General features: G+C 47.0%; 2 protein-coding genes across 5 annotated transcripts; one reads left to right on the forward strand and one right to left on the reverse strand.

Annotated features, from left to right (window-relative positions):
• Window positions 1-20,295: 20,295 nt before the first annotated feature.
• On the forward strand, window positions 20,296-66,706 carry NDRG1 (N-myc downstream regulated 1). Of its 3 annotated transcripts, none has more exons than XM_077351455.1 (16): window positions 20,296-20,406; window positions 37,949-38,027; window positions 38,863-38,898; window positions 48,809-48,914; window positions 49,976-50,096; window positions 51,863-51,925; window positions 53,851-53,911; window positions 54,550-54,636; window positions 56,153-56,209; window positions 57,154-57,257; window positions 58,155-58,211; window positions 59,943-59,994; window positions 61,323-61,370; window positions 62,920-62,955; window positions 63,573-63,624; window positions 64,935-66,706. In XM_077351455.1, exons 2-16 carry the CDS (start codon window positions 37,965-37,967, stop codon window positions 65,228-65,230), a joined length of 1,239 nt encoding a protein of 412 aa, XP_077207570.1. In that variant the 5' UTR covers window positions 20,296-20,406; window positions 37,949-37,964; the 3' UTR covers window positions 65,231-66,706. The 3 variants fall into 3 exon arrangements, with proteins under 3 accessions (XP_077207570.1, XP_077207571.1, XP_077207569.1); XM_077351456.1 differs by lacking the exon at window positions 20,296-20,406 and adding an exon at window positions 20,445-20,530; XM_077351454.1 differs by lacking the exon at window positions 20,296-20,406 and adding an exon at window positions 37,093-37,117.
• Window positions 66,707-72,776: 6,070 nt separating this feature from the next.
• Window positions 72,777-99,315, reverse strand: CCN4 (cellular communication network factor 4). Of its 2 annotated transcripts, XM_077351458.1 has the most exons (5): window positions 98,896-99,315; window positions 80,539-80,818; window positions 76,648-76,905; window positions 75,513-75,706; window positions 72,779-74,844 (listed from the first exon to the last, which is right to left on the reverse strand). In XM_077351458.1, the coding sequence occupies exons 1-5, from the start codon at window positions 98,941-98,943 to the stop codon at window positions 74,545-74,547; spliced, it is 1,080 nt and encodes a 359-aa protein (XP_077207573.1). In that variant the 5' UTR covers window positions 98,944-99,315; the 3' UTR covers window positions 72,779-74,544. The 2 variants fall into 2 exon arrangements, with proteins under 2 accessions (XP_077207574.1, XP_077207573.1); XM_077351459.1 differs by lacking the exon at window positions 98,896-99,315 and having other exon boundaries at window positions 72,777-74,844; window positions 80,562-80,811.
• Between the last annotated feature and the right edge of the window lie 20,290 nt (window positions 99,316-119,605).

The following is a 119,605-nucleotide window of genomic DNA, read 5'->3' on the forward strand; positions in this document are numbered from 1 at the left end:
CCTCCAAATGCAGCCAGCTAAGTGACCTTGGACTGGTCACAGTCCTGATAGTGCTGTTCTCACAGAGCAGTCCTGTCAGCCACTTGGAAAGTGAAAAGCGGGGTAGAAAAACCAACGCTTCTTCTTCTACAGCCACTTGGTGCAGTGGTTAAGAGTGGCGGCTTCTAATCTGCCGAGCCAGGTTTGATTCCTCACTCTCCCATGCAGCCAGCTGGGTGACCTTGAGCCAGTCACAGCCCTGATAGTGCTGTTCTCACAGAGCAGTCTTGTCAGGGTTCACTCAGCCCCACCTCCCTCACAGGGTGCCTGTTGTGGGGAGAGGGAGGGGAGGCGATTGTAAAAGCCACTTGGGCAGTGAAAAGCAGGGTAGAAAAACCAACTCTTCTTCTTTGTAGTCTGGAGATGTAATTTCACAACAGCTCCAGCTCTCACCTGGAGCTTGGCACCTGGAACTGAATCTTGCTACAAAGGTCCTTCGCGTGAAGCATCAAAGCAGTTCTGATGTCCTTAGGGAGGCATTTTGTAACATGAATGAACGAGGCAGACAGAAACTAAAGTAAACCTGCTGGAGAGGGTAGAAGAGTTTGAGAAACAGCAGGAGTGGAATGAGCCATAAAAAACATTTTGTAGTGTTTTATAACCTCCATTCTTTCTCTCTCCAAACAGTAGAAATTTCCACCCAAATGTTTCACTTCCCTTGAGAAGGGCGGCAGCACAGTAATGCCCACCTGAGGGGTTGTCCTGCAGGTTTTCTTCCTCCAGTGAGCAACTTTTGTGATGTCCACATCTGGGGTGTGTTGTTTGTGTATTGCTTGCTTGTTAGGTCAAATTAACTGCACCTTGGGAGGTAGGTGGGGCTGAGAGAGCTCTATAAGAACTGTGACTGGCCCGGGGTCATCCAGCTGGCCTTATGGTGTCTCAAAGCAGCTGATTTAACAACGTCCAGCCAGCTTGGTGTAGTGGTTAAGAGCGGTGGCTTCTGATCTGGCCAGCCAGGTTTGATTCCTCCACATGCTGGGGTGATATTTGGCTCATCACAGCCCTGATAGTGCAGTTCTCACCGAGCAGTAACATCAGGGCTGTCTCAGCCCATCAACTTCACTGGGTGACTGCTGTGAGGGGAGGAAAGGAAGGTAGATTGTAAGCCGTTTTGAGACTCCTTCTGGTAAAAAAAAAAAAGTGGGGTATAAAACCTAATTCTTTCTCTTCTCTACCGGGGGGGGGGGGGGGATCTTGGACATTCTTCTCCAAATTGATTTGCAGGGACACGTTTGACCATATCTGTTTCCTTTTTTCCCTCCCATCTGAGAACTCATAATTCAGAGGTCGTTTTGGAGAATGGGCAGCCAGAACCTGACTTCTTTGCAATTTGAGGGGCTTGACGTGTGCATGCCCGCAAAAGCTTTTACCCGCAAAAGCTTTTACCCAGACTGAAACTTTGTTGGACCCGAACCTTGTTCTGTGGTTAGCTGTGAGAGTCATGTTTGGTTTGATGCAGCAGAACCTGAATCCAGTGGCACCTTTAACACCGAAAAAGTTTAACCTTGGGTATACAATATCTGATGCAGTGTGCATGCACATGAAAGCTTATACCCAGAATTAAACTTTTTGGGACTTAACAGTGCTGCTGGACTCAAATACAACTAATGAGTGTCTTCAAAATTTGTCCCGTGTTACTGTTTGTATGTGTGTGTGTGTGTGTGTGTGTTTCTTATACATTTAACAGTGCCATTCCCCCAAGGACTCAGGGAGGCAAATGTAAATTACAGCTCTTCCGCTTTTATATTCACAGCAACCCTGCGAGGTACATCAGGCTGAGAGAAATGGAAGAGTCAAAGTCACCCATGCTTGTCTGAAGCAGCAATACAGATATTACTACTACTACTACTACTACTACTACTACTACTACTACTACTACTTCTTCAATTTATTTCCCACCACTCCCAAGACTGGCTCATGGCGGGTTACAAAATATCCACTAAAACCCCCCAATAAAACCCCATTGAAAACCAACAGGACGGCAAAAAAAAACATACAACAGAAAAACCGAAACAAACAAGGTGGTAATTACTCGATCTCCCCCCCCCCCAGCCTCTAATAAGGGGGTGGAAAGAGGTGCCATAGATAACAAAAGGCCTCACCACTGCCTAACGGGGGGGGGGGGAGGCGGATCTTCCTCACTACCCCGGTCTCAACTATAGACCTGGCGGAAGAGCTCCATTTTGCAGGCCCTGTGGAACTCTGAAAGCTCCTGCAGGGCCCACAGCTCTCCCGGGAGCTCATTCCACCAGGTATGGGCCAGGGCCAAGAAGGCCCTAGCCCTGGTCGAGGCCAGGCAAGCTTCCCTGGAGTTGGGGAAGTCCAACAAGTTTGAACCCACAGGAGAGAGTAAATTAGTAGTAAATTAGTTAACAGCTTCACGAAGACATCCACAGCTATGCAGCAATATTCTAGCAAGGAATTCTCCGATCTTTATTCTCAAAGTCACGCGGTGAGTTTCACAGAAAATGGAAATGTGAGTGCAGACACACACCCCACATCTGATAAGCAGTAATCCCCGAACTGCCTGTAAACATTTGCTTCCCAATACAGCTTCCCCCGAATTCCAGCGACTCGCTCCTGAAAACAGCCACTCAGATCCGGTCCCGTCTGTTTACTTTCTCCATCTTTGCAAAATGAGTCATTGGCATGTGGTCTACGGGTGTGTCAACCTTAAGGTGTATCTCTCTCTCTCTCTCACTCACTCCAAACACCTTGTGTGATTCTCTGCACGTATCCTGGCAATTGTTGTGCGCTTATTATGTGTGGGGAAAACCATTCCAAGCTAGGCTCACATGTCCTGTTACAGGCATGCCAAAATGTGGGCGATTGCATCAGCGGTTCCAGTCACTGCTTTCTTCCAAGCGAAGAAATCTGCAAGCTAACGCCAGGCTGCTGTATCCCTGCCAGCCTCTTTTTGCTGGACTTTCAACCGCACTCCTGAAATGCAGAAATGAAGAGCTTCCCCCCCCCCTGCCTTATAGATGTGCTGAAAGCCAGCTTGTTGTGAAATGCACAGAATCAGGGACAGTCAGGTCAGGAGCAAGTGATGGGATTTTTGGGAGGGGGCTGGCCAAAGTATGTTCTTGACCTACAAGCCACAAAGGGCGTCAACTGCCGAGTTGTACATACAGTGCATTTTCCTCCAGGCCTGTTGGCAACCCTTCATCGACACATTTAAGTTTCCCAATTCCAAGGGGTCTTCCTGGGGAAGTGATAACACTGAGAGGAATTCCCTTATCTTTAACACCCCTCCTGGCCACTGGCAAGGGATGGAGGGGGCCGGGCTGCCAGCTCCATACAAATCTGCTGGACGGACATTTGAGTTGTTCTAGACCAGGGGTAGTCAAACTGCGGCCCTCCAGATGTCCATGGACTACAATTCCCAGAAGCCCCTGCCAGCGAATGCTTCTGGGAATTGTAGTCCATGGACATCTGGAGGGCCGCAGTTTGACTACCCCTGTTCTAGGCTAAATCAAAACGAAGTGGTGCTTGGCTCACATCTTCTTGGGAGGGGCCGTGGCTCAATGGTAGCACAGACACTCATCGTGCAAAAGATTTCAGGTTCAATCCCTAGCATATCCACTTAAAAGGATTAGATGTAGGGATGGGTACGAATGGGCTCACAAATGAAGGTTCATTACGAATTTGGTTCAGTTCATGGTTCATGCAGCAATGTTCGTGAACCGAAGAACTTCCATGAACATCCACGAATATTGATGCAGTTTGTGGCAATTCGCAGCACAGCTCGGCTCTTTCATTTAAATGGCTCTGACCCACTGAAACCCTGGCTTTGCGCTCCCCACTGCTTTTCCCGGGGAGCAGAAAGCAGGGGTTTAAACTTTAAATGGCTCACAAATGGAGACAAACGGATTAGGCTTGCAAACCAGCATACCAGTTCATTATTTGTTTTGCGGTTCAGCCACAAACCACGAACCAAACCACAAAAGTTCAGTTCATGTGCAGCCCTTACCAGGTAGTACTAGATGTTAAAGAACTCTGCCTGGGACCCTAGACAGCCACTGCCTGTCTGAGTAGGCAATACCAGCTCTGATTCACTGATGTCTGATCCAGTAGAAGGCAGCTTCAGATATTCATACAGCCAAATATGGTCAGTTTGACTATCAAGCTGCCAATGAAATCTGCAACATGTCTTGTTTGTTCTAGGCTTACAGAGTGCTGGACAAGATATTGCAATCACTGCTCATAGAAACATATTTTTAAGCCTGTTAGGAGAAATTCTTTGCTTTGAGATCTTGGAGATCATCAAAGTAGATCACCTTCAGCCAGAAGGTCCAACAGATAGGGCTAACAATCTCCAGGTGGGGCTTTGTGATCTACCAAAGTTACAAGGGATCTCCAAACTGCAAAGATCCGTTGCCCTGGAGGAAATTGCCTCTTTGACTTCCTGTTAAGGTTCCTTCCCACCTTCCTCAGGTGCTGCTCCCACATCTCCATGAGTTTATCAATATGCAGTTGGCAATTCTACCCAATGGTCTGTTAGCATATAAGGTAGCTTTCATAGAATCATAGAATTGGAAAAGACTACCAGGGTCATCTAAGGAGCCTCCTGTGGCGCAGAGTGGTAAGGCAGCAGAAATGTTGTCTGAAAGCTCTGCCCGTGCGGCTGGGAGTTCAATCCCAGCAGCCGGCTCAAGGTTGACTCAGCCTTCCATCCTTCCGAGGTCGGTAAAATGAGTACCCAGCTTGCTGCTGGGGCGTAAATGGCAATGACTGGGGAAGCCACTGGCAAACCTGCCATGACCCCTGTGAAATGGTCGTTCTACCCCCAAAAGGGTCCCGACCCCCAGGTTGAGAACCACTGTGCTAGGGGAAGCTGAAAACAGAAGTAAAAGAGGAGGACCCAACCCAAGGTGGGTTGCCTCAACCGAAGAAACCACAGCCCTCACTTTCCAATTCCTGAGAACAGCAGCTAATACTAAGACATTTTGGAGATGATTGACTCATAGGATCACTAAGAATTGGATGAGGACTGATGGCACAACATACACTTACAGGTCCGGACACTGACAATATAAGCAACAGTATGGACTTGACAGCTCTGTGTGGGCCGTAAGCCATGACATCGATAGCTTGCAACCAAAGGGATTGTCGTTAAGGTGAGCTTTCTGGGGTTCTTTCCACGGCTTCACATCTGGCTAGCAATTCAATTCTGTGCCCATCTCCTGCCATTTCCGACCCGGGTGCCTGTTCTCAAACAGCTGTCGCCTTGTAAGCTTTTTCTAAGCAGCTCCATTTTCCAATCAGAATTTCTGGCCGGGCATTACTACCAGAAAATAATTACAGTGTTTCTAAAACGGGAGCCTTCCCGGCCTCAGAAAGGATGGGACCACGGCCTTGGCGGCTGGCAAAATCCAGGTCATCTGCTGAGCTTGCTGCACATGCCTTGGCTTCCCCCCTCCCTCCTCCACGAAAGCCAGCTTTATTTGATGCCGTCTGACAAGACCAGAAGTCACTTTTCTTTGCAAGCTGGGAAAGAAAGCTCCGGATCACTCATTGGTTGGCCCGGCGATTACTCAAGCAGACCGTTGATGCAGGCAGTATCAGCAACCAGGTAAAAAAAATAAAGGCTGGTTTTGTGTGTGCGTGTGTGTGTGTCTGTGACAAACTGGTATTTGTTGCTAATTTTCCTCTTCCAACCTCCCTGTCTTGGTTTGAACTTCTTGCTTTATTGTTATTGTTATTGCTGCTGTGAATTGTCATGGTCTGATATTTGATATTTGACTGGTGTTCTTCAATTCGAGATCTAGGCAAGTTCTTGGGAATGGCAGAATTTTATCTTTTCTTTCTTTCTTTCTTTCTTTCTTTCTTTCTTTCTTTCTTTCTTTCTTTCTTTCTTTCTTTCTTTCTTTCTTTCTTTCTTTCTTTCTTTCTTTCTTTCTTTCTTTCTTTCTTTCTTTCTTTCTTCCTTCCTTCCTTCCTTCCTTCCTTCCTTCCTTCCTTCCTTCCTTCCTTCCTTTCTTTCTTTCTTTCTTTCTTTGGATTTCTAGTGTGCCTTTCCCCAGAGGATCCTGGCAGATTACAACATTGTAAAATTGTATAGATTTAAAAGAAAGCTAAAAACTTGTTTCCTAATACTGCATTCTTTAACAAGGGGGGAAAAGAGGGGGAGGGTGAAAGACAATAGATGAAATATAGTCTCCAAGATGTGAATTGATAAGGTAAACTTGGACAGAAAGGCCAGCAAGTTTAGAAATATTATTCCCAGGCCTCAGCCACATCCCTGGTGGAGCCAAGTGCAGCAGGAGTCTCTTTCTTTTCTTCAATGGGGGCGACAGGATTGGAGACAGCAGAGGAGAGGGAAATAAGGCAAATCTCTGCTGAAAAAAGATAGGGCATCTGGAGGGCAGTCGCTTTAAGACAAGCCTTACAACCGGGAACCAGGAACCAGGAAGTCTTTGAACTGACACCTTGGCCAATCAGGGAAGATTGCTTTGTTACGAGGCAGGGAGAATTTATTTCAGGGAGAGTTTATTTGCACAAAGCAGAAATCTGTACACTTCCTGATGCCAATTTTTCAAATATCGAGGGTTATATCTACTTCTGGATATCGCAGGAGAAAGGTAGGGACACTCCATACCAGTCATGCATGTTGTTGCTGTTGTTAGTTGCGAAGTCGTGTCCGACCCATCGTGACCCCATGGACTATAATCCTCCAGGCCTTCCTGTCCTCTACCATTCCCCAGAGTCCATTTAAGCTCGCACCGACTGCTTCAGTGACTCCATCCAGCCACCTCATTCTCTGTCATCCCCTTCTTCTTTTGCCCTCGATCGCTCCCAGCATTAGGCTCTTCTTCAGGGAGTCCTTCCTTCTCATATTCAGTGATATCAGGGCTCTCTCAGCCCCACCTCCCTCACAGGGTGTCTGTTGTGGGGAGAGGACGGGGAAGGCGACTGTAAGCCACTCTGAGCCTCCTTCGGATAGAGAAAAGCAGCATATAACAACCAATTCTTGTTCTTCTTCAATGATAGGCCCTAGTTCTGATCGGGGCCATTCACACTTCCCTGGGCCCAGGGATGACCAAAAAGTTGGTAATCATAGAGCGCAGAGTTCTTTGGGGACATACCGGGACGAATTACATGAAACTGCCGCTTTAATTTTTGATTAAGCTTGAAGGAGAATTCTGGACAATCCAATATCTTGCCCACTGCTTCATGCCGTTTTGTTTAATGGAAGAGATTACACTCTTCTGATGCTTTCCAGCTGCTCCGAAGCCAGAGGAGTATTGCCCCTTTGGGGTTGCAGATCTAACGCAAAGCTAAATGATCTGTCTTGGCTTGTAAACTTTCTGCATATGTTAAAGCCGAGCAAGTTAGTTCAACAGTGCAGTGATGACGGAGCAAACGCCTCTGTGTTTAAAACGCGAGAGCTGGTGGGTGTGAAACCACCATGCAGAGCTGGGAAAGATCATCCTGGTGCTTTGGACCCTTTGCAAATAACAAGTATCAGAGGGGAAACCGGCATCAAAGGCTGGGGGAATTGAAATGGAGCATCTCAACGGAGCCCTAAGGCCCAGCGAGAAGTACATGAAGGGGATGTTGACTTCTCATTTGCTCTAGAACAGGGGTAGTCAAACTGTGGCCCTCCAGATGTCCATGGACTACAATTCCCAGAAGCCCCTGCCAGCATTCGCTGGCAGGGGCTTCTGGGAATTGTGGTCCATGGACATCTGGAGGGCCGCAGTTTGACTACCCCTGCTCTAGAAAGATCTCAAGGTCCCGACCGAGAAGTCAAGCGAGGCAGGCTTTTATTTCTTTCAAACGTTTCTATTCTGCCAGCCGTCCCAATGACACAGGACGGTTCGCAGCATGGAATTGAAGCATAAATTGTTTTTTAAAGCCCCATCCCCCATCTAAAAGTTATTAAAACTTTTTCTTGGCAGAACAAATCCAAAAGTCCTCCAGAACAAAATACAGAGCTGTTTTGACCGAGCAGTAATATCAGGGCTCTCTCAACCTCACCCACCTCACAGGAAAATCAGAGTCCAGTAGCACCTTTAAGACCAACAAAGACCACCTCACAGGGTATCTGTTGTGGAGAGAGGGAAGGGAAGGTGAATGTATGCCGCTTTGAGACTCCTTCAGGTAGAGAAAAGTGGTATATGATAAGTAACTCTTCCTCTTCTTCTTCAGTAATATCATGGCTCTCTCAGCCTCATCTCCCTCACAGGGTTGTTGTGGGGAGAGGAAAGGAAAGGGGATTGTAAGCCACTTTGAGACTCCTTCGGATAAAAAAAAGCAGCATATAAGAACCAACCTTCTTCTCTTCTTTTCACAGAAGGTCTCAAAGGAAGGGGACTGATAGATCTTTTGGAACAGGAAACATAGATCTCCTGGGATGGGAAATTCTGCAGGGCTTGGTCCCCAGACCCTGGTTCATCCTTGTCGCTCTGCTCTGTACCCTCTCTGTTTTGCCCACATCATTTTTGACGTGCGCTGCTGATTCTAGTAACAGAGAATGAAAACAAAGAGGGTGATTGCTGTACAGCTCTGATACAGAAACCTCAGCCTGGTGTTTTCTAACAAGCCTGACATTTGAATCAAAGAATTAACTCTTGGGAAGTTTTCGGGGCTGAAACACTAGCACTTGGCTTGGCGCGCTGATAATGCTTTGCAACGGGAGCGGCGGAATGAGCTGACCTTTTTATATAAACATCCCTGCGGAGGGCCGCAGATAATTCCTTCCTTTTCAAAATAAAGGGCGGGTAGAGAGCTCATTCTGGCCTTGAGTACTCCTACTTTTCAGTTGTCGCCATGCCCAGTTTAGGTCAAAGTAGAGGATGGTTTTCAGCAGTGATCTGGAGCACTTTCTCAGGGGAACTGATCTGTCATCTGGGGAGGAACTGCAATTCTGAGGGATCCCCAGGTCTGCCCTTGGGGGACAGGAATGGCAGGTCGCCCCTGAACGCCCGTGGTGCCAACTTCAGTTGCCAACTTCAGGAAACTCCTGGAGATTTGGGGTGGTGCCTGAAGAGGACAGGGGTGCAGTGCTATTAAGGCCATCCTCTAAATCAGGGGCAGTCAACCTGTGGTCCTCCAGATGTCCATGGACTACAATTCCCAGGAGCCCCTGCCAGCGTTTGCTGGCAGGGGCTCCTGGGAATTGTAGTCCATGGACATCTGGAGGACCACAGGTCGACTGCCCCTGCTCTAAAGAATCCATTTTCTCCAGGGGAACTGATCTCTGTCCTCTTGAACTGAAATTCCAGCGGATCCCCCAGTCCCACCTGGAGCCAGGCATCCCAACTGGAGGCTGGCATTCGTGCTCCACCCCCAGTTCGCCACCTGACTTGACCTGCCAGCCTTGGAAGAGCTGTGTCGAGGCAGGCAGAGGTTTGCGATGGATGCTTTCCCCCCAAAACCGATTAAGTGGATTATTCAATTAAAACGCCCAGGCCGACACTGACGGTTGAGCCTTTAATGAGGGCAAGGTTTGCCCTGAAATGTGGGAGGGGGGAGAGGAGAAGGAGCGCTTGACCTACTGAAATCAGTAACAAACCCCCCCCCCCATGGAAAGCTTACCAGATAAGCCCAGGGCAAAGTAAACCGGCATTGCCAATGATTAGCCAGGCTGACCTCCCTTCCCAGAGCCAAGCGATGCCGTTCCTTGGGAGGCGTTTCAAACCGGGGCCAGTTGGACGTGTGACTGCAATTAAGGTTTTATTGCGGGGCACTTTGATCCCTGCCGGGACGGTGTCAGCAGATGTCACCGTGGGGCAACTGCCAGGGCCCAGGGATTGTGGCAGGGCCCACAGAACCTGACCCACGCCGGCTAGGTTTGCCTGGTTTTCCTTGACCATGGGCAGGGGATAAAGGCAAGAGAGAGCTGGGGGGCGGAGGGGGGTTGTATCCTGCTTTTCACTATCTGGAGTCCTAAAGCAGCTTACAATCAATTTTTTTGTATTATTCCGGGTGGGTGGGTGGGTGGATGGGAAGGAGGGGGCCCTGGAGTGCTTGGGCAATTTCACTTCTGGGACAGGTGACTTCCAGGGGCCTGGCAGGGAGGTGTGGCCAGCTGGCATCATTTCAGGATCACCTTGAAACCTGCACAATTTTTCAGGGTATTCTCCACAGTCAAAAGGTTGAGAAAGGCTGGAGCAGACAGTCCTGGCTTTGACGGAACCCGCAGAGTCGGGATTCGAACCCGGGGCTCCCAGCCCCTAGTCTGACCTCCTACCAGGGGTAGTCAAACTGCGGCCCTCCAGATGTCCATGGACTACAATTCCCATGAGCCCCACCACCACTACAGTACTAGCTTGCCATTCTCACCGGGACAGAATGATCTGTTCAGGGCGGCAGCATTTGGCAGTACTTTGCAACGGACTCGGCTCGTAGTGCGTTTTACGCCTCACGGTGCGTTCCTGGAGCCATCCCTTCCCTGCCAAAGGCTAAGGGTTGGATGAGGATCCATACCGGGAGAGGAAGGCTATTTGCAGGCAGACGGGGTCATTGCCATTCCTGCTTTCGGGACCGACAAACAAAGGCTTTCTTCAGGCTTCCACAAAGCGTTCGAATACAAAACAGCAATTATTTGACAAAAAGAATGTTGTTGTTTTTTTTAAGTCTACTCCAGCAAAACAGAAGCTGGGATGTTTCTGTATCCATTCAAAGTCATTGACAAATGAATGCTAAATTAAGACAGGTTTGTAAGCCGAAGAAGAAGAGCTGGTTTCTCTGTGCCCCGATTTTCTCTACCCGGAGAAGTCTCAAAGCGGCTTACATTTGCCTTCCCTTTCCTCTCCCCACAACAGACACCCTGTGAAGTGGGTGAGGCCAAGAGAGCCCTGAGAGAACTGCTTCGTGAAAATGGCTCTAAGAGAACTATGACTAGCCCAAGGGAACTGTTATATATGCAATCCTAGTTATGCCAAAGAGGTCAGGTCCCTTAGAGAGGGGCGGACTGTGGTGTTGTACCCTGCTGAGGGCCCTTTCCTCCACAGGTGTTTCTCCAAAAATTTCAAGGTATTTCCTGACCCAGAGTTGGCAACCCTCCAGTCTTTTATGCAAGAAGCGAGAAAACATAAGGGAGATGAAGAAAAATAAGATTTGGTTTTTATACCCCGCTTTTCACTGCCTGAAGGAGTCTCTAAGCACCTTACAATTGCCTTCCCTTTCTCTCCCCACAACAGACACCTGGTGAGGTCGACGGGGCTGAGAGAACTCTGACAGGACTGCTCTGTGAGAACAGCACAATCAGGACTGTGACTAGCCCAAGGTCACCCATCTGGCTGCATGGGGCAGAGCAGTGAATCAAACTTGGCTTGCTAGATTAGAAGCCGCCGCTCTTAGCCACTACACCACGCTGGCTCTCTGACTAGGAGAAAAATGTTTCCTTCTCTTTGCCCCACCCCTCTTCTTCTGCATTTGCAAAGCAGAACAAATTTGCCTGCCTCCTGGAGGACCCATCTCGGAAAGGGACTTCTCCCTTGCCCTGTGATCCTCAACAAATAGCACATTTGCAACCGCTCCCAGCTGCATCAGCTTCCGATGGGTCTCTTGGCTGGGCCGGCCGTGACCCCCGCCCCGCTCTGCATTCCTCTGAGCATGTGGGAAATGCCTGGAGCTTTTGTTTCTTTCGATTCTCCTTGCCCTTCACAAAGCTTTCCTCTGACTTCCCTTCTGGTGGGTGGTCCTGCTGTTTGGGAGGTGGACTTCTATGAAGCTCTTTGTCTTGAAGGGCCCAGGGTTGAAAAGGGTGAGCTGTTTTATTTCCTCCCAGTCATCCTGCCTGGCCTGTTTTCGGACCTGGCTTGCTACTGTTGGGTTCTGCTGCAAAGAAGGATGAGTCACATTCCAGGGGGGTTAGCTGTCTTTGGCTGCTGCTGCAGCTGGAAGAGCGCTGGGGGGAAAAGGAAAGAGTCCGGCAGCCCCTGGGCGATTGGCCTGGGGTTGCCAGCCTCCCTCCTGGAGATCTCCCAGAACCCCCCGGCTGCAGAAAGCAATTTCCCTGGACAAAATGCTTAGTCTGGAGGAGGCTCTAGAGCAGGGTAGTCAACCTGTGGTCCTCCAGATGTTCATGGACTACAATTCCCATGAGCCCCTGCCTCCTCAGAATCTAGGGTTGCCTGTCCCCTGCAATGGGGGGAATGCTCTCTTTGAGGGCCCTTCCCCCTGGCACCGATCCCCCGGCTTAATGCACCGAATTGGGTAGTAGATGAAACTTTTCATGATATGGAGAGAAACAGCGTCCTTGGTGAAACCTCTGCTTTAAACACTCTTCGCCCCCCTGCTCCCAAAACAGATGCCTCCGGTGCTGCACCTGGTTGTGTACCTGCCCGCGGGAGCACAATCGAAAGGTTGGAAGTCAGAGCAATGAGAATGGGGCAAATACCTGTTGAGCGTTTTGGATCACAGCCTGTATTTGGTCCCCTTTGTTAGCGATCTTCAGGGGCATTCAGTGAGAGGTTTAGGATAACCGCGTTTAGTCGAAGAAACTTTTTACAAAGATCAATGCACGTTGTGTTCTCGCGTTTCCTTCCTGGTCAGCTTTGTTTTCCTGAAATGAAACTGGAGCCCGGGGAGGGAGGGGGGGATAGGCTGTCCCAGAGAACAAATCGGAAACTGAAATAATGAACACTTTTTTTGATGCAGGATTTTACAGGCCACGCAAGTGGGTGTTTGCCATCAGTTTATGGTGTCCGGTTTCCGGCACTGAAATACGCAGGCCAAAGAACACAAGGCAGAAACCTTTTGCCCTGATCTAGTATCCCTCTGGCAGGGCTTTGTACCAGAAGGACCCCCTCCCCATAACCTAGGAGCTTTCCCATTCATTCCAATGGAAGAGGGCATCCTTCTGTAGATGGAGCTCCCTGCCTGCCACTGGAATGAATGGAGAAGTCAGCATGTGCCTTATCAGCTATGACAATGAGGGCTGCCAGCTCTCTCTTTCTCTGTCTCTCTGTCTCTCTGTTTCTGTCTCTGTCTATCTGTCTCTGTCTGTCTCTCTCTCTCTCCCCTCTCTGTCTGTCTCTCTCTTTCCCTCTGTCTCTCCCTCTCTCCCTCTCTCTCTCTCTCTCTCTCTCTCTCTCTCTGTATCTGTCTGTCTGTCTGTCTGTCTGTCTGTCTGTCTGTCTATCTATCTATCTATCTATCTATCTATCTATCTATCTATCTATCTATCTATCTATCTATACACACACACACATAAAATCAGAGTCCAGGAGCACCTTTAAGACCAACAAAGATTTATTGAGGGCATGAGCTTTCGAGTGCTATCTCTCCCTCTCTCTTGGTCTCCCTCTCTCTCTGTGTCTCTCTAAGGTGCCCTCAAGTCTTAGCTGACTTAAGTGACCCGGTAAAGTTTCCAAGGCAGGAAACGTTCAGAGGTGGTCCACCATTGCCTGCCTCTGCCTAACAAAGTCGGAGTCCAGTGGCCCCTTTAAGGCCAACGAAAGTTTCATTCACGGCCACAAAAGGACCCTTGAGGGCTTTTGCACCCCCAGGTACCCCTCTCTCTTCTCTCCTTACAAAGCTGTTTATTCTTGAAGCAGCCCTTACTCTGCCCCTCCGTTGCATATCTAAACTCTGCCAGGAGATTGAGCGTGGGACCTCCTCTGTGCAAAGCTGCCCTGACCTCTTGCCAAAGACAACCCTCCTTGGCCAGAGGCTCTGCTAAACTGATGCAAGTTTGAGCGTAGAGTCCTGAGCTAGCTAGCCAGCCCGGCCCGGTTTAAGCGTCCTGTGATCTTGCAGGGCCAAACTAGTCTTTGTTCTCTTGCCTGACTCACGGGGGGGGGGTGTTAAGTTAGTGCTGGAATCAAGGGGTGGAGCTCGCATGACAAATTTGGGCTGGATTCAGAGAAGCGATGCTTGGATCGTGCAGGGCGGTCACAGCATTTCCTAGCGTTTTATTCCTACTTCCTGGTTGGGCAAGAATGACGTGCTGCAGATGTCTGCTCTGTAGAAACCTTTCCCTTGGATTCACTTCATCCTCATCCGCAGCCAATGAGACCTATAAGGCTTGTGGTGATGAATCAGCCAGAATTACCCCATACTTTTACCATAGGGAGACAAGCCTCTCAGTGGGACCTGGGGATTCCCTGGGGTTACAGCTCATTTCCAGACTATAGAGGAAAATGGGTACTTTAGAGGGTGAACTCTGGGGCATTGTGTCCCACTGAGATCCTTGCCCTCCCTGGTGGAATATGGAAGATCACAGAAGCAGAGTTGGAAGGGGCCTCCAGGGTCATCTAGTCCAACCCCTGGCAGAATGCAGAAAACTCACAACTACCTGTGCACCCACAGTGACCCCAGTTCCATGCTCAGATGCTGTCCCCCCCCCCAAAAAAAACCCAGAATCTGTAGGCAGTCTGGCCTGGAAGAAATTCGTCTCCCACCTCAACGTGGCAATCAGCATTTCTCAGGGCATGCAAGAAAGGGCACCAGAACCAAGCATGGACACAATCCCTTCTGCTTGGCCACTCACAAACTCCCTGAGTTCACAGGATCAGCATGTATGTCAGATTGCTAAGCTTAAAAACTTCCAAGAAGGAGAATCCACTGCCTTCCAAGAAGGTTTCTCTTGTGTTTTTTCTCTTGTGGCCCTTCCTTGCATACCCAGGAAATTGCTGATCGCTACTGGGGGATGGTAGGTGAATTTCCTCCAGGCCAGGCTGGATTCTGGAAATTTTTAGTGTGTGTGTTGGATCAGGTGGGATTCCACTCCAGTTGAAAAAACGCAGTAAAGGAAACAAAAATGTCCAGATTAGTGATTAATGGCAGTTGCATTCCCAGCTGTAGAGCAGAGTAATTAAGAGACCTGTTAGTAGAACCATCTGTCTCCACCCAAATTTTTATTTGGTGGCTTTTGGAGACTGCAGGAATTGTCTTTTCAGGGCCAATAAGTTCCTTACTTTCCTGGCCCTAAAAAAAGGAACGCAAAACCCTCCTTCTTCTCAAAGACACAATCAGCTTCCTGAAAGCAGATCCTTTAAGCACAGTGACCCAACTCGGAATTTGACATAGCACGGTTTTATGGGACGATTAACTTCTGTGACTCTTTGCTCCAGAAACAGGGGTGTGTATTCTGTGGGATTCAAGGCGTGTGAGTCTATCCTTTGTTTATGACGATTCTAGGAGGAAGCACATATCGCTGTTTGCACTCGAGGACGCAATCAATGAAACCATGCACTCAGCATTTGTACAATACAGTTGTTGGAGTAAAGACCAGCACGTGATTTTGGAAACAGATGTGCTAAGGTTGCAATATAGGAAGGGGGCATAATCACAAGCGTTAGAACAACCAGTTTAGATGGGATGGGTTCTTTTCTGACTCAAAACCAGAGTCATCCTACAGAATGCACACAATCACAGAGAACGTGACAATTACAATGTGCAGGGGGTGGGAATGAATTGTTCACCTGCTCCCTAAGTTTAGACACAAATCACTGATCTTAGCATTCCTCCTGTTCAGAAAATGCCATGCCTGGGCCAGGGACTCATACAGGGGCACAAAAGGAGCCTCCTCTGAGGACGCCTAATCTTCTCCAGGTCTTCTTCAGGAACCAAAGACAAAGTTCAAGAAGGAAATTGGAAGGTGTTCAGAGAAGGGCGACTAGGATGGTCAAGGGGTTGGGATCCATGCCTCACGTGGAGAGGTTGAGAGAGTTGGGTCTGTGTCGCTTGGAGAAGTGGGGGATATAACTATGCTTAAGTTCAACAAAGATTTATTCAAGGCGTGAGCTTTTGAGTGCAAGCACTTAGTCCGAGGAAGAGTGCTTGCACTCAAAAGCTCACACCTTGAATAAATCTTTGTCGGTCTTAAAGGTGCTACTGGACTCTGATTTTATTGTGCTCCTTCAGACCAGTACGGCTACCCATTTGAATCTATGCTTAAGTATGTACAAGGTAGGTATGTTGAAGAGGGTCAACTTGTTTACTGCTCCATCCCCAAATCTCCAGGAGTTTCCCAGCATGGATCTGGCAACCACACCCCCTCATCCCCTGCGGGTGGCCAGGATTTCTTGCATTTCTTCCCTTGGCCTCTCATGTAGCAGGTCACCTTTGCTACCATTCTGGCTTTGCTGATCCATTTCCTTTCAACACCAGGGAGCTCATGGTCTGACGAAGGGTGCTTGCACTCGAAAGCTCCCACCCTGAATAAATCTTTGTTGGTCTTAAATGTGCCACTGGACTCTGATTCTATTGTGCTATTTCAGACCAACACGGCTACCCATTTGAATCTTGCCTAGCCCAGAAATCTCCAGGTGCAGGTATTCTTGTTTCCCTGCATCCTGAGGTTACAAAGCAAGCGTGCCTTTGGCGATGTTTTGGGATGATGCCATTTTTTTTCTCAAGAATAGTGACTCCTCCCTCCTATAAAGCCTTCTGTGTCAGGTGCTTTCATTTCTTTGAAATTTCAGATGGTGTCATCTTCAGGGACGTGCAGAACCTCAAGTGATGCAAGAGTTAGAATCATAGAGTTGGAAGGGGCCATACAGGCCATCTAGTCCAACCCCCTGCTCAATGCAGGATCAGCCCTAACCATCCTAAAGCATCCAAGAAAAGTGTGTATCCAACCTTTGCTTGAAGACTGCCAGTGAGGGGGAGCTCACCACCTCCTTAGGCAGCCTATTCCACTGCTGAACTACTCTGACTGTGAAAAACTACTCTGACTGTGGGGATCATTGATGGATTTGTCCTGCCCTTCTTCTAAGGAGTTCATAGCAGGATCCATCAGCCCACCTCATAGGATGCCAAGTCTAGGCTGGCAATCTTTAGGATGCTTTGCTCTAGGATGCTTGGGGCTGATCCTGCGTTGAGCAGGGGGTTGGACTAGATGACCTGTATGGCCCCTTCCAACTCTATGATTCTATGATTCTATGATCTCCTGGAGAATTGGGGTTACAGCCTGGGAAGGGCAGGGGTTGGACAGAGAGGGATCCCAGGACTCATGTCCTAGAGTAGACTCTCCAGGTTCGTCATTTTCTCCTGTGGAACTGATCTCTGGAGTCTGGAGAGCAGTGATAATTCTGGAAGATCTCCAGGCCCCACCGAGGCTTTCATACCCACAGAAACATAGCTTTTTTAACTTGCCATAGTGCATGTGTTCGATTATCTTTCTTAAATGTTGCATGCTTCGATTTTGTAAACCGCTTTGGGCATTTTGCAAAAATTGGGTTATAAACACTGGATTTTCTCCACTGAGCAGGAGGGATGGAATTGATGGCCTCTTGAGAGTCCTTCAGTCTCCCAGACTGGTCTCCAAACAGCTATCACCAGCTGTCTGTCTTCACTTGACACGTATGAATTTGCCTGGAACCGATTCAGACCCTTGGTCCCGCCAGCGTGGTATCGTGGTTAAGCGCAGTGACTTCTAATTTTGCAAGCCGGGTTTGATTCCCCACTCCTCCACATGCTGCCATCCCAATAACCTTGGGCTAGTCACAGTCCTGTTAGAGCTGTTCTCACAAAACAGTTCTGTCAGGGCTCTCTCCTCCCCACCTACCGCATGGGGTGTCTGTTGTGGGGAGACGGAAAGGAAGGCGATTGGAAGCTGTTGGGACCACCTCTCAGGATATGGCTGCTACAAACATATCAATGCTTAAATGGCATTAGTGCTACCAGCAGACAGATAGAACCAGGGGATCCCCCGGAATTACAGCTCATTTCTTACTATGGAGATCATTTCCCCTTGCCAAAAAGGGATGCTATGGATGACAACCTCTGTGGCATTGCTATTGGGATATTTGGTTAATAGGTGTTTTGCCCGGTCATAGAAGAGTGATCCTGAATGAAGTAAATACATCTCCAAAGACGCGTATTGCAAAACAAGGCAAACTTGCATTTATTCAAGTAGATCCAGTTCACATTCAGGATGCAGTCAAAGGGAGAGAAAGAAACCTAATAGAATCATAGAGCTGGAAGGGACCTCGAGGGTCATCTAGTCCAACCCCTGCAGAATGCACGATATTCACCACTATCTGCCCACCCACAGTGATGACAATTCCATGCCCAGATGATGCCCCCCCCAAAAAAAACCAGAATCCATGGCCATGCAATTAAAGGGCCACAAGGCTAAGCACTGATACAGCCCCTTCTGCCCACCCACTCCCAATCTGCCTAAGCCAGGGGTAGTCAACCTGCGGTCCTCCAGATGTCCATGGACTACAATTCCCATGAGCCCCTGCCAGCGGGGCTCCTGGGAATTGTAGTCCATGGACATCTGGAAGGCCGCAGTTTGACTACCCCTGGCCTAAGCTTACGGGATCAGCATCTCTGTCAGGTGGCTATCTAACCTCTGCTTCAAAACTCCCAAAGAAGGAGACCTCACCACCTCACGAGGAAGCCTATTCCATGGATGAACTGCTCTACCAGTCCGGAACTTCTCAAGGGGACTTTCTTTACTATCAAAGCTCACCTTGTCTGGCATCCCATGTGTGGGAATATGAGAGCACTGGATCTACAGGATAGATCCGCAGAGATCTGTGTCTCAAGTCAAAGGCCACGTCCTGTGAGAGGCAGAGGACAAGACCGTGTAGTGTGAGAGGGAGAGGACAAAGAGAAGAAGGGTCAGGGATCAGTGCCCAGGTTAAAATTAAAATAACAGCTATGTCCTCTTACAGTAGTGTCCCCCCCCATGTTCCCAGGCTCCACCCCAAAATCTCAGCAACCCTATCCCTGAACTGGTAGTCAGGGGAGACCAGGCAGCCCTAAATGGCATCCGGGCAGTAGACACTCCATGCAGCGCCTCTGTCCCCTGTTTTCGCTGCCCACCACGAGAAGCATCGCTGACTCACCACCAGCAGCCTGCTGTCTACATCCTCCACAAAAGTGCTGCTTCTCTCCCATAGGGCTGAGCCAACATTTCGTTCATTTCTTAGACATGCTCCATTGTAGAAAACCGCAGCCACAGCAGCATTTGGGATAAAGCCGTGGAAAGGCCCAGAGTGACTTGCGCCAAGGCAAATGGCCAGGGGTGGGATGGAAACAATAGACAGTGGGATACTTAAAACAAAAATCAGTGTATTTTTCACTGGGATATCTTTGGCCTCATTCTGGCTCATGGAGGCAGCCCAGTTAATCATGTATTTGTGGGGCACAATCAATGGGCAGGGAGATTTGCAAAATACAGTCGCTTGAGAGGGTTCTAGAGGTACTCTAAAAGGAAAATGGGGTGGTGATGCTCTGTATTTTTGGTGCTTGGGGACTAACAGCAGGAGGGCTTCTGGAGTTCTAGCCCCACTGGTGGACTTCCTGATGGCACCTGGTCTTTGGGTTGCTGAGTGACACAGAGCATAGGACTTGATAAGTCATTGGCCTGATCCAACATGAATTCTCTTATGTTCTGGTCCCCCTAGCAGACCTCCTGGTGGCACCTGGGTTTTGGGCCACTGTGTGACACATGAATATTGGACTGGATGGGCCATTGGCTCCTCTTGTGTTCTTATGACTAGTAGCCCTATACAAGGCTTTCTCAACCAAGGCTTCATGAAACCCTGGGATTTCTTTATGGCCCCGGAAGGATTTTCCAAATGGGTGGGAGTGAATTAATTCTGAGTATGTTTCGCAATATAACCATATACGATCATGTTGACCCTTTCCTAAGTTGGCCAATGGTGCCTCCGGAGGCGTATAGGAAAAGGAGGGACTCTAGGTGGGCATCTATACAGACATCTGTGCTTCCCAACCATATTCTGCACAATCGCACCATTTCAGGGGGTTCTCAAAGCCTGCAGAATGTCTCCGGTGTTTCTCAACAGTAAAAAAAAGTTGAGAAAGACTGCCCTATACCCACAATGGATCTGTGCACGGCGCATGCCGATGGTGAGGAGGCCCCTTCTCCCCACCCCCTCTTTTGCATCTTTGCAGTGCAGCCTGTATGCATGTGGGCACTGCGTCCATATTCCAGCAAATATGTAGAAGAGGGCCTGGGCAGCGTGCTTCTTCCAGTTCATCCCATGCGCAGATGTTTCATGCCTCCACGCCTGGTGGCTCTTTTCTCCCTGAACAGGGGTAGTCAACTGGTGGTCCTCCAGAGGTCCATGGACTACAATTCCTATGAGCCCTTGCCAGCAAACGCTGGCAGGGGCTCATGGGAACTGTAGTCCATGGACATCTGGAGGACCACCGGTTGACTACCCCTGTCCCAGAAGAAGGAAGGAAGCTCCTCCCCTGCCACACATTTTGCTCCTCTCTGGCTCTTCTCTGGAGGGAATTCTGCACGGCTGCAAAGGGAACCCAGCCACAGCTGGCTCGCGGACGGGGGCGTGGCCGCCGGGGCGGGGAGTCCCGTGGGCGGGGCGGAGGCGGCGGCGAGTTAGGAGGCGTGGCCGGGCGCGCCTATAAAAGCCTCCTCCTCGGGCGGCGCGCGCTCGGATGTCAACAAAGCTCCGCGTGGTCACTTCGGTACGTTGCTCGGGGGAGGGAGAAGGGGGGCGCGCGAGCGAGCGTTGGGAGACCGTTGCGAGGGGGCGCGAGAGGGGCCGTTAGGGGCGGGGCCTCTGCGTTGGCCCCCCCTCCCCGGGTACAGGTGAGGGCTTACCTTTTCTTTTTTTGGCGGGATAACAGGAGGCGTCGCCAAAGTCCTTAAAAACTCTAGTTCCCCCCCTCCTTTGGTTATTTTGGGGAGGGGGAACGCCCCCCCCAATTTTCCTTATCTGTTTTCTGGAGAGTAGGTGGGGGTGGCTGACAGGGGTGACAATTGTCGTCCTTTTAGTTTGCCCTTTTGGGGGGGTGTCTGCCCTCTTTGGAGTTCTTTCTTAAAAGTGGAAATGCCCTCTTTTTTGGGGGGAGGGAGAGGGGAGGGCTGGTCCTAAATTAGTTTCCGCAATAAGGGCATTTAAAATGAGATTCAGCATCGTCCCATTGTTGGTTGAGAAGTAATCTTCTGTCGAGAAATAGCTCTTTGGGGGTGTGTTTGGTTTTTCCCTGGGTTCTCCCATGCTCTCCCTGCCCAGTTTATGCTCTTTCTCTACCCTATTCCTCTTTACAATTGCATTTTCCCTGGTTCAGATTTATGGGCAGCAATTTCTTGGACCCCCCCTTTAAAAAAAATAAGAAAATGGGTTTCCAAATGTGTGGGGTGGAAGAAGCCTTGCCTACATTTATGCTTTTAAAAAAATGCTTATGAATAGTTGTATCAGGGAGTCTTGCTAGATTGAGATTGACCTCCCCCCTTCTAGTAAAGCAGTGGGGGTTTTAACTGTTCTTTCTGTTAAGAATTTCAAGCTGTCACATTACATTTGCTAGATTTCCAAAAACGAAACAGAGGATCTATTTCCTGACCCACTATTTTTTTGAACCACTGATCGCTATGACAGATCTCATTTTAAACACCTCGACTCTTTAAGCTGTGATCGTTGCTACTAACTAGGAAGTTCCAACCCCAAAAGAGGACCTTCCCATCAATTTTTAAAGAAATGCTTGAAAGAAGATGGTCATAAAAAAAAAGAGGACATGTTCTCTAAAAAGAGGATGTCTGGTAATCTTATGTGACATAGAGATTCAAGTCTGAAGAGAGAGGTTGGGTAATAAATACAATAATAGTTTATTTACAAATTTTATTTGTATACCACCTTTTTCTCCAAAGGGGACCTGTTACATAATTCACCTCTCTTCCCTTTTATCCTCATAACAACCCTGTGGGGTAGGATAGGCTAAGAGACTGTGACTGACCCAAGGTCACCTAGCAGGCATCCGTGACATGAGTGGACATTCAAACTTGAACAAGGTGCTACTCTGGCACTTTTTAGCCACTGTGCCATTTGGCTCATTAAAAGGATAGGGTAGGGATTTGTAACCTTTCTCTTTCTCTATAAATAACTGCAGACCGTTGCATTGTTATCGGTAGCCCTACAGAAGGATTGATTGTCAGCAGTCTTAAAAACAAAGGTGGTAAGCTTCTTGTTTGGCAGTCAACTTCATTGTTGCCAAACATAAGCGGCAGGGAAAGGTTGCAGAGGTATCAGCCCTGCTGCTTGCATTTGGGAGGTGGCAGGATTGATTCCTCCTCTCTTGTTATTACCCATTACAAGTAGGTAATGAGGGATTTTATCAGTCCATACATGCACTAATTGTAGTTATCTGATGTTGATTATTGTACTTGCATCCTAGGAAGAATTTCAGGGGGGAGGGAAGGTGGCTTAATTTCTGACTCCAAATGCCAAGGGCAAACACGGGATCTTTGTGCGTTGTTCGTTAGCTGCACATGGTGAACGTATGCCAAAACACTGGGTCGAAAGCCTCTCAGGTTTACTAGCTCATTGAAAGTTATTGGCCTTTACACAAAAAACATTTTTGTTGGGAGGACGTGTAATCATTTGCAAGTTGTGCTGTGCAGCTTGACAGAAAGTGGCATCTGCTTTGTTCTTGTTGTGTCAGATGCTTTTTTTAAAAATGCAATTTTGGGATGGGATCTTATCAGTTTGTGCAGCGAGAGGGAGAAGGCAAAGGAAGTAATAGTCACTGAGGTCCCTAAAGGAAATACTTCCAGTCTTGGAGTCCACCTGCTTGTAAAATGATAGACGAAGCTTGATTTCTGTCCTCCCCATGTAGAACAGAGAGCAAAAACATGTTGGAATGCTAACACTTGGGAGGAGACTTGCTTGGAGGAAAAAAATTATTAACAGCCCCTATTTGGGTTGCAAATTTTCCAGGTCTCCGCCCCGTTGTGGAAAGCAGTAGAAACAGCTGGAAGCTGAGTGGGGCTGGACTTGGAACAGGGAGGTATATGTGTCTCTGTATAGAGAAGGCAGCAGAGCAGATGTTAAAAGTTATTGCTAGCAAGTTGCGAGGACTGGAAACCAAACTGTTTCCTGTGGTTGCAAATTTCAGTAGCTAGTTCCTGCTTGGTAAATGTGGACTCTTCTGTTGTTGTTTTGTGCACAAATGCCTAGTGTTCAAGGAGAAGGGTGGACAATATAGGAGCGTTCATTTATTCCAGACTACTTCTTTAATTTTTCCTCCCATTCCAGGTGTTTCTGCTGTGAAATGGTTTTGAGATAAAAAAAAAGATTTACTGTTTGCTCTGGGAGCCATGAGTGGAATTGTAAATGTTTGCTTTTGAAACTTAATGCGAGTTTTTGCATTGCCTGTAAAGACCTTTGTTGGACATTGCTTGGATTTTGATTCGTATCAGCTACTGGTGGGATCACTAGTACAAAAGGGCATTGTGGTATCGTGTGTTCATGTGCGTTTCTGGCAAAAAAAAACCCCACACAACTATCTCTTTGTAATTTGTAAAGCCTGTACTTCACTAGCGTTTTGCTCTACATGCCAGAACAACACAATTACATATTAGCTAGTTATGGTAGTTAAATAGAACCTCCATGTTCAGGGGCAGTGCAGCTTTGTGTAGCAGTTGCTGCAGATAAGCGGGCAAGGGGTTGTGTCTTGCAGGTCTTGGTGTTTTGGTTAAAACCTGAACCTACAAAAACAAAACACCCTGAACTTAAGTAGGAGGCATGTTTATTTGAGGATTACAGGAAATAGTAAAAAATTTTAGTAGCTGCACCTGAACACACTGAAATTCAACTTGTTGCACTTTGATCACCTTGCAAGGTGCTTGTATGACTGTATGACTCTTCAGATCTTTTCAATGACCCTCTAAAAGAAGACCATGTTTTTGGGTCATGCATAGAATTAAGAAACGAGCATGAGCACAGTGAGCTGACATGTGGCAAAGTTGTAAACAACCAGGGCAAATGGTGGAAGTCTGCCAGCATCGTAAGCAGTCCTAGCTATTCCTAAACAGCATACTTGGCTGGCATAATTCATTGTGCTAGCTGGCTTTGGGAAGAATAAGTAAAAGCACGCACAGTAGAACAATCTACTTTTATTCCTTTAATGTTCCTGTAGTCTTTTGCATAATTGTCCGTAGGTATTGGATAGGGATTATTCAAAAAACCTAAATGTTAAAGAAATGTGTTGGGTTGTTCTGTTTTGTAGTATTTGACTTGGTGGATTTGGAGTCCAAAACTGCTATGAAGGAATGAGTGGTCAAACTGGGAGATAATAAAGAAGTATTTTCACATATATAATAGATCTTGGTATCTATCGAAGAGCAGATATGCCATAGTATTAGAGAGCATATTCACATGTGGAAGGCTTGAATTCAAATCTCGCAACAGCCACAAATGCACAAAGTAATCTTGATACCACCACCAGCGTGGTGTAGTGGTTAAGAGCTGTGGTTTCTAATCTGGAGAGCCGGCTTTGATTCCCCGCCGCTCCACCTGCAGCCCACTGGGAGGCCTTGGGCTAGTTGCAGTCTTATCAGAGCTGTTCTTGTAGAGCAGATCTGTCAGAACTCTCTGAACCCTACCTCACAAGGTGTCTGTTGTGGGGAGAGGGAGAAAAGGCCATTGTTTTGAGACTCCATTGGGCAGTGAAGACTACGGTATAAACACCAACTTTTTCTGTCGCTCCACTTCAGTTCGCATCTATGTGACAGCAATAACATTGGTTACTGAGGAGTTGTTTGGGGCTCTGTTGGTAGAACTTCTGTAAAGGATAGTTGTACAGAAGAATGCTAGTGAAACAGGCTACTGTTTTGACAGAAAAAAATATATTTTGGATTAGTGCCACTAGGCTGTATACAAACAGTTATGAAATAATAACTTTAGTTTTATATACAGCCCTTCTCAGTTGACTCAGGGCTGGTAACCTCAATAGATCCTTTGAGCCATTTCCACTGTTGGGCAGATTCTGTCACCAACAAAGGGAGCCCCACATAAAATGTCAGTCATTTATTGTGTGGACAAGACCCTTTCACACAAGGGTCAAAGGCCTTGATACCAAAATGCCATATTGGTAACAAGCATGGCTAGTATATTTGTCCAGAAAGGATACTTATGACTGGTGTCCCTTGACTAGATGGGTATTTGTAACTTCTGTCTGCTTTTTGGATAGAATGGGGTTACAGCCAGTGATTTGCCAGAAGAACACTTATTTTGCCAGCATTCGCTTGCCTGCAGTCTCTTTTGACCCCAGCTTTATGCATTATCCCAGATGTTCCACGCTTCCTGGTTAAGGGGGAAATGCTGTACAAACAAATGACAAAGAGGCTCTGACTCCAGAGGTAACAAGAGAAAGAAATTTTACTTCCAAAAATACAGGTGCACCTTACATGACATGTTCATGTAGGGACACTTAACTTATTGTGAACAGATTAACTTCAGAAGGATCAACATGCTCCAGCTGCAAGTCCAGGTGTGAGCAATGGAGAGGTTCTGTATAAGAAAAGCAAGGGCCACCCTTGAGAGGGTGAGCCAACTGCCAAGTGTACCTGATTATTTTAACCCTTTCCCTTCCCCTTTCGTCTTGCATGCAGAGTTCCAATATCCAATATCCCAATATCCAATTCTAATAGCATCATGGGTTGGGGGACTGTAATGAGGAAGGGCATGAAGAGTGGGGTTGGACCTAAAGGCACTTTGGCAGAGAGGCACACAAGGGAAACCTGCACACCTTCCATTTGTGGTGCCTTGGCTATAGGTCAGTATCCCAGTTGCTCACCTTTGCTGTTGTGTCTTGACGATAGACTGATGTAGCAGATTCCTTTTATAGTGTATGCAATGCTGCTTCACCAGCATGCGTCTCTGTACAAGCTAATCATTGCCCTTTTGAACTTCAGGTTTTGGCACTTGTGGCTCATGTTGACTATTTATTTTAAAACCTTGTAACCCTCCACTTGTAACTAAGCTTCTTGAGGGAGTTTCATACACTCAATATCACACTGTGGTAAAGGCACCTGTCGTTGTTTTGGCATGGGGGGTATCGTGTGTAAAGTTCACTGCAGCCCAGTCCCGACCATTATAATTCTTAACATCCGCTTTTGACTTGCACAGCGTTCTCATATTGGTACAGTTCTGACCGTAACTTTTTAAATTCTTTTTTTATCTGGCTTTTCTCCCATACAAGGAAATCAGAATGGCTTACAGAACGACACGCATAAAGACACAAATATGAAACCAAAGTATACAGCCCAGCAATCCCCTCACCCAGTACAATTTCATCATCAGCAATGAGTCACAACTGTGTCTGAGACAGTTTGGTGGTTCCTCTTGCACAGCTGAGGCAGGGCCTGGATGAACAACGTTTTGGCTTCTGCCGTTCACCTTGCAACTCTGACCCATTCCAAGTATTAGTTACTTTCATGTGAGCCAGCTTGGTGTAGTGGTTAGGAGTGCGGACTTCTAATCTGGCGAGCTGGGTTTGATTCCGCGCTCCCACACATGCAGCCAGCTGGGTGACCTTGGGCTCGCCACGGCACTGATAAAACTGTTCTGACCGAGCAGTAAAATCAGTGCTCTGTCAGCCTTACCCACCTCACAGGGTGCCTGTTGTGGGGAGAGGAAAGGGAAGGCGACTGTAAGCCACTTTGAGCATCCTTCGGGTAGAGAAAAGCGGCATATAAGAACCAACTCTTCTTCTTTGGATGGAGGGAAGAGATGGCCCAGATGTTCATTGATATTTACAAGATCTGAATCCACCAAGGCAGCTCACATTTTTTAACATACCAGCTAAAAATACATGATACAATATTAAAATCAGCCCCATCCAAAACAAATATTATTAAAACCATTTTTAAAAGAGCTAAAAACAAGAGTTACTCTATATACATAGCAGTTACAATGCATGGAAGAAAAAAAACATTGGTTAGGAAGAAAGAATCCTTGAGGGAAGACCAGAGGAAGCAGAAGTCTTCCCCCACTGGAGGAAAATGGCAGCAAAAGGGAATGGGTGGATCTGCCTAGGGTGAGAATTCCAGAGCTTTGCGGCCATGGCCCAGAAGACCCTCTCCCTGGTAGCTAACCACCCAATCTCAGAAGGTGGGGGCATCTGAAGCAGGGCCTCAAAAGATGACCATAATGGTTGGGCAGGTTTGTAAGGGATTTGATAGTCCTTCAGGTGGGTTGATCCCTAATCATATAGGGCTTTAAAGCTCAAAACCAGCACCATGAGTTGTGCCCAGAAACAAATTGGAAGCCAATATAGGTGGGCCAAGACTGGAGTTCTGTAGTCCCTACAACCCACTCCAATCAGCACCCCTGGCAGGAGTGCTCTGTCCCTATCAAAGTTATGAACACCTTTCAAGAGCAGCTGTACAGAGTGTGCATTGCAGTAATCTGATCTAGCTGTAACCACAATGGTTAGGTCTTTTCTATCCTAGAAAGGTTACAACTGGCTAACCAGTTAATGCTGGTAAGTGACACTCTTGGCCACAGCTGCAGGTGGCTTATCTAGTGGTAGGCCTGAGGTTAAGAGTACCACCAAATTAATGACCTGTTCCTTCAAGGGGACTGCAGCCCACATCCAGGATGGGTGACACTTCAAGTGTTATTCCTAATTCCACCCCCTTTCCTTTGCTTCTTGCTAACTCCTGCTGGTTTACGATTAACTGCAAAGGGGGGAGGGGCAGATATGTGGTTAGAGCAGTTTGGAGCACTGAAACTTTTGCATATTTGGTGTGTGCACCAGTGGAGATGTGCCAGTTAATGCACGTTTATTTGTGCACCATTCACCAACAGTACCAAATACTTTATTGACTGTGTAGGGTTACAACTTGCAAGCATGCACTTTAGTATCTCAGGTAAATACCAAGCCATACTTCATGGAATCAGTTCTGATAAATGCATTTGCGCAGCTTCTGGTGATTAGTAAAAATAATGATGATGTTTTGCTTATTTTATTTACTTGCTTCATTTCTATTCTGCCTTTCTTCCAAATGGGAACCCTGAGCAGCTTACATCATTCTTCTGTCCTCCATTTCATCCACCTAACCAACCCTGTGAGGTAGGTTAGGCAGTGTGTGTGACTGGCCCCATGCTCAGGAAGACCTCTAATTTGCAAATACAGAGCTTTCCTTTTAACATCCAGTTTCTTCCTCTGTGTGGTATGCCTTTGCTGCCGCTTCTTTAAAGCGGCTCTTATGCTCAAAGTCTGAAGACCTTGGTTAATGGCTGAGGTTTTATTATCCACATCTGGTTAAACTTCCCGTTACTGCTTGCACTTAGCCTTACATTTAGAGAAACAGCATTGTTGTTGTTATCAAGTTGCAACTGACTTACGGCCACCCTGGAGGGCAGGGGTGACCAAACTATGGCTCTTCAGATGTCCATGGACTACAATTCCCATGAGCCCCTGACAGCATGGTGCTGGCAGGGGCTGCTGAGAATGTGTGGTATATGGGCATTTGAAAAGCCACAGTTTGGCCACCCCTGCTGTAGGGTTTTTAAGACAAGAGACATTCAGAGGTAGCTTGCCATTGCCTGCCTCTGTGTAGCAGCCCTGGATTTCCTTGGTGGTCTCCTTTCCAAATACTGACCAGGGCCGACCTGGGCTAACTATCAAGATTTGATGGGAATGGGCTAGAGCAGGGGTAATCAACCTGTGGTCCTCCAGATGTTCATGGGTTACAATTCCCATGAGCCCCTGCCAGCAATTGCTGGCAGGAGCTCATGGGAATTGTAGTCCATTGCCATCTGGAGGACTACAGGTTGATTACCCCTGGCCTAGAGCATGGTTCTCAACCTTGGGGTCGGGACCCCTTTGGGAGTTGAACGAACCTTTCATAGGGGTCACGGCAGGGCAAGCAGTTTGGCGGGGAGGGGGCATCCACACAACAGCCTTGTGGGGTAGATCAAGATAGAGCATTCGTCTGTCTGGAGCAGCTGAAAAGAGTGAGATCAGCATGGTGGGACAAGAGGCAGAACTCAGCTGAGAAACCCTGGAAAAAAACAATTCATATATAATCATGAATAATGCCCTTTTGTCAGTTTCAGTTTAATTCCTGCGAAAGAACTCTTGTGTAATTTTATGGTTGGGGGTCACCACAACATGAAGAACTGTATTAAAGGGTCACAGCATTAGGAAGGTTGAGAACCGCTGGGCTAGAGGGAGGAAAATGGCATACCAAAGACAAAATCGGAGGCATTTAACTTTGGCTTTCCTTCTAGTTCCTGTGGTTTCAGTACATACGAATTGTAAGCGCTAATTAATCCAATTACTGCATGAAAATATTAACTTTCAGAATTGCTGCAGCTGTGAAGGGCAGTAACCCCATTCCATGCCTCAAGGCCCTGGCCCACCAGCGGGCAACCCCGGAATACAAATGATGGGCCATGCTGTGCCATGTAGAGCGGAATGAAGCTGGACCTCCCTTTACTAGGTTGTCAGGCCGCCAGGGTAAAAAGGCTGCCTCGTGGGGAAACTGTGCTGAGTAAATCTGAGATCCATATAATGCTTGGAGCAAAAGGGAATGCGCTTCCCAAATATCGCTTTGTATGTCAGTGTGGCTAAACTGAAATCTGGGTTAATCAGCTTTGACAGTCATTGGCTGCCAGTATCAATCTCTGCTGAATTTGTACAGTAGGGGAGATGGGCTATATGACAATGATGTACGTAGAAAATCTGCGTTTTTGCATGACGTACTGCAGTATTTTTGCCAATGAGCAAACAAGCAACAAACAACTCAATCGGGAACATAGTTATTCCCACAAATGTTGTTTATACATAATTATTCTTGTTCAGGGTAGTTGACTTTCAAAGTAAGCAACCCCTGGGGAAGAAGGAAAAACAAGTGGCTGACAGATTGCGTTGCTGCGTGACCCTAGCACAGTAAAAAATACTCTTCAAGACTATTTCGTAGCAGTTTGGATCCCGAAGTTCCTTTATCAATAGGTGTACTAAAGCTGGTACTTCGGTTGTTCATAAAAACAGTTGGTACACAGAACTCCAGGCGATGCTACTCACATGAAATGCTAGAGTCAATCAGCCAGGTGTGCAATTTTCACTGAGTTCCGTGGGTCCCAACTAAGTGGGTTGCATGTATGGAGGGGGCAGCTTTTATTACAGTGGTTTCAGTGCTAGGCAACAAAAGGACTGAGATGTTTAAGGGAGGAGGGCATGAAGGGTTTGTGTCCACAAGCCTCGGAGAATTATGAGCTATGTAGACCGGCTGCATAGGTGAGAAACCTGAATCCAGAGGTTCATCATCATTAAAGGTATCCCCTGTGCAAGTACCGAGTCATGTCTGACCCTTGGGGGTAACACACTCCAGCGTTTTCATGGCAGACTCAATACGGGGTGGTTTGCCAGTGCCTTCCCCAGTCATTACCGTTTACCCCCCAGCAGCAAGCTGAGTACTCATTTTACCGACCTTGGAAGGATGGAAGGCTGAGTCAACCTTGAGCCGGCTGCTGGGATCGAACTCCCAGCCTCATGGGCGGAGCTTTCAGACTCCATGTCTGCTGCCTTACCACTCTGCCGTACCACATTAGGCATTTACTAAAACATGATGCCTGTGAATTTACAGTGGCTGTCCTTCACTCCAGTGGTCCCCAACCTTTTTCCATCTGGGGACCGGCGGGGCAACTGCCCTGCCCGCGCAGTGCGCAAGCACGGCCAAAATTGCGCACAAAAGTTCCGCGCATGCGCGATTTCAGCAGTAATATCAGGGCTCTCTCAGCCTCACCTCCCTCACAGGTTGCCGTTTGTGGGGAGAGGAAAAGGAAGGCCGCTTTGAGACTCCTCCTGGTAGAGAAAAGCGGCATATAAGAACCAACTCCTCTTCTTCCTTTAGCCTACAGTTCCAGGAAATCTAATCCTGTTTATGTGCTAGTGAGTTTCTTCCTCTACATCCCAGAAGCAAAGAATTGGGCTAACAGGTGACTGTTAAATGTGATCCAGGAAACTGCGGTGGGTCTACAAGCTTAATGAAAAAATGGAAAAAAATATGAAGCACTGGAGACCATTGCCTGGCTCAAAGCAAAATAACTGGGATGATAAATTAAGCAATTTAATTTAACTTCAATGGCTGATCTCCTTCCTCCAGGATCGTGGACAGAGGGTTGCAATAGGAGAGAAAACATCAGGCCGCCGGCAACTTACTTGTGGAGTCCCACAAGGAGCGGTCCTCTCTCCTATCCTATTCAACATCTTCATGCGCCCTCTCGCACAGCTGGTACGGATGTTTGGGCTGGGTTGCCATCAATATGCAGATGACACCCAGCTCTTCCTCCTGATGGATGGCCGCCCTGACTCTCCCCCAGAAGCATTAGCCAGCTGCCTGGAAGCAGTGACGAGATGGCTCAAGCAGAGTCGTCTGAAGCTCAATCCTTCAAAGACGGAGGTCCTGTGGCTAGGTAGGAAGGGCCCATGCGAGGAAGCGCGCCTGCCTACCCTGGATGGCGTGCAGCTCTCTACGGCTCACTCTGCCAGGAACCTAGGTGTGATTCTGGACGCCTCCCTGACAATGGAGGCCCAGATCACAAAGGTAGCGCGGCTGGCATTCTACCATCTCCGCCAAGCCAAACTACTAGCGCCCTACCTGGCCCCGGAACACCTAGCCACAGTGATCCATGCGACGGTCACCTCTAGACTGGACTTTTGTAACTCGCTCTACGCAGGCCTGCCCTTAGCCCTGACCCGGAAACTACAACTAGTTCAAAATGCAGCAGCCAGGATCCTCACGGCAACACCGTGGAGGTCCCATATCCGGCCTATTCTCCATCAGCTGCAATGGTTACCAGTTGAATTCTGGATCAGACTAAAGGTTCTGGTAATTACCTTCAAGGCCATACGCGGTCAGGGCCCAGTGTACCTGAGGGACCGCCTCCCCGCCTATGCCCCCAAAAGAGCTCTGCGCTCTACTGCCTCCAATCAGCTAAGGATCCCTGGCCCTAAAGAAGTCCGTCTGGTCTCGACCAGGGCCAGAGCATTCTCTGTTCTGGCCCCTACCTGGTGGAACGAGCTCCCAGAGGAGATCAGGGCCCTGACGGAGCTTAAACAGTTCCGCAGGGCCTGCAAAAAGGAGCTCCTCCACCAGGCATTTGGCCGAGACCAGATGTAATCTACAGCGACCAAGGGCCCCTGCTCCCCCCCACCCCCCCCTCAGAATTCAATCAATAAGCCACCCCCCTCAGAATCCCATCAACAAGCCCTGGACCTGTTTGTGTTATGATTGTTTATTGTTATACTGTGTTGTGTTTGGTTGCAATTGTTGGTTATTGGTGTACATGTTCTACAGACTGTTTTATGTATGGTTCTCTGTTATAATGTAAACCGCCCTGAGCCTCCGGGGAGGGCGGTATAAAAGTATGATAAATAAATAAATAAATAAATAAATTATGTGAAACATCTCGGCATGAGAACCTTTGTGTTAAGTGCTGGAGCATATATCTAGCTCATGTTTACAAAGACGAGGGGAATGCTGAGAAACACTGGCACAGAGACGGGCTAGTAGATGAATGCAAATGCTAAGAGGATTTTGATGCTGTGGCACAGAACTGCCAGTCTTCTAAAATGGCTGCGATGGGAATTGCGATACAGATGGCCACTTCTGATCCTTTAGTTGATTCCTGTGTGTGTCATCTGGGATGACCATTAAATATCACTAGGCTGGTCAGTCTGAGATCCGGCAGGATCATAGAATAACAGAGTTGGAAGGGACCTCCTGGGTCATCTAGTCAAGGATCAGTCCTCAACTGAGAAATAATGCCTGTTACGCTGTCATCCTGTGACAGTGTTCACAACTGATGCTAAGAACTGCCAAGAGGGAGCCATTAAAAGTGCAAAAATTGTACATTCCATGTGAATTTATGATATTGCGACAAATTTGAGAAGGATAGTCATTGTTTATCAGCTGAAGATGAAAGTGTGGACACTGTAAACACTTTTGTGGCATTCTGCTTTTCTTGACTAGCGCATGAGACCCATGGAAGCTCATGCCAGAGGTAGCCATACTGTGATCAGAGGTGGTTTGCCATTTCTTGCTACTCTGTAGCTACCCTGGACTCCTTTGGCGTATCCCGTTGGTGGTCTCCCATCCATGGACTAGACTCTGCTCTCAGACTAGCTTGGGCTACCCAGGTCGGGGCTTAAAAAATATAGCTGAACGTTATACTAGGAAACAAATGAAGGGCAGTGATATACTGCTAAGCTGCTAGCAACAATAACCTATAAAGATAGAACTGGTTTCCACCTCAGGACTTTGGAGAGCTCCAAGAAAAAGCGGAAACTAAATAAGCAAGAAACCTGACAATAATTTTACTTTGAGCAGTCAAAGTTGGCATTGGCAAGGGTGATCTCCCCCCCTCCCCTAGTTCATGCAGGATGCTAACTTGTGCAGGATTTCAGAAAGCATCTCACTTGGTAACATGGGCCATACCTATCCTGAAATGATCTTTGGCCTGGGGGAAAGTGCCTGCTAATGCTTTACGATTAGTTGCTCCATTACGAAGTCACCTGGGTTGCAAAGGCATCTCTATCAGCTATTGATAATAACAGCATGCTAATGCGAAAATTGGATGATTCCAGTTTGGCCAGCTCACGAATACATCGAGCACTGTAGCTCTCAACCTATATCTTAGCGCCTCAAGGATTAGTCTCAGCCTGACTTGTTTGAGCTTTACCACTGGATCTAAATCTCTCCTAACACACTCACAAAAGTAATGGTTGTCCCCACCTGTATTGTGTTCGTTTACTTATTTGTCATATAACGATATGACAGAGTTACACACAGGAAGCATATATAATATGTAGCCAAGTAGGTACAAGGGTTATGCAGACTGATTGGGCGGTCCCCTTTTAAACATATCCCATTTTTCAGACCACTCTGTTGCCCCTGGGAGAGAGCTCCACCACATCTCCCTGTATTAAATAATGGCATGGAAGGGGAGAAGCAAATTATCCTCCAGCCTCCCTGGAAGATTAGCATATGTTTGGCCAGTCAGTTGGCCAAAACAGTTAAGGCATTAACCAGAACAAGCCGGATTACTTACATAGCAAGTTATATTAATACAAAGCAAGTTATCTTAATTAAAAGCTGAAGAGTCGTGTGCTTCAGGAAGGCTTCTTGGCTAGGCAAGTAGGGTGGGAAACTCTGGCTTAACGCAGGCTAGATCCCACCTGTTAGAATCAGAGGCACTGACAAGCCCTTTCATATATTGTTACAGCACTTGATGCAACTCTTGCAGTGGAATGCAACATTTCTACCGTCATGATACCGTGAGAGGGAGCTCATATGATTAGATACTTCTCCATATATTTCAGTGGTTCTCAACCTTCCTAATGCCGCAACCCTTTAATATAGTTCCTCGTGTTGTGGTGACTCCCCCAACCATAAAACTATGCAAATGTTCTTTCACAGAAATTAAACCGAAACTGGCCAATGGCGTGAAGATCCATTATTCATGATTGCATATAAATTGGCAGGGACCTTCAGGAGGAGCGGCAACAGTGGCGGTGCCATCCCCTCTCACCAAACTGCTCACCCTGCCATGACCTCTGTGAAAGGGTCGTTCAACCCCCAAAGGGGCCTCAACCCCTAGGTTGAGAACCACTGACATATTTGTTTTAAATGCCCTCCATATGGGAAGCTATGTTGTAGAGGAGATCTCTAGCATAATTTCACTGGCGCACTGTTGTACATTCAGGGAATCTAAATGGAAGAAGCATTTGGAGCTAAAGTTCATGCAAACTTAGTGAAAAGTAAACTTTATCTGGGCTCTAAAGCGTGACCGGTTCTCCAAATGGAAAATGTTAACTAAGTCCAGAATTCTTCCCTTCAGAATTCCTCTTGGGGTTGACCTGAAGGAAATTATTTCTCTCTTAACGGTTAAAGATATTTCTTCAACAGGAGCTTAGACACAATTCATTTATCTGAGTGTATGAGGCGGTGTCTGTCTTGGGGCCATTACCTGCGTAAGAGGTAACATCTTGGACTAAACACAAATTAGTTGAACCTGACTAGAGAAGCAAATTTCCTAGGTTTGCCAGAAACCTTGCCCATGTGACATTGTAACAGGTATGCAGCTTGTACTACGTGTGCAATATATGTCCTTGGCTAAATTAAGTTACTTGGTATCAATGGTATACATTTAATTCTCTCTTCCGCCCCTTGTGATGGCATGCACTTAACAGACTGTGACATTTGAGGCAGTGTATTTTCATTGATTCCCTTTGACTTTACGCTACTAAGGCGGAGGCAGGGATGGCGGCTTTCGATTAGCAGTGTTAAAGTTGATTGTCCTTTGACAAGAGCAGTGATTGCCCTGTAAAACTTGTAGGCTGTTGATGTATAGCCAATGCACAGGTTTTCTACCCGTTCAAAAGTAGAGTCAAGGTGGTATCTTTTTCATAATATAAAGCATATGGGAAACAATGTGCTAAAATGTGTTATGTGAATAACTTGCATAATGAAAGCAATTTAAAGCCATCTGGCCTGGGCTTTGAGAACAGACTGCTTTTGGATCCTAATAGATTATTTAAGGTTTTCATACCGCAATATGAACACCATCAACATGTATGTCTCGATTAAGAATAACGGCACAAAAACTTGTATAAATAACCTGAAGCACCACCCAGATCAGGTTGAATAGCAGGCAGAAGTTGGAAGAAAACCTGAATTTGTCATGGATAATCAGAACTTCTGAGTTTTAATGCTTGAAGATAATTGGCACCAGTGTAGCATAGTTGCTGGAAGATCCAGGTTTCAAATCCCAGCTGTGCCATGGAAGCTTACTGGATGTTCATTGAAGATGTCGTCTCATGACTTGTTCATTGCTATATTGAAAGGATGGCATCTGTCCATTGGTTCACTGACGTCTTTACAACCATTGCTCTTTTTGTTGACCTTGAAATGTCTGTAGCCCCTGGAGGCATAAGAGGTCAGTCAAGTTCGGGAAGCTAAATCTTTGGTATAGGATTCAGCAACACTTGCAGGACCTGCGTACTTAACACTGTTGATTGTGATACTTGGAGCTGCAGAGAACTGGAGAGATGGATTTACAGATATGGCCATCCTCTTTTCTAAATGGGCTACATGTGACAAGGGGAGGAAGGAAGAGATTCTTGCAAATTCTGAGTCAGAGATAGGGGATCCAAGCTGGTTTATGGCCCTATCGCTGTGTCCTTGTAAGTATAAGGATGTTCATGACGTAAACACTTTAAACCTTATCAGTAGTAGTGAGACAGGATTTCTGCGGAAATGTCGGCAGAAACATTGTAGATTCAAGGGTCTGTAAAGTGGGCAAAAGAAGGCCATCACACCATGTATAAGCCTGAACTAGGTACAATCATTGGGGTTTGTCCATATTTCATACCCCACGCTTTGCTTATCTCATGTGGTTAAATTTCAGCCCAAACAGCCCTGATAACTATAGATAAACAGGTTCTGTTTAAAGAACTGGGGCAGAAAATTTTCCATGGAAAAATACAAAATCTGAAAACCTTCTGTAAAATTGTCTACTCTCACATCACTGTTAAGTGGTACTGAGCCATGCTGTAATGCTAGGGGTGTGTTCTCTCTCAAATGCACTGTCATTCATACACACACATGCACACAGAGAGAGTGAGAGAGTTAGTGTGCTTTGTCTTTTTTTCCATTCCAGCTTGGGAAACTTGTGATTGATTTTTTTTTAATGTTGCACTTCATTTAAAGTGTCTTAATTCTTCTAATAAGCACAAGCTTGTTGAGCCTTGTTCCCGAACAAAATTGGCTGGAGTTTTATTTAATGAGACTGAAGCTAGTAGGAGCCTGATGTTTGTACGTAAGCAGCCTATTGTATTAAAAGACCTTGTGACCTCTAACATGGTAAATTGGAGGGGGAGGGGGGGAGAGAAGGAGAGGAAAACCTTGTTTGGCTCTAAAACGTTAATTTGCTAATGGCAACAGTTGCAACGAACTTTGTATCTTGCCTTTTTGATGATGGAAGTAGTTCTCAAATTATGTAAGAACCAGCGCACGTGGTTTTGCAATTGAACTAACCAAATGTGGAAACAGCTTTCTTTTATAAGCAAGCAACGAGGACATGTTAACAGATTCACCAAGCTTGCAAGAAATTGTTTAGGTACAAATTTGTTTCTTGAAATGATTAGAGGGACATCTTCTGAGTTTGGACACTTCTGTTCTAATGCATGTGCCCCAATCCATTTATTTCCCTGAGATAAGTTATAAATACATTTTGTTTCTTCTGTATAGATGTTCCTGTAGGTACTAAAATGCATTGGCCAGCTTTATGAGGCTCCCTTTGCACAGAGAACAATATCGACTTTCTCTTGCATTCAGTATATTTGGAAGTGAGGTACTTGAGATGAGCAACAACTTAATATTACAGTGAGTTAAGGGGCAGTTCAAGTATGTTGGAGTGTAGATGTGGTGAATGAATTTTTGATTGTATAAATAGGGTTACCAACTGTGGGTTGAGCAAAACCTGGAGATATGGGAGGGGGAGCCTGGAGAGAACATCATTCGGGGAGGAGAAAGCAGAATATAGTAGAAGAAGATGAAGGAAGAGTTCTTATATGCTGCTTTTCTCTACCTGAAGGAGTCTCAAAGCGGCTTACATTTGCCTTCCCTTTCCCCACAACAGACATCCTGTGAGGGAGGGGAGGCTGAGAGAGCACTGATATCACTGCTCAGTCAGAGCAGCTTTATCAGTGCTGTGACTAGCCCAAGGTCACCCAGCTGGCTGCATGTGGGGTTGGGGAATCAAACCCAGCTCACCAGATTAGAAGTCCACAGTCCTCACAACTACACCAAGCTGGCTGCCATAGAATACAGTCTCCAGATCAGCCATTTTCTCCAGGGAACTGATTTCTGTAATATGGAGATCAATTTTAATTCTGTGATATCTCCAGACTACACCTGGAGGGTGGAAATCCCATGTGTCATATAATACACTCCCTTCCCAATTAAATTCTATCTAAGCTTCAAAAATGTCCTCAGTCTTTCAGTAACAGTAAATCTGTTGTGTGTTGTTGTGTGTAATTAGATTTCTTAGTTTCCCTTGTAATTTTGTATCAAAATGCATGATCAGAAATGTGCTAGCCTTTCAACTACCCCAAGCTTTGTGCCTAGCGCACACGATTGTAACAAATGTAGAAATCTAGTATGTTGTGTTGCACAAATTAGTTGTAGTGAACGCTGTTGACTTTATTATTTCAGGTACCAGCTACTGTCCATGATGGTGGAAGTCCAAGACCCACATATTGCAGAAGTGAAACCTCTGGTAGAGAAAGATGAGGTAAGCAGAACTGAGTGACTGTGCAAGAGCAGGAACTCATGACTCTGCAAGGTCTTTCTGCCCTCTGTTGAGAGATACTTGAAGCCTAATGCCCCATGCTGTCTTAGCTGGGGAGAGTAGTAATGAGCTGAGCAAGGGGGAGTAATGTTCAGTTGTCATAATATACCCAAAACAATGTTGTTTGTTATTTTAGACAGGAAGTAGGGGAGACCTCACCTCATCAGGTTTGATTTTGTTGACCTAGAGACAGCTCAGTCTTATCCTGTTGGTTTCCATAAGCTTTGCTCCAATGTGACCTAAGCAGACAAGATTGGCACTTGGCAGTGTTGCATAGCTCTTGATGACTGGAGTTGTTGCTTGCATACAAAATTGTTTCTGTGCCATCAAAGCTCTCATTCGACCTTAAAATTACAGTCTGAGAAGTTCAAATGAGTAGCCGTTTTGGGTTGAAGGAGCACAATAAAATCAGAGTCCAGGGCCTAGTCTGCACACAATAGATAATGCACTTTAGAAGTAGATTTTCCTGTTCTGCACAGTAAAATCCAGCTGCCAAAGCACATTGAAAGTGCATTATCCTATGTGTGCAGACTAGGCCCAGTAGCAACTTTAAGACCAACAAAGATTTATTCAAGGCAGGAGCTTTCGACTGCAAGCGCTCTTGCAAGTAGGGGATGGGGGAATACAGCAACAGAACTTTGATCTGAAAACAAAAATTTCCAAGCCATTAGGAGCCAGCATTAGATACCTGCCACATTTGCATTTAAAAGTTAAATTGCCGCTTCCAGGTTCTTTTGAACTTCTGTTGTAATGATGTTACTCTTCAACATTTTTCCAGGCCATCACACACCATCTGCCAGAGTTCGATATTCAGGTAAGTGTGTTTTCCATATGGTAAAAGATGACATTCATATTTGGCTCCAATTAAGTCATGCCTCTGAACTATGATGTTTGCGCTATGAGAAACACGGCTAAAAATTATGCTGAGAACTTCAGTGGAACTTTCTAAGCAGCAACATGCACCTCTGGGAAAATGCACCGGAATCAGTGGGGATTGCTAAAGATACACTATTTATTGGTTAAAACCTTCTGCAGTGGTTTTGAAAGCATGCCCATTGGTTTGTACTGTGTGGCTGCCATCCTGTCACAACCTCCCACAATAGGAAGACTCACTGTGATGAGGGCAAATGCCTGTATTTAGGTGCCCCTCTCCCTTGGTACACACCTGCATTCTTCCTCTTGACCTCCTGTGGGTTTTGTTGGGTTTGAACTGCTGAACTTCAGACTTGAGCGAGAACGACAGCACTGCTGGCCAAATCCCTGTTCTCTTACGATCAAAGCACTGACCAGATTAAACAGCATCGTGAGCCAGGTCCCAGGCAACATTATGTTGTTGCTGGGCGATTTGGCTCAGATCTTTGTTTGATCTGGGCCTTGTTCCCTGGCTTTGGCACTGTTCAAAATAACACCACAGGGAGGGGTGTTTGGTCAGCGGTGACTTGCTTCTTGTCCACGTCTAAGCTTCAGAACTCTTCAAGTGTGTTTATCGTGGAATGAAGGTGCGAAATCACCTTTATATAAATTGCTTTAGCCTTTCTCCAATTTGAGACTTACCCCCCCCCCCCCCAGTAGGTATTCTGATTTTACAAAAGCGTGGTTTAGACTGTTTTGTTGCAGTCTTCTCCTAAGCACTTTTTTCCACAGAAAATCTTCATTGCTCACGGCTTCCAAGCTGTAATAATAATTCGCTGATGACTTTAAGGTGATCCACCCATTAATTTTCTCCTCCACTGCCCTGAGAAATAGGTTAAGGGCCAGATTCAGATGAGTTTCAAGCTATGAGCCAGTTTCAATAGAGGAGCAGGATGAAAGTCCAGTAGCAATTTAAAGACAAAGAAGATTTACAGGGTACAAGCTTTCAATAGTCGAAGCTCCCTTTGTCAGCTACAAGCTAGAATAAAGATTGTTGAGCCCTTTATAGCCAAACCAGAAGGTGGAAGAAGGGTTGCGGAGAAAGGAGTCAGGATGCAGAGGTACAATGTGCGTTGCAATCAGCTTGACTGGAGCATGAGAGAACTGCCTTAATCTGAGATAAGGAACCTAGGTTCTTATTCAGCCTATGGCGAAAGGGTTCTGAATTTGTGAATGAGCTCAAGTTCAGCAAGCTTTGGTTGCAATCTCCCCTCGAAGCTTTTCTGTTCGAGGACAGGTTGTGGGCCAGTTGTTCTCTTTCAGCCTGGATGTGACTTGGAATTGGCCTTGAACTTGACACACACTCACTACAGAGTAACCATTTTAACCAGGGTCTCCACAAATCTAGTCAGATATTCTTAGCCACTTTGTTGTACAGTGGGAAGGGTGGGCTATATAAATAAGTTGTTATTGTATAGGAGTGGAACAGTATAGCCAATGAAAAGAACTGTTCGTTAACTCAGGATATCACAACTAAATAATTGTATAACGATGCCTTAAATAGCAAAACAATAATTATTCTTAGTTTTGGGGTTGTCCGGACGGCTACGTGGCCGTACGAGATCTAGGCAGCTTTCCAGGTTCTTTGTTTCCTTGCCATAAGCTCATGGGTTCCATCTGCCTATATTTTGAAGAGGTCATTATGCACTTACTGCCATATGGCTGTAGGTGGCAGAAATGAATTGAGCAGCCTCCGAAAGCACCCCGGGCTGCTGGCCGTCTGACCATTAGCTGAGCTCTTTCGAGAGCCATGTGTTTGGTTAATTAGTGCCTTTGCCATACATTGGCATGACATGGCTGTGTTGAAATAGCTTGTGTTGAGTAATCTCCACAACCATGGGAGAGGGGAAGTGTCTGTATTTTAAAAAGCTGGGGGAAAGGCACAGTTTTCCTGGAGCTTTGTAACAGCTAGCAGGCAGAATTGAAAAACTGAACGAGTGCTTAGTGGATCTCCTGCCCGTATAATAGCATTAAAGATGCCATATATAGCAGCCTGAAGGACAGTACGTGCATGCAGTATAGTAATCAAGCTTATGGTGTACCTTTTACCTGTCAAGCCAAGCTTCTTAGATCTAGTTCTCATCTCTGTCTGACCTGTACTGCTTCACAGCACAGGTGTGATCTTGCAGGAATTAATGCTTCACCTTATATGAAAACCCTCTTCCTTTTTCTTAAAGGGGAGACCTGCATGCAATCATGTGAGTCCCCCCCTCTGCAGATTGAAGTGGTACAGCTCTGTCACAGGCCCGATACTTTGACAGGAAGCAGCCCTAAATTCTGGACTTATAGCATGGGATTCATTCACTCACTCACTCATTTTCTGTACCGCCCTCCTAGCAGACTGCTTCAGAGCCATGAACAACATAAAATTCACATAAAATGATTAAAACTGTTCATTAATTCAATTAATAACAGGTAAAAGGTGGTTTATAGCAGCCATTGATTTGGGTACTGAATCTTAGTATCAACTGGCAGCGTCAACAATACCAGGTTTGACAGTTCTTCCTGAACTAGAGTGTGTTCACCATCATGAACAGAGAAAATGGCTGTTACCAACAGAATCTCTGAAGTGAAAGACTTGGGGCCTTTACGCACGGGGATCTTTGTTGCAAATTGTTTGCGGAATGAAAAATCGCCATTTAAAATAGTGGAATTCGTCGTTATGCATACCTGCCTTTGTAGTGGAATCAGTTGCGTTTTTTAGCGTTTCCCACAGGCTTCCGGTCTCGGCAGAAATCGCTAGAAAGGAAGCGCTATTGCCAAGCTCGTCCCGCCCCTGGCCGTCAAGCAGCCAATGGGCAGCCGTTAGCATGCTCCCAAACAGCCCCTTTCCCTTTAAGAAAGGTTTTTTTTTTAAAAAAACAGACCCATAGCAACGAATCTAGGTAGATTCGTTGCAACGGAGAGACCCATCCAGCTGCCTAATGTGAGCTGTCGTTTGATCGTATGATCGTTGCCACGCTGCCTCGAGTGATAAAAAAAAAATCCCCCCCCCCCTCTCACGGGCCCAATTTTCGGCTGAATTAATGTGTAAAAAATAAAGGGACTTTATTTCAGCAAACGGGCTTTTATGTGGTTTGTGCTTAGTGACTAAAGGTAAAGGACTGAAGCCAGGGAAGCCTCTAAACAGAAAGAGGCTCGCTGGTGCGTTTATCCCCGCTCGCTCGGAGAAAAAAAAATGGCGATCGCTTCGCCGGAAGTTTGGAGGACAGGCTCAGGAGGAGGGACTTTGAAGAAACCGCAACAATGGTAACGCACAGGTCTTTATCGCTAGTGTTACAGATTGTTTGCAAGAGTGTAGCGCTTTCCGGACGGTGAATCCACTTTTTAGGATTCCCCTGAAAGCGCTACAACGAAGCGCTTTTTGCTGATCGGTTTCAGGAGTGTAGCAGATTGTCTACGACGTCGTGCGTTAAGGCAAATCAATAGCGTTTCCAATTAGCAACCATTGTGCGATTTTGAAGCCATGCAAAAAGCCCCTTGATTTGGTCGTGGTGTTGGCAACAGCTTTTCCAAACAACAGGAAGAAACAACTGGGTTTTTATACCTCACTTTTTACTCCTTGAAGGAGCCCCAAAGCCGTTTATAATCATCTGTCCTTCTTCTCACCACAACTGCATAAAAACAGGCTGAGAGAGCTCTGTGAGACCTGTGACTGGCCCAGGTTCACCCAGCTGGCTGCATGTGGAGGAGGAGTGGGGAATCGAACCCAGCTCTCCATACTAGAGGTTGCCGGTCTTAACCACTCCACCATGCTGCCTTTCGTGGCATTAGGTTTGCTTCGTGCCTGATGATCCAAAGTCAACGGGACACTGGACTGCTAATCATTTTTTCAGTCTCTTCTGAATATTGCTTGTTTCCCACAAAGTCTTTGCCCATTTCTACTAAAACACAAATGATCGCTATCTAGATGGAGGAAGTAAACGCCAAGCTAAAAATTAAATCTAATTGTATCTTCCTTTGCACTAAGTACGTCTTGCACCACAGACCTGATATTTTTGACTGATATTGTGCAATTTAGAAAGGACCGTAACTGAAGTTATAATATATTCAGGTGGATAGCTATGTTGGCCTGAAGCAGCAGAACAAATTTAGAGTCCAGTGGCACCTTTAAGACCAGCAAAGTTTTATTTGAGATATACACTTTTGTGTGCACGTACATGTCTATGCGTACACCGAAAATTTATACCTTGGATAAAACTTTGTTGGTTTTAAAGGTGCCCCTGGACTCTAAATTTGTTCTGAAGTTATAATGTTCCATTTTGACTCTACTCTTGGTTCTGAGCCATATGCTATATTTTTAACGCCCTCCATAATGTGTTGCCCATATTACTCTACAGAATATATATGTCTGCTTTATTACTTAAATATATACATTTCAATGATGCATTTAATTTTGCTGGTTCAGGCATTTAATTTTGCTGGTTCAAAAAAAAAGTTAAGTGTGAACTCTGTCAGAGTGTTTGAAAGTGAAATATACGGTTCATAGTGAACAAAAGATGGTAGCAATATATTTCCCAAAATATCAATATCCAGTTAATTCAGTGGAGTAGCCAGTGATGTGTGCTGTTTATACACCCATGCTTCAAGGATGGCCAAGGAGGGTTGAGTGTCCTGCATAGTGCAGGGGGTTGGACTAGATGACCCAGGAGATGCTTTCCAACTCTATGATTCTGTGATTCTAGAACAGGGCTTATTGACAGCTATTAGTGCCTTCTTGCACACATACTGTACCACTTACCAGTAGCACTGTTTTGTTACAGTATGTGTGCAAGAAGGCACTAATAGCCGTCATGCAGTGGTCAATAAGCCCTATTCTAGAATCACAGAATCATAGAGTTGGAAAGGATGCCTTGAACAACTGTTTTGGGCTGCTCTCAGCGGCAACATGGCCTTCCACTAGCTGCTGTTTGCATGATCAGGGAATGGTCTTCATTCACGTGAATGCATTGCTTGCTGTCTCATCCCATGATGCCTGTTGCCGAAAATATAAATGGTCTCAGTTTTAAAAGGTATTGGCCTTAAACTGATGCTAGCTGATACAAAAGAGACTGCCTGTGGTGGCCGATCAGTAGCTGCTTTTTCACGCTTGGGAGCTGACCAGTTAATGCCGTAGACCAGGGGTAGTCAACCTGTGGTCCTCCAGATGTTCATGGGCTACAATTCCCATGAGCCCCTGCCAGCATTTGCTGGCAGGGGCTCATGGGAATTGTAGTCCATGGACATCTGGAGGACCACAGGTTGACTACCCCTGCCCTAGACAAGTGGTGGACATGCATGGTGTGAACTGACCTACAGAGATACTTTTGATGGGGAAGTATGTTAATATAGCATAAGTTGTTTCTATTATTCTAGACCAGGGGTAGTCAAACTGCGGCCCTTCAGATGTCCATGGACTACAATTCCTATGAGCCCCTGCCAGCATTTGCAGGGGCTCATGGGAATTGTAGTCCATGGACATCTGGAGGGCCGCAGTTCGATGACCCCTGTCTAGACAACCTGGTTTAGAGGCATGTGATTACATGCCAAAGAGAGAGGCTGATCACAAGAGTGTGTAACCCTTGAGGCTTTCCAGAAAATCTCATCAGTACGGTCACTTGAGCTGCATAACATCTGCAGTTCAAAATGTGATGGCTTCCCTCAGTTTTCTGTAACATTCACAGGCGGTTGTTTAGACTTCTGAACAAGAAAGTTTCTTTTTAAAATCTAGAACTGCATGAACAGATGGCCCGTTTGTCTTTATCCTTCTATCGGATTAGTGTACCTTGGATTTTTTTGTTGTTGTTGTTCAATATAATGTTTTAATACAGATCGGTCAGTAAAGAGCCTCGTATTGTAACGTTGATTAGGAGCTGCTGCCATCTGTTTTCAGCAGGGAACATGTTTGGGGGAAATTCTTGCTAAAATCATACTGGAACTTCAGTCACATTGTGTAGCTGACAGCTTTGTCATTGTGAAAAGATGTTGGTTTGGCTGTTACTTAGTGTTCTTTCAAATTCCTTAGCGAGTAACCTCTTGCTCTTAGATGGGAGAATATTCAGCTACGGATCTGGCAATTACAGCCTTTGATAGCTCAAGTCAGACTGGTCTCGACAGATCTCAGAAGCTAAGCAGGGTCAGCCCTGGTTGATAGCTGGATGAGAAACTGCCAAGGAATATCACGGTTGCAATGCAGGGGCAGGCAGTGGCTGGCCACCTCTGAACGTGTTCTGCACTGAAAACCCTACAAGGTCGCCATAAGTCAGCTGTGACTGGACGAGAAAAAGAGAGAGAATAATAGGTGGGCTTCTCCCAATTACAGGGTATGAGGGATTTTCATGACAGGCTGTAGCTGATGGAAGGGGGGGGGGAGAGGCAGGGGGAGATATGAGCAACTCCCTCTCACTTTACACACATGTTTTCAGGGCTGCTGCTTAACATGGGGAAGCTACAATCATCCTCTTCTGTCCCGCCCCCCAGGCATTTTTATTTTTAGCTGTGCAGAAATGTTGAAGCAGGCATCAGAGGGCTATACAATCTGGATCTTTACTCAGGATTGCCAGCTCCATGAGCACAGCCTGTTTGAATGGATCTCTCTCTTCTTAAGTTATAATATTCAGTCACGCGGAAGTGATAATATTAAGTTCTAATAATCAGCCATACTTGCTCAGCATGGTATGCACACATGCGTTCTTCCCCCTCCTTACTGCCCAGTTTATTTCAAGAGGCTTGGCTGGAGCAATTCCTGTAAAGGGCTTACGAATAGTTGAAAATCATAGTCCCAGCAAGGTATATCCTGACCTCCTGGTAAATCCTTCCCTGTGGTAGCTGAATTCATTCTGATGAGCCGTTCTTGCCCACTGATCCGTTGATTTCTGTCTGTAGGAATGGGTCTCTCCTACACCAGTGGGGCACCTTCAGGAACAGTGATTCAATTGTGAGCCATCCCCCTCTCCACTGACGGTTTATGAGGTTGGATGATTGCATTGCACCCCACACTTCCTTAATTTCATGCCTCCTTGGTCTTGTCTTTAATTTTTTCCCCAATTCCTTGTGTGCTGAAAGTCTGCCAGGTGAAGGGCCCTGGTGTTGCATCTGACTGTTGTTAGACAGAAGCTTATGCTAGAAGGAGTTTATTTCAGTCCTTTAAGTGATGCTCAGAAACTTACTTTTGTGCAATGCTAACAAAGGGCAGGCGTTCCGGCAGGGATCGTTCCAGCTGTGTCCCGAATTGCTTGGGGGCCCTGCAAGGCTGTCCTTGGCCCACTGAGGCGGAGTATGCACCGCTGTGCTAAAAGCTGCCCATCAGAGACTGTTTTCATTATCTGGAAGGGCCTTCTTGTTGTTATCCCTCCCTGCCACCACTCGGCCCAGTCCCCCTCCCCATCGTCTGCGCTATATAGAGTGGCTTCTTGCGGTCAAACCTGTCTTAAATCCTGCTTAAGAATGACGTCCTTCTGAACTAGCTGGTGTTAGTTTTTCGGAGATGCATTGTGGGAGTGTTTGGCTTAGGCAGGGCAGCGGCTTGGCTATATAACCCGGCTTAGCAGCATCCCAGCGAAACCTGCCCATCGCTTCCTCGGCGGGCTCCTTGTGATTAATACGAAACTGCACTGTCCGAAAATGGTTCTGGATGTGGAAGATACCGCTTATTTATTACGCAATGCTGTAAGTATTTCAGTGGGAGAAGGGAGGCGGCGGCTGAAAAGGATCTTTGACTGGTCGTTTAGGATTGGAAAACAGGAAGGCTGATTCAGTTGCTAAGCACCTGTATACAGCAGGACATTTGTATAATATGACTTGGAACTGGACGGACTGTTATTGCAGGTTTTATGGCTTGTTTGTTTTTGACATCTCAGTTCTGGTGAAGTGGTCATGGAAGAGCTTTGTGTTTTAAGGCTTCTTTACATGCAGCAAGGAAAATGGTTGTTCTCCCTCTGGAGTGGAGGAAATCTGAAGATCGGGAAGTGGATGAGAAAACCCGACCTTCAGATTTCCTCCTATCTCCAGAGAAGGACCCTTTACAGTAAGAGACTAATGGTTGATAACTATAATGCCACTGTATAGATGAGTGCTGCATGCAGTTCTGGTCCCTGTCTCTCCAAAAAGATACTGCAGGGCTGGGGAAAGGAAAGAGGAAGGCAACCACAGCAGATAAGGAGTTTGGAGCACCATGAAGGCTGAGGAATCTGGGACTTTCCCATTTAGAAAAGAAACAATGGGGGGGGGGGGACCTGAGAGAGGTTTATAAAATTATGCATGGAGTGAAGAAATTTGACACAGAGAAGTTATTTTCCCTCTCCCAAAGGACTAGAACTTGAAGGCCTCCAATGAAGCTGATGGGCAGTAGATTGAGGAGAGACAAAAGGAATACTATTTAACATAGAGAGTGATTGAAACATGGAATTTGCTCCCAGATGATATTATAAGCAGCTTTAAAGGGGGATTGGATAGATTCATAGAGGATACATCTATCAATGCCTGCTAGCCATGATGACTGAGGAGAGCCTCCGCATTCAGAGGCAGTCAGCCTCTGAATCTGAGAGCTAGGAGGCAACATTCAAAGAAAGGCTTGGCCTCTATGCCCTGTTGCTGGCCCTCCAGTGGAATTGGTTGGCCACTTTGTGAGACAGGATGCTGGACTAGATGGACCACTGGTCTGATCCACAGGGCTCTTTTTACATTGTTTTGTGAAAATATTTATTTGGATCCAAATTCCCTTTTCCATTGGCAGAATAGAACTTTCCTGCCTCCCTCCTTCCGCTGACCTTTACAAACTATTGTTCTTGGGACCCTGAGGAATGATATGAGAAGGGTCTGCAGTAGGAAGGCGGATTGGTGGAACTTGCCCAATTAATCTGGATCCAATCCGTTATTAAATGCTGTAAGGATACCTTTAAGTTATCCTATTGTTGATAGGTTTGAAGTTTTAGAGCAGGATGTAGGTATGCAGGTACGGGAAGGTGAGCGTTCATGACAATGCTGTAAGTTTGAAGAAGGTCTGTCATTAGTATCAACAGAAATGTATATTTGATTGAAAGCCATACATTTGTCAGGGATTGTGAGACTCACATGTATACCTCAGCCCTGTATGCCTTCTCTATCCATTGGCTTTCTAATAATGTTTCATATATTAATCCCCTAAGAAGATAACCATACAAATAATATTTCTCTACATTTAGACCTCCTAATTTTAGACAGGCATAATAAGACTGATTTTGGGTCGCTGGCTGGGGACTCCCAAATTCTAAAGTCAGTCTTCAACCCACTCAGCTTTCCCAGACGTGGTAACTACTCCCGGACTCATAAAGTCGACCGACTTAATGGGCAAGGATTTCTTCATTACATTTGCCCTACCTTTCTGGTGGCCTCCCCCATCTTGGCATTGACCTCCCACTGGCCAGCTTTGGCACGGTTGCAAGAGCTTAAGCTGTGAGCCTAAAATAGAACAAGATACATAGAGATTTTGCAGTGCTTTTTAACAGGCTGTTAACTTTGTGAAATGTGGTGGGCAAACACCTGCTTGAGTCTTTGTTCAAGCATGACCATTCTGGACTCTTCGTGTACCTGTGTGTACCTGTTGCTCAGAAGCTTTTTACTAAAGGATTCTGCAGCATGGGAAGCCCCCCATATATAGTGGTAAAGGGCAGGATTTTACTGCTGGCCATATCCAACCTAACAAATAGGTTCTGGAACAATTGTCAAGAGGTTTTGACATATCCAATAACTAAAAAGGTCGTTGAAGTCTTTGTTTTTGTGTGTGTGTTTCTTTCTCTGCCAAGTGAGGGAGACTTTAAGCAAACAAGAAAGCTAACGGCCCTTCTCTCTTGCAGGAACAAGATGTTGAAACGGTGCATGGTTCTGTCCACGTCACCATGTGTGGGACTCCCAGAGGGAGCAGGCCCGCAATCCTGACTTACCATGATATTGGTCTGAATCGTAAGTGTAACAGCTGGCTCTACCTTGGCCCTTCTCTAATGATTTAATAGGCAGGCAGCACTACTTATTACCACTGCAGCTGCTTTGCTTTCTGTTGCCTGATCTAGTCCAAACACCACATGCGCTTAAGCTTACATTCGCCTTCCCTTTCCTCTCCCCACAACAGACACCCTGTGAGGGAGGGGAGGCTGAGAGAGCCCTGAGATAACTGAAGAAGAAGAAAAGTTGGTTCTTATATGCCATTTTTCTCTACCCAAAGGAGTCTCAGAGTGGCTTACTGTTGCCTTCCCTTTCCTCTCCGCACAACAGACACCCTGTAAGAGAGGTGAGGCTGAGAGAGCCCTGATATTCCTGCTCGGTCAGAACAGCGTTATCAGTGCTGTGGTGAGCCCAAGGTCACCCAGCTGGCTGCATGTGGAGGAGGAGCAGGAAATCAAACCCGGCTTGCCAGATTAGAAGTCCAGGCTCCTAACCACCACACCAAGCTGGCTCTCTACACCAACTGAGTGTTCTCTCTCAGACCAATTGAGTGTCCTCTTAATGCCTCTGTGAGCTGTATCTAAGGTTCACAGAAAAGTATTTTGAAAGCTGCTCCACAGTCTATTGAATTCCTTTCCCTTAGTTTTATCCAAATAGAAGCTTCATCTGGAAACTGCACCCAGGTCAACATGCGCCTCAGTAGTACTGAGTATACCCAAACTACATGTTTGAAAAGCTACGCAAATGAAATGCTGTTTTAAAATTGAATTTGAAAGAGGCAAGGGCTGCAAGAGAAGAATTGCTCTTGACTTTTGATGTGGAAACGGTAGATCGTGGGAGGGAATCTACTTTACTTGGTGTGTATCAAGCAAATGGGTGAGATTGTCTGAACTGGAACCTCTTTGATAAGGACACTCAGCTTGTGAGTTTCCAAGGTAGTGGCTGTGTCACCCTCCTTTCCTGCAGAGTAAAATCTTATGCGTTGCTTCAGATAACTTGCGCTCATGCTTCCCGGCTGTGCACGGTGAGTATTCATTCTTCATACTCTCATAGATATTAATTGTTGTCCTCCTTTCCTAAAGATAAAACGTGCTTCAACCCCCTCTTCAATTTCGAAGATATGCAGGAGATCACTCAGCACTTTGCCGTCTGCCATGTGGATGCCCCTGGACAGCATGACGGGGCAGCCTCTTTTCCACCTGGGTAAGTCGGTTCTGCAGGTATTACTTAAACAAACTGAGGAGGTGGCTTAAGCATGTTATCGGTGAGTATCATCGTCAAAAACAAAAGGGGGAAATAATGTCACTCAAAAATCAGATCAAATAGCCAAAACGGTTAAGTGGACAAGCCTCAAAAATGTGCTCCATTTGTGGATATGTTTTTTTGAGGCTAGTGTGACCTTAAGAACATTGTAATGGAAGACAGAATGCTTTGAAAGTGTTTGTCTGCTTTGGCAACTAAACCTGGATGTCATGGCTCTTTCATTACAGATAAAAACTGGTAGTCTTCGTAAACTGCATTTATTGGGTAATTTTACCTTTGTGTGGCATTAGAAGGGCTCATGTTGGGAATGGGAAGAGTTTGAAAGGTTCCTAGCCTGAACAATAAGGTAATGGTAGCAGGCAGATGCAGGGGAGACCCTTTGTTTAAAAAATGTTTTCTTCTGTACTGGAGAAGTAATGATTTCCATGTCATGTAGGCAAAATGTCCTGCAATTGTGTACATGGAGAATATTGCTTTTGGTAATGCCCTAAGTCAGGGGTGGCCAAACTGTGGCTCTCTGGCTGTCCGTGGCCTACATGAGCTGGCAGGGGCTCATGGGAATTGTAGGCCATGGACAGCTCGAGAGCTACAGTTTGGCCACCCCTACCCTAAGTGGTCAGGCATAGTCTGCACCAAACTGGTCCAAACTGTTTTGTGCATCAGATTGATTATCAACCAGATGTCACAAATGCCAGTTTGCACATGAGGGGTGGTTTGTTTCTTCTGTTCCACCTCCTATCACTGGAGACATTCCTTCCTATTCGGCAGTCTCTGCGCCTGGCCACAAACAGGAAGTAACGTTAGTCTTGCACTTGATTTGTGACTTGAGATGTTGCAGCGAGATGCAATTAGTCCAAACTGCCACCTTGGCAAGACTCTGGAAATTATCGGGGAGGAGGGGGGAGTTTCTGTGAGACTAAGAAATGATCTCTGGTAGAAAATCCCAGTTTGGTCCCAGCTGCACTGCTTACATTCAAATAATACAACTGGAGTTTGATCAAATCATGATGCTGCACTGTAGCAGTAGGCTCAATTTGGGCTCAATGACATGCAAACTTGAACAAGAGTGTTACAGGAATTTAGTTCAATATTACAATACTGAATAAGCTTCCTCTATCCTCTCGTAGTTTTGAGTGAGTATGAGCTAAATTGATTATGTTCTTATTCAGTTCTCTATGTTTCTGTCTTCTCTCACCCTTGCCCCAAATTTGCTAAAATACCCCTGAACTTTAGGAAAACTTTTTTCATGGTCATAAAGTGACGTCTCTCTTATCTCTTGTGCTGTAGAAGAATTGTTTTCCTTTTTTTTTCTTTTTCTTCCCAGGAATTTTGAAATGTTCTGTTCTCAGGGGTAGAGTAAGTTATGTTTAGGGAATGAGATTTAGTCATTGATGCCTACCTTTTTTGGATTTTCCTATAAAGGATGGATTCCATGTCTGTTCAGGATGGCAATTTGTTGGTTGAATGGGCTGGTATAAGAATTCATTCAGTTGTTCTTGAATAAAATTTCAAGATCAGCTGTGGAGTGAGGTTGTTCTCCTTTCTCCCAGGTAGATCTCAGCTAAAGAAGGGGGATTTTCATTAGAATTAAAGGAGAAATCCTTATCAGAGAGGTTTGGGCTCTTATTGTTGCTCACTCAGGATTGTAGACCTTTAAGACATTAGAACATGGCTAGATCATGATGCTATAATTATTGTTCTTGTAGATATATGTACCCTTCTATGGACCAACTTGCTGAAATGTTACCCGGGATCCTGAAGCAGTTTGGGTGAGTTAAGTTGTTTGCTAATGGTTGAATGACCTACATTTCCCCCAATTTATGTAATTTCCTATTGAACAAAATCTCCCTCCAAGCTAACAACTTTAGAGTTGCTGTCAGGTTCTGGCATGTTTGATTCTTTGGGGATTCTGATAGCGGTGGCAGCTTTACCATTCATTGTGCTTTGTAGTGTAAACCTATTGAGATCTCATCAGTTAAGTGCAAATATTACGTAGTTGAGGGAGAAAATCCACTTGTCTAAATACAGGTGGCAGCTGACATAACTTCACTGGTAGTCTTCAGGCAGTGGCTGGACAGATATTTTTCATGGATGCTTTAAGATGATCCTGCATTGAGCAGGGGGTTGGACTGGATGACCTGCATGGCCCCTTCTAGGATTCTAGGATTCTCTACTTACTGAATGTATTTTCATGCCCTTTCAGAGTTTTGCACTTCTGTTAAATTTTATTGCTTCTCCTATACTTTTACATTATATTTGCTCGGGTGGAGCCCCAGTGCTGGGTGTCAGATTTAACTGCTGAACAGGGAATTACTGCAACAGAATTAGAGCAGTAGCACTTTTAAGACCAACAAAGATTTATTCAAGGTGTGACGTTTCAAGTGCATGCACTCTTCCTCAGACTAATGAACAACCATCATAACATCATAACACTAGAAATATAAGGCAAAAGCGAATTATGGTAAATTAGTAAACTGTGTCACAACATCCAAATTCAGCACTGTCACTTGTAGCTCTTTGAACTGCTAAGATTATAAGCTCTTGAACTGATAACCTGGAATGTGCTTAGGCCTAACCCTTAGCTAATTTAACTATGACTTCACCAACATCTGCTGTAAAATAATTGTGTAAGAATTAGGATCCCATTCTAGGTTAGTCTTGTTTTTAGGGTAATTGATTGTGCATTACAAGTACAGCAAGCTGAGTTTTTGATACCCCGCTATTGAGAGCCAACATCGTGTAGTGGCTAAGGGTTGGCAGACTCTTATCTGGAGAACTGAGTTCACAGGCAGCCAGCTGGGTGACCTTGGACTAGTCACACTTCTCTTAGAGCTGTTTCACAGAGCAGTCTCTCTCAGAGCTCTCAGCCTCACCTTCCTTGCAGGGTGTCTGTTGTGGGGAGAGGAAGTGAAGGTGATTATAAGCCATTTTGAAGACCCCTTTGGGTAGTGAAAAACAGGTTATAAAAAACCAACTGTTCTTCTGTTTAGGAAATGTCAGTTTAATGCCCCACTTCTCTGAGGTCATTCACTGGGGCAAAGACTGAGCCAATGAAACATCCTGCTAACCAGTTTTACTTGAGTTTAGATGGGTAGGTTGTAAGCAACATGTCAGATATATCCAAGGCAGTTCAAGGGGACTTGGGCTTAGTTGAGTATCACACCAATCAATAAGCCTGCCAGTCTAAAGTAGTGTATCTCCTGCTAAGCCAACCCTGGGCCTTGTGACAGTTTTCTTCAGTAGCTTGCAGCCTGCTTCCTTTGGAGGGGAGGATGGGAAGAGAATGGTCACCGGTTCTATATGCAAACCCCACCAGTGTTATCGGACATGCTAAGAGCCGTACCAGGATGTGATGATATTATTACCTCACATTACTTAAAATTGTTTTTGTCCCTGGTGGTTAAAGTTCATGTTGCTCAGAAGCTTGTTATGCATGGGCAGAGACCATTAGGCAGGGGAGGCCAAACTGTGGCTCACCAGATATCCGTGGACTACAATTCCCATGAGCCCTTGCTGGCAGCAGGGGGCTGTGGGGATTGTAGTCCATGGACATCTGGTGAACCACAGTTTGGCCACCCCTGCCCTAGGCTATATTAGTGCAATTTGCTCTGAAACAGACAGGACAGGAAACATCTGTTTGAAACTGGAACCTGGTCTAGACCTCCTTAACTGTGTTTCACTTTATTGTTTATAGACTGAAAAGTGTGATTGGAATGGGAACCGGAGCTGGTGCCTACATATTAACCAGATTTGCTGTAAGTATCACGGGGCTTTTCTGAAGTTTTAGCCACTGTATTATGTGGTCCCCCTCCCTTCCTCCATTGCAGCCTGTAAAATGCTGAAAGTTCATTGAGTAGCCTGGAGCTCCTTCCGAGATGCCAGTGACTTCTGCCTCTGAATATTTATGTACGAAAGCTGTGTGGCTCAAATTCACAGCTGAAAACGTTAGAGAGGACACTTCCCTACACTCTTCTTTATTCCCTCTCTGATTAAAGAGGCAGCTGTTCATTTATTTCACATGGCATACCTTAGTGTGGCTGTGGATTTCCATTTAGTCAAAATCTGGAATATGGAGACCAAGAAACTAATTCAGTTAGGCAGTTCTCAGAGACCAATATCACTGCTCATTTGCCTTTAAAATAAAGGCATTGCTGTACTCCTGGGCTTTGAAAAATAAGAGTCCAAGAGCACCTTTAAGACCAACAAAGATTGAGTGCAAGCACTCAAAACCTCATGCCTTGAATAAATCTTTGTTGGTCTTAAAGGTGCTCTTGGACTATTTTTGTTGTGCTGCTTCTGACTAACACTTGAATCTATCCTGGCCTTTTGCTTTTTGTATTTTACTTCTCCAAATGCCCCTGGCTGTCTGTTCACCTGATTCTTCCATCTGCAGCTTAACCATCCTGATCTGACAGAAGGACTCGTTCTTATTAACGTCAACCCCTGTGCTGAAGGATGGATGGACTGGGCAGCAACCAAGGTAACACACTGCGGCTGCTTGAAGCCTTTCTTCTCCTCCAGGGTTTCTGGACAGCCCTGGAAGGCTTTTCCTGAATGGGTGGCAGTTAATTTGTTTTGATGTATTTTTTTAAAAAATTGTTAAACATTTATCAAGTGTTATGACCATATATGGTCACATTGACCCGCCCTTCCCCTCCCAAAATGGCCAATGATGGGCCTGGAGGGATGGGAAGGGGAGGGCCCCCGGGTGAGTGTGGCCACAGCTCTGCTTTCCAACTTTATTCTGTACCATCGCACCACTTCTGGGGTTTCTCAAAGCCTGAAGAATGTTTCAGGGGGTTCTCAACGGTAAAAAAGCACGGTTACTTTTCATCTTAGCTATTCAAACTCTGCCTTGTATGTAACATGAGGAAATGTGTTCGGTGGGCACTGGTCAACCCCTTTGAGATTCTTTCTCTAGGCCAGGGGTAGTCAAACTGCGGCCCTCCAGATGTCCATGAACTACAATGCTGGCAGGGGGCTCATGGGAATTGTAGTCCATGGACATCTGGAGGGCCGCAGTTTGACTACCCCTGCTCTAGGCCATCAGCAGTGCTGTGAATCAGTTCAATCATGCTTCTTCAGCATCATGAACTTTTAAACCAGCCAGCCTATGAGAAGAATTATCCCTGCTTAAAGCCTTCCCTCGAGGTTTGCCCAAGGATCTAGAAAACGCCAGGTTCAGAATCCCCACTTTGCCATGGAAGCTTGCTCGGTGGCTGTAGGGCAGCCACACATACTCAGCCTAACCCTCCTACACTTGAATTGAAATGGAGGAGAGGGAGGATGTTGTAAGATTCTTTGCATCCCCGTCAGGGAGAAAAGCATCATAGAAATGATTTCTACAATGTATGGCTGGCAGAACGACTGTGACCCGCACAAAGGAAAGAGGGAGTGTTGCTGCGTGTCCCTACACTTCTGTTGAAGCCAGTCGTAGCGGTGTTGTTTGCTTTGTCTAAAAGCAGGCTTGTGCTCATGACTCCCGATTCTCTTACAACACGAAAGAATCTGGCGGTAGCTTGGAAATGGGCCTTAAGTAGCCATGGGTAGAAATGGTCTCCGTGTGGCATTTTGTACTTTCCCTGCAGAATCCGCTCATTGACACAGCTAAACCTCTTTGCCTGCTAATCGGCTTGCCCAAGGTGCTGGCTGCTGGGTTTAGCTTTGTTGCAGTCACTCCTCTGGGCCTGTAAAAGATTCTGACATTTGGCTGGCTAAGCCTCAGATCAGGAGCAGGTGAACCTTGTTTAGCTTATTCTTGTTCTCAGCAATATCTTTTTTTACAAAGTCATTAACATTTCTTTGATTTCATGGCAATATAGAAATGGTGATGATTTCAGCTTTTGTTGGGGCATAAAGTCAATTATAACCAAAGAACTTTTTAGCATCACTTGGCTGATGTGGCGGAATTGTGGTTTGGCATAGCATGTGCAACCTGCGAGAAGACTGTGAAGCAAGTTAAGACAATTTAGTTTGTGTTGTTTTTGCCTCTGTAGATTTCTGGATGGACTCATGCCCTGCCAGATTTGGTTATTTCACATCTTTTTGGCAAGGTAAACATTGCCCCACACACACACACACAAAACATGCTTTTGGATTCTGGTTCTGAGATTTGAATATTATGTTGCCTGGGAGTACATTGTTTGGTATATGAGTATCCACATACCTGTGAGCAAAATAAGAGATCCTTCCTGTAGCTGTGTGATTGATATATATATATATACATATAGGGTCATCTAGTCAAACCCCCTGCACAATGCAGAAAATTCACAACTACATGCCCACCCACAGTGACCTGAATTCCATGCCCAGATGACGTTCTTCCCCACCCCCCAAACCAGGATCCCGGGCCTGGAGGAAATTCACTTCCTGACCCACCAGTTTTCCTAGTGATCAAGGGTATTTACGGAATATTGGAATATTATGGAAGTGGTATTTTGTGGTATTCATACAGTTTCCATGGCTGCTGCCACCTAAGATCATTTCACAGCATGGAAAGCAGGGAGCCCCCTGATTCAAGGGGATAATCTGCATGGCATTATGCTAGTTGTAGCATTCCTGAGCTTTCCCTTGTAAGACAGTGATAAAATAATCCTGCTTTGCTTTAAAAGGAACCTTTGGGGTGGGCTGCAAGATGTAGATACTTCTGTCAACTGCTGTAGAAATAAGGTCGTTTCAAAACCAGAGGGTCACTGCTTACACACACACACACACACACACAACACCTGATTAACTGCATTGCTACAGAATTGACTCCCTAAGGGAAGGGGAGGAGTGTCCCGGGTTCCTGGGGACCAGTGTGATGGGAGGAAAAAAGGGGAGGAGCTGGAGCATGATGGGTGGCACAGCAAGTGGCACAGAATTAGTGGTTGGGGGAGGTAGCATTTTTGACCCACTTGTCACAGCGGCCACGTTTTTTGCTCTCTTGTCCAGAAGTACTCCATACTAACCAAATTTTGTGCTGGTGGTATTTGATGTAAACTTCTCTTAACTCTAGGAGGAGATTCATAACAACCACGATCTGATCAGCAGTTACCGCCAGCACATCATCAACGACATGAATCAAGGCAATCTGCACCTCTTTGTCAACTCCTACAGCAGGTAATCTCCCACTCGGCCACCTTGTTTGCTTGGGTTCTGCAGGCAATATAAGGAGAGGCAGCTGCCCAGCCTCCTGACCACCTCAGAGGCCTGCTACCCCTGGCTTATTCTCCAGTTCCTTATGTTGCTTTCAGTACGTGTCCTTTTAGAAGTAGGAAAGTTAAATGCTTAAACCTGCACATGGACTTCAGATTTCCTGCCTACTAGCTGATAGACTCTTGCTTGAATCCCTATAAAGAGAGTTTGAGTCCTTAGAGGGTGAAGCACCGAATGAAGGAACTTGGGAGTCTGAAATTATATGGAGGATTTCTGTGTGCTGTGGCATAGAGCTCTTGCAACAATTTTGAGGGCTCAGGCCAACCTTTTGACCATGGAGGGGCTCCTGAAATAATTTTTCAGGCTTCAAGGAGCCCTGGAACTGGTGTCAGCTGGCCATTCCTCCCTGCCACGCCCTCCGGAGGTGACGTGTCGCTGGATGTGACATCATCACCCACATGAACAAACAGGCTCGAGGAGGACCGAGGGAGAGACAGTAGGCAGTTTGAGATGGGAGTAGGCATGCATGCAGGCTCTGCCCCTCTTGCAGAAACCACGAGAGAACTCCCTCATGCTCAGGAAGGGGAAGCAATGAAAGTGGCCAGTTTCCTAGCTTGTGGCTGAGTCAATTAAGGCAAGAGGGGAAAGGTCACAGACCGTTGGGTCTGTTGACCCCTGGCTGGGAATCCCTGCCTTAAGCTTATAAGCCAAAGAGTATGGTTCATCCATGTTCCTTAGATATTGCATGTAGCCCTCATGTCACATGTTGTACCTGCTGCTCAAAGACTCACCTGTTCCTACCTTGCAGGGGGAAATACACAGCTCCCTAAAACCCCCAACAACTGTCTCTTTGTTTTTCAGCCGAAGAGATCTGGAAATCGAGCGCCCTGTGCCTGGTGCCAATGTTGTTACTCTACAGTAAGTATTTGTTGTATGCAATGTTCCCCTCCGTGTGCTGTCCGGGTTCTTGAATGCTTTGCGTGTCATGTTGCTGCAAACCTGTTTGGGCTCCACTAACATGTTGCCTTGTGCCAACATAATCTTTCCAGTTGGCGGTGCTTTCATGTCCGTTTTGAAAGTGAAATAGTAAAGGCTGCCTGTTTCCATCCCATAGAAGTAAATGGTCATGATAGCACATTAATTTCAACTCTGAGGTTTGCAGTGTCCAGGTCCCTGTCTTGGATGGCCCAATGTAGAAGAAGAAAAGCTGGTTTTTATACCCTTTGTGTCCCTACCAGAAGGAGCCTCAAAGTGGCTAACAATCCCTTTCCCTTCCATTCCCCACAACAGACCCCCTGTGAGGTAGGTGAGGTGGAGAGAGCTCTGATCTTGGGAGAACAGCTCTAACAGGACTGTGATTAGCCCAAAGTCTCCCAGCTTGGCTGCATGTGGAGGAATGGGCAATGAAACCCCCATCTCTCCAGGTTAGAAGCTGCCGTTCTTAGCCACTATGCCAAGCTAGTATGATCTTCTCAGCTGTTGGAAGCCAAGCAGGGTTGTCCCTGGTTAGATGGGAGACCACCAAGGAAGTCCAGGGCTGCGACACAGAGGCAGGCAATGGCAAACAGCCTCTGAACAGCTCTTGTCTTGAAGAACTCTTTCTGTGGTTCTGAAGCCTGCTCCTCGGTGGCTTGCCAAGTTTCAGTAAACACAAAGAAGAGGGACATCGCCAGTGACACCGTTTTCCCATCTAATCCCATTTAGAAAGAAGGCCAGGGTAGGCGGCTGTGAGCCTCTTACCTTTGGATGGCCCAGCCCCCTGCAGCTTAAAGGGTCTTAGCCTCTTTTAAAGTGGAGTTAACTGGCTTTTGCTCTTGAGCTGTCCCCATTTCTGGGAAGCGGCTCGGTTTTATGGGACAGCAGAGTTGTGCACTGTAACACAATTCTCATTACTGTTAGTGGGGAAAGGATAATGCTTCTAAAAACTGGAGAAAGCAATACAGAATCCAAACAGCTGTGGCATAGCACCCCTTACCCCTAAACTGTTTTAGGGAGAGTGGCAGGAGATGGACCCAGCCTCGATTCTCAGTCATTCGACCCATCCAAGCAGCCAGCTTGGTGTGGTGGTTAAGAGCGCCGACTTCTAATCTGATGAGATGGGTTCGATTCCCCGCTCCTGCTCCACATGCAGCCAGCTGGGTGACCTTGGGTTTGCCACAGCCTTGATAAAGCTGTTTTGACCAGGCAGTAATATCAGGGCTCTCTCAGCCTCACCACCCTCATAGGGTGTCTTCTTCAGTAATACCAGGGCAGGTTCCATGGGTCAAATGTATGTTGTGTGAAATAACATTTCTCTTGCATGTTGGGAGCTGCTTTGAGACTCCTTCAGGTAGAGAGAAGCAGCATAGAAGAACCAACTCTTCTTCTTCAGTAGTATCAGGGCTCTCTCAGCCTCCCCCCCCCCCCCTCACAGGGTGTCTTTTGTGAGGAGAGGAAAGGGAAGGTGACTGTAAGCTGCTTTGAGACTCCTTCTGGTACAGAAAAGCAGCATATACGCACCAACTCTTCTTCTTCTTCCTCTAATGTTCTGGGACAGTGAAGCTCCACTGAGGAGATGCATGGCTGTCTTCCTGGCCTGCTGTTTCATCATGTTCTTCCTCACCCTGAGGACGGTGGCCTAAGTAACTCTCACCCTTTCTTTCCCTTCAGGTGCCCTTCCCTGTTGGTGGTCGGGGACAGCTCACCTGCCGTCGATGCTGTGGTAAGTATAGGCAGAATCTTGCGACTGCCTTGCTTCTTGTTTGTCACTCATAAACATTAATCCAGAAATAAGAAGCATCTTACTCTGGGTTATTTAATCCTATGAAGCGTTTAATTGTTCAGGTATTTTGCAGCTCAGGTTACCCTTCTTCTCCCCCCCCCCTTTATCCTCTTAGCATTGATGACAAAGAGCCACTTCCAAGTTCACCCAGTTTGCTTCCCGACTGAGAGGGATTTGAATGCTAGTCTCTCATCCTCTTACATCCAATACGCCACACTGGATTGGTCCTGGAGACTTGCCCTGGGAAGCGTTCTCCATGTTGGGGGGGAAATATACATGCAAACTGACCCTAGCAGGAGGTGGGACACTCCAGTGAATCTAGCCTCTGGAGTGAAGGCTGTTCAAGATTATGGCATGGGCCTGCTGGAAGGAAACCAAACACCTTTAACTCTTTTTACAGTGACTAATTTTATTCTCTACACCCCCCATGTGTTTTAAAATCTTAATGTTTTACTATGTCTAATTTTATATCCTGGTCTGTGTCTATACGAATGAGGATTATGGCATAGATCCTGACCTCCTTCAGGGACCCCCCAGAAGTGGCACAATCATGCAGAATATGGTTGGGAAGCATGGCTGTGCACATGCCCACCTGAGGCCCCTCCCCTTCCCACCCACCCCCAGGCCCATCATTGGCCAATAGGAGGGCACAGGTCAACATGACCATATGTGGTATTATCCTCTGTTAAATGTTTAACAAATTTTAAAAATATCTTTAAAAATTAACTCCCACCCATTCAGGAAACCCTTCCAGGACCATCAAGAAATCCCAGGGCTTCATGGAACCTTGCTTGAGAGAGCCTGTTTTTAGGCACTCAAAAGTCACTGATGCCTGCAGAAATGGGTGCGGACATTCAGCAGTTGTCCTCATGCCACTTCAGGCTCCTACCCTTTGCTGTTCCCAGCATTCCATTGACCTCTGCAATAGAAAATGGACAGCACAGCTTGCTGCAGTAACCAAGAGGTGTCCAGGAATTTCCCTTCTGGGGGTGCTGCTGCACTCATGCAGATTAGGATGCACATGTGTCAGTGCCCTCCTGATGAAGCAATGGCAGCAATTCTGAAAGAAAGAATTCTGAAAGAATTCTGAAAGAAAGAAATTCCAATTCTTTTGTTCAGAATTTTAATGCAGTTTCTGGGACTTCCTGAAATCTGTGCTAACTCATCACTCGAAGGTTTAGGGTTGACCTGGAGCTCAACAGGCATGCCTGAGGAGCTTTATTCCCGGTTTAATGGAGCTCATCCTTTTTTTCTTTTTTTCCAACAAGGTTGACTGCAATGCTAAACTGGACCCAACAAAGACTACTCTTCTAAAGGTAATTGGATGCAAGCTATAGAAAGTAAAGCCTTTTTGTTAAATCAGTTTTGGGATATGAATACAGTGATGGTTGCGAATGCAGGGCCTTCCTCTGGGGCAGGGAACATGCGATGTGGATATCTGGAGAGGTGCAGGGTGTGAAAGCTGGAAGTTGAAAGGCTGCTCTGTAGGTCTCCCTCCTTGCCCTCCCCCCTGTTGTGCAGAGCTGCTGACCTACATTTTTCACAACCAGTAGAACTTGAGGGAAGATCAGAGGCCAGAAGATAATGCCACCTCAGCTACGTTTAGAAAATCATTCCATAATGGATGCTAATCCTAGCAAGGGTTCGTATCAGGAGGTCATATGATGAGCAGCCACAGTTCGCCTTTAGCCCCCAAGCTAACAAGATGTGTCTGTAGAGAGAGAAATAGGTTAGCTCTTCCTCCTTTTGATGGAATTCTGTGGTCAGACAGTTTGTTCAGAAGCATTTGCCAATTTCTCTAGGCCAGCCTTTTCCATTTTAACCATAGAGGCGCCCCTGAAATAATATTTCAGGCTTTGAGGAGCCCCAGGAAGTGATGTCAGTTGACTACACCTCCTTGCCACACCCCCTGAAAGTTGCATCACAACCCAGACCTAACACATAGGCTTAAGGAGGAGAGGGGGAGAAACTTAAGGAGGAGAGGGGGAGAAACAGGCAGTATGAGAAGGGAGTAGGTTATGGACTCCACCCCCTCCCAGGCACAGAAACCATGAGAGAACTGACGCTCAGAGGGGAGCCATGGAAGTGGCCCATTTCCTAGTTTATAGATGAATTAAGGCAAGAGTGGAAAGACCATGGACCCCTCTGGAGCTCCTGCTGCCCCCCATCTATCCCAAGTTAGGCTTACCTATTATAGGCAGACTTTTTTTCTTCAGAACCTCTCATATAAACAATGGGGGGAGTCATACAGTGGGCCTGATCCAACTGTGCAGATCTTGTTCCTGAATCCAGGCAAATTTCTGAGGCCCTGTTATTTGGGAGATAACTTGTTCCTAGAGGCTACGAATGAGCTTGAAACAACTTTGCTGACCTCTGAGCGTAATGTGCTTGCAAGTAACCCGCATGAAGGGCCTCAGAGATCTGTTCCTCATTGAAACCCTAACTGAGTTGAGTAGGTTTTGATTTGATTTGTTTAAACCTGGTTCATTCCTGTTTGAAGCACTGGGTTATATCTGTGTTTCTTTTTGCAAAATCTGTTGGTTGTAGTTCAAGCCTCTGCTTCTGCTCCTTCTCCCTCAACCTCTTAAGACATGTATGTGTGCTATCCACCATTAGAAGCGTTAAGTTTTGAATTGCATGAGTTAACCATAGGAGTCTGTCCCCCTTCCCCCCAGGAGCGCATTTAGAAATCATGCTCTCTTTTTGTGTGGCCATTGTCATGCATCACAGCTCAAGGAGTATGAGTTATGTGATTGCAAGAATCCCTTGCTCTTGGCAATATGCCACGTTTGGATGAGCGTAACAAAATTTAGAATCTTTAATAAGTGTGCAAGGCCCACTTTTTCTGATCTTTTCTCCTTGCAGATGGCCGACTGCGGTGGTCTTCCTCAAGTTTCCCAGGTAAGATTTGGCATTTGAGGAATAGCACATCTCCCCATGCAAATTAATGGATTCACCCCCCATCTGCTAATAAAACCTTGTGGTATTGCATTGAACCCAAGTGCAAATAGACTTACAGTAAGCAGTTGCTTCAAGGCACCTGCAGGATGCAACCTGTGTTGGTCCGTTCTCCTAAATTTGAAATACGAAGGCAAATGTTGGTCTTAGATGTATGCGTGAGGTGTATGGCGGGAGAGGGATGTTCACACACACAGCACTTTTAATCTGAGATAGTTGGCTTACTTTTGCTTTAAAGCTTCAGTGGACAGGCCCAATTTCCATCTGGCAGTTTCAGGAAAAAATAACAGGCTGGTATCAGGCCCTTAGCCCGATACATGAAGAAGAAGAGCTGGTTCTTACGAGTTGTGTCTTATATAAAGTTGTTTCCTCTCCCCTGCCTCCATTTTTAGATTTTTCTGCAAACCTTAGGGGTTCCTCCAAGATTATGGCTTGATCTCTGCATGCTTCCCAACCTATAGATTTAATAGTCTGCATCTAGAGCCATGTTCAGTCTCAAATATGATCCTTAATGATTCACAGTACTGATGATTTTCAAACACTTACACTTCCTTTTACAGCCTGCAAAACTCGCCGAAGCTTTCAAATACTTCGTACAGGGAATGGGATACAGTAAGTATACATCTGAAGTAAACCAGCCCTCGGCTCTGATGAATTGCCATGCAGTATTGTTAGCTTAAGCATTGAGTTCAGCATGTGAAACGGGCAAATGAATTATTTAGAAACCAACAGTTTGTTGGTACAATACAGAATGCAGGCAGACAAATTTGCAGTTACACTAGGAGAAAGGGAGTGAAATGACTGGGAAATGCTCTTTTAGTGCTTTGTGACATTTGGGAGGGGTTGTAGCTTAGCAGTAGAGCATCCGCTTGGCATGCAGAAAGTCCCAAATTCAATCCCTGGCATTCCCAGCTAAAAGGTTCAGGCAGTAGGGGATGTGAACGAGCTCCGCTTGAAACTCTGTAGAGCTACTGTCAGTCTGGTAGACGGTACTGACTTTGATGGACCAAGGGTCAAATTCAGTATGAGGCAGCTTCCTTAGCCAGGTTTTGAGAAACCCTGGGGTTTCTTGATGACCTTGGAAGGGTTTCTTGAATGGGTAGGAGTTACTTAATTTTTGATATATTTTTAAACATTTATCAAACATTTATTGGGTGATAATGACTATATATGGTCATGCCAACCTACCTCCTCTCCCCAAATGGCCAATGATAGGTCTGGAGGGGGTGGGAAGGGGAGGGGCCCCGGGTGGGCATGAATGCTTCCCAACCATTTTCTGCAAGATCGTGCCACTTCTGGGGCTTCTCGTAGCCTGAAGAATATTTCAAGGGGTTCTCAATGGTAAACAAAGTTGAGAAAGGCTCCTCTATATGTGTTCTCTGACTTAAGTCCAGTCTTACCAAATTGAAACCTGGCCTGGAAGGTAAATAACATTGCCTTTGAAGTCTGACTCTCAGTACTGTGCCACCTCTTAGCCCTTCTGGGCTCACTGCTCCTGTGCCTCCAGGGATATCACAACACCTGTTTTGTTTTGTTTTTTTCGGAAAGTGCCGTAGCCATTTTTGCTCTTGGGTCCTGCAGATGATTCCTGGAGCTTTCCTTCCTTGAATTATACATTCGATGTATTGTGTAGTGGGATCATAGGTCATAGAATTACTCATTCCTTCCACCTGTTCTTCAGGTTCTGCTCTCTGCCATTTTCTTTTTACCTTTAGGCACTTAGTTTCCAGGGAGTCAGTGCATGCGTATCTCATTGGCTTGAGCAATCTTATTGTTAGACTGTTGCTATCAGTTCATCTCAACCATCTTTTGCACCCTCCTCGGTCAATTTCAGCTTGTGTGGCGGTCCTTCGGCCACCCGATTTCTATTAAAAGAGAACTGACACGCCAGCATCCCTCTGACACACGATTTTTCCTTGCAGTGCCTTCCGCAAGCATGACCAGGCTAATGAGATCCCGAACGGCTTCTGGTTCCAGCGTCGCCTCCTTAGAAGGAGGCAGGAGCAGGTCCCACACCGGTGACGGAGTGAGAAGTAGATCCCACACTGGGGAGGGAGCCCGGAGCAGGTCCCATACCGGCGACGGGGAGAAGACCAGAGGCCACGTCGCCGATGACGCCCGGAACCGCCCTCAAACAGACACCCGCATTGAGCTCACTCCCAACTCAGCAAACAGCACCGAACAGCCGAGCCCCAAGTCAATGGAGGTTTCCTGTTAAATGAAACAGGCCAGAGTTGTAACCAAGACCCGACTGCCACCCAGTGTGCGTCATGGCACTTGATATATAACCCAAAGCATTTTCTGTATCATGGCTCTCCTTCCCTCCTGGAGTTCGATAGGGACCAATAAAACAAAACATCTCAGTTGCTCTGTTTCCCTGTAACAGAGGTTGCTGCTATTCTTTTCCTTCAACTAATTGTAGATTTCTTTAAAACTTACACAGCGGAGAAGCTGATACTGGTGGCAGTCTCCAAAACAGATCCCATATCTTCTCAGATTTGACATTTTTTAAAAAAATTGCCCCATTGTGTAGAAACTTTGCTTTGGGGGGAAAAATAACACCTGCCGTGGGAGACTTTTCTTACGAAATGTAACTTTTCAGCAAGAAGCTGTATCTGGAATTGCTCAGATCTGTAGATATTTAAATAATCCAGTGGCACCGTACATTTTGGCTTCTCGAGTAATATATCCACGGCCAGTTTTTTTCCTACCTTAATCTAGGCGGCACAATGCAACTTCTAGGCAAACAAAATCGTAAAGCCTTTTATTGCTTGCTATCTGACATCTTGTTGCAGCATTTCCTCCTTTTTTAAAAAAGCATCTACTTTCAAAACTGCTCTATCTGCCTCAAGGCAAGATTCAAATAACGGAGAAACCTACCCCTGTTCAAGTTTTTCTCTTGCCTCTCGGAGGGCTTTGGGAAGGCAGCAGAGCTAGCTGGCACAATGAGACCACTTTGGGTAATAGCCCTTGGCAGCGAGGCACAGAAGGGAGGGGCACGCTCCGGTTCCCTGCCGGGTGCGTTCTTTGATCTCCCCCCGCCTGAATAGGGGGTTTTTTTTGGCTATTGTAACAAATACAGGATTATCTAATCAAGCCCCACAGTAAATAGGCTTAGAATGGTAGAAAACTTGTACAGCTGTTGAATTACAGTGCATTCAACTGCCCTGCCGATTGAGCCTAAAAATTCATTGTTAGGGTTTCTGACTGCTGCTGGGCAAAAACGTGTTCCATGTTCTTTGAAGTACAGAGATGCACAAAGAGAGATGCTAATTCTGTAATCGAAGGCTATCTTCCGGATGCCTGAAAACTGTGATTTGGGAAGCAGTGGGCAAACCCAGCTGATTTCCAGCACAGATCGGAATTCTAGATCCCCATCCACACTTTATCTCTTTGCTACATCACAAATGTTAACATCGCTAATGATTTTCAGCTATTGCTCATGCAAAACACCCAGCTTCTCAACACCTGAATTTTGGGGGTGTGGTGGTGGGGGTTGTTCCAGATAACCGAACTCTCGCATAGGCGAATTGCCTGCTTTTTAAGAATGACAACTTAAGAAGAGTTTTCCTGGTGGTTTGTAAAGAGGAGTGCAGACTTGTAATTGAGAGGCTGACCTTGTCTCTCTGGGGAGAGTTTATTAATGAATTATTTGTATTTATTTCAAACACAAAATAAATTTGTAACTTTGCAATGGTGTGCGTCTGTTCTGTGTCGTAAGCCGGGTGGGTGGCCCCTTTTGGGGAGAGAGCCAGCTTGGGGTCGTGGTTAAGAGCAGCAGCTTCTAATCTGGTGAGCTGGGTTTGATTCCCTGCTCTCCTCCACATGCAGCCAGCTGGGTGACCTTGGGCCAGTCCCAGACTTGTTTGAGCTCTCTCAGCTCTGCCTACTTAACAGGGTGTCTGTTGTGGGGGAGAGCAAAGGCAACTGGAGGCTGAAAAATGACCCCCTTCAAGTGGGTAGCCATGTTGGTCTGAAGTAAGGTAAAAGTAAAGGTATCCCCTGTGCAAGCACCGAGTCATGTCTGACCCTTGGGGTGACGCCCTCCAGCGTTTTCATGGCAGACTCAATACGGGGTGGTTTGCCAGTGCCTTCCCCAGTCATTACCGTTTACCCCCCAGCAAGCTGGGTACTCATTTTACCGACCTCGGAAGGATGGAAGGCTGAGTCAACCTTGAGCCGGCTGCTGGGATCGAACTCCCAGCCTCATGGGCAAAGCTTTCAGATGGCTGCCTTACCACTCTGCGCCACAAGAGGCTCTTGGTCTGAAGTAGCACAACAAATTTTGAGTCCAATAGCACCTTTAAGACCAACAAACATTCAAGGCGTGTGCATCATCTGAGGAAATGTGCATGCACACAAAAGCTCACGCCTTGAAGAAATCTTTGTTGGTCTTAAAGGTGCTATTGGACTCAAATTGGACTCTTGTTAAAGTAGTAAAGAACACTGAACACATGTCAATGGAGACCTCAAGTTCTTCTGGAACCAATAAGAAGCCTGTCCTTTCACAAAAGGCTCTTGGTTTCCACATGGCTAATGAGAGGCTAACTGCACACTACCTGAGCAGGCTAGAATGCTCCTGAATGTATCTGCTGTCCCTGAGTCTTTAGAAAAGGAAGCTGAGATTCTTGAGGTTCTGAATTCTCTACTAATTCTGGCTCGGGTACACCAGCAACCACATGAATCCTTCTGTATCATCTACTACAGTTTACCCTTATTTGATGTAGGTGAACTACTTCCAGTCCAGACTGGCCAGGGATTCTGGGCTCTTGAGGGGGCCATCAAATGGGCACAGAATTGGAGCCATTGTGGGTGAGCAGGTAGTTGTGAATTTCCTGCATTCTGCGGTGGGTTGGACTAGATGACCCTGGAGGTCCCTTCCAGCGCTATGATTCTATGAAAAGGGGATTGCTGCTTGCCTGCAATTGCCCTGACACCCATGCTGGTCTCAAGGATGCTACTGGACTTGAATCTAACTGACATAAAGACTTCCTGATGACAAGGGGAGGTCTTCCAGATACAAAGAGCCTTGTATGCCAATAAAGGTTTTCTTAGCCTGAGCCTTTAAGAAGTATGAACTTATGGCCCCAAGGTGTGGTCTTGCTAGCATTTGGCAGGTCAGATTGCTTCCCAGTCAGGGGTATTTATTTATTTCGTATCTATGCAGCCCTTGCCTGAGGACTCAGGATGGCTCACAACATTAATCCAGACAATTGAGCAATTAAAAGCGCATTAAAACATTATTAATAAAACTAATCTATCTTAAATCCAGGGGTTTCCTCTGGTGGAGTGAGGGGGAAGTAATAAAGTGCTGAAGAGGACTTAGCTGTTGTCTGCCTGAGGAGGCCAGGTGCTGATATTCTATGGAACTCAACCATCAGGCCTGGCAGAACAGTTTAAAGCCCTGTAGTGCCCTAATCTCATGCAGAAGAGCTTCCTACCAGGCTGGTGCCAGAAAGGAGAAAGCCCTGGCTCTCCACCAAGCCAGTTTTACTTCTCTGGGGCTGGAAATCTTGAGCACATTTTACGTGCTTGAGGGTAAGCCCCTTGGAGGGGCCTGGGGAGGCAGTGGTCCTGCAGATACGGAGCAGAGCAGTCGAGGAGACCTGAGAAACACCATTCGTGTCACTTTTAATTTTGCCCTGGAAGAAAGGCAACATACAAAGGAATCCGGCAAGGTTCCTGCACAGGTTCTAGCACAGAAGGCTATGAGGCTCAGCATCTTCTTGATATCAGGAGGCAAAGGACAGCCATAGCAAGCTGATGTTTGTAAAACTTGCTAGCTCTAGAGAGGAAATCTAAGAATCCCACTTTAGGCTGGGATTGAATAGCAGCCCCAGGAATTCAGGAAAGACGCTGAACTTTTGTCTGATCCAGAAGGATCCCAACAGAAAAACAAGGAACCTGTACATGGCAATATTCTTGTTCTAACAACATATATTCAATTTTAATACAATTTTTAATATACACAAAGAATCAACCATAACAGTTTCTAGACAATTTCCGTTTTCGATATCTTCTTCAGTGGTTCAGTCGTCCAGTATAAGATTTGACTAGCATTCCCCGATACCTTTGAGCCGATGGCCTATTGATGTTATCAAAACACTAGTTATAAGGAAATACTGCAGGGTTTTTCCACACTGACTAACTTTCACTATTGTTACAATGATCTTATATTGAAGGACTCGACCACTGAAGAAAAGATACTGAATACAGAAATGATCTGGAAACTGCTGTGTTTGATTCTTTCTGTATATAAAATTGTATTAAAATTGTATATTGTTAGAACAAGAATATTGCCTCGGATAGGTTCCTTGTTTTTCTGTTGGGATTCAGAAAGATAGCTTTCACACGTGTATTCCCCTGTAATTTTGGTAGGGCCACTTTATTCTCCCATTGGCGCATTGAATAGACCCTTGGTCCATCAAAGTCAGACTGTCAGCAGCTCTCCTGGACCCCAAGAGGAGGTCTTTCATGTCCCTCTTACATTGATCATAGAATCATAGAGTTGGAAGGGGCCATACAGGCCATCTAGTCCAACCCCCTGCTCAACGCAGGATCAGCACAGAGCATCCTAAAGCATCCAAGAAAAGTGTGTATCCAATCTTTGCTTGAAGAACACCAGTGATCCTTGTGACCAGCAAGGCCAGGGACTGAATCTGCCTCTTTCTGCGTTCCAAGTGGATGTCCTACCACCGGCCCATGGCTCCTCCCCTATGCTCTGTGGGAAGGGGCTTCCCTGGTATAGCTTGTGTCATGGAGCAAAAACTCCAGGGAATCTCAGGGAGTATCAAGGCGCTCTGCCTGGTTTCGTCTTTGAACCCCGAGTGACGCTACACCAGGGGGCGATACAGGCTGAGAAATTCTGGCATCTATCCGGCTTATACATCGTAATAATAAAGAGGGATGCATTTCCAAGAGCAGAAGGTTTTTTTTTTTTTTTAAATCTCACAATGCCTGCTAATTTTCTGCTCCTGTGCGTGCATTTTCCCTCTGCTCTAATTTGGGCTGATTACAATATGCTTTGTAGTTCTGTGTCTTTGACAACTCGCCTCTCACCTTCGGAGTCGGATAAAAGAACTTGGAGAGTTCCATTTCTACTTGTGTCAGATGAAGAGACCTCCGAGTGTCAAATGCTTATAACCAGAAAACGCTTATTGGTCTCTAAGGAGCTAGTGCACTCTCATCTGAGAATTGGTCGTGAAAATACCAGCAAATGCTCAGCCAAGGAGGAGAATTTTCAGCACATCTGATTTGTCACCTTTCTGGGACTTCCTTTTCAAGTGAGGGAAGTTCAGTCTTCCCCCAGGTTTCTGTCCCCCTCCAAATAACCCCTTGGAGAAGCTTAACCCCTAGTAAGAGACCCATCAATGGGGTTCTCAGCAGCCAAGAGACGAGCAAAGGTCAGGCTGTGGGTCCATTTCGAGAGGCTGTGTTGAAGCAATCGTGTCTTCTTCGCAACTCTCTGTAAATTTCACCTGGGCCGTGCTATTTTTGGTCTCTGCCCAGAGGCTGCACTGCATGCCATCCTAGAGGGGCATTGGCCCGCTGAAGACCCTAAGCTGCTGAACTTCAAGACAGTCCTGGGAGCAATCAAATTCTCCTTGAGCCAACAAGGTGAAAAGACGTTTGCTGGGCTGTGGAACTGGAGCATGGCAGAGCAAGAACCTGGTTTGGCACAGATCAAATCCCTCGCTAATCCACTCCCGGAAGGTAAGTCCACAGCTGGTGAATCAAGACATAGAATCGTAGGATCATAGAGTTGGAAGGGGCCATCTAGTCCCTCTCCCTGCTCAATGCAGGATCAGCCTAGGTCAGGCTTTCTCAACCAGGGTTTTGTGAAACACTGCAGTTTCTTGACAGCCCTGGAAGGGTTTTCCAAACAGGTGGGAGTTGATTTTTTAATATAATAATATAAATGTTCCCTGGGTGATATGACCAAATATGATCATGTTGACCTGCCTCCCCTCTAAAAATGGCCAAGGATGGGCCTGGAGGGGGTAGGAAGGAGAGGTGGGTGAGTATACAGCTGTTTCCCAACCATATTCCCCACAATCTTGCCACTTCTGGGGGTTCTCGAAGCCTGAAGAATGTTTCAAGGCTTTCTCAACCATTAAAAATTTGAGAAAGGCTGGCCTAGAGCCACTTCTAGGTGGCTCTACAAATACATTAAATGAGAAGTATTTCTCCAGCCGCTGCTTAGAGACCACCAGCAAAGGGGAGCTCATTGCATTTTTAGGCAGCCTGTTCCACTGCTGAACTACTTGGACTGTGAAAAATGTTCCCCCAATATTTAGCTGGGGTCATTCTACACATTGTTTACACCCATTACAGTGGGTCCCCTCCTCTGCTGCCAACAGGAACTGCTCCCAGCCCTTCTCCAAGTGACAACCTTTCTGATACATAAAGAGAGTCATCCTGTCCACTCTTAATCTCCTGTTCTCCAGGCTGAACATTCCCAAGTCCCTCAGCCTTTCCTCACAGGGCTGGGTCCCCAGGCCCCAGATCATCCTCGTTGCTCTCCTCTGTACCCTCTCAGTTATGTCCATGTCCTTTTGTAAGCAAGGCAATTGAGAAGAGCTTTGTAGTTTTCCCTTCCCATCCTTTCTCTTGGCCTTCTTCTTCCCACCATCTGGACAAAGAATCTCCTGTTGTCTCTCATGTTGTCTCTCAAGTTGTCTTGTTTTACGTTTCATAATAGTGTGTGGGAGGGCAGACGGAAGAGGGGACGTATAGAAGAAGAAGAAGAAGAAGAAGAAGAAGAAGAAGAAGAAGAAGAAGAAGAAGAAGAAGAAGAAGAAGAGGAAGAAGAAGAAGAAGAAGAGGAAGAAGAAGAAGAAGAAGAAGAAGAAAAAGAAAAAGAAAAAGAAAAAGAAGAAGAAGAAGAAGAAGAAGAAGAAGAAGAAGAAGAAGAAGAAGAAGGTTTTTTTTTCCTGTACACCCCTTTTTTTACTACCCGAAGGAGTCTCAAAGTGGCTTACTATCAGCTTTCCCTTTCCTCTCCCCGCAACAGGCACCCTGGGAGGCAGGTGGGGCTGAGAGAGCTCTGAGAGAACTGTGACTGGTACAAGGTAATCCAGCAGGCCTCATGTGTCTTAAAGTGGCTTACAATCACCTTCCTTGGCTCTACCCACAGTAGGCACCCTGAGAGGCAGGAAGGGCTGAGAGAACTCTGTGGGAACTGTGACTGGCCCACGGACACCCGGCAAGCTGCACATGTCTCAAAGCGGCTTACAATCACCTTGCCTGCCTCTCCCCACAACAGGCATCCTGTGAGGTAAGTGAGACTGAAAGAACTGCTCTGTGAGAACAGCTCTAACAGGGTTGTGACTGGCCCAAGGTCACCCATCTGGCTGCATGGGGGGGACAAGCAGGGAATCCAACTGGATTGCCCAGATTAGAGGCCACCATTCTTAACAAGGACAGCACGCTGGCTCTTAGCAGGGGGTGGCGATGGGCATCCACTTGGGGCCAGGAGAGTGGAAGAAGACAAACGCACCCCCCCCCCCAAAAAAAAGCATGCTTCTTCTTTCAAAAGCTTCCCCATTCCCCTTGGAGCTCTTTTCACAAGCAAGGAATTTCTCGCTCAATTAATTACCATTGCAGAAGAGCTGTTATTCGTAGCCCCGCAGGTAAGATCTCACCTTAGGGAACATTGTTGGGGTGGGGGCAATGTTGAAGAAAGGCTTTTTCTCCCAGCATTTGACGCAAGCTGAGATCTCATGCGCCAGATCACAATAGCGGCTTTCAGGACATGGTGAATGGGGAATTCGCTCAGTCCAGCTGGTGTTTTGTTATGATGTTTGGGCGACACAGGGCCTCTCTCCCTGCCAGGGGCCTCTTATCTAGTAAGGCAGTGCATGCACTGTTTTACAGCAACACACCTCATAGAATCATAGAGTTGGAAGGGCCCTCCTGGGTCATCTAGTCCAACCTCCTGCACTGTGCAGGACACTCACAACCCTCTCGCTCATCCACTGTCACCTGCCACCCCCTTGAGCCTTCACAGAATCAGCCTCTGTGTTTATGCTTCTCTGTTTCTCTCTGTTTCAATGCCCCTCTTTTCCAGTTATGTGCATCTTCCCTCAGTCAAGTCACCTGACTTCTGCCTACATTTCACTGAGTGGAAACTGGAGAGCATGCACACACTATGGAGATTTGGATAGGGACCACAGCCTATGGCTTGCATCCAGAAGAGCCAGGGTGGTGGACGGGTTAAAAGGAGCAGCTTCTAATCTGGTGATCTGGGTCTGATTCCCTGCAGCCAAGGTGGGTGACCTTGGGCTAGTCACAGCCCTGATAGTGCTGTTCTGAATAAGCAGTCAGACTGGCATCCCTGTGGCTGGTGCATTTTTCTACTGATTTTTGAGTCCAAATCCCAAGTAGGGTCAGCAGGGCTGATTTTGCGCTTTGTTTATTCCATTGTGGATCCTGCTGAATTCAGATTGATTTGAACTTGGGTCTTCCTCTATCCCCCCCCCCCCAATAAAAACAAACTGTTCTCCACTTGTTTGGAGAAGCTAAGAACGGGGGTGTGGGGGGGAGCCAAGCACAGCAGGAGCCTCTTTCTTTTCTTGAACCAGGGATAGGGGAGAAGATTGGAGACAGCAGACAAGAGGCAAATGTCTGCTGAGAGAAATTAGGATTTCTGGAGCGCAGTCACTTTAAGACAAGCCTTGCAACCGGGAACCAGGAAGACTTTGAATTGATTCCCTGGCCAATCAGAGAAGACTGGAGGCATGAGGCAGCAAGTTAATTAGCAAAAAGCAGAGAGCTGCACATTTACTGATGCCGTTTTTTGAAATATTGAGGCTTATATCTACTCCAGGATATCGCGGGGGAAAATAGGGTCACCACAAATCAATCATGCATGTTTCAGAGGAAAAATTTAAAGCACCCAAAATCAAAATAGAAATCGAATTCAGTGTAGATGGGAGAGATTCATTTGAACTGGGACTGGGTAAAAAGCCCTGTGCAGACTGCACCCAGGTTCTCCCTGGCAACAGAGATAGGTGGCAGGGTTGCCAGATGCAGGTTAGGAGATTTGGGGAGGACTGAGACCTCAGTGGGACACAATGCCATGGAGTCTGCCCTCCAGAGCAGCCCTTTTCTCCAGGGGACCTGGTCTCTGCAGTCTGGAGAAGAGCTGTCATTCCAAGGGATTCCCAGGTCTTACCCGGAGGCTGGACTCCCTAGTTGGAAACGTGCTCTCCGAGCCAAAGAGCACCGCAAAGCAGAAATGCCAGATAACTGGGCCGCTGTCAGAGAGCTCCATCAAGCTGGAAATCCTGCTTAACTCTAAAAATAGTAGGATGACCCAACAGCAAGCTCAGCTCTTATGTTTGTTTCTTGGTTTGTTTTTTGAAAAGGAAAGCCCAAGTAAACCAGCATGCCTCAAAACGAGTTCCTCTCAAGTGTGCAGGTTGGAGGGGAGGAAAAAGGGAGGATTTTCTTTTATTTGATCCTCTGTAAAATCAGAGCAATAACGGGTAGGATTCGAAGGAAGCCCCTGCCCCTCCACCCCGGCCCTATTTAGTTAGCGATTTCAGAATAATCATGGAAGTGAGCCAAATCAGCAAAGATGTCATTGGGGTTTTTGCAGCTCAGGTTGCAGAAGCAGGCGTTGATCCACAGGACTCTCCTGGAGAAGCCCGTCCCATCGGGGCACTCGAAGTTGACCTCGATAGTCTTTGACTTGTAGGGGGTGCAGCACCGATTGTCCAGGCAGACGCCGCAGTACTTCGGCCTGTAGGCTGCCTTGCTCACGCAGCCGGAGAGGGTATAGTTCGTCGGCTCATCTCTCCGATACACGGCGAGGCACTTCTTACCGGGCTGGAAGCCGGTCAGAGAAAGAAGAGAAAAAGAAGACGGCGATCAGTCAAAGGTAGAATCGCCAACTCTGGGTTGGAAACACTCCTGGAGCTTGGAGGTAGACCCTGGGTAAGGTTGCCGAACTCCAGGAGAGGTCTGGAGATCTCTTGCTATTACAGTTGACCTCTAGGCAACAGAGATCAGTTCACGTGCAGAAATGGCATGGTTTGGGTACGGGGGACTTTATGGCACGGTACCCCATTGAAGATCCTCCCCTCCCCAAATGGCTCCCTACACAGGTTCCACCCCCAAAAAAATATCTCCAGGCCCTGGCATCCCTAGTTAGATCTAGGATTCCCAGAGTCCAAAAAGGGCCTAGAGAGATCTCCAGAAGACAAGGGCTGCTTTGGAGGGTGGACTCTCTGTCCTTCTACCTTGCTGAGGTCCCTCCAGCCCAAATCCTGCCCTCCCCAGGCTCCACCCCCAAAATCCAGGAGCTGCCCTCCTAGTTGGGTCCTACAAATGTTTCCACTCATGGTGCCATTTCCTTCCAGCTCCTTGTGTCAATTCCAGCATTCGGATGACCTCAAGTGCCGAAGGAAGCTGTCCCTGTCCATGGACCCAACACTTTGTCCAGGGGTGCCATATAATGAAGGAGGGGATTCTGGAAGCATGTTTGCATCCTGTACCTTTATGTGTTTGGTGATGTCCTCCTCACAGGGACGAATGTTGCAGAGCCGGCTTTCCTTCACGAGGCGGCACTGGTCATTTTCGTTGGAGATCCGCGTGGAGATGCCCATCCCACAGGTCTTCGAGCAGAGGCTCCAGGGGGACGTGTGGGGGATGCAGTTTTTCTGCCACAATTCAATCTCTCCTTCATAAACTGTGAAGGAAAGGCACCCAATGTAACCAGTGTCTGCCCCATTATGAGGATTGCCAACCTCCAGGCTGTGCTAGGAGATCTTCCCCAATTATAACTGATACTCAGTCTACACAGATCAGTTCCTCAGGAGAAAATAGATTGTTGAACAATATGCCCCACTGAGTCCCCTCCCTTGTAACATCAGTGGACAGCCCCAGTCTCTATGTCCTGCTGTTGTCCTACAGAGGTACTAGTTGACCACTGCATGCTGGACTAGATGGACCACTGATCTGATCCAGCAGGGCTCTTCTTATGTTCTTATCAGGGAAAGATCTTGGCTTCTCTGCCCTGTTGTTGGCCATCCAGAAGAACTGGTTGGCCATTGTGTGAGATTAGATGCTGAACTAGATGGACCACTTGTCTGATCCAGCAGGGCTCTTCTGATGTTCTTATGAAGGCCTCAGCCTTTATGCCCTGTTATTGGTCCTCCAGAGGAACTGGTTGGCCACTGAATGAGACACGATGCTGATTAGATGGACCACTGGTCTGATCCAGCAGGGATCCTCTGATGTTCTTATCAGGGGAAGGCCTTGGCCTCTATGCCCTATTGCTGGCCACCCAGAAGAACTGGTTGGCCACAATGTGAGGCAGGATGCTGGACTAGATGAATCTCTTGTCCGATCCAACAGGGCTCTTTTTGTGTTCTTAGGAAGGCCTCAGCCTCTCTGCCCTGTGTGAGATAAGATGCTGAACTAGATGGACCACTGGTCTGATCCAGCAAGGCTCTTCTAAAATGTCTAAATAGGAGTAGATTCCTCTAAGCACTGAGATTTCCCAGATCCATCTTCTGCTTATGGATTTCCCAGAGGCCTCCCGGTGGGAAACAGCATGCCAGACTAGATCTGTCTAAATTTTTCCCTTCCTTTATGTTGATGTCTTCTCCCCACCAGCACCGCCAGTACCTGGTGAAGCAACGTGTCGTGGGGACGTCTTCCTGATCTTCTTGGAGTAGTCGCAGACCCACTGCTCGCAGCACTGACCCGTCATCTTGATCTGTTTGGGGTTGGGGCACCACATCAGGGGCGGCTTGGAGTCTCTGCACAGGGGGACGCAGCCGACAGCCCCGTTGATGCAGCTGCAGTTGTATTTGCAGTTGGGCTGGAAGGTCTCACCGTTCTTGTACCTGATGCCATCGAGGAGGCAGCCCACCCCCACAAGATCTGCAGAAGAAGGAAGACGGGCAAGAAGGGAAACCAACGTGAAAAGCGGAGGACAGACGCTCTTTAAATAGGTGAGAAGTGATGGGTTTTGTTCTTGGATTCTGGTAGACTAATATTAATCATTACAGTCAATATGTTAATGGTTGGAATGGGCAAGATCTGCCATGTGCCTGATTGAACAGAATATGGAGAATATCCTGCAGGGGGCATCAGAGCAGCTGTGAAGTTAGCATAGTTAGTCTGGGAGCTTTCTGATATTTTCAGGTCATCCCCACCAGGGTCTTGATTGGCTCAACAGAAGACTTCCTGCTCCTCTGAGCAAACGTCCTCCTTTCTTGCCTCCAGAATGAACAGGGTTAGAATGATGACAGACAAGAGTTAATAATCAAAAAGGGAAGGAAAAACCCAACCTGATGAGCCAAGTTAGGAACCTAAATGCAAAAAAATGCAAAAAAACAAAACAAAAACAATGTTGAGTTTAAAATCCAAATATGTTTCACATATTATTTTTTGGTAAGGCCTTGGAGGAGGGGCATGTCTCATGGCTTAAGTGCCACTCAGCGCTTAAAACCCACTCAGGGCAGCCAGCCAATCACCTTCCGTCCCCCACCCCCTCCTCCTTCCACTTCCCTCTGAGGCTCGGAGGCTGCAGATCCCTGCTGTGTTGTGAGAGCTGCCCCTGCCGGTGAGTTCCCTAACAGCTGCCTGCACCCTTTCCAGGTCCTGGAGGGAGGGAGAGGCCTTCCGCAGAGTTCTTCCACCCCACCCCCCTAATCTAGTACCTCTTGTATTCCTGAATGCAACGGGCTTGGCCCCTGGTATTTATTATATTTATATGCACATAATAAGAATTAAACACATTGACAAAAATCTCCATTTTTATAATACAGAAAGCACAGAATTAACATTAACACATGGAACACAGAAGGAAGAAAAACCAGATGTGTTTTGACCCCTAAGGGGTCTTCCTTAGTAGTTAGGTAAGTTTAAATGCACTTGGACAGTATAAAATATATATATTAGGGCTTGCAAGGTGGTAAAAAATATCTAGAACGTGAAGTTCCAACTGACATGTATTGTATGTAATGGCCTTTCTGGAATATGGTTGAGAAGCAAAGCTGTGGACATGCCCACCCTTGGCCACTCCCCTTCCCATTCTCTCCAGGCCCGTCATTGGCCATTTGGGAGGGGCCAACATGACCATATATGGTCATATCACCCGATAAATGTTTAATATATATAAAATTAATTTCCTCTCACCCATTCAGGAGACCCTTCCAGGGCTGTCAAGAAGCCCCTGGGTTTCACGAAACCCTGGTTGAGAAAGCCTGAATGTCTGATAGGGAGCCTGCATTGTGAAATATTATTCAAAGCTACCATTCTCAGAATTGCCTGACTCTCATTCAGTGTGTATTCTCATCCATTAAGTGGAAGAAACGCATCACCGGAGAGGCAGTGATGTCACTTCTAACTTGGAAAGGAAGTGACATCATCACAGTGTGACTTCACGATGACGCTCTGGCAACTGGGAACAAACTCTGTGGTACAAAATGGAGAATGTGGAGGGTGGACATCATGGCATCGCATCCCCCACTCGGATCCATCTTCTCCACAAACTTCGCCCACTCTAGGTCCCACCCCCCAAATCTCCAGAAATTCCCCAAACCAGAATTTGCAGCCAGCTTGGCAGTCAGCTGCTGGCTCCAACCGCCTCTGAAGGATGCATTTTGACGATGTATAAAAATGGGATCTGGTTCTGTCCTATAATCTCCCTTGCTTAACCCCGCTGATGGTTTAACTTGGCAGGAGGGTGGTTATCCTAGCAGGGTTTGGTTCTAAAGGAGCACAGGAGAAAACTTCCCAGCACCGATATCCAGTTTCAGCCAGGTCTCTGCATTTGGACACACCTTGCCAATGTTATGCATGGCTTGGAATCAAATCCAAGTTTTCAGCACGCTGGGGGACCATTTCTGACACTCATTGTGGGCAATCTACAGTGAAACCTGAAACGAGACAAGCTGTGCAGAGGAATTTTCTACGTCAGTGGATAAAAAAGCCATCCATTTGAATTTTAACTGTGGGAAGAAGACCATAGGAGTAAGAAAATATTCAGGAAGCAAGATAGCTTTATAATTCCCCTCCCTCCAAAAACCCCATGAAATTAAAAAAACAAACAAACAGTTAACAAAACACCTTGTGACGATAAACTGTGTGTGTCTTTCTGAACACAGAGATGTCTGAGAATCTCAAGGAGACTCAAAACAAAAGTATCACAAAAGTGGTTTCAGGTAGTCAAAATTAGGTGTTGAACTTTGGTTGGTTATTTTCAGTACTCAAAGGAATCTTAAAGCGGTTTTCGCAGTTCAGTTATGCCTCTTGTCCCACCATGCTGATCTCGCTCTTTTCCGCTGCTCCAGACAGACGAACGCTCTATCTCAGTCTACCCTGCAAGGCTGTTGTGTGGATGGTGCCCCCCCGCTGGCCAACCTGCTTGCCCTGCCACGACTCCTGTGAAAGGGGTCCTGATCCCCAGGTTGAGAACCGCTGGCCTAGAGACCTCTAGATAACATTCATATCCTCATTGTGATCTTCATGGCTTTACTGAAGAGTAACGTCTCCTAAAACACGTAACGGACCGTAAAGTCGGTGCAGCCTGGGATGGATTACAGTAGATCAGCTCTTAGCCCAGGAGATTTCCAGCCACCAGGTGGCAACACTGCCCATAAGAAACAAGAGCCCCGACATTCTACAATTGGAAATTCTTTTTATTGATTTATTTGTATGATTTTTAGGCCACCTCTCTCCAGAGTGGTCTCAGGGCAGCCACTCCCCAAATGCAAGGCTGGCTTATCCATATAGCACATGTAGCCCATGCTACAGACCCCATGCTTCTGGGAGCCCCAGAAGGTCCCTTCCCCACATGGATCAGGGCTAGAGCCTCTCTCCTCCCCTTTTTTCCCTCTTTAAGGACACCACCCCTTTCCACTAAAGATAAAGGTATCCCCTGTGCAAGCACCGGGTCATGTCTGATCCTTGGGGTGACACCCTCTAGCGTTTTCATGGCAGACTCAATACGGGGTGGTTTGCCAGTGCCTTCCCCAGTCATTACCGTTTACCCCCCAGCAAGCTGGGGACTCATTTTACCGACCTCAGAAGGATGGAAGGCTGAGTCAACCTTGAGCCGGCTGCTGGGATTGAACTCCCAGCCTCATGGACAGACAGCTCCAGACAGCATGTCTGCTGCTTACCACTCTGCGCCACAAGAGGCTCTTTCCTTTTCCACTACGCATGTGCAAAATGGAAACAGAAGTCAACTGTTTGAGATTCGGCCCAAGTTGATTCGGGCCAAATCTGATCAGTCCGAATCAGCTGATTCTGGTTCGGCGCCATTAAAGTCTATGGGCACCGGAAATTCTTAAACCACTCTTAAACCCCAAACAACAGTGGCATGCCCTCAGACCCAGGAGAATAAAACCAGCGCCCTTTCCAAAAGCTGCATCTCAAATTTCTAGAATTCTTGTCTTAGTGCAAGCCCCGAAATTGATACCTATTAAGAAAAAAGCCTAAAGCCGGGGGGCAGGGAGAGGTGGCAAACTTTTGCATCTAGGGCAAGAAGGTATGTACGTGACTTACGTGCACACACTCCTATTTCGTACCTAGGTCTGTCTCTGCTGTAGTCACAGTACAGGCCCCGGTGGTAGTCGCAGGCGTCGGCTTCGGTGCAGTTCTCCCCGAGCTGCTTGGCACACACTTTGCAGCATTCGCAGCCATCCGTGAGCAGGCTGACTCCCGCCGGGCACGTGGGGGGCTTCCTGGGGCACTCGCAGGGCCACTTACAGTACTGAGTCCGCGTGTAGGCCTCGGTCACGGACGAAGCGGCCGGCGGCATCGTGGTGGTGTTTTGGGGAAAGGCCTTGGGGAGAGCAAAAAGAAAGCAAGGAAAGGCGATGAAACAGGCTCATGGCCCAAAAAGTTTTTACGGGGGGGACAGGGTTGCCATCTCTGCGTGGGAAAGGCCTGGAGACTTTGGGGGTGGAGCCAATAGTAGGCAGGATCTGGGTCAGGGAAGGACTTCTGTGGAGGATAACGTTATGGAGTCCACCCTCCCAAGCTGCCCTTTTCTCCAGGGGAACTCATCCTGTTAGTTTTAGAGTTGCGAGCTCTGTATGCTTTGGCTGTGGAGCCAGGTGGGATTTGAGACCGGGGTGACCTCATGGGAGTAGCATGCTATGGAGTCCACCAAACTCAGAAGCAGCCATTTTCCCCAGGGGAACTGATCCCCATTGACTGGAGATGAGTTGTAATTCTGGGGGGGATCCCCAGGTCCCAACCACAGCTAGCAACCCTAACCTTCTGCATTCCAGGCCACTGAGCTGTGGCCCCTGCCAGTTTGGTGTAATGGTTAGGAGTGCAGACTTCTAATCTGGCATGCCGGGTTCGATTCTGTGCTCCCCCACATGCATCCAGCTGGGTGACCTTGGGCTCGCCACGGCACTGATAAAACTGTTCTGACCGGGCAGTGATATCAGCGCTCTCTCAGCCTCACCCACCCCACAGGGTGTCTGTTGTGGGGAGAGGAAAGGGAAGGCGACTGTAAGCCGCTTTGAGCCTCCTTCGGGTAGGGAAAAGCGGCATATAAGAACCAACTCTTCTTCCTCTTCTTCTTATTGGGATATGCTGAATGCCAAGTGCGCCACAGTAGTTGGTTCTTGCAAAACTCATCAAGCAGTTGTTGCTAGCTGTTGAATTGGTCATTCTAATTGCACGTTCCCTGGGTCAGGGGTAGTCAACCTGTGGTCCTCCAGGTGTCCATGGACTACAATTCCCCTGAGCCCCTGCCAGCGTTTTCTGGCAGGGACTCATGGGAATTGTGGCCCATGAACATCTGGAGGACCACAGGTTGACTACCCCTGCCCTGGGTCACTGGCTTGCTTTCATAGGATTGGTCCAAAACTTGCCGTCTTTCCAACGCTTATTCCTGATAGAAGATCATTCCTGAACTTGGGATGCCAACCTCCAGGCAGAGCCTGGCAATCTCCCAGTTGATCTCCCACCTGCAGAGGTCAGTTCCTCTGGAGGAAATGGCTTTTTGGAAGGTGGAATCTACGGCATTATATACCACTGAAGCCCCTTCCCCTCCCCAAACCCCTCCCTCCTCATGCCCCCCACCCCCAGATCTCCCAATCCAGAACCAACAGCCCTGTCTCCTGACCTGTTTGTCTGGCTCTGAAAGGCAAGGGTCTCTTGTGTTGGCAGAATTTAAATATGCCAGGGAAGGGCTTGGCACCACCTGCTTCAAGAATAAATCTTTACTGAGCAATGAAACAATTTTATGAAGAGAGAGGAAAGAAATAGTCCTCCCAGTTTAACTGACTGGTTTTTTGGAGGCAATCAGGAAAGAAGTGTGCCTGAAGGAGCAGGACGCCTCCAACTCAGCCAATCAGGAGATGGTTTGAAAATGCCAGGAGGTTCCTAATCTGGGCATGGGTTTGTCTGACTCCGAAAGGAGAGAGTCTCTTGTGTTGGGAGAGTTGAAATACGCAAAAGAGGAGTAAAGTACCAGCCGCCTAAAGAATAAATAGCTTTCTTGCGAAGAGAAATAACTTTGTAAAGGAAGAGAGGAGAGAGTGTGTTCTAAAAGTCCAACTGACTAACGTCTTCATCGGGAGGCAAGCAGGGAGGAAATGCGCTCCAGGCCAGGGAGCCAATCAGGACACAGGAGGAGTTTTATTTGGAAAATACCAGGAAGTTACAGATCTTGCATGGCAATTCATCCTCTTTGATCCTGAGCCAGTTGCTTGCTGTCCCCCCCCCCCTAATTTCTTGACAATTTAAGAATAAAGCAGTTTGTGAGGAGGTCACATTGCAACAGAACTTTAAACTTCAGTATTTGCTCTGTGCTAGCAGCTGTTTGGGTCCAGCCTCCTGAACCTTACATTGATCCCCATAATTATTTTTTTCCTTTTCAGTCTTTTTCCTCCTCGGAAGGCTCTGGAGATAATGCCAAAATTACCATACAAGACTCAATGGCGTGCAAGGAGCAGACTTAATCGTTTTCTTTTCATGCTGAGTAGAAAGGATGTTTCAGACATCTTCCTTTCGAGGCAAAGGTTCCCAGCGTCCCAGTCACAAAATCCTTGGTTTCCTTTTGTCGATGGCATTTAAAACCAATTTACTGTACTGCATAAGGGGTTTTCTTTCCCCCTTCATGCTTTTCTTTCAGTCTTTTGAAGAAGGTAAGCCAACCCTGGGTCAGGTGGGAGGCTAATTTGCTATTTATCTCAAATCTTTCTGAATACTTAGCATTGGCTTTGGTTAGCAGTTCCTTCCCTTTATTTGAAGAAAAGGAGGCAGTGAGCTATGCTTTCCTCAAAGGAGATCGGGGTGATTTGAGGATAAAAAGAACGGGGTGCATTCAGGGCCAGTGGCCTCGTGGGGCACGCAACGTGCTGAAAGTTCGTCCAACTACAGCTAACGGAGAACTGTGAAAGCTCAGGCAAGCCTGACCCCGTCTGACCTTGGAAGCCATGCTGGGAAAACCCTGCCTTGTATTTGGATGGGAGACCTAGAAGGTTTTGGATTCTCTGAGGATCCCTATCCATCAAAGGCAAGACAGCTTGGTGTGTTGGTTAGGAGTGCGGAGTTCTGATCTGGCGAGCCGGGTTTGATTCCCCGCTCCCCCACATGCAACCAGCTGGGTGACCTTGGGCTCGCCACGGCACTGATAAAGCTGTTCTGACTGAGCAGGAATATCAGGGCTCTCTCAGCCTCCCCTCCCTCGCAGGGTGTCTGTTGTGGGGAGAGGAAAGGGAAGGCGAACGTAAGCCACTTTGAGCCTCCTTCGGGCAGAGAAAAGCAGCATATAAGAACCAACTCTTCTGCTTCTTCAGTAATATCAGGGCTCTCTCAGCCTCCCCTCCCTCACAGGGTGTCTGTTGTGGGGAGAGGAAAGGGAAGGCGAATGGAAGCCGCTTTGAGCCTCCTTCAGGTAGAGAAAAGCGGCATATAAGAACCAACTCTTCTTCTTCAGTAATATCAGGGCTCTCTCAGCCTCACCCACCTCACAGGGTATCTGTTGTGGGGAGAGGAAAAGTGGTTGTAAGCCGCTTTGATACTCCTTCGAGTGCAATCATGGGTGATCTCCAGCCGCCACCTGGAGGATGGCAACCCAAGTTAGCAAGCCCTACTAGTCTGACATGCCCTGCTGTAGCAGGTGATGTTTTTGTTTTTTTTCTGGACAGGGGAATAAAGAGATGGGTAAAGCTTCAACTGCTAGGTTTGTACCTAGGAATGCCATTCCCCAGTTGGGACCTGGGGATCCCCTGGTTTTCCAGCTCATCTCCAGGTGGAGAGAGATCAGTTCCCCAGAGAAAATAGCTGCTTTGGAGGGGGGTCTCCATAGCGTCATACTCCATCATACGCCCCTAAATCCCACCCACTCCCAGCTCCACCCCCAAAGTCTCCAGATATTTCCGAACCCAGAGCGGGCAAACCTATTTATGTCAGTCAAACTACAGTTTAAAATACAGGAACGGGCTATATCACACACACACACACACAGACACACACTCACGATGATGATGATGATGTCATGCGTTCAGTTGTGTCCGACCCTTGGCAATTCTGTAGGAAAGTCTATACACACACATATGCACTGGCTAATTTGCAGTAAACAGGAGTTTTTAGCAGGCCTTTCCACCTTTCCCCTTTCTTGTGGCACCACCTAGTGGTACAAAATTATCCCTTTTACAAACTACCAGAAGGAGTCTCAAAGCGGCTTACAATCACCTTCCCTTCCTCTCCCCACAACAGAGAGCCTGTGAGCTAGGTGGGGCTGAGAGAGCTCTTAGAGAACTTCTCTGCAAATGACAAGCAGAGGTGGTTGGCCATGGCCTTCCTCTGCAGAGTCTTCCTAGGAGGGGTCTCCCATTCAAGGCTTATGGGGACCCCTGCAGGGGCTTTCAAGACAAGGGAGAAGCAGAAGCTGTTACCGTCCTCTGCTGAGCCTGCCTTGATGGTTTCCCTTCCTAGTATTGACCCTGCTTTGCATCTAAGATCGGACAAGGTCAGGCTGCCTCCCCTCCCATCGGCTGTATTTAGGACAGCTGCATAAGAAGTTTTGCCAAGAAATTTCTTCTGGCCCCTAATACTGCCCTGAAGTCCAACAATACTAGAAGTTCTAGGAATATCAGTAAGCTATCAGGGGGCCCCAAGGAATTCCTGAAGAGGAAAGAAAATCTGCAAGCCGTCTCTCTTAGTATCTTGCCTTGAAAACTGAATTTCATAGTCCCCATAAATTGTCTATGTTTACACAGCACTTTACACACAACCTATGCCAGCTCTTTTCAGCCTTTCAGCCATGGTGGTACTGCTGAAATATTTTTCAGGCTTCAAGGTAACAGGAAGTGATGTCAGCTGTCCATGTCTCCCTGCCATGCCCTCCAAAAATGAAGGATGTCTTGGCCAGCCAAGCTTTAAATGCCTGGGTTTCTCCCCTTCCCACCCCCTCCTGGCCCACCATTGGCTACTTTAGGAGGGGGGTTGGTCAACCTGCCCAAATAAGGAAATAAATTGTTTTTTTTTATTTTTAAGAAGAAGAAGAAGAAGAGTTGGTTCTTATATGCCGCTTTTCCTTACCCGAAGGAGGCTCAAAGCGGCTTACAGTCGCCTTCCCTTTCCTCTCCCCACAACAGACACCCTGTGGGGTGGGTGAGGCTGAGAGAGCCCTGATAATACTGAATAAGAAGAGTTGATTCTTATATGCCACTTTTCCCTACCCGAAGGAGGCTCAAAGCGGCTTACATTCGCCTTCCCTTTCCTCTCCCCACAACAGACACCCTGTGAGGGAGGTGAGGCTGAGAGAGCCCTGAGATTACTGAAGAAGAAGAAGAGTTGGTTCTTATATGCCGCTTTTCTCTACCCAAAGGAGTCTCAAAGCGGCTTACAGTCACCTTCCTATTCCTCTCCCCACAACAGACACCCTGTGGGGTGGGTGAGGCTGAGAGAGCCCTGATATCACTGCTCGGTCAGAACAGCTTTCTCAGTGCCGTGACGAGCCCAAGGTCACCCAGCTGGCTGCATGTGGGGGAGCGCAGAATCGAACCCGGCATGCCAGATTAGAAGTCCGCACTCCTAACCACGACACCAAACCTTTTCCTTTCCTCTTTACTCAGAAATGGCAGGCACAGGGTGGAAGGGCTCTCCCCAGCCACCATTTTGAAAAAAAAACCACACCAAAGAATTATTGAAGGGCTTTCTGGGTATTATACGGTACCACGGTACTGTGGTTGGGCAACTCTGCTCAAGTTTTCACTCAACACAGTAGAACATTTCCTAACAATGCCCGAGAAAGGCTGCCATGTATAGGGTGCCCTCCGGAGAAAGTTATTTTTAATTTGAGAAGAGAGATTGATTTCCAGTCTCATCCCCTAGCAAAGACGTTCGTGGTCAGCTGGCAAGCGGGCTTGAGAGGTGCAGCTTTCCCACAGAGGTCTAATTATAAAGAGAATTTTCCGCTGCTCTTCCGCTCCCTGCCAACAGAATGCTTGGATTGGCACCTGACCCATCTCCTCAGCATTCTTGCGCATTTTCCCCAGAAGATTCAGAGAGTTCCCCCCCTTCCAGTCTGTTCAGGCAGCAAGGATTCTCGGAAGAGCAAGAGAGAGAGAGAGAAACTCTGTTGGGGGCTGTTAAGGCAGGATTAGAATTGGGTGCAAGCTAGCCAGCCAAACGGACAGGTTCAGGCATGTAGCCATGTTGTTCCAATGTAGCTGGAGTTAAGAGTCCCATGGCGCCTTTAAGGCCAACAAAGTAAGATTTTGTGCCCATGGCATGCCTTGTCAGACACAATGAAATGGAAACTGCAAGACCACATATAGAAACAGAGAATGAGTGGGTCGTGGATTAGCACCCACTTCAAGGAAGATGCATACCAGATACAAGGGCCTTGCAGAAGTAGCAAGCTAAGCTTGTAAGGCTGTCATCCATTTGGGTTCGACTCAGGGGAGGAAGGGGGAATATAGTAAGGGGAATAAAAAGGTCAAGATTGAAGATAGATAGACAGATGCATTCCCCGTTGTGGACCCTGAGAGCAATTAATAGAGAACCCGATGAAAGGGCATCGTCCGTCCAAACTTATAGGGAAAGTGTAAATCTGCCCAGACTGGGGATAAATGGACACACATACAGCTTGGGGTATAGTTGGGCATGGAGAATTGAAACTGATGTCACATGAACGGAGGAAGCTGCTGTTGGAATTGCAATCAGCAAGTCATTTGGTGAAGCCTGGAAGGGCAATATACTTCTTGGGAGATTTATTAATTGGACTCGGTATCTTGCTTCTGTGACTGAGCTCTATGAACCCAATATCCCAATAGCCTGAAAAGATGGAGCCATGATCCATAACACAGCCTTTTAACTAGAGTCATTGGGTCTGGAACCAGCGGTTTCGTCAAACTGAAAATGTTACGAAAACTTAATGCAATTAAAGTTTTGCCAAAAAGAATACGGCGTTTTAATGTTTGATGTTTTCGGTCAACCTGTGGTCCTCCAGATGTTCGTGGACTACAATTACCATGAGCCCCTGCCAGCGTTTGGCAGGGGCTCGTGGGAATTGTGGTCCATGAACATCTGGAGGACCACGGGATGACGACCTCCATCTTACATGACAATCCAACTCCCATGAGGTTTCTTTTCTTCTTTTGTGGGGTGGGGGATGGTACCAGAATAACCCTTTTCAGTATGTAGAGGTGGACACACACATAGGCAGCCTCTTAAATAGGGGTCTTTGCCCAGCCTCCTCTTCCCCGCAGGAGGTTGATTGTCCACTTTTGGCCTCTGCCTTACTGCATCTGCAAGGGCGTGGCCTTCGATAAGTCATGGCCATCCTTGTTATTCTATTGTACACAGCTGTGTTCTGATATGAATCAGTCCTTGGGGACAGGTCTCCCGATTGGATCTTGAAAAGGAAAAGTGTTTCTTGCTAAACTTGGCCTCTTCCAGGAGGGGTAGTCAAACTGCGGCCCTCCAGATGTCCGTGGACTACAATTCCCATGAGCCCCTGCCAGCATTCGCTGGCAGGGGCTCCTGGGAATTGTAGTCCATGGACATCTGGAGGGCCGCAGTTTGACTACCCCTGCTCTTCCAAGGTTCTAAAGTGACAACCTGCTCCGTTAAGTTAAGGAATAAATCAATCACCCAATAAAAAGGCGGGGGGGGGGGGGAGGGAGTCTATTTCCTTTGGGGAGGGGAGAAGAGGAAAAATCCTACTTCTAGGAATACAACATAATATGGAAAAGCATATTTCAAAGGCATAGGGATACGTTATCAACCACTTTTGGGTTACTTTCAACTGGAGAATGAAAACAGGCTTAAACCTCTCCCATAGATTTTAATGCATTTATATAGGGATGCCAACCTCCAGGTGGGGCCTGGGGATCCCCTGGAATTACAGCTCATGTGCAGGCCACAGAGATCAGATCCCCTGGAGGAAAGGGCTGTTTTGAAGAAGAAGAAGAAGAAGAAGAAGAAGAAGAAGAAGAAGAAGAAGAAGAAGAAGAAGAAGAAGAAGAAGAAGAAGAAGAATTGGTTCTTATCTGCTGCTTTTCTCTACCCGAAATAGTCTCAAAGTGGCTTACAGTCACCTTCCCTTTCCTCTCCCCACAACAGATACCCTGTGGGGTGGGTGAGGCTGAGAGAGCCCTGATATTCCTGCTCGGTCAGAACAGCTCTATCAGTGCCGTGGTGAGCCCAAGGTCACCCAGCTGGTTGCATGTGGGGGAGCGCAGAATCGAACCCGGCATGCCAGATTAGAAGTCCGCACTCCTAACCACTACACCATACTGGCTCTTTGGGAGGTAAACTGTATGGCATTGTACTCTACTGCGGTCCTTGTCCTCACTAGGCACCATCCCCAAATCTCCAAGACTGTCCTGACCTTGAGATGGCCATCCTACCCCCTAATCTTCAACAATGGCCAGGGAGCCTTGGCAACCCAAATTTTAACAGCAAATCCATTTGGTCAGCTTGCACTTGGCAAATTTTCCTGAGGTAAATAAATGAAACGCAAAGAGTATTTAAGAGTTTCTCTAGACCTGCTTCCAGTTTAGCTTTTGTACTTACAGCTGTATCAACAAGGATGGAGACGCTGGAATCAAACGCCCATTTTTTAGAATTGTCCTCTCCTTCACCCCATGAAAGACTGACAGCAAGAAACCTGAGATACATTATCCACCAGTAGAAACGCGGCAACGATTCTACCTTTGCTCAGGGTGAGGTATTCTAGAAAGGTAAAGGTATCCCCTGTGCAAGAACCGGGTCATGTCTGACCCTTGGGGTGACGCCCTCAAGTGTCAAAGGTAAAGACCAACAAAGTTTTATTCAAGGCATGAGCTTTTGTGTGTATGCACACTTCCTCAGACGATGGGACAAGAATCATAAGAGTACAGATAGTAGATAATAAATGAGTAATAAATTAGTAAATTAGCATCACAACAAATATGCAGCATGATCATGAAGATTGCTAGAAGAAGAAGAAGAAGAAGAAGAAGAAGAAGAAGAAGAAGAAGAAGAGTTGGTTCTTATATACTGCTTTTCCCTACCCGAAGGAGGCTCAAAGCGGCTTACAGTCGCCTTCCCATTCCTCTCCCCACAACAGACACCCTGTGGGGTGGGTGAGGCTGAGAGAGCCCTGATATCACTGCCCGGTCAGAATAGTTTTATCAGTGCCGTGGAGAGCCCAAGGTCACCCAGCTGGTTGTATGTGGGGGAGTGCAGAATCGAACCTGGCCTGCCAGATTAGAAGTCCGCACTCCTAACCACTACACCAAACTGGCTCTCAGTCTTTTGGGTCCATTTGTCATCCACAAACACATAGGGGGAATAAAAATGTTAAGGTTAGTGATTACTGGCAGATGCTTTCCTAGTTGTGGGAAAGACTAATTGAAGGAGACTTTGTTGTCTCCACCCAAGCATAGAAGCATCCCCACATGTGACAATCCCTGTTGTGTTTGTTCTCCTGCACAAAGAGCAGAGAGTTAGATTCTAAATTATATACATACTTACATGGGTTTGTTTGCAAGAAACAAATCTCCATTCTAGTCATAGAATCATAGAGTTGGAAGAGACCTCCTGGGCCATCTAGTCCAACCCCCCTGCACTATGCAGGACACTCACATCCAAATTGCTCATCTACTGTCACCTGCCACTCCATTGAACCTTCACAGAATCAGCCTCTCCGTCAGATGGCTCTCCAGCCTCTGTTTAAAAATCTCCAAAGAGGGAGAACCGTGACTAAAAGTTACTAAATTCAGCAATGCCTGTGGTGGAAAAGGCTGGTATAGACCCGAGATATTATTATCCTAGTTCATACATTCACTTGGGCAGTCGGCTTGTCCGAGTCATGACCCTTCAGGTTAACTTTTGCAAAAATTGAAACAAGGCTAATTTTAAACACCCTTATGGAGTAGTTGCCGGGTTAGTAGACCAGGGTGTGCCCGTCCGCATTCTTTCTCCTGTAATTGTGCTGCCTTTGCGGTTGACCAGCAATGCTGACGGAAGACCAGCAAGACATACGTCAACTGGGACATTCTCTCCGTTGATGCCTTCTCATCCAGACATCCAACTTCGAGGGGGATGGTGCCCCAGGGTGGCAATCGGGGAACACTAACGTGGAATCCCCCAAATAAAGGGGACTCCTTTGGTATCCAGTTCCCCATTTCATTTTGGAGATCGGCATCTGAAAGCCCCCCAAGCGTATGATGCTTACTTGCAAGTAACAATCCGTTATATAACCAACAGCAACTGTGGGTTGTTATAAGAAGAACTACAAACGACTTCCTAGTTCCTGCAGGCGTCCACCTGTTGACATTTCTGGTTTTCTATTCAAAGGTGGGGTATGGAATTTTAACTGTAAAGTTTAATATTGCAGTAACCACGCCTGGAGGAAGGGAGAGAGAGCCAGACAGGGGTAGAGAAAGCCCTATCTTTTTGACAGATAGGAAATTCATATACATTGATGGAATTGAATGAGATAATCTCAGGATATGCCGGGGGGGAAATGTAACCTCTCTAATAACTGTGTTCAAATGATCATTTCTGGAACCAGGACAGATTAATACAAAGGCTCTGGCTGTTGAACACTAAGTGCCCTTCTGGATCAAACCATGTCTATGGACTACAATTCCCATGAGCCCCTGCCAGCGAATGCTGGCAGGGGCTCATGGGAATTGTAGTCCATGGACATCTGGAGGACCACAGGTTGACTACCCCTGCTCTAGAGGGCCAACCACAGGGCATGGAGGCCAAGGCCTTCCCCTGATGAGAACATAGCAAGAGCCCTACTAGATCAAACCATCAGTCCATCTATTCCAGCTCTGGGCTGGGGAATCCCTGGACATTTGTGACCCGGGCCATGAGGAACATGGGGCTGGGGTGGTGGGCCTCAATGGAGCCCACCTTCCAAAGCAGCCATTTTCTCCAGGGGGAACTGATCTCTGTTGCAAGGACACTGGTTGGAATAGTGGGGGATCCCCAGCCAGCACCAGGAGGTTGGCAGCCCAAGCAGCTGTGCCTGTTCGCTCTGGGTCATTCTAGAACTTTTGGGAGAAGAGATGCTTTTGTGAGCTGGGAAGATTGTGACGAAACTGTGGCAAATTCTTCTAGGCTGTTTCTAAATTGTGAGATTCCTTTATTTGGGTCCTTCTCGAGACCTTGGTTCCCAAGGTAGCGGGAGTCCACTGAAGAAGTGAGAACTTGGCGAAGTCAAGGAACCTAGAAGCTGTGTATCCTGTCCGATACCGAAACCAATAACTGCATCGCAACCAATCATGTTCTCAGGCGAGCTGATGATGATTTCCTTGTGATCTCCACTGGGGATCGAGTCAGACCTCAGCTGTGAGCAGCCTCCGTATTAATTTACTTTTTTTTTAGATTGATATACCACCCAGCAAGCTGGCTCTGGGTGGTTTCCAGGTTTGCTTTAATGCAAAGAGTAATGCGAGGATTGCTACTGAGATAGATCCCTGCAACAAAAACCCTTTGTGTTTTTCGGGATTTCCATTTGTTGAGGATTTAATATGTTGAACAGGAGGGGGCAGCATTGAGGTGAGAATCAGGCCAGCTTCCCAAGAGACACAAATCCAGGCTATGAAAGAGAGAAAAAGAAAGGGGGGGGGGTGTTGCAAAATCTCCCTGCTTTGTTTTCAAAAGCCCAAAGGTAATATTTCCTTGAGTGTGTGAGTAAGAAAACGGCAGAATACGATTGTGATACTCTGCTCATAATAAGAAAATGTTGAGTTTCTATCTTTGCTGACCATAGAATAGAATCATATAATCATAGAGTTGGAAGGGGCCATACAGGCCATCTAGTCCAACCCCCTGCTCAACGCAGGATCAGCCCAAAGCATCCTAAAGCATCCAAGAAAAATGCTTGGAAATCCCCATTTTAATTTGAAATCCCCATTTTAATTTGCTTCACCCTTTTTGTCTACAAGTCACAGCTGACTTTAAAGTTGCCAGAACTGTTCTCCCCACCCCCCATGGTGGCAGGGTCCCTCACCGCCTGGTTTCACCTCCATGCTCCTGAGCAGCTGACCGGAGGAGGGGACTTACCAAGATAAAGAGATCCACATCACAGCTCATTTGACACGGAAGTAATGTCATCACACCCAGGATGTCGGGGTGGCATTCTGGTATGTGGGCAAAAGCTCTGTGGTAGAAGCCAAATTTACCATAGAGTTTTTGCCCAAATACCAGAGTACGACCTTGATGTCAATGACATTTCTTCCAGGTTACATGGACAGTGACATAGTCGCTGTTCCCAGTAAGTCCCACTCTTAATACCTCACTGGTTGCTAGGGGGGACCAGTCCACCCTCGCTGATTACAGACAAGAGGACCCTGGGAAATGCAGTTCTAAGGAGAGGGTGTTTGTGTCTAGGGATCTCTCACATAATTATTAGCACCTTCACCGAACTAAAATTCCTATGGAACTTTGGAAGGGGGTAAGGATCCATGTTCATTTCGTGCGTTTAAAATTAAGGGAGGTTTGTAATAGATTTTGGCTCCCCCGAAATTGCATCTTTTGGCTGCATGCTACTCTGCCTCCTCAACAGTTGCACTAATGCAGGGGTAGTCAAACTGAAGCCCTCCAGATGTCCATGGACTACAATTCCCAGGAGCTCCTGCCAGCGAATGCTGGCAGGGGCTCCTGGGAATTGTAGTCCATGGACATCTGGAGGCCCACAGGTTGACTACCCCTGCACTAATGAGCTGTTTTTTCCATTGGCTGTCTCTGTGTAGCAACCTTGGACTCCCTTGCTAGTCCAATGACTAACCAGGGTTGGCATCTGAAATCTGACAAGAACAAGGAAGCCAGGGCTATCCAAGCAAGTCATAGCCCAACAAGCACAAAGTACTTCATTTGCACCCCATTTTCAGTTTCCTCATCTCCTCAATGGACATCTCCAATACTGAGAACAGTTGTGGCTCAGTGGTAGCTCCTCTGCTTTGGGATACAAAAGTCCTGGTTCAATCCCTGGCATCTCCAGTTAAAACAAACTTACTCAACCAGGGTTTCTTGATGGCCCTGGAAAAGTTTCCTAAATTGGTGGGAGTTAGTTGATTTTTTAAAATATTATTTAAAATCTGTTTATTGGGTGATATGGCCATATGTGGTGATGTTGACCCCCACCCCACCCCTCCCCAAATGGCCAATGTTGGTGTCTCCTTTCCCTTACGTAAGTCTGATTTCATTGACTGACAGGTTGACGTTACCCAAATGAAGACATAAAGCAGCCTTATACTGCATCAGCCCTTTGGGTCCTCTCAGGGTCAATATAGACTGGCGGCAGTTTCCTCCGTGTCTCAGGCAGAGGTCTTTCATGGTTATAAACATTAATTTGAGGCTGGGTTAATGATTTAAACCAATATCTTTTTGACTATGAGGGAGAAAAATCTGTGTGGTAGCCTTTAGACTTCACAGAATCCTAAGCTGAGTAAATGGGGAAGTTTGGTGTCCCGGTTAAGATCCGCTTGTTTTTCACTTGGGCATTTATTCCTTTTCTTGAAATAATCATTCGGTTTTCTTGAAATGACTGTTAAACAAGTATACTTCCTTAGCTTCAAAGTAATGAGGAACCATAAAAATAGACTTCGTAGAATCTTTTGCTTATGCTTTCATAGCAGGTAGCTGGACCAAAGTTTTGACCAAAATTTCACGGAGGCTGAAAGGCCCAAGCGTGTCATTAGCAGTGCAAGAGAGAGCCACATCTGCCTGAACCCCATATGTAAGATAACCAGGACAAAAAGAAGCCTATAATAGGTTGCAAGACTCCTAGTTACATTTGAGAATGAAATGTTGCGGGTTTAGGAATGTGCTGAGGGGCCATCAGAAGAAGAAGAGTTGGATTTAATACCCTGCTTTCAGCTACCCAAAGGAGGTTCAAAATGGCTTATGATTGCCTTCCCTGCCTCTCCCTACAACAGACACCCTGTGAGGTGGGTGAGGCTGAGAGAGCCCTGATATTACTGAAGAAGAAGAAGAGTTGGTTCTTATATGCCACTTTTCCCTACCCGAAGGAGTCTCAAAGCGGCTTCCATTCGCCTTCCCTTCCCTCTCCCCACAACAGACACCCTGTGAGGTGGGTGAGGCTGAGAGAGCCCTGATATTACTGAAGAAGAAGAAGAGTTGGTTCTTATATGCCACTTTTCCCTACCCGAAGGAGTCTCAAAGCGGCTTCCATTCGCCTTCCCTTTCCTCTCCCCACAACAGACACCCTGTAAGGGAGGTGAGGCTGAGAGAGCCCTGATATTACTGCTCTGTGAGAACTATCAGGACTGTCACTGGCCCAAGGTCACCCAGCTGGCTGCATGCAGAGGAGCAGGGAATCAAACCCAGCATGCCAGATTAGAAGCCACTGCTCTTACCCACTAGACCACGCTGGATCATGCTCGCGTTCTGTAACAATACCTTCTCGTAAGAGAGGTAATTCTGCCAGTTAGTGTGGGCAGAACAATTGCCCTGAGAACTTGCCAGCATTGGCTGGCAGGGGCTCGTGGGAATTGTAGTCCATGAACATCTGGAGGAGCACAGGTTGACTACCCTTGCACTAGAACATAAGAAAGGCCCTTCTGGATCAGACCAGTGGCTCAGACCAACGTCCTACCTCACACAGTGGCCAACCAGTTCCTTTGGAGGGCCAAAAAACAGAGCATAGAGGGCAAGACCTTCCCCTAATCCTGCCTGTCAGCGCTGGGATCCAGAGGCCACCTGTCTCTGAATGGGAGGTTGCCTCTCATCACCATGGCCAGCAGGTAAGGAAAGACCCATGCAGAGGAGTCAAATGTCTATCAGTTCTGCAGATGTCCCTTCTCCCTTCTCAAGTAGGATTAAAACGATTTCCACTATTTATAAAGCACCAGTGATTGTCTTCTGCGGCAGCTCCAGAACAGAGAAGATGGAATAGCAATTATTTCTTTCTGTGGGCATGAGTTTGGGAGTAGCCCAAGAACATATGGACGCCTCCAGAAAAGGCATAATTGCTATTCCAGCTCCGGTGTTATGGAAATGCTGCTGCAGAACTAAGAGTATTCATGATGGAAGGGTTTCAGGGTGGGTGCTTTTAAAATACAGAACTGTGTGTACATCTGATGGGGATGCATTTCAACTATAATTATAGAAGCAGGTAGTTTGGTTTCATAGCTGGCACATAGATCAGGATCTGATAACCATCTGCAAGTATTTAAAAGGCTGGCATGTAGAGGATGGAGCAGAGTTGTTCTCTCTTTCCCTGGAGGGATGGACCAGAAGCAATGGGATGAAATTAATTCAAAAGAAATTCCATCTAAACATCAGGAAGAAGTTCCTGACAGTCAGAGCGGTTTCTCAGTAGAACAGGCTTCCTCGGGAGGTGGTGGGTTCTCCATCTTTGGAGATTTTTAAACAGAGGCTGGATAGCCATCTGACGGAGAGGCTGATTCTGTGAAGGTTCAAGGGGGTGGCAGGTGACAGTGGATGAGCGAGAGGGTTGTGAGTGTCCTGCATAGTGCAGGGGGTTGGACTAGATGACCCAGGAGGTCCCTTCCAACTCTATGATTCTAGCCTGAAACATTCACGAGAAGTATCTGTCCAACTGCTGATTGAGGACTGCCAGTGAGGGGGAGCTCACCACCTCTGTAGCCAGCCCATTCCACTGCTGAACTACTCTGGCTGTGAAACATTCAACGTGTAGTTTAAACCCATCACTGTAGATCCTGCCTTCTGCTGCCCTGCTTTGGTCTCTTTTCAACAGAAAGATACAAAGGAGCACCCCAGGTTCTCTATGAAGATGCATGTTTTTTGGTCTGAAGGTCAGCCTTTGCCAATAGGCAGAAGCTCTCCATGGTCTCCAAAGGAACCTTTCACATCACCTCCTATTAACCAGGGTGGCCAGCTTCTAGGTGAGTCTGACATTCTCCCCAAAGTGAGCTGGATCTTCAGACTACAGACATCGTATCCCTGTTGAGCTTCTCCCCGTCCCCAAACTCAGCCCTCCCCAGAGACCAGCTCTCCGAATCTCCAGGCATTTTCCAAGCTGGAGTTGGCAACAGGACCTAATACCTGATGCTTTCCCCCAAAGATTTTGCTCTGGGGCCTTCTGCAGCCCAAGCAGATGCTCTTCCATTGAGCTACGGCCTCTCTTCAGGTCCTCCCTGCCACTCAGCGGCTGATGGAAAGACCCAGACAAACTTACAGTTCTCTTTGAGCTCACTCAGCCCCTCACCCCCCCACTCCAATTTCACAAGGGTGCTTGTTGTGGGAGAGGAAGGGGAAGATATTTGTAAGCTGCTTTAGGACTCCTTTGGGTAGTGAAAAGCAGGGTATAAAATCATTATCATGTTGTCATGGGTCATCAGGGCTCACCTAACAAAACAGCTACAAGACAACTACAGAGACTGAAGGGAAAGCTCTGATCTCTACCAATAAGCAAGCAGACCCAAATACCCTTGTCTCCTGGAGGTTTTGTTTTTCAAACATTTCCTTTCAAGATCACTTGGGTTCCGCTCAGGTCCTTCACAACATCCTTCTCTCTCTCAGCATCCTTCTCTCTTGGACAGTTTTGCTTCTGTGGTTTGGTGGCAGAGCCCATGAGTCACCATCAAAATGCCCCTAGGGCAAGCAAGCATCTCCTGTGGAAGCGCATCATTTCCCCACGTGAGCACAGCTTTGATACACACCCACGTGTACCCTCTGAAACCCAGTATTCATGGGAACTGATCTCTGCAGCCTGGAGGTCCAGCTGAATTCTGGGAGTTCTCCAGGTGCCACCTGCAGTTTGGCAACCCCACCAAAAGCTGACCAGGTTACTTTTGCCCTTCTCCAATTGGTTAATCTCTATCTCTCTCCTTTCTTTTTCTCCTCCTTACGTCTCCATGAAGCTCTTGAGAGTGTCCCATTGGGGCCAGGAGAAGATGGGAACATTTGAATAGTCCAGGAACAAGCTGAGCGGAGTGACCCCTTTGGTCATGGTAAGAGGGCCTGCCCCATGGGGCAGGATCCAGAGACCACCAATTCATTTGGCAGGCATTGACTCTTCTGCAACTCTTCACCGCTACTGTGTTCCTTCTTTAAAAATGCCGTCACTCATCCCCCTCCCTTTGAAGACAGATTCACACGTGGAGCTATGTTGGTCTGAAGCAGCATAAGAAAATTGGAGTCTGGTGGTACCATTAAGACCAACAAAGTTTAATGCAAGGTATAAGCAATCATGTGCATGCACACCGAGACCAACCAAGTTTCATTCGAGGTATAAGCTTCTGTGGACAGGCACACTATATCTGACAAATGTGCATGAGCACAAATGCTCATACCTCGAATAAGACTGGGTTGGTCTTAAGGCTGCCATTGGGGCTCCAACTTTCTCCTACCCCCTTTTGAAGGCACAAGAAGAGCATAGAATCATAGAGTTGGAAGGGACCTTCAGGGTCATCTAGTCCAACCCCCTGTAGAATGCAGGAAATTCACAACTACCTGCCTACCCACAGCGACCCCAATTCCATGCGCAGATGATGCTCCCCCATAGAATCCCTGGACAGTCTGGCCTGGAGGAATTTTGCCTCCTGACCCCAAAGTGGAAATCTGTATTTCCCTGGGCATGCCAGAAAGGGCCACAAGAGCCAAGCTCAGACACAATCCCTTCCTGCCCACCCACTCCCAATCTGCCTAAATTCACATCATAATAATTTCTTCCAGATGGCTATCCAGCCTCTGTTTCATAGAATCATAGAATCATAGGGTTGGAAGGGGCCACACAGGCCATCTAGTCCAGCCCCCTGCTCAACGCAGGATCAGCCCTAAGCATCCTAAAGCATCCAAGAAAAGTGTGTATCCAACCTTTGCTTGAAGACTGCCAGTGAGGGGGAGCTCACCACCTCCTTAGGCAGCCTATTCCACTGCTGAACTACTCTGGCTGTGAAAACTTTTTCCTGATATCTAGCCTATATCGTTGTACTTGAAGTTTAAACCCATTACTGTGTGTCCTCTCCTCTGCAGCCAACAGAAACAGCATCCTGCCCTCCTCCAAGTGACAACCTTTCAAATACTTAAAGAAGGCTTCAAAACTTCCAAAGTCATGCCTGCATCTGCAGATGTAGCAGAGCCACGTGGGAGATTTTACTGAAATTATCCCAAGCTCCCTGAGTTGGACTCCTGAACTTATCCCTTAGTCCACTTTCCACATTCCCATGGCTTTCCGCTGGGTTAAAAAGGAGGCATAGCTTCCAGTTCAGAGATGCTCCTGATGTTTTCCGTGCCCCCCCCCCCCAAATTGAGACATTCGCTCCCTTTCTCCTCTCTCCTTCCCTCCCCGTTTCCCCGCTTCCTGCCCGGCTGCCTCTGTTTCCACCTCTCTTTGCTAGGCTCAGGTAGTGACATTTCCTTCAGCCAGGTTGCAGGACCCAAAGAGGAAGGGTTAAAGCAGACTGGGGGTGGGAACACCCTGAAACGGGGCCTCACCTGCCAAATGCCGTTGGTTGCTAGAAGCCAGGGCAGGAGCCACCTCATCACTGGACGCCGGGGTGAAATACATGAGGATCGGGCCCAGAGTTTTGGATATCAAAATAACTCCCTTCGAACAAATCCACTGCTCGGAAGGAGAGACGCGGAGGGAGGCAGAAGAGTCCTGACGCGAGCTGCCAAGTTGACACAGATCTGACTTTTCTCTCTTGGCTCCGGGGAGGTTTTATTAAAGACAGATCTGACGTCAGGCCGAAGGACGAACCCAGCATTTTTCCTCGGGAGTAACTTTTGCCGCTTCCACATCTTTTCTTTTTTATTAAAAAAAAAAATTGTTTTGTCCCCACCTCCTGCTCCGCACTGTTGCCTGCAGCCAGGAGATTCTTAAAGGAAAACTCACAGCAGCCCATCAGCTCCGCCAAAGCTGTAATTTTAACACCGTCCTGGAGGGCTTCACGTTCAGCCACAATTGTGTTTATTTATGGTTTCCCCTGAAGTTGGGGCAGACGGCTGAGCCTGGAAATATTGATTCACGGCTGCTTTGGGGCTGGTCAGAAAAGGGGCTGATGCAGCAGTGCGCTGAAAGTGCCGGAGAATCGCCGCGAGGGTTTGGAATCATCTGTGAGAACCGTCTGTGGGGCTGGGTTAAGAGGGGTGGCCTCTAATCGGGAGAACCAGGTGTGACCCCCCACTTCTCTTCCTCTGCAGGCAGCCAGCTAGGTGACCTTGGGCCAGTCACAGTTCTCTCAGGGCTCCCTCAGCCTCACCTACCTCACAGGGTGCCTGTTGTGGGGAGAGGAAGGGAAGGCGACTGTAAGCGAATTTGAGACTCCTTCAGGTAGGGGAAAGCGGCATATAAGAACCAACTCTTCTTCTTCTTCAGTAGTATCAGGGCTTTCTCAGCCTCACCCGCCTCATAGGATGTCTGTTGTGGGGAGAAGAAAGGGAAGGTGACTGTAAGATGCTTTGAGCCTCCTTTGGGTAGGGAAAAGTGGCATATAAGAACCAACTCTTCTTCTTCTTCGATAAACACCAAAGCCAACGACCAAGAACATCCCCTTGGTAGGTCGGTAACCAGGAGGGGCCAGTAACCACGGGGTCCTTTCCCTTATCAGGCAGATGAAAGTGCCAACTGAAAAGAAGTGTGGGGAAATAATGGCTGTGCCAAGAACCACACTGGGAAAACACCAGGAGATGTTAATTGCCACTTTGCAGGAGTGCTTGGCTTTAACGGCCTCTGCAGAACCCGTTGGATAAAGAAAGATGGGGATTTCATGACCAGCTCTGCTTCGCCTCCAAGGCAGCCAAGTTGGAAACGATTTGAAACACCAAGAAATCGTTTATTTTCTTTAGGCTTTTAAAATCATTTGAAGCTCACTGTTCTCCTGGATCACTGGGATCCAAGGTGAATAGACATGTTTAAAAAAAAAACACACAAGCAAACAAACCAAGAAACCATAGAAAGCTGAAAATATCAAATTATTAAAACAGCCATCAGACCTCAGAACGTTGCTGAGGCAGAGAACCAAGAAGAAGAAGAAGAAGAAGAAGAAGAAGAAGAAGAAGAAGAAGAAGAAGAAGAAGAAGAAGAAGAAGAAGAAGAAGAAGAAGGTTGGTTCCTATATGCCGCTTTTCCCTACCCAAAGGAGGCTCAAAGCGGTGGGTGAGGCTGAGAGAGCACCGATATCACTGCTCGGTCAGAACAGTTTTATCAGTGCCATGGCAAGCCCAAGGTCACCCAAGCTGGCTGCATGTGGGGGAGTGCAGAATCGAACCCGGCTCACCAGATTAGAAGTCCGCACTCCTAACCACGACACCAAACTGGCAGGGCAGGTGTAGGGAGGAATTAGTCAACTATCCCCACTTCAGGGAACTTAACCTTCAAAAAAGAGGGAGGCCCAACCAACATGTAGCAATGAATCTACATCCCATGTGATACAGAAGTGATGTCATCACATTGATGTTATAAGGCAACGCTCTGGTAATTGGGCAAAACTCTATGATAGAAGCCAGACTTACCATAGAGTTTTTGCTGATGTCCCTGACACCTTGGCATCACTTCCATGTCATATGGGCAGTGTCAGAGACACATCATGACACACCAGCTAGGCCTCCTTCTGGCTCCCCGTAAGCCCCTCTCCCTGTCCCCGCTGGCTTCCAGGAGGGACCTGGCAACCCTCCCTGCCAAAAAAGATCTAAATGCATGTTCCAAAATACAAACCAAGGGTAAGACCTCAAACACAGCTGTGTACGACATGAAAAAAAAAACTTCTTCACATCCTCTCCCCCTTCCTCTCAAGGAGAGTCTAGTAAACATTGATCTTCTTTCTCCATAGTTATTCTTCCACGTAACCTATTTCTGGTATTTGAAGCAAACAACCCGAAAAACAACGGGACCTCTTTTCGTGGATCTGACAGTGCAGAGAAATAATTTTGAGTAGTCGCCCCACCAAAGCAAACAACCCAAGTCTCTGGGTGGAATGTGACTTGGCAAATTGAGCCTGATCTTCTCGGCTGCTGGTCCTCAACTCGAGGGGATAAAAGGCTCCTCTGTTGGGGTAGCTCTGCCAACCCTAGTTAGGGAAATGCCCAGAGATTTGGGGCTACAGCCTGGGAAAGGTGGCGTTTAGGGAAGGGAGTGACCTCAGTAGGGTATCATGCCATGGAGGTGTTTTTCTTCAGGGGAGCAGATCTTTTTTGGTCTGAACTTGGAGATCAGTTGTGATTCCGGCAGATCTCCCAGCTGCTTCTGGAAATTCAGAACTCCATCTAGGGTCACCAGCTCTGGGTTGGGAAATGCCTGCAGGCTTTGTGGGGTGGAACCAGGAGTAGACAGGATGATATTATTAATTAATTAATGTCTCACCACCCGGAACCGGCTCGTGGCGGGTTACAATTATCCAACATTAAAACCCCAGTAAAAACCCCATTAAAACATCTTTAAACCTCTCCTGAGGATTGGATTAAATAAAAGGGTAAGGGCTGTCTGGGAGGAGTTAGGGCGGGCCCTGTCCAGGATAAAAACCCGGGGGGCCCAATCAGGAGCCGCGAAGCGGCTCCCGATTGGGCCCTCTGACTGTCCATCCAGGGCCCAGCAGCCAATGGGGAGCTGCGTGAAGCTCAGCTCCCCATTGGCTGCTGGGCCCAGCCGGGGACTCACCGCACAGACTGAACTGGCAGCTGCTGTGGTGAGTCCTCCAGCCCAGGAGCTCCTCCAGCCCTCCTCACTGTCGCATGGCCTGTCCTCTTGCCGATGGTTGGGTGGCTGGGGGGGGGGCTGCCTTCTCCCGCCTGCTCCTGAACTGCCTTCGGGGAGGGGGGGCACCTGTTGCCTTCACTGGGCCGCGGGAGCTGGCTCGCCACAGGGGCTGGGGGCGGTAGGGTGTGGGGCTGCATGGTGGTAGAGTTGCAAGGGGGCTGGCCCCAGAAGAGGGGATGCTAGCACCCATTGTATTTTACCATACAATGGGCTTTAGATCTAGTACAGGACATAAAACATGACAAGCAGGATTATCCATGATAAGTATCTGTCCAGCTGCTCCCTGAAGACCACCAATGAGGGGGAGCCTCATGAGGCAGCCCCTTCCACTGCTGAACGAGACTCCTAGAATCCTAGAGTGGGAAGGAGCCACAGAGGCCATCTAGTCCCACCCCCTGCTCAATGCAGGATCAGCCTCAAGCATCCAGGGGAAGGATCTTTCCAGACGCTTCCTGAAGACCATCAGTGAGGGGGAGCTCACCATCTCCTTAGACAGCTGATTCCAGTGCTGAACTACTCTGCAAAAATAAATTTCCTGTTATTTAGCTGATACCATTCTACAAGTAGTTTAAACCCATCACTGCAGATCCTATCCTCTGCTACCAACAGGAACCGCCCCCAGCCCTCCTCCAAGTGACCACCTTTCAAATACTTGAAGAGAGCCATGATGTCCCCTCTCAGCCTCCTCTTCTCCAGGCTGAACATTCCCAATTCTCTCAGCCTTTCCTCCTAGGGTTTGGTCCCCAGGCCCTGGATCACCCTTGTTGTCCTCCTCTCCACCCTCTCCATTTTGTCCATGTCCTTTATGAAGCAAGACCTCCAGAGCCATACGCAGGACTCCAGGTGTGATCTGACCAGTGAGGTATGTGTGCAATTACTGGTTTCCCTCTTTTAATTTTTTTTCTTCTTCTTTAGCATCTTGGTTGAAGTTGTTTACAATGGGTGCCTTTTTTCCTTTCCATCTTTTTTGGCAGGTATCTCTCCACCATGGAAGAACACTTAGGAGTGTACCTATCAAAATTCACTGTACCAGACTGCAAATCTGTAGGCAGAAGGACAAACGTGAAAGCAAAGATGAACGTTTGTGATTGTCCGCGTTCCATGTGAGGCTGGCTGGCCTTCCCTTGTTTCAACCCCATGATTGCATCCCCCTCTTCTTAGCCTCTAATGTGTTTCCCTGGTATCAACTCCTCTCTTTGGTCCTCAGACTCCAAAGTGTCTGGCTGGACTCCCAGCCTACCTCACAGTTACTTCATTAAAGAGAAAAGAAAAAAAATATAGTAATACTGCCCAGACATAGAGCTGTATTATTTGCAGCGAGAGAAGCAAAGGTAGATCTACAGAGTGATAGCAGGTAAGCATCAGACTGGTAAGCTCTGATTTCTTGAGGTTCGATTACTTCTCGATATGTTAGATCAGAGGTAGCCAAACTGTGGCTCTCCAGATGTCCAAGGACTATAATTCCCATGAGCAGCAGTATCTTTAAAGAAGCAGGGTACAAAAACATAGAAGACAGTTACAAAGAAATATATTGCAAGCCCCTATGGCTGGGCTGCAAGCAGGACTAGATGCCCATACATCAGCAGACAGAGAGAGCTGAGAGACTGAAAAGGAGGGTCCTTCCTCTTGTAAGCAGAGATCCTTCTTTTGCTGATAAAAAGTAAGTGAGTGGTGTCTGGCTTAAACAAAAGGATCTGCCAGGCCATGTGCTTGAAAATTTCTATTCCTTGTGTCTAAGATTCCCTGCAATCCCCGTAGTGACCTTTTGGTGTCATTAGTGAGCGCATGGATTCAGTTTAACTGCTTAACAACAACCCTTCAGAGTTGAGTTCACTAAATGACTTGCGGATTGCAATCCCAACAATCCCACTCTTCAAGATATAAGGGCAGATGGTATTACATCCTAGCAGTATCTGAAGAAGTGAGCAGTGACTCATGAAAGCTCACATCCTGCCACAAATTTTGTTAGTCTGAAGGAGCTCTTAGATTCTTGATTTTTTTTAATTCAATATATCAATATATCTTTATAGCATGAAATCCACTCCAGGCATAACAGCATCGGACTTAGCCAGAGTGATCCATGCAATGGTCACTTCTAGATAAGAAGAAGAGGAGTTGGTACTTATATGCCGCTTTTCTCTACCCGAAGCAGCTTACAGTCGCCTTCCCATTCCTCTTCCCACAACAGACACCCTGTGAGGAAGATGAGGCTGAGAAATCCCTGATATTACTGCTGGGTCAGAACAGTTTTATCAGTGCAAGGTAACCCAGCTGGCTGCATGTGGGGGAGTGCAGAATCAAACCCGGCATGCCAGTGGATAGGAGTCCGTACTCCTAACCACCACACCAAACCACTACACCAAAAGCTTAGACTGTCAATCCCTGCTATGTGAGAGCTGCCCCTGCAGGTGAGGTCCCTAACAACCTGGGAGGGGGGGAGCCGTCCACAGAATTCTTCCACTTCACCCCCCCCCCCCAATTTAGTGCCCGTTGTATTCCTGCATGCAACAGGCTTGGCCCCCAGAACCTTGAATCAAACTTTGTTGGTCTTAAAGGAGCCCCTGGACTCAAAATGTGTTTTGTTGCTTCAGATCAGCCCAGCAATCCACTTGAATGAAATGGGAGGGTTAACAAGAGGACAACAATTTATTTTTTAAAAGAAAGATCAGATGGAAATGTGTAAAGAAGAAAACAAAGCTGTCCTCCTGGCCCCCGAATCTTGTCAACTGTAACAAATTATGCTCCGAGCACAACTTTAAACCTGGATTTTTGGGACAGCCAATACAAACAATGTAGCCATGCAAAGGCCTTGCAGCTCTACGTTGGCTAGAAGAAAAATAATTTTCTCCACCGCTGGACCAGAGTCGAAATTATGATAGCTGCCAGAAATCTAGATCCAGGCGCCACGGAGCATGGGAAGGACGAGAGGGACGGACCAGAACCCATGGGATGAGATTAATGCAGAAACATTTTTGTCTAAACATCCGGAAGAAGTTCCTGATAGTTAGAGCAGTTTCTCAGAGGCTGGATAGCCTTCTGATGGAGAGGCTGATTCTGTGAAGGCTCAAGGGGTGGCAGGTGACAGTGGATGAGCAATAGGGATGTGAGTGTCCTGCATAGTGCAGAGGGTTGGACTAGATGACCCAGGAGGTCCCTTCCATCTCTATGATTCTAGGATTCTATTAATCCTAGTCATCCACTGCTGCAACTCTGCAAGGGTGGAGGTCCCCACAGGCAACAGGGGCTTGGGGTATAACAGCATATGGGAAAAGTTGCTGAGAAACTGAGCTTGTTTTTATGTACCGGCTTTGTGTAGCGGTTAAGAGTGGCGACTTCTAATCTGGTGTTCCATGTTAGATTCCCTGCTCCTCCCCATGGAACCATCTGGGTGACTTTGGGCTTGTCACAGCCCTGATAGTGCTGTTCTCACAGAGCAGTCTTGTCAGAGCTAGAAATAAGTAAAATAAATAAACTGGAGGTTCGAAACTTAAGCCAAATGTGACTTTCAAACAAGGCTTATTCAAAAGCGCATCCATTTAATCCGTGTAATGCCTTGTGCAAAGTTCCAGGAGGAGCAAGAGAGATTCTTCAGCACCCTGCCACGAAATCGCTGCCCGATCCATAGGCCTCCCCATGTCATGGCAGGAAGCTGCATAGCTGGCTATGGATTCGACAGGTGGGAGCCCAGAGGGCAGTTCAACAAAGGTGAAGGCACATCACCTGGAGTTTGCCTCTTCTTGGCATGCTCACGCAAGCCCCTTGTCCTCAGGCAGGGCCATCCACAAATTATATTGGGCCTGCGCAGGTGAACTCCTTGAAATCTAGACCACAGGTATGACAAACGTCAACGGAAGGAGAGGGGAGCTTTTCAGATTTATGCAGCATTTCTCTTGCCCTATGTGTTCAAAGCGCTTCATGTGCACTTGTTTAATAGTCGTTATGACATTGTCTTGCCTCCAGGTTAGAAGAGCTGGTTTTTATACCTCACTTTTCTCTACCCACCCCCTTCAAGGATCGCTGCCTTGTTGTGGCAAGGGGGCTTGCGTAGTTGAAGTGAAGCTATGAGCTATGCCGTGTAGGGCCACCCAAGACGGACAGGTCATAGCTGAGAGCTCTGACAAAAGGTGATCCACTGGAGAAGGAAATGGCAAACCACTCCAGTATCTTCGCCATGAAAACTCTATGGCATATAAGAACCAACTTCTTCTTCAGTAATCTCAGGGCTCTCTCAGCCTCATCTCCCTCACAGGGTGTCTGTTGTGGGGAGAGGAAAGGGAAGGCAACTGTAAGCTGCTTTGAGACTCCTTCGGGTAGAGGAAATCCTGTTTAAACAGAAGTGTGTTCTGCATGATCCAGAAGGCAGGAAACAGATTCTGTTATCCGGAGAATGCTGGTTCAATTAACACATTTTAAAAATGGACTCTGTTCTTCTTTCAGGTAATTGCGCCAGATTCGAAAGGAGGAGAGAAGCCAAAACGGTGTGCTTCCAGAATCCGAGAACAAGACGAAATGTAGTGGCGAAACTAATTTTTGTAACTTCACCATACGATAAAAATAGAACATTTTTTTGTTTGATTTTCCTCCCTCTTTGCAAATCCTTGCATGCCTTACATACCAAAAGCTAGTCATTGACATCTTAGCATTACCAGAAGATAGGAACCAGGCCTAAAAGCTTGGCGGGGTGGATCTAACCCCATCCTATTTACAGAACAAAGTTTATTGATTAAAATTAGTTATTCCTTTCCTTTTCCTTTGGGTGGGACCTGGGGATGCCCTGGAACTACAGCTCAACTCAAGACTACAGAGGTCAGTCCCCCAGAGAAAATGGATGCTTTGGAGGGGGGATTCTGTGGCCTTCGACCCTGCTGAAGTCCCTGTCCTCCCCAGTCTCCATCCCGAAATCTCCAGGAGTTTCCTAAACTGAATTTGGCAACATCCCACCCTAAGCCCTTGTGTGTGGAATCACCCTTTCAAAGTCAGCCCATACACAATAATTTGCACTGTGTAAGATTTGTTCTTTCATTCATTCATTCATTCATTCATTCATTCATTAATTCATTCATTCATTCATTTTCCCTTCTCAGTATTACTGACTTGGGGCAGTTTACACAATATAAAATTCAATATTTAACAGCATTTAACAAGGCTAAAAGCAACTCTAAAACAGTAAAAGTGATGCTTAATAAGAGTCAATATGAATTTCTCGGGGATAAGTCCTGTCAGACTAATTTTCTTTTTTAAATATTGATAGCATTTAGTAGATGCAGGATATGCAGTGGATATAGTGTATCTTGATTTTAGTAAGGCCTTTGATCAGGTCTCCCACAATGATCTTGTGAGAAAGTCCATGAAACCATGGAGGGGTACAGTCACCATCAAATGGATTTCTAATTGGCTGGAAAATAGAACCCAAAGGAGGAAGGTTACAAGCCAGCTTGGTGGAATGGGTAGGAGTGCAGACTTCTAATCTGGCATGCCAGGTTCAGTTCTGCACTCTTCCACATGCGGCCAGCTGGGTGACCTTGGGCTCGCCACGGCACTGATAAGAGATGTTTGGACCGGGCAGTGATATCAGGGCTCTCTCAGCCTCATCTCCCTCACAGGGTGTCTGTTGTGGAGAGAGGAAAGGGAAGGCGAACGTAAGCCACTTTGAGACTCCTTCGGGTAGAGAAAAGCGGCATATAAGAACCAACTCTTAAAATTGGGCAGTAGCCAACAACATGAATTTTAACCAGGAGAAATGTAAAGTATTAAATCTGGGGAATAAAAATGTGATGCATAACTAGAAGATGGGGGAGAGCTGGCTTGAAAGCAGAGGTATGAAAGGGACTTAGGAGGACAATAAGTTGAATAAATTGTTAAAAGTCATAAAAGTTATCGTTGTAAACTAGTTAACTTGGAACCTACTGTTATGATTATTGTAGTTATTGTTAAAACGATTCAATATATACCTCCCTGTTTTATGAAAACCACCCTGAGCCTCACGGGATGGTAGTATAAAAATATAATTTGGCCTGCCCCATTTGCACTCCTCTGTCCAGTTCTGAGTGCCGCAGTTCAAGAAGCATATTGGCAAGTCAGAACCCTGTTCAGAGAACGACTGCTAGGTTGAAGGGTTGGGATCCATGCCTTACGAGGAGACATTGAGTTGGGTCTGTGAAGTTCATAGAAGAAGAGGGCAAAGGGTGATAGGAGAGCTGTGCTTAACTCCTTCCAAGGTAACCATGAAGAGGGGGCCTCCTGTCTACTGCAGCTTTAGAGACGACCAGGAGCAACTGGTTCAAATGATGGGAAAGGAGGTCCCACTTAAATATTAGGAAGCATTTTCTGATGATGAGGGCTGTCCAGGGATGGAATACACTGCCTCAGAAGCTGGCAGAGTCCCCTTCACCAGAGTACTGTGTGCAGTTCTGGATGCCTCACTTCAAGAAGGACGTAGATAAAATTGAAAGGGTACAGAGGAGAGCGACGAAGATGATCTGGGGCCAAGGGACCAAGCCCTATGAAGATAGGTTGAGGGACGTGGGAATGTTCAGCCTGGAGAAAAGGAGGTTGAGAGGGGACATGATAGCCCTCTTTAAGTATTTGAAAGGTTGTCATTTGGAGGAGGGCAGGATGCTGTTTCCGTTGGCTGCAGAGGAGAGGACACACAGTAATGGGTTTAAACTTCAAGTACAACGATATAGGCTAGATATCAGGGAAACATTTTTCAGTCAGAGTAGTTCAGCAGTGGAATAGGCTGCCTAAGGAGGTGGTGAGCTCCCCCTCACTGGCAGTCTTCAAGCAAAGGCTGGATACACATTTTTCTTGGATGCTTTAGGATGGTTAGGGCTGATCCTGCGTTGAGCAGGGGGTTGGACTAGATGGCCTGTATGGCTCCTTCCAACTCTATGATTCTATGATTCTCAGTTTTTCAGAGGCAATTGGATGATCACCTAGCGGGAGTGTGTGATTTTTAAGTCCCTGAGAAAGTGGGGGGCTGGGCTGGATGACCCTTTGGGGTCTCTTCTAGCACTGGGTACCCTAGAGGGAATCTCTCAAAGCACCACATCAAACAGGTCATTAATTTAGAATCAGAGAAGGGTCTTTTTTAAAAGAAAAGGAGCAACAGGCATGCTTAGGCCTGGCCTTGCTGTTTCCTGTTCGGGTCTTTCAATCAATCACTGCTTGATCTCCAGAGTGCTGAAAGTTGCAAGGCACTTTAGGAAACTTGCAAAAATTGAGTTTTTCAAAGGCCGTTTGCACCAACCGTCTAAATGGCTGGCTGGCTTTGAAGGCGCATGGGATTCTTGTAAACAGAATTTGCTCTCGCCGTTCCCCCCTTCTCCCCAGCCCCTCCCCGAAATAAAATATGTCCCGGGGACGCCGGCCAGCAGCTGCAGCCAATAAATCATCTGCTTCCAATCCCTGGACCATCCCTGGGCTTTTCAAGCTGGTCGTCTCATTCTTTACACACCACGGCACACTCCAAGAACTCTTGGGAGCCTGTCCGGACTTCTCTGAAGGAGAAATCAGCTGCCACGTGGCTGCCAGTTCTTCGGAGCAGCAGTGGCTCTTCAGCAGAGGACATCTCTGCTTTTAGCAAATGTGCTAGATTTGTCTTTTCCCCCTGCCTCCTAATTCTCAATAAAAGTTCCTTGTGGGTTTTCTGGGCTGTTTGGCCATTGTCTGGTAGTTTAAGTTCCTGACTTTTCACCAGCAGCTGTGGCTGGCATCTTTGGATGCAAACCTGTGCCGAAGTGTGGAGTGTGTAAGTGTGTGCAACACATCACACTCCTGTCTTACCTGAGAGCCATTCTGGGATTGGACTGGAACTAGGAAGCACTTTTCCTCTGTCTGGGTGAAGTTCATTAGCAAGTCCTTTAGGAAGTGTTTTCCTTCTGCGTCTTGGTAGAGTTCATTAGCAAGTCCATTAGGAAATGTTCCTTCTAATCTTGGAGGGCCCATTTTAGGCAACTGCACTGGCTCCCTAATATGGGCCCTCCAAGCCATGAGCAGGCAGGATTTGGGGTGAGACCACAGTGAAGTATAATGGCATGGAAAGTAGCCATTCTCTCCAAGGGAACTGATGTCTGTTGCCTGGAGATAGGCTATAATTCCATGGCATCCCCAGGTGCCATCTGAGGCTGGCATCCCTATTTAAAATAGTTTGCTTCTTAGCTTCCTTCTGTCAATCTGGGACCACTCCCCACACCCCATTTCCAATCTAGAAACTTGGCTGAAATTGCAAACCTCAATGTACTTACAAGCCCATTAACTTTAAAGCAAGGGTAGTCAACCTGTGGTCTTCTAGATGTCCATGGACTACAATTCCCATGAGCCCCTGCCAGCGAACGCTGGCAGGGGCTCATGGGAATTGTAGTCCATGGACATCTGGAGGACCACAGGTTGACTACCCCTGCTTTAAAGAAGCGCATAAGTCTATTAAGAATTGCTTCATAAGATTTGGTGAATTAGATAGGTGAGTCATATTGCATCTCTGCAGTGTACTTTACCTGTGAAATCCCATGTGGACAAAAAAACTGGCTTTTGTTTAGAGAAGCACTGCTTTTTTATACCCTGCTTTTCACTACCTAAAGGTGACACACAGAGGTTTACAAGTACCTTCTCTTCCTCCTCCCACAACAGCTACCCTGTAAGGTAGATGGGGCTGAGAGAGCTCTGAGAGAACTGTTCAATGAGAACAGCTCTAAGAGAACTGTGACTGGACCAAGGTCACCCAGCAGGCTGCATGTGGAGGAAGAATGGAAAAATCAAACTCGGTTCTCCGTATTTGCATCTGCCCCTCTTACCCGCTATACGATGCTGGCTCAAGCTGAAATGCAGAATTTGAGTTCAGCATGCAATATCTGCATTTATTTTCATTTATTTCTTTAGTTATTGGACTCCTGCCTCATTTCCCTCCCTTTGTGATGGCCAGACCTCAGCTGTTCAGTGCGTAAGCATTCTGCATTTTTATTGCAAGACCTAACAGTGTAATTTTAAGAATGTTTATTCAGAAGTAAATCCCATTAAGTTCAGTGTGGCTTGCTCCCTTGTAAATGTGGTTAGATCCACAGCCTTTGTGTCATTCGAAGCAATAATTTTTTTTTCCCCTTCCAATATCAAATTTCCCTGAAATGGGAAACAGAAAAATAATTCCTGGATTTGCATTTATGTAATGCATTGCGCTCTTGTTCCTGGAGAGAAAGAGAAATGGGGAGGCATTCTCTCAAATGATCTGCAAACTAGTCCAAGGTTCTATCAGAGACATGGAGAGCTTTTTGGAGGCAGGGAGGGCAATCTGTCACAGAATTGCAGAGGGTCTCTGCATGCCAAAATTGAAACCTCATTTTTTTTTTTGGACTGTGGGGTGGGCGGGGAATGTCACATTTCAGATGTAGGCAATCTTGCTTTATCTCCCAAAAGCAGATCTCTAAGAATCTGTGTACAAAACAGGGCCTTGTTGGATTCCAAGGCAAAGATGGAAAGAAAGAGACGCAGAAAGATTCCCCAACTGGGTATTGTGACTAATCAGCATAACCCTGCCTGTCAAAAACTGTGGCTGAACTCTTTAGTGTAAGCGCTGAATTCTGATCTGTGCGCCATTCCCACCGATGTGTGATCTTGGAGGGGAAAAGGCAGCTGAAAACTTTAAAATGTACAGCCCTGGTTTTCAGTTCCTCCCGAACGACATTTTTTCTGTTGATGCTTGACACTCTGGGTTTCATGGTATTTTTATAGCGGTTCCAGGAAACGGAGGAGGAGAAACATGCTCCCGCATGCCGTTTTGTTGACTTGACAGCTATTCAATCCCTGCAGACGCTTGTAGGAGATGGCCTGGCCCTTAGAAGAAGCCTTCCTTCATGACTTCTAAGTTTACCAGCCTCTAAGTGGGGCCTGGAGATCTCCCAGAATTACAACGGATCTCCAGATGACAGAGACCAGATCCCTTGGAGGGTATGACGACCTTTAGAGATGTCAGCCTCCAGGTGGGACTTGGGAAGCCCCTGGAATTATTGCTCATCTCCAGGTAACAGCAATCAGTTCCCCTGGAGCAGTGGTCCCCAACCTTTCCGAGGCTGGGGACCGGCAGGGCATCGGGCCGCGCCCCCGCGGACCGCGCCCGTGCGGGCCGCGCCCACGGATCGGGCCGCGCCCGCGGACCGCGCCCACGCCGCGCCCGCGGATCGGGCCGCGCCCGCGGGCCGCGCCCGCGCCGCGCCCGCGGATCGGGCCGCACCCGAGCCGCGCCCGCGGGCCGCGCCCGCGCCGCGCCCGCGGATCGGGCCGCACCCGAGCCGCGCCCACGGATCGGGCCGCGCCCACGGATCGGGTCGAGCGGGCGTGGCCCGCACAGGCGCGGCCCGGCCCTGATTCCCTCTCCCCGCCTCCCGCAGTAAGAAGCTTCCCGGGCCGCAAGCTTGCGGCCTGGGAAGTTTTTTACTGCGGGGGCGGGGCGGGGAGAGGGAGCCGCGGCCCGGTGCCATGGCCTTTGCGGCCCGGCGCCGGGCCGAGGCCCGCAGGTTGGGGACCACTGCCCTGGAGAAGATGGCTGCTTTGGAGGGTGGACTCCATAGCATTATTCTCCACTGAGGTCCCTCCCCACCCCAAATTCTGACCATTCCTGTACCATTCCCAAAATCTCCAAGGATTTTCCAACCAGAACTGGCCTTCCTAGCAGCCTTGGAGTAGCTGCTGGTAGAATTTGAAGCATCAGACAGCTTAAAGAATAAAATAGTTTTTATTCAGAAGAGAAACAACTTTGTATAGAAGAGAGAGAGAGAGAGAGAGAGAGAGAGAGAGAGAGAGAGAGAGAGAGAGATCTAACTGTCTAGCTAGCTGTTGTCCACAGAAAGGGCTTTTCAGCACATGATAAATTTAGCATCATGTTTACCTAGTGAAAACCCTATTTTCTGTCCACTCTACATGACGTTGCCAACCTCCCATGTCTGGCCAGCAAACTGCTCACTACATCTGCCATTTTAAAGCGCAAGTTGGGGAATCCCAAAAAGTGGATTCACCAAATTAAAAGTGCTTTCCCCCAGCAGACAACCAGCAGGCCCCATGCTAAAGAAATGTATGGAGATGAAGAAGTGCTACATCCGCCTCCAATGTCCCGTCCTTGCACCCGCCTCCCTCTCCCTTCTTCCAGGGGATGGGAAGTGCTTTTTAAAAATGGAGAACAGCCTGGAGCAACGAATAGGTGGACACATGCCTCGGCTGAGATTGTCTGTGCTTCTATGAAGATTGGGGGTTGGTTGGTCAAAGTGATTGACAGTGGTTGGCAGGGCAAAGCACGACAAGCCTAAAGCACGTTGCTCTCTCTCCTCACGTTTTCGGCAATGAGTGAGGAGCAAAACACACGCGAAAAGCTGCCATTAACATTCGAGACAGCTTGAGAGGTATGGAGTGCCGGTGAGTCGCTATTATTTCTCACGCTTTGCCATACAGCAGGCATCACGTGATAATGCCCAAGGTGCAGAAAAGACCTCATTTTTGTGTCATTCAACTGTGGTTCTGGAGGCAAGCAGGAAGGAAGTAACCTCAAAGGAGCAGGAAGTCTCCTATTCAGCCAAATCAAGAAAACCATTTGAAAATCATCCAGAAGTTCTTGTTCTAACTATGTTAAAAATACATCTCTTCCGATGCCCCCTGCAGGACAGTTTTTATATTCTGCTCAATCATCCACACTGCAGATCTTGCATATTCCAACAGTACAGACCCATGCTGAGGAGCCGTCACAATGGGGCAGGAAGAGTCTTGTTTAGGGTTGCCAGCTCTTGGTTGGGAAATAGCAGCTGCCACGCTCAGCGGACTCAAGGCCTGCTGGACAGGCTGGATGTAGAATCAGGGCTTTCAGAAGCGTCTAATTCTGAAAGCTCAGTTGCTGACAAGAAAAGGAAGACATTAGAAGTTCAGCTATTTCAATTCAGCAGGCGGATCTGATAACAACATTCTGCAGATACAGAGTTTGGATAAACTGGCTTGCCAGGAACAAGTGTGTCCTTTCATATTAGATCTGTAAGATTTTAAAGATAACCCACAAGCATATTTTCATAGTTCTCCCTTCACACGGCCCAGCTGCAGTGTAATAACAGAGTATTTTCTGACCTCTTCCCCTCTTAGGTTTAAAAAGAGACTGAGAGGGAGGCAGCAGAGGGCTATTTTAGGGTAAGGAGGTTCTTGTGGGTAAAAGGGGGAATAGGCGTTTTGCAAGGACCGCAGGAGAGAACAGAATAGTGACTGTGTAGCCCAGCGTAGCTTCAGCGGCTCCCTCTTTGATGCAGTCCCCACCACCACCACCACCACCACCACAGTTATAGGAATTATGTTTACAAGGCATTAGAATCAAAGAATCATAGAGTTGGAAGGGACCTCTAGGGTCATCTAGTCCAACCCCCTGCACAACGCAGGACACTCACAACTACCTGTCTATCCACAGTGACCCCAATTTCATGCCTAAATGATCCCTTTCCCTCAAAAAAATTCCTAGAATCCAGCCTGGCCTGGAGGGAAATTGTAGCTAAATGGCTCCACATCTTAACTTTCCATCAACAGAAATTAAGAAATTGAAGCCTTCAACCCCGGAGCAGGTATTTGAGTCAGTGAAGAAGAAAAGTTGATTTTTGCACCCATTTTTCACTGCCTGACGGAGTCTCAAAGCGGGTTCCAATCGCCTTCCCTTTCCTCTCCCCACAACAGACACCCTGTGAGGATGGTGAGGCTGAGAGAGACCGGATATTATTGAAGAAGAAGAAAAGTTGGTTCTTACATGCCGCTTTTCTCTACCTGAAGAAGTCTCAAAGTGGCTTACAGTCGCCTTCCCTTTCCTCTCCCCACAACAGACACCTCGTGAGGAAGGTGAGGGTGAGAGAGCCCTGATATTACCGAAGAAGAAGAAGAGTTGGTTCTTACATGCCGCTTTTCTCTACCCGAAGGAGTCTCAAAGCAGCTTACAATCGCCTTCCCTTTCCTCTCCCCACAACAGACACCCTGTGAGGTGGGTGAGGCTGCGGGAGCTCTGGCAGGACTGCTCAGCCAAAACAGCACTATCAAGACTATGACTAGCCCAGTGTTCCTCAGGTGTCTGCCTGGGGAAGGAGAAGCAGGGAATCAAACTCGGCTGGCCAGATTAGAAGCACCCCCAAGCATATAGAGCATCAGTGCCCCACACAATTTCCTCTCTTCCTTGTAGCTAATAGCATCTCGTGGATCTTTGTTCTGCTTCGGTCTGCTTCCCTGCACCATTGTCCATACTGCCTGCTATGTTCATACGGCCTGTTCTACGGTCAGTTGTATTCATAGTGATTTTTTCTTTTAATCCCTGACATTTTGCCTCATGAATTTCTCCCTCTTGCTGACCCTGGGCTACACATACCACAAGCATTCCTGACACATTTTTCAATGTATACAGATACATTTCAAAGGCTGGGGCCCAGCTTGGAGACCTGCCTAGAGATGTAGCCAGAACATTGCACCGTTTCAGTGCCTGCTCTCCTCTGAGGGGCGGAGGGGCAGGGGCAGGTGGATCACTGTTGCTTTTATGCCTTGACATCACTTCCGGCTAGGGATTCCCCAGGTCCCACCTGGGGACTGGCATCTCTGCCTCCCAAGTTAGGAACCTAAAGGTTGAGCTGCAAAGAGTGATTATAGTCACATACACATAATAAAAAGTTTTAAGAACACCGATAAAATCTGAGTTGCATATCCTGTGTAGTACAGCAAGTATAGAATCAGCATTGAGACGTGGAACATAGAAGGAACAAAAACCAGAGGTGTTTTGACCCCTAAAGGGTTTTCTCAGCGGTTAAATAAATTTCAATGCACATGAACAGAGCTGTTGCTGTTGTTAGTTGCGAAGTCGTGTCCGACCCATCGTGACCCCATGGACAAAGATCCTACAGGCCTTCCTGTTCTCTACCATTCCCTGGAGTCCATTTAAGTTTGCGCCTACTGCTTCAGTGACTCCATCCATCCACCTCATTCTCTGTCGTCCCCTTCTTCTTTTGCCCTCAATCGCTCCCAGCATTAGGCTCTTCTCCAGGGAGTCCTTCCTTCTCATGAGGTGGCCAAAGTATTTGAGCTTCATCTTCAGGATCTGGCCTTCTAAGGAGCAGGCAAGACTGATCTCCTCTAGGACTGACCGGTTTGTTCGCCTTGTAGTCCAAGGGACTCGCAAGAGTCTTCTCCAGCAGCAGAGTTCAAAAGCCTCAATTATTTGATGCTCGGCCTTCCTTATGGTCCAACTTTCGCAGCCATACATTGCAACTGGGAAGACCATAGCCTTGACTAAACACACTTTTGTTGGCAGGGTGATGTCTCTGTTTTTTAGGATGCTGTCTAGATTTGCCATAGCTTTCCTCCCCAGGAGCAAGCGTCTTTTAATTTCTTTGCTGCAGTCCCCATCTGCACTGATCTTAGAGCCCAGGAAAAGAGTAGAAATATATACTATTAGGACTTGCAAGTTGGTAAAAACAATCTAGAAAGTGAAGCTCCAATTAACATGTATCTAAACACCAGACTCCCTGGCTTCCAGGCTAACCTGGACTATAGTCAGGCTAAGTAACCTTAGACAAAAACCATATGACCTTTTCACATCGTCCAGGGCATCATGTCAAAGGAGCCATTGCTGAATTCGTGGGCCTGAGAATTCATTTCTCAACAATGCCAGGATTTGTCTCTGAAGATCAGTTCATGGCATTTACTGTGAATTGCTTTGCAGTGGCCCCTTCAGGGGGCGGTTCTAAAGGACCGGATTCAAACACCAAGGTTTCCACGCCGGCATATTGCTTTTTCAGATGAGTGCTTTTCGCCAAACACATGTGAGACGCTGCCAGGGATTAAGTCTCTGAAAAGGAAGGCTTCAAGCAGGGACTTCAATCTGCCGGATCCTTTTTGGCATGAACGTTTTTGAAAGTGTTTGCTCCAGGTTTCCAGGTTACGTTATACCCGCTGGAGCAATATTCTTTCTTTCCTTTTCCTTAAAGCATACTACTTAGGCACAACTCAAAAAACCTCCTTCGCTGGTGAGGAGCACGGAATGAAGCTCCCTGCATCCTTTATTCCCTGTCTATGAAGGGCATCCGTGGAAGGCAACCAAATTGCTGGATCCCAACATGGGGGAAGGATCTGGAATGTTCCATTATGTCAGATCCTATTTTGGCACAAGACGTCACAGAGAAAAAGATAGTGTATAAGTGTTTTAAGCCTCCCCCTGTCATGACAGTGGTCGTGAGATTAATTCTGCTTAACACACAAGAATGCACTTTGAATGAGAGTCGGGAAGCAATGAGAAAGGTGGCTTTTGAGCAATATTTCACCATTTGGGCTCCATCTCAGACATTCTTAAGAGCCTCTTGTGGCGCAGAGTGGTAAGGCAGCGACATGCTGTCTGCAGCTCTGCCCATGAGGCTGGGAGTTCGACCCCAGCAGCCGGCTCAAGGTCGACTCAGCCTTCCATCCTTCCGAGGTCGGTAAAACGAGTACCCAGCTTGCTGGGGGGTAAACGGTCATGACTGGGGAAGGCACTAGCAAACCACCCCGTATTGAGTCTGCCATGAAAACACTAGAGGGCATCACCCCAAGGGTCAGACATGACTTGGTGCTTGCACAGGGGATACCTTTACCTTTACCTTTACCTTTACCTCAGACATTCTTATATACCAGTCTTTCTCAATCGTGCAGAATATGGTTGGGAAACATACCTGTGCACGCACTCCCCTGGGGGTCCTCCCCTTCCTTCCCACCCATCATTGGCCATTTTGGGAGGGGGTGGGTGGTCCACCTGACCAATGTTTAACAAATTTTAAAAATATAGAAGAAATGAATTAACTCCCGCCCGTTTGGGAAACCCTGGTTGAGAAACCCTATCATATACCACAAAACTGCTTAAAATAATAGTTTTCTTGTGAAGGAAAAAAACTTTGTATAGAAAGAGGGGAGATGGAGAGTCCTAACAAACTGTCTACCTGTTCTTCTTTGTAGTTCTGTCTGTTGTGGAGGCAGGCAAGGGGGAAGTGTGATCAAAGGAGCAGAAAGTCCCCAAAGAGCCAATCATGACATTGGAGGAGATTTGGGGGGCGGGGGGGGGGACACACCAGGAAGCTCCTGATCTAATTATGCTAAATATATCTCTCCTCCGATGCCCCCTGTAGGATATTCTTCATATGTTGTTAAATCATGCACACTGCAGATCTTGGATTTTTCAACATTTGGCACTTTCCTACACAATATGTATATAATTAAACCATTTCTAGTTATACAAGAGAAATTCTGTCTCGTTCTTCCTCCCTGCCATTTATAATTCTGTACATTTCTACCACGTCCTAATTTCTTCCTAAATTAGAAAGTTTTGGGTACTTTAGCCTGCCTGCCTGCCTGCCTTCCTTCCTGCCTATTGACATTTCTATTACATTTTATTACATTTTTAACCCTCCTTCCTTTCCAGGAGCTGGGGGGGGGGGCATTCATGGTTCTTCCTCATTTGAACCTAAAAACAACCTTGTGAGGTTGGTGAGGAGGAGAGATCCTCATACTTATGTGACCCTGTGGCCATTATTATACTATTACTATGTAAGCGATTTACATTTCTGATACCTGTAAAAGGGATATACACATTCAAGAATCAGAGGACTTGTCACTGAGGAGAGATTCTGACTGAAAACAGACATTACCTGGATGCTATTTTGACAAAGGCCCTGCAGAATAAAAAGACAAGGAAAACTTTTCTTTCTCTTTTGATAATAATTTATTGTATTGCCATCCGATAGGTCTTCTTCTCTCTATTTTGGTCCTGTAATTAGACCGGCCTTCGTTACTCTTGTAACATGCGAGGAGGAGAGGATGACTGGTCCAAGGTCAGCCAGCGAGTTTCTATAGTATAGCGAGGATTTGAACCCAGGTCTCGTACCTCTTTGCCCAACCACAAGACCCCAATGGTTCTTATAAACAAAGGGCTTTAGCCCTAAGTTCGTATCCTACCGATATTGTCTTAGCCAGCGTCCTTCAGCTGAGTGCTTAAATTTGTCCCTCTGAAAGGAAAGGGACTTTGGCCCGACCGTGCCTCTTGTCTGTGTTTTCCTTCCTCAGTTTCCCCCCTCACTTTCTCATTCTGCTCCTTGAAGGAGAAGGAGTGACACTGGAATAAATGTCACCCAAGAGCAGGGGTAGTCAAACCGCGGCCCTCCAGATGTCCATGGACTACAATTCCCAGGAGCCCCTGCCAGCGAATGCTGGCAGGGGCTCCTGGGAATTGTAGTCCATGGACATCTGGAGGGCCGTAGTTTGACTACCCTTGCCCAAGAGCTACATGCATTTCAGTCACTTGAAAGTTTGGGTTTCTTATGCAACGGAGAAAGGGGAAGGGGGAAACAAATGAAAGAAAATCTGACCAGGTCCTCATTTAAAGATTCTGACTCACCAAGTTCTGGACAAAGAGCTGGAAAGTTTTAAGCTCTCCTGGCAGTTTCA

Source organism: Paroedura picta, chromosome 9, assembly GCF_049243985.1.
Source record: "Paroedura picta isolate Pp20150507F chromosome 9, Ppicta_v3.0, whole genome shotgun sequence".
NCBI lineage: Eukaryota > Metazoa > Chordata > Lepidosauria > Squamata > Gekkonidae > Paroedura > Paroedura picta.

Bases quoted from the DNA above. Each gene is read 5' to 3' on its own strand.
- NDRG1 (XM_077351454.1), top strand. From the start codon at position 37,095: ATGAGCAACAACTTAATATTACA. The intron at 37,118-37,948 runs GTGAGTTAAGGG...TTATTATTTCAG, and splicing joins AGCAACAACTTAATATTACA to GTACCAGCTACTGTCCATGA. The intron at 54,637-56,152 runs GTAACACACTGC...TTGCCTCTGTAG, and splicing joins TGGACTGGGCAGCAACCAAG to ATTTCTGGATGGACTCATGC.
- CCN4 (XM_077351458.1), bottom strand. From the start codon at position 98,943: ATGAGGTGGCTCCTGCCCTGGCTTCTAGCAACCAACGGCATTTGGCAG. The intron at 75,707-76,647 runs GTACTGGCGGTG...TTTCCTTCACAG, and splicing joins ACGACACGTTGCTTCACCAG to TTTATGAAGGAGAGATTGAA. The intron at 74,845-75,512 runs GTACAGGATGCA...ACCGGCTTCCAG, and splicing joins ACATCACCAAACACATAAAG to CCCGGTAAGAAGTGCCTCGC.